This window comes from Archocentrus centrarchus, chromosome 5 (assembly GCF_007364275.1).
Source record: "Archocentrus centrarchus isolate MPI-CPG fArcCen1 chromosome 5, fArcCen1, whole genome shotgun sequence".
In the NCBI taxonomy this organism is placed as follows: Eukaryota; Metazoa; Chordata; class Actinopteri; order Cichliformes; family Cichlidae; genus Archocentrus; species Archocentrus centrarchus.
In genome coordinates this window covers 11,331,161-11,475,339 of record NC_044350.1, presented here as the reverse complement: position 1 = coordinate 11,475,339, position 144,179 = coordinate 11,331,161, and the positions used below count along the sequence as shown (strand labels likewise).

At 40.9% G+C, this 144,179-nt stretch overlaps 1 long non-coding RNA gene across 1 annotated transcript; it reads left to right on the top strand.

The window, feature by feature from the left end:
- The first annotated feature begins 120,961 nt into the window (after positions 1-120,961).
- LOC115779813 (uncharacterized) lies at positions 120,962-122,756 on the top strand. The gene is made up of 3 exons (XR_004019945.1): positions 120,962-121,018; positions 122,396-122,452; positions 122,644-122,756. It is a non-coding gene; the product is annotated as an uncharacterized LOC115779813 (long non-coding RNA).
- The last annotated feature ends 21,423 nt before the right edge of the window (positions 122,757-144,179 follow it).

Here is a 144,179-nt window from a genome sequence, read left to right as displayed (position 1 = left end):
TACTGACTGGATTAGTGCTCTTGTTGCCAGTGGCTGCATCTGACTTCTAATCTGAAGCTGTTGTGAAAAAGGGAGCGGAATCACACAAAAATATCAGGGTAAGGCTGTCGTGCCTTAGATCCCATCACGGTGTACAAAACATGACTCTGTGATTAAGCTGTCATGGAGAATACTGTTGTATCACCTCGGCACTCTGCTAGGGGCGGGGTGCACCCTGAACAGGTCGCCAGTCTATCACGGGGCTAACACAGACAACCGCAGACAACCAATCTTGCTAGATGAACAATAAATATATTTGCAATTTGATATGCAATCAATCTGACTGTATTTGGGTGGATCTTGTGTGTATGTGATAGATTGCTTACTGAAATGCAAACATCATTCAGCAGAAAGAAACCACTGAGAATGTCATCCAGTGATTTCCCTCCTTCTCTGTTTCACTTCATCTCCATCTCAACCTGTTTGCACGACTTCAGTCCTCCCGCCCTTTGCAGCCATGGAGATTGAGGTGTGTAATTAAAAATATCCTCCCTCCTCTGGCTCTCTCCTTACTGCTGTCAATTAGCAGCTGTTGGATCTGTCTGCATTGATGTTGAGTGTTGCAGACTGCAATGCCATATGTTGTATGTTTGCTCTTTTGTTTATTTTTTTTATATGGACGTGACAGAGAATGTGAGAAAAAAAAAAATCTGGAAAAAGCAGAAGGAGTACTGCTTTGTACTGAATGCAAGGTACATGCCTGTAATCAGGCATTCAGATTACTCCTTATTGTTTCAGTGTCTTTTAGCAGTCTTTACATGTTATATATTTAAGGAGTGGTCTAAATTCTCCTTTTTTCCATCCTATGGGAAGCTATCCATGCTTTTCCCTCCTTTATTAAAGCAAAGTAAAGCAACCACATGCTCAAATACCCCCCTGTGCATTCTGCCTCCCTTGAGAAGCAGAATGAATCAGTCTATTGCAGGAACTTTGCCTGCATTTATTATACATTATCACGTGGATCAGGGATATCATTTTTCACTGTGGCGCCGCTTTCGTTGTGATTAAAAATTCTCTTTCTCTTTAAATAACCTCTCCTCTCAGACTGACAGAACTACATTGCTTTCCAAATCAGCTTAAATTTCGTTCTGCATACGAGATGCACTATATTTTACCTCAAGTTGGTTGAGCGTCTCTAAATCTCTCAATATTCTTTCTATGGTGACCACTCCGATACACTCAGGGACACACACACACCCCTTGTCAGTCAGATGTTTTTGTGTGTGCTAATCGCCATGGGAGCTTCATACGTCAGTCGCAGCACCCCTGACGCTGCCGTCGGTGTGTCTAATTAACACTCCTGTGTGACGCTGATGCTACACACTACTTTTGCTGAGACACCTGCTCTATGACATATTTAGAGTACAGGAGCAGGTGATTATCAGCAGACATTTTACATGGCGATGCAACCTAAAAACCCACCAATGCTCAACATTTGTTTAGCTGATGCTAGGATCAGAGGCAGCAGGTGTTTGAGGGAGACTCAGCAGGTATGACACAGTCATGCCCAGAGGTTGTTGCTAGCATTGATGGGTCCACATGCATAATATTACACATAAACAGATGGATGAGAGTATGACAAAGTCTGGCAGATGACAGAAATGAAATAGTCTGTCTGCGATTTAATGTATTTTCTTTTAAGAATGTTCCTCTCCGTCTGCTGGAACAGTATAATGATGCTTTCTTGCCAAAAGGTTTGTCAGGAAAGATGCTTGTGAATCTGCATTTACATTTTACAGAAAGACTTATCATAATCATCATGCTGCTGAACACGTTTAACTGCAAGTGTGCAATGAAGGGATAAGGGCAGAGATGTTCTGTATGTGTAACCATGTAAATAGCTGAAAATGTTATCACTTGGAGTGTTTTTAATCATGTTTTATTAATTGTAATTTGTGCGTGTTTGTGGATGCTCGTGTGCCCTCTTATGTGCCTTCACCAGTCATGCCAGCTTGCTCTGACCCCACTGACACAGTGTCCCTGGCTCTCATCCAAGTAGCCTGCAGTAGCATCCTCTCTGCCTGCACAGTCTCACACAACTCCATGACTCATTGCTCAGCTGTGGTCATTTTTTTCTGTTATCACCACTTAAATGAAGGCATACCCAATGTGTTTTCATTCCTAACATGGCTTATTGATACTTTGTCAAACCTACTGGTGACTCAATAGAAAGGTGCAATCTTTTGGTTACAAGAATAATATTCCTCAACATTCAAAAAAATTTTTTTTTTTTTTTTTTTTTATGATTGCAGCAACATTAATACAGGTTTTATGTACTTAGTTTTAATAACTGTGGGAAATACAGCAGAAGATTCCTACATGACATCACCAGGATCATCGTGGCAATAAGAACGACTTTCATCTTTACTCCTGTGCCCATCATATTTGATATGACTGATCTATACTTGTTATATTTTGATACAATTTGTGCATCATCATGTTATTACAAACAATGTTTTCCAGTGTGAACCAATGACTCGAAGCCCTTTTAAATACTCCTTGAACTGTTTTTCTGCAGGAGGTGTGAAGATGCTGGACTTTCAAACTCAGTACTGAGACCCAGGAAAATGCTCGCTAATCAATACCAATTTTGATTCCACTGGGGAAAAATTTTCACAAGATTAAGAGGCATTATTTTTTAACATCAATGACGACACTTTTTTTAAGTTGTCTGACATATTACAGTAACATAACACTAAGGTGTATATATGGCAAATATTTTAAGATTCTCCTTGTGCAAATAAACAAACAAACCGTATTTTTACGTTGTCTGTGGCACAATATTTTTGTTTCTGATCAAATAGACTTGGTAAGGTAAGCTACTTTTTTTGTCTAGTTGAGGTCAGACTATAAGAGAAACTTTTAAATTAACACCATCAATTAATGTTACAGGACTGATAATGTTTGCTGTCTAGTTTCAAAATTAATGTTATAGCTTTATTATTAGTTACCATAATGATGACTTGGCAGGTGGCTAATGTGGCTATCAGGTAACTGCTAATAGTTATACAGCTAACACAGGCCAGGCTAACATTTATAATAAATGTTAAATACTTCAATATTGTTGAAACAGGAGCTACACCGGCCTCCTGAAATTCTACCTAAAGTGTCCTGTAGTGTTGTGAACGTCAATTTCTTCTGCTGTTAGTGAGGGGAGGTGCTGTGTGAAGTTGTGTGTCAACTGGGGGAGGTGAAGATAGTCCCTTTTGGTATCACTACCACTGCAAATAATTATCTATGTCGACTTTCTTTTTTTTTTTAACAACCCTAGAAGGAGGTGCCACTGCCACACTTCTTTGAGACTTTAGAGAAGTTTAAATTTTTATGTTTGCTTATCACAACATCTAAAGTAGGCTACACATGATTTTCTTGTTGCTGCTGTCATACATCTCTCTATATTGTCTGAGTTTGTTAGCCAAAGCCAAACAGCAAGCGTTACCAAGTAACTGTTGTCATGTGTCAGCTAATTATGTTCAGAGACATTATGAAAGAGACACAAGCAGCATTAGGCAGATGAGACACGAGAATTTTGAGTAGAAATCTATGTGAGAATTAAGAAATGCCAAAGATGGCGGTTGTCATGCACCTGTTGCCGAATAAACAATCGAGAGCTCAGCTGAATTATATGAGAGCAAATTCTGTTGCTGCACTGACACATGCACACAGTTGTGGTTTTATGGTAACAGGCATATCTAGTACTTGTATATCTTACTTCTTGGCTTACTGAATCCATAACATGGATTAGCATGTCATTTGCTAAGTGACCTTAACATACCATACCCATGAGTTATGGCTCCTGCCCCATTCATTTAGGTAGGGGGCATAAAAAAAACTGACCAGTAAAATGCTGGGAGGCATTACCAAGACCGAGAGACATTTTTCTAGAAGGACTTTGTTACAGAATGTTTCAGCTCATTTGTAGATAATTGCATATGTGCAGTTTGCCTAAGTAAATAATCTAATTGTATAAATAACACTTTGGAATCCAATATTACACACTTCTATTGAGAGACTGGTAAGTTTCATAAAGTGGTAGTGTTGGATGACCTGGTAATGAAAACAGCTGGCACACCAGCTGATCTTATCTGTCAATTTTTTGATTTCATTGTCAAGTAAGATTTTTGTTCAAGGGAGCTAACAATGTTTGCCATATGCTCCATGCTTATGTGTTATTTTGCTTCGAGTGGATGCTTGTATATTGTTTTTTGATATCTGATCTGTGTGCTGTCTTCAATTTATCTGCTGCTATATTTTGCCTGAACCAGAGTGTAGTTTGCAATATCTGATACAGCCAATGCATCAACAGTCAGCTTGTAGCCATGATTTAAAAGGCACTGACTGATGAGAGTTTTTAGAGTCGTTCCTAGTTTTTGGAGTTTTAAAGACATTGGCCTGGCTACAAATAAAACCCATTATAGAAATTTTGACTCATACAAGCCTGTGTCACCCATTCTCTTCAGAGCCATTACTGACAAAATTTCATTCACAAGCAAGGGGCCGTGGGTGTCTGTGATTTCTTTGCTTTTTGTATGATGGTGCTTTTGGCTTCATTGCAGGGGGATCTCCACCTTACAAATTGCTGTAGCTGGGATATGAATTGGCACCACCAAGTCTGCAGTCATGGTTTGCAGCTGGAAAAAAGTGAATTGCCCGCTCCTTGTTAGGGATGAATAGTGGACTCAAGTGGAGGAGTTCAAGTCCACTGGGGTGTTGTACATGAGTGGAACGGAATGGGAGATTGACAGGTGAATGGAAGCAGCGCCTGAAGCAATTCGGATGCTGTACTGGTCTATTGTGGTAAAGAAAGACCCGAGCCTGAAGGTGAAGGTGTCGATTTACTGGTTGATCTGCATCCGTGCTCTCACCTATGGACACCAGCTGTGGGTAGTGACTGGAAGAATAAGATTTCTTCCTCTGAGGGATGTTTGTCCTCAACCTTAGAGCAGTTCAGTCATTCAGTAGGAGAACATGCTGGCATGGGACCTTCGATACCCCCCCCCCCCCCCCCCCCCCCCCCCCCCCACACACACACACCTACGTGCAGTGGTGTGGTTTACTGATGTGATTTTATCTGTGCAAGCAATGTGGCCTAAACATTTCAAAACCTGGTTAATACCTGGTTTAATTAATCTGGTTTATTTAAACTGTGTCAGTGACCTTTAATTTTTGAGTGAAATATTGTGACAGAGGGTTTTATTATTCAGGACAGATTGTAATAACTGATGATTAGAGCAAATCAAAATTTCACTTTACTGATTGCCTTTTAAACATGTCATTGCAAGTATGTGGAGGTTACAAGCATGTACCACGTACAGTTCAATGCACACCCAATAACAGAGTGGTAAGTAGAGCTGTAGATTCTGTCTTGTCAGTTGTTTCTGGGCATCTGCAAGCTTCTGCAGCCAGTGCTTGTGAGAAGGATAAATTAAATATTCTGCTCATTGTTTTTTTTCATGCAGTCGGGTGACAGTTATGGCGTAATATCACCAGCATTTTTACATGAAAAATAGTGTAGGCAGCTGAGCAGAGAGTGCTGTGTATCTCTCAACAGACACTGGTATTCACAGACTTCTCTAACACCTTCAGATTGTTTGGAATCATGAGTGACAGAATGGCAGAGCGTGGCAAGTTGCTCTCATGTGACAGCCAAAGATGAATCATTTAAAGTGCTCGTTTGTGGCCTCACAGAGCAGTGTTTTCTGGACTATTAGCTACACAAGCAGCATTAGGCAGATGAGGCAGACTCTCCTCATATCTCACCATACGCCTGAGGCAACACACAGAGGGTGAGACTTCAAAGTATTCAGATAAGGAGATAAACACCTCATGCTGAACTTGAGGAACTTTGACAGATTTAACTGAAGAAAAAGTCCTCTGTCTAGCTCCTGATGGAGAGTTTGCCTCTAACTTAATTTGGTCATCAATTTGATCATGATTAGGTAAAATAGCTAAAAATGCATTGCTTTGCCGTATTGATGAAATGGCAATATAATCTATTTTTGTTCTGTTTTGCAGTCTCCCCTATAAACACACCGTCCTTTCTCCCAAAACCTAAAGTGTGTTTTTTAAGATAGGTGGTGAAGGAGAAGATGCTATCCTGCTAAACACAGGATGAGTGTGGGAATGGCAGGGGGGAGGGTGAGGAGGTTAGTCTGTTTATGTGAGTGCATGTGTACAAGGTTGTGTGTGTGTGTGTGTGTGTGTGTGTGTGTGTGTGTGTGTGTGTGTGTGTGTGTGTGTGTGTGCTTAGCTGGTTGTTGCTGGGGGGGTTGGTTGCCTGTGGGACCTGCCTCTCAGTGTAATTGAAAAATGTGACCTGGAAAATGTTTGCCCAGTGGAGCATGAAAGTTACCTCCACAGCAATGGTGGCATGCTCAGAGGCGGCTCACCTGGCCCCTGACAGGGAGAGCCTCGTATTGGGTGGGAGCTCACGTTAAGAGCCACTTTATCCCTCCACCACAAGCAGAAACATGCATTATTTAAGAGAACTAAAGAATCCCAGATTGACTGAGGAATAAAAAAAAAAGGTGAAAATTCAAATAGAATCTCCACCTCTAAGCTGTGAAAGGACTGACCTCAAAAAGGGTACTTGGTGTGCCTAATTGAATGTGTGTGTAATTGTCATGGAAAAGAAAATTCTCTAAGATATCTGCATGAAAATAATGTTTCTGCTGATTTGAAACTACGGGGGAAGAACACAGGAGAACACTGTTGCATCTCAGCATAATTGACAGTCACTAAGTTGGTGATAAAAGGCATTAGAAAGAAAAGCACCTCTGTTCTGCATACCCTGCATCATTGTCATTAACCCTCAACCATTATTTCAAATAACACCTGTGCCTTCATGTTTTGACAGACATGAAGACACATGAGTGCGGCCAGAGCACTTTAGCAATGTAGACAGACCAAATATAAAGAAGTGAAAAGTCAGCACAAGGCAGATACATGATATACATTTTAGGTCCAGCGCTGATACTGGGTCACCAACTAAGAATAGTTTAACGTACTCTAAGAAAGTGAACAGTGACCACTGCTGTGTTTAAATGGGAGATACTGATTGCACAGGAGCAAGAAAACAGCAGAGGTAAACAAGGATATTGTCAGTGAAAGGTCTGAAGTGTCCTAGAAGATGAGCATTCACCACAATCACACAGCAGCTTGTGGGGATACATACTAAGCAGAAGACTGCAAGGCAGATGTAAACAGTGACAGATCCAATGACTCTGAACAAAACAAATAAACATTGAAACAGCCTATAATAATGGCTTATAATAGTGTGTTGTTTAAAGTTCTAACGATAAGCAATCTGTATTTTTCTGTCTCAGTTGCATTTATTTATTTATTTTTAGACAGTCCAGTCCAAGATGAGAGATTAATACCTTGGGGAGAGTTTAGCCTCATTGTCAGTGGTCTGCAATGGCAATGTCATCAGCCAGGTAGGTAAGGCCTCAGTCACACACACTGGCAACTTGTGGTTTCTTGACTGGTTGGTCAGCGGTTGCTGGTTGTTGCTGGGTGAAATTGGTTGCAGAGAGGGTGCTGCACCAAAAACCTCCTTGCAATTGTTTTGATCTACAGCAGACTGCCACAGACTCGTGTAGTTTGCATGGAAGATACTGACTTGTCTACAGACACTTGCTAATTACTGGCTGAGGGGTAGCAGAACTTGGAAAAGTGCGATTAAGATTGCAAACAGAAAACAGTTGGCTTCAAAATAAAAGTTGCACCATTTCAAACATCTTGGTTGCAGTTGTGAGGCACAACTTTTACCTTGAAGTAAAATGTTCTCCGTTTCCAGTTTGAGTCACACTGCTAGTGACCAAAGCAATCAAAAGGAAAGCAGCACTGTCTGCATTTTTGTGTACACTGTCACCTACTGACTGCCAACAACCTCAAGCAACCACTTGGCAAATGGTGAGGAAATACACATTTTTCCCCAGTGACCTGTGGTTGCCAAGGGACTGAGTTGGTTTCTTTGTGATTGCCATCAACCTCAAGCAACCACTTGGTTCTACCAGTGGTTCCTAGATGGTCACTGACTGGTCTCTAGGCCTGTGCAACTACAGGTGATTATACATCTACATCTACATGAGGAGCTTGTCCCATGCTGTGCCTCCATGTTTCTGCAGTAGCTCAGGAAGGACAAACTAAAGCATCTAGAGAAGCCCTTTTTGTTTTATTGCACTGAAGTGATGGCCACTTTGAAATGAGGGGTGCAAGAAGGTGTTTAGATACCACTAAATACTATTAGTAATAATCAAAAAACAGAAAAGGAGAAAACTCTTTTCCTTTGCTTGGAACACTTAAGAAACAACTCTCCCTAATATGTCCTATGAAATTTATACTTTAAATTACCACATAGTAACCTACAAGTGCCTAACTTTGCAACATTTATATTATGATGCAGGGAACTGAGACGGAGGCTAACTGAGCTTGTTGGCCTCACACAGTACTAAAGTAAATGCTTCAGGGCCAGTGAGGGGAACAAGCTAATTATGGATTGACTCTGTGTAAGAGGGACTTGTGCTTCGGTCTTTAATGAGGAAATTTGCATCTTCCATTAAACTGATGTATGTGTGCATAGATCACATTATAGAATATTACATATGAGCTGGAGGAGTAAATTTGTGAAGTTCTACCTCCCACATAAACTGCTGCTCAGAAAGATCAATTCGTCTGCCTTGGGCCGTCTGTGGCATTTTCTCTTTTGGAGCATTTAGATTGTTAAAAATCACTTGAGCTCTGCAAAAGTTATTCACTTACTTAGTTGGTATGTAAACGAGAAAGAAAAGGATTCACTTATATTAGCGAAAACGTTGCACGAGCATTGCTTCTTCACCACGTATATCACTACCACCGCCATCACCATCAGCGCCTACAACCCCTACATGAGATAAAGAAAAGCCATATCAGGTAATGTATAAATGAGAGTACAAACAAGCTAGTAAACAGCGTGAATCTAATTAAAAGATAATGTCAGGCATTTTGTCACAAATGTTTCTGCTGCTATGGGCCTATCTTTTAGCCCTGTGGCTCCCTATCTGTTGAGTACTATTGCTCTCTTCTTGCAGGCTCTATCTTTAGCTGTGCTGCTATCTCCATTTCCTCAACCCAGACCATAGCTTCCTGACTTGGTGGTATTTCTGCTGGCCGTCATGCTTGACTGCGCTGACCCAGTATTTCTCTCTCTTCAACATCAAATATCCTGTTTAGCTTCTCATATAAGCTTCAGAATTTACTTCTTGTAGCAAATGGGAACTGAAATCACAACGCAGCCACATATAGGTTTACATACTATGAGTCTGATGAGCTTTGGTGTCCTGCATTCCGCAGTAAGGCCAAATATACCATAATTTTAGATTTTTCTTTTCCCAAAGTCCTCCTCAATATGGAAATCATAAACAGAACTACAGTACATTAAAATTCGGTGTCTGGAAACCCTGTATTTTGCACCCCACTGAATACGCCTCCAGACTTCCATTCTCTTTGAGGATGGCTAGACTTTACACAAACATGTCTTCTAGGAGGATGAAATCTCTGACAGGGGGATTGACCAGGCCTATCTCCAGAGCAGCAACTGCACGTTCAGAATGAACATCACCCCACTAACTGGCCGCTGGAGGGGAACTTGAAAGAACAGGAGCACTGACGCACCTCTGAAGATGGTTTAGCATCGACCACTGACAGCTGACTTCAAAGACCCAGTTATGAACATGACAGGCAGCCTGTGCAACAGCCTTTTGAGTCCAGTGCACATTTTTATCAAGAATTTATGGTGTATTTAGAAGTGATTTTTTTTTTTTTTTTTGCAGCACCGGGAATTTGATTTGACTGTACATTTCATCGCTGACACGGTAACTCTCACAGGTTTCTTCTTGATGTTGATATATATGGGACTTGCATTTTCATGAGTGCATGATGTTATTCCGCATGGCAGCTGTTGATATTAGCGCCTTTGATTCCTGAGGAGTTCTGAAGAAATGCTGCAGAGAAAGCCCCCCAAGGCACAAGTTGTTTATTTGCCCAGATATATATTAATCCAATCAATTTGACTCAACTCACACCTTGTGGAGAATTGTAATGGAGCAGATGGATACAGAGTCAACTTTAAAAAAAAAAAAAACATATCTTGGCACATTTAATGTACATCCATAATTTGGTATCTACACATTCACAGTGGCCCACCTACAGTTGTGTGATGTGAGACTCATATGCTTTTCAGTATTGCTTATTCAGATATGCAGTAGAAATGAGCACTGGAATAAAAGCCTGTTACAATCAAATTTAGGTCCAATTTGAAATATACTGATTTATCAAATAGTCTGTTTGAGTTACACGCAAATTATTTTGCAAATAATTTTGCAAACTGGAAATGGCCCAGGACAAAAATGATAAAGGTATAAAATGATTTTTTTTCTCTGCATATATCTAATTTACTCCATGCCCCGCCCCCTTTTGCTGCATGGCTCGCAGATGGCCAATTAAAAACAAAACAAAACATACTAATACAGTAAACACAAACACAGTGTTAGGTGACCTTTTCAATCAGCTTTCTTTTTCTTATGTATTGCCCTTCTCTCAGACTAAAGTCACTCTCAAGATCACTGGTGGTGTATCCAATTCTTTCACTCCATAAAATATCAACCCCCGAGACATGGTCCCACAGTCTTGTTTGTATGAGAGGGCGGTGATATGTCTGCGTGTGAGGCCATGTGTGAGTGCGTATGTGTGTGCTCAGGCATGTGTACTTGTGTGTGTTGCAGTGTCATCCCTCCCTGGAAAATGACTTATTAAAATGAAATTACGCAGTGCCCTGACCCATGGCAAACGGCATGAGCCGCAATTTGTCTAGCAGTTGAGCTGTGAATAAAATCTGATTGGCAATAATTTCGCTTTGCTGTTGATATCGCATCCCAGCCTCCACATCTTTTCTTCTTTCCCCCACCCTCCCACCAGCCCCTTGCCTTATCATGGATGTGTTGATCTAAGGGTGAAATATTACTAATACGGTGAACCAGGGTCGGTGAGCAGAGCGGTGTGATGATGGCAAGTGGGTGGTTGTGAGGTTAAGGATGGATTATATGACACAGGAAGAGCTTATGCTAATGTTTAATGCCAAAACTCACTGCTGATCTCTAGTAAAAGACTGAAAAGCCATATGTGTGTCTGTGTATGAGTGTGTGTGAATAGAAAGCTGCACAAGCTCAACAGAGTGCACTTGGTTATTTAAGCAGTTGCCTTATCCCCTTCGTGTGATATCAGTGTTATGAGTGCATTTGGCAGGGGTCTGGTTGTTATTAGGATTAATTTGTTTTAAAAAATTACTTTTGCTTTGGTCATCTCTTTTAGCAATACATTCTAAATAAATACAAACAGCACTTTTCAATTTATCTCATTTTTCCGGTTTAATACATGTTTTTTTTTCTTTGTATTAAACACAAACCAAAAAAATAAATAAATAAAAAAAGGCTATATGATACAGGAAATGATGGAGGTGGATAATGGAGGCAGGGAGTTAAAGACCCTAGTGCAATGGTGGCCTTGGACAGGTTGATGTAGCTCCAGCAATGAGCAGCTCATAAAAAGTGCTATCCATAGGCCTTAGGAAGATATTCTATCTCTCTGCTGCTAACGGCACAGCCTAAAATCACCTGCTCCATCAAAGTCAGGCCCCCCCTCTATAACATAAAATGCAGCAGGAAAACAGCAGGGAAAACAATAAGACTGTGTGCGTGCGCGCAGCGTACTGTCTGTGAGGAGACATTTGCTTTATTTAGCAGGAGAATTGGGATGCTCAGTGCAAAGCAAGTGGTTATGAAAGTGCTGTATTTTTTGAGTTTATTGAAATTCTTGAATTTCATAATAATCTGCCTTTTCACATTTGTGATAGTAATATGAATGTGTTTTATTCTGCTTGGTTTTATTGCCATTGGCTGGATGCTTTTGTTCTTTTGGGTCTCAGAAAGGCCACCTCTGTAACAGTAAAAATAATACAAATAACAGTAAAGTCAACAATTTAAATTTTTTTTAGTTTGGAAATATATCTTTTTATTTATATTTCTCCGTTCTTCTCCGCTACCTGCATAAATATTTGTCCATAAAAAACAAAACAAAAATAAACATTTTTATGGCTATGCCACTGCAACTGGGCCTGGAGGTTGCTAATAGAGATGCAGAAGGGGTTTTGAGAGTCAGATCTTGGATGGATAAGAGATATAACAAGATGTACATAAATAAAGCTCCACAACTCCCCAAAAGGCAGGTTTGGTTGTTATAGGCTGTAGAGATACAGCAGAGGAGCAGAGGTCAAGAGAATAAAAGGTCTGTTCTCAAAAGACCCATACTGTGTCTGCAATGGAGCGGCAGCGAAAGACTCACCCAGAGATGAGACTGGGCGAAAGTTGAAATATGGATAGAAGAGGAATCACAAAACAGCTGTCAACATCAGAAACCCATCATAGGAGCCTCAGTCATTAAAAGCTGGCCAGGGCCTGGGCCTGACTTGCATCATACCTGATAGTTAAACAAACTGAGCTCACCTGAGAGCACAAATCAGTGAACCGCTAACAGGAGGTACTTACCCAGACTCGCCAACACAGCACAGAACCACCAGCCAATAACCTGCCCCTCCACAACAGGGAAGCTCCTCACTGCAAGCTGAGTAGGCACATGAGTTGACCCATGAGCAAAGCTCAGAAGGCCATTGGGAACAATGTTACAGATCCAAAGGACCAGCTACTTAAGAGAGCAAGACTCTAAGACTAGACAGAGTATTACCTGAACAGACTGTAGAAAAGCCTCTGACTCAGAGCCCCACATATGAATACTGGAGTGCTAGCCACAAGGCCAACAGGGATTCATCAAGAATTCAATGCATATGTGACAAACATCATTCCAAGGCCATCGCTCAAGTCTCCATGAAGTGTATCATATACCAAGATGATTTACGGTCCCTCTGCTGAAGCAGATCACAGCAATGTGTGGGTATAGGTAGAGATTCAGAAGTGGACTGACCATCAGCCATCACTGAAGAAACAACTGGAAAAGAGTGATCCCAGTGAAAATGGGAACACTCGGGACCGTGATCCTAAAACTGAAAGAGTTGATTAAGTAGGTTCCAGGCAGCCTATAACATCTGAGGTCTCTGTTCAGAAGTGTGCAGCGGTCCAGTACACAAAAGTACAAACATTATACACAAATTCATATACATGCTTGCATATCTAAATTTCATGTGTACTGAGATCAAGGCATAAACAATATGTACACAGTTATTACCAAGCTCGAAGGAACATTCTCAGTCATGCAACATGTATAAGCTTCTTTTCCTGCTTCTTTTTTAAGTCAAGACGTTTTATCTTTTTCGGGAATGCCTTTGGGCAACACAGCGGGGAGAAGAGGAAGGAGATGCATGCAGACTACACCGTGAACAATAATGAATTCTCAAAGAACAGTTTTGCTAACAACTGTAATCTCTAAATGTAAGAAAAGTGATGCGCAGGTGGTGATTGTAAACTTTTAAAAAAATTTAAATGATAGTTAAAATGAAATATTCCTTAAAATCTTCGTGGAGAAATTCTTTCTACGTTCCTCCTTCAAAAAAGTCCTTTAATGGCTTAATTCAGTACATTTGAAAGACTGCAGCAATACATAGCTCAACCCACGTAATAATTCCTTTTGGTTGAGTCTCTTAAGCCAGAAATCATTTTGACCCATAGTTCACTTGTGGGTCTCTTTTTATTATGATGTTTGGAGAGGTTCATAACACTAATAGCTGTGGGGGGGGAAATCTGTCAGAAAAGACCACGAAAACTTATGTAATTGTGACTTGTGAAGTTAGGAGCCATAAGCACAACAGAACAATCACAGTCACTATTAGTAGCATCACAATCACCACTGAGCCCACTGTCAAGTATCCACTGCTTCTAAAACGAAAAAAAAAAAAAAAAATCGTCATCATTGTCGATGTCTGCTGACCTAGAAGCACAAATTGCTTGCTTTAAAGCTCTGAAAGCTCATAGCCTTAAATTAACACATCATGATTTTAAATGCCTTCCTCCTGGTTGAAACTATTTTCACCGACAGTAACCATTCGAAGGTGAATCTTGTGGCTCGTTTTAAGGTCATGCTGTTGTCATCTGTCACATGACAATGGGGGTACTTTGCGTCTCCGCTTGAGTCTTTCTCCAGAGACAGAGAACTTAAATTTCCTTTCAGAGCTAATAGAAATTTAACTCTGCCTATAACTCCGCTGAGACCTCCGGGCTCGACACTAGGCACGGCCCTGGAGGAAATAGCTTCAGATGTCATTTACTTTACTGTTCTCTTCTTATCTCTTTCATTTCTTTCCCCTTCCCTGCTCCCATATCTTTTCATGATGTTTGCCGTCATTGGAAGTGGCTGGAGTGGCCGCGTTGCAGAAATATTGATTTCTTCCTTGCCTTCTTTTTTTCTGTTTTTCCTCCAATCCTTCCAATTCCTTAAATCCCTCCACCTCCTTGTCATTTCCTCTATTGCATCTGAGTCTTTTGGTTGACACATGACCAGCCCGCTTTACTGACAGCCCATCCCGCTTCATTCTTTTGCACGGTCCCCTTTTTTTTGTTCTTCTGTCTCCCGATTATTTTTTTTCTCCACAAGCTTGTTTCTGACATTGTGTTGTGGCTTCAGTGTCTTTAAAAGCACTCTCCGTTATACGGTGGCTGGGAGCTGGAGGTGTAGCGGCGTGGGGGGAGATTTTCTCTGCCATCACTTCACTGTATTCTTTCTTACATCCGTCAAGGCAGCAGAGGCCCGTGTTCAGGCACTTGGCTCTTTGTCGACCTCAGGCGCTGACAACTCATTCCCCCTGACAACACACAAATAACTGTAAACTTTTGCTATTAGTGAGGTCACTGCAAAGTGAAATGTCTTTTCAGAGCATGTTGACACACATCATCTCTTTGTGAAGCAAAAACCAAATGAAAAACCAAACATAAAAACCCAGCAGCATTCCCAACCTTTGTTCCAAGTGAAAAAAAAAAACAAAAACAAAAGAAGGTTTTAGCAATCATTTTTTTGCAAATATTAGCTGTGGAGTGTATTTATGAATAGCATGCCAGTTTATCACATCCAGTTTATCATATAAAATTGCTCATATAAAATGTGAGTGCTTGAAATTGAATAAAGTTAGGTATAGTAGTACAGTAATATCTACAATGCAGCAATATTACAAAACTAAGCCCCCCCCCCCCCGACACACACACACACACACACACACCCACACACACACACACACACACACACACACACACCATTACACCATCAGCAGCCTGAACCATTGATACAAAGCAGGATGGAGGCATGATTTTATGTTCATGCCAAATTCTGACCCTACTGACAGGTAACCAGGTTTGAATGATGCAGCAAAAACTGTAGACTCATCAGACAAGGCAACATTTTGCCAATCTTTTGTCCACTTTTGGTGAGTTTTTTCCCTCCAACTAAAGTTCATTATCATTACCTGAATACATTTTTTGAATGTTTGCATTGTTAGCCACTGATTGTGTTACTGTACTCAGTGGCAAAGCTTTCTTTTCATTATTGGCGTGGCTGTGGCTCAGGAGGTAGAGCAGGTCACCTACTAATTGGAAGGTTGGTGGTTTGATTCCTGGCTGCTCCAGTCTGCCAAAGTATCCTTGGGGAGGATACCAAACCCCAAAGTTGCTCTCCGATGCAATGAGTATAAATGTGGGTGAATGTTAGATAGTAAGCACTTAGCTGTAGAAGGAAGTGCTTGTGTGAATGGGTAAATGCAAATGTGCTGTATAAAGGGCTTTGAGTGCTCAGCTAGAGTAGAAAAGTGCCGTATAAGAACTAGTCCATTTACCATTTTGGTTAATTGGAAAGTCAGCAACTTGACTCCCAGTGGTGACCGCTCTCTTCCCCACATTTTGTGTCTTTTTCTGCTGCACCTAAAAGAAAAAAAATTCCCCTCAAAACAAAAACAAAACAAACAAAACACCCCCCCCCCCCCCCCCCCCCCCCACACACACACACACACATATTTTCCTAATCATATAAAGAATCATAGTTTATCCCTTGGAAGCCCTTGATTCTGGTGCATCCACATTTTCCATGCTTAAAGATACATATTGGTTGCTGTAACTCCTTTGTTTGATTACTGATGCATATTGACAATAATGACTTCCCACCAAGCAGATGCCCAGAGTCTGCTACTGAAGAGGACATTAGCATTGTAGCTTTACTAGTTCCCATTAGCAGTAAACAAATGCACCTGTTTCTGTTTACCATCTCTGCTATATTGCCTCTGACAACACACCGACGCCAAGTCATAAACACAGAGGAGGAGCAATTCATCTTTATTGCATGCAATCATTCTAAACATCCACATGGGCTATCTGGCCCTCTAAGACAGGTACTGTGGTAGCCAAATAATACACCTCCCCCAACACCTTTGTTGTGACTCAAGTTCATCATTTCGCCTGAATGATCCCACTGGTCCCCAATAAGGAAGTATGTCAAACTTAAACTTGGGTTTATAGTGAGTTTTTTTCCCCCTCTCATTCTTTTCAAGTTACCTGTGTGTCTAACATGTTAACAGCAGGTCCTATGCTACATCATTTACAGTAGTTTTGTGATATATTGGCTTTTATTAGTGAGCATGATTAAAGTCAGCCAAGAGGGGGAGCGGGCAGGTGCTGGGCTGATGAGCAGAGTGACAGTGTTAATAGACTGAGGCTCCAGGGAGGTGGCCCTCGTTTGCAGCACCAATCCGTCTTGATTTCTGCACGTTGCCTTCTTCAATTACACTAAGTGTTTAGCTCTAGTCACCAGCAACCTGGGCATGCACAGGCTGTCGCTGGGGATAGTGGCGCACACCGTACATTATGCACAGTACATTATGCATGAAAATAAGAAATACAAGCCAGTTTTGCTACCATTTTGGGACACACTGAAACTTTTTTCTTTCTGAATTTTTTAGTAGCTGTGATTACAGCGGCCTGATTGGGTATGAAGCGCTAGCCTGTAACCTATAGGTGCTGCTTCACTATCTCTAAGATGTGCCCAGGCTCTTCGCTCAGCGAGAGGAGATAGATGATGCAGAGATAAGACATTGAGGGATACTTTCTCTTCAGCGGAGCACAGAGGGAATTAAAGGTGTCCTCTCCCATCTGAAAAAAGGCTTATTATCTTCATCACCTCGCCCCTGCACCTGACACCAAGCAGTACCTTTACTCAAGATAAGACCTAATCTGGACTCTTGCTTACGTCTTTATTTACTTGTGTCAAGGTTATGAGCTGCACAACATGCTGTCCCTATTCAATCAAAACTGACAACACTGAATTGGATGAAAGTGAAAATAAATTGGATGCATTTTCTGTATTATGTGAGTTTATTATAAGGTTACTGTTCAAAAAGAAAAAGTAGAAAGTAAACACCAACAGGCTGCGTGGTTTCAAAGAACCTTGCGAATTCAGGTTATCGACTTTTGCAAAGTGAAAGTGGGAGTAATTCAGCCGCGCATTAATAAGGACATGCAGTAAGAGCCAAATCCTCCTGGTGAAGCTAATGCAGATGAAGCTTATATTTTCTGGAAGATAGAATGAGAAAGACATCAGCAAAGACGCTTTTTATGATTCTTTGTTCAAACACCATATTATCGTCTGTGTATATCCTGTGTTTGCCTTGTCACAATAAACAACCATAAAGGGAACAACTGTCAGCAGGAATATACATTCTACCAGGTAACGATACACATTTACCAAATGGCCTAAGGAAAACATTATCTCATTGTCTTCTGAGAATGAATGTGGAGTTCTCCTCAGGAGAGAATGGCTTGTTATGGAGAATGCTGATGACAGGCAGTGAATCTAAATTCCTATAGATTGTTTCTGTAACCTTTCTCAACTGAGGAATAACAGAGACGTGATCCCACCACCACTGCTCTTTAGATTGCTCCCTTGCTGTCATTTGACACAAATAAGACAGTGACGCCAGGGATGTGGCACCGCTTACCTCTGCATTGAGCAGGGGAAGGACGTGCCATCTTTTGACCTCCTGATGCATTTCAGAAAAGGTCAGCCTGACAGTCGTCATCTGATCAATCCACTGTTGTGACTCTGTCAATCTTTCTTGGGACTCCTTCTGAGTTGGAGTGGTGGGTGGGGAGGATTTGAGAACAATTTTCCCCATCCTCATTCTCCACCACCCACTCTCGGCTTGCCGTAGAGACATTTTCTGTGGGGGTTGGGCGGGAGGTGACCTTTGTGACCACGTTATCATGTGGAAAGGTCACACCAAGGCCCCTTGAAAACCAGAGGGGTGGGGAGGATCGATCTGTAGGCTTTCTTTTATTTATCTCAGTAGACATGCTGCTCCTGGTGTTCTTCCAGGCCAATGGTGAGGGGGGAGAGATAACGATCTATTAGTGTTGCAGATATCCTCCTCCTTACCTCTCTCCCTCTCCCGCCCAACCACCCCTGTCCCTCGCTTTTCTTGTCAGACACCCTAACTCTATAGAAGCCCCTGGCCCTGAGCCAGAGGCATTTGGTAGAAGGAAACTTGGAGGTCATCAGAATGAGGTGGTTGACATCCTGGGGTCGACACGATCCTGCCATGTCATTGCTTAATACAGTGCATGAAAGGGAGAGAAATCGGGCTGCACTCGTAGAGGCTGCAGCGCTATTAGAACTGAAGGGGGGAGAACGTCACATTCACTTTTCTGTCCCGTCCCCTTTGACTTTTGTGGTGCAGTGTATTAATGGCCCGCTCTTATCACCATTTATCATTTGAACAGTACAATATATAGAAAGTGGTTGCCACAGTAGAGAGAAAACAGAGGAAAGATAGAGACGTTACACAGTGAGATGAGCGTGTTGCTGAAAGCCTGGATGATTTAATTAAAGAGTTTTCTTTCCTACTGTTTTCAGGTCTGTGTTTTGTTTGGAGATGCAAAACGAAACAAATGACTCATTGACATTGCTGCTGACTCACACATAGCTCAAGTTGTCTTAAGCTCCTAACACTGATAGCATTCATACGGTAATCCTGTTGTGCAGCGCGCACGCACAAACCTGAGCGCACAAACACATTGCCAGTCTCCTTTTATTTACTAAAACACCACTGCACATAATACTTCTTAATGTAGTAAAATCGCTCCACCCTAACATGCTTCAAATATTTCTCCATTACCCCACCATCATGGTCAATTAGGCCTCAACTTTCTCCACCTCTTATCTCCTTAACCAGGGTCCTCATGTGCTGCTTGTGTCACAGGGCCTATAGATAAATAATTCAGCGAAGGTGGTGGGGGTGGTGGTGGGGAATTTACAGCTCCTGTCTTACCCAGTCAAGCTGTAAATTCTGGATGAGGGGAAATGGGAGAATATAGCAAGGGGAGAAAAGAAAAGGGGAGAAGGGGGAGGAAGATGAGGGAGGAGAATATCTGTGGGGAAGTGGTCCCCTGGGGGCCATAGTCTCACACAGGAAACACCATAAAGTCACCATTAGAATGCTGTATTTATAACAGTGGGTTTGCCCAGGGCTGTGGGTGCAATACTGAGTCTCTCTCTCTCTCTCTCTCTCTCACACACACACACACACACACACACACACACACAGACTGTCTCACTCTCTGGCACACAATTTCTAGTGAACACACTAATCTCACAACTGTGCTCAGGCACACATCCACATACTAGGCAGTACCCATATCCACATGATAATATCATTTTCCTCCGTATTAGTAGAGTCTTGCCATAAAACACACACTGTGTCCTTCTCCTGGCACTGCCGTCCCTATATATGGTGTTCAGCAGGGCGCCAGCATCACAGAATATCAATGGCTTAATGAGGCGAGGGCTCTTTCTGATGTACTGCAACATTGACTCTTTGGGGGGAACACGGAGAGTGAAACGACTCTGTGAAGAGATAACAACGCCCCCCGATGGACTGCTGGACAGCTCAGAGCATGCTCAGTAGTGCCTGACATAATGGCTGCATGTAATGATATAAAACTTCTCAGTGTACAAGGATGCTTTTTCCCCTTCTCATGCGCTTCTCCATAGGATTTGAAAGGCTACTGAACATTTTTGCTTCAAGGTTATTCTCGGTGCCAATCTAATAAATCTTATTATGTTTTATTAAAAGAAAAATGCCAGTGTTTATACTTCTTGGATCATTTATTGCATCATTTTTTTTCTCCTCACATTATCCTTGGGCAATTTGCTGCTCTGTTACTGTAATTTGAATCAGATCCATTAAATAGACATTGTTAAGGACATGACCTATGGCCACAGCCACTCATGAATTCTTGCAAAATTATGGCTAATTTAGAAGTTCTCAATTGATACACATGGGTGGAGTAGTTTTACATCAATTGTGCCTGGTTATATTATGTATTATAATGTTGTCAGTAGACTTATTCTGTATTTTTAAGAAACTCTGCTTCCTGTTCTCAAAGTTGAAAGAAGTCATTTCTATAACCAAATGGAATCTGACAGTTTGACTGATCGATTATGTCCTCAAAACTGACGTGGATGTCTGGCTATAGCATATTTAACTTTAATGGGCTTCCATCACGAAGTGAGGTTAATGTGACTTTGAATTACAGATCTGTGTAAAGCCAGCCAATAAACAGCATATGGTAGAGTCAGATGTAGCAGAGGAAAGCCAAAGGTGAGCAAAAATATTTAGTAGAACCAGTAAACACAGCACAGTAAGCACACCAAATCCCCTGTGCCTTTTCATACACTCTGTTGAAAAGCAATAAGAGGAGGTACAGTACCTTTTGTTTATCTGTCCCCCTCATGCGTTTATTGTCAAACCTTGTTTAGGAATATAATTTCCCTTTAACAGGCCTTTTGCTTTCTTGGCACTCTTCAGGCGCTTTCATGTCAGCGGTCTACAGTGGGGCTGCTGCCTTGGAATAAACTCCTTTTATTTAAAGCTAGCCAGAGGGGTCAGAGAGCCTGATCTGTCATTGGCAGTGTAATAAACAGAGAAAGAGAGTTCCACATAAACACCTCCAACCAATATGAACAGCCCACTACAGGAAATGAAAATGTGGCCATAGGAAGTTAACTCCTTATGGTTCAAGGAGGTGGTGGGAAAAAGAGACACCAAGCTGCCATCCAGTGTTTAGCTGAATTCCTCCGTATCCTTTGTCTGGGTTACTGTAGGGATGCCTGAACATGCATTAATTGGTTGTCATGGAGAGATACGGCCAAATGCAAACAGGATGGCAGTGTCGAATCCCATTTAATGAGAGAATAAAACAGTCGCCCAATGAAGGCAGATAGGGAGAACCGTATTGACCTGCAGTGGTGCTCGTGAATAACCGGTTGTCTCCTTCAATCGATCACAACTTAATGAGAGACAACATAGAAGGAAGGCTGCCATGATTTGTGAGTGACACAAAAGGTCAAAACACATGTGCAATGCTGTGTACATGCTTTGTCATATCTCTCTAATTGCGTTTTTTTAAATCTCTCAAACAGACTCCAGTCTCCAATTTTTGTCTTCATGACAGCGTCCTCTTTGTGGCAATGCTCTGGCCTTAGTCATTCATCCATGCATGGTCATTAAACTCAGCGCTGCATGATTCTTAATGAGGCGGTGCCAACGCCCGAGCTGACCCTCCGAGGGCACCACTGTGACTTGGTCCTCTTTCTCCTTCATCTTCCTCTTTTCTAACTTGTCTTATTCCCCACAGTCTGCCTGTCAAAGGGCCAAAGCTTTGGCTGCTTGTTGCGCATGCTAACATCCCAGTCTGAAAGATGGGACAGAGAGCAAGAGAGCAAGCGAGACAGACTGAGGTGGAGACCATTTTAGCTATGGCCGCCAACCACCAACAGACTTGCGAGTTGAGTGAATAAATGCCCTGTCTACTTGGGACAGAGTGCACTCACTCTCACAAACCAGCACGCATGCATAAAACCCTAGAGGTTGGGGGCCAGGAAGTGAAGAGATCCTCTGCAGTGTGATTGATAACGCCCCCCTCTTGCTTCAAACAGCGGACAATCCAAGCAAGCCCGATGTGACTTTTAACAACCTCAATGAATAGTGCATGGAGACGGGTCAAGGGCAAGATGGGTGGAGGGAGGGCTAAGAAGTTTTTCTTATCAATCAGCGAGTCATGGGGGGAATAGGAGAAGACTAGCACCATGCTGGGCTTGTTGTGGGTCGGGGTGGTGATGATGGCATGATAAAGCTTCTTTGATGGCTGTGGAAAAAAAAAAAAAAAGGATGCAGAGAAGATGAAAAAGCATTATGGCTGGTGATATTAAATAATCCAAGGTACTGATCCTTTTTAGGTTTGTGTAAATGGTGTCATGATCAGCTTGTCTGACTCAAGTTAACTGACTGACTCTTTTTTTTTTTTGTATATAGATAATAAGCTGCTCCTGTTATTTCAGTTTAGGGTTGTATGGGCAGGTTCTGGTACAAAATGCATTGCTATTATTTCTTTTTGATAGATTGACATCATAGCCTGAAAAACCACAGTAAAAAGAAGAAAAGACATGAACCACCAAATTCAACAAGTTTGAAGAAGATGCCTTCTATTAAAAGAACCACACAGAAGAATAACAGGTGGGAAGAGCCTTTATAATGGCAAATCAATATAGAGAATCTACAGCACAGTTCAGCCTAAATGCCACCCCACCTTTTGGCCTCTTATCAGCACCCAATCACAGGCAATCAAGCTCTTGTAAAGGCTGATTTAACCCTGATGAGCCCTAAGCTAGATGAACCTCACACACAGACAGCACCAGTCACTCTGACACACGCACACCCACACACAAAACACTTTTTGCAATATTGCGGTAGAGATTAAAGCCACATGAAAGGGGTAGAGACAAAGGTGACGTCTCCTCTTTTGAAATGGCAAGAGCGTGGCTTGACATGAAGCGAGCTGGTGAGTGCCTGGGTGAACAAAAGGCTGGCGCCATGTGAGAAAAGGGCAGAGGCGGGAGCAGGGCGGCGGCGGTGGGGGGGCAGGCCTTTAATTAAAAGGATTATATTGAGGTGCAGAGTGCCGCCGAGGAGCTGTCCACTGGGCCCAGACTGACTACAGTAATGAAACCTATCCCTGTCGGAGGAGAAGGAGAGAAAGGAGAGAGTGGAAATGGAACTGCAGCACTAAAAGGGGGTCAAGAAATTATAGAAGAATGGGCTTAGAAAAAGTAAACATTAAGAATAAATGTGTGTAATGAGGGATCATCAAGTGGAATTGAAACACGGGAGCTTAAAGTAATAAATATACAAGGTCATAAAGAATAATAACAATGAATGAACTATGGCATTAAATTAGAAGTTCTCGTAGATTAAAGTCATTACAGATATGCTTCTGGCCAAGTGAGAGTTTCCCTCTTTAATGTAAATGAATGCTAAGTTTGGCATATCCATCCAGGGCCTCTGCTACTCATTAATTTTTATCTCTTCAGATATAATGAAGTCATAATAGCGGGGAGTCTGATGAGTTGTCAATTAGAAACTTGAATGATCCCTGTACTGAAATTAAAAAGAGAAAAGGTTATTGATTCTCCTGCTCCATTTAACTCACTGGTAACTAGCACTTGTCAGCTCTCACTCATTCTTACCTGAGTTTGCCCTTCATTCACATTTGGAACCTTTATTTATTATTATTATTATTTACATGGAAAACAACCGTGTATAAAAGCACATGGCATTAAAACGCCGGTATTGGGTTTGTCGTGTAGCTGTTTGTGATGTCAAGTTTCAGTGTTTAGCATCAGATTGTAACATGCAATAAAATCAACATAACAGAGCGACTCAAGAATTGTATTGTTACACATGGCCACTTGCAAACTTTTCAGCACCAAGATAAGTTCCCTGTGTCTGCCTCTGACTATATTTTGTTATCATTCCAATCCGTTGTGTTGTGTGGAACTGCATGACTTCCCACTGCTGCTGACCAAGATTAACATTATCTCTGACCACCCTGCCAGAAAACCAGACACTGTAGTAAATGAATTAGATAGAGGAAAGACAGAAAAAGTAAAACTTTTGGCACCTACTGTCTGTTGCATTCTTAGATTTGCCATTTTAATTATGTTTGTATCTTACACACACATTTCAGGCACACACATGAGCCATCATGCAGACCAAGCAAGTAAACAAAGTACTGTATATGGCTGAAACTGTCCCTGTAGGGGACAGTCCTTGCTTGCTATAAAAATGTTTTCTTTTATATATATATATATGTTTGCTTGCTACAATTCATGCACGCATTAATTATTTTTAGCTGGAGTGTTTAAAGTAATTATAATGGTATGCCATTACATTATCATTAGCTAACTGTGTCTGAGCCAAATATCTTTGATCAAGTTTAGGAATTTATGTACATATATATATATATATTTATTTTGTTTTTATTCCAATAATTACTGTAATTATTAGAGCAATCTTGTGTTACTCTGTAGCCAGAGACTGGTTGGTGCCTGGCAACCACGAAAGTTTTACTGACTGCTGAGACAAAGATGAACTTTAATCAAGGTGTTGGAAAGGCTGAAGTCTGGAGAAAGAAAGAATCTGCTCGTGATCCCAAACATACGAGCTCATCTGTGAAACACAGTGGAGGTGATGCCATGACTCAGGCTTGCATGGCTTCTTCTGGGACGGGCTCATTAATCTTCATTGATGATGTCATGCATGATGTCAGCAGTACAATGAACTCAGAAGTCTACAATTTAAATTGTCAATTGTCAATTTAAAGAAAATGCAACCAAACTGATTTGGAGATCCTTCATCATGCAGCAAGATAACCACCCAAAACTAACTGCCAAAACTGCAGAGGGGGCAGGAAGTGGAAGGTTTTAGACTGGCCTAGTCAATCTCCAGACTTAAACCATGTAGAGCATTTACCAAACCCAAATGTTTTCAGTCCACAGCAAAAATAAATGGATTGGTCTCACAGTCCCAATACTTTTGCAGGGGAGTGTACATGGACTAAAATAGAGTTTAGGTTTCTTAAATATGTACTTTTAGTCTAAATAACTTCAAAATTGCAGTATCTATATATTTTACATCTTTTTATGTACTGAAATAACCGATAAATAATCACGTTTATACAGTAGTATAGACCATAACGTGCAGTATTCTAGATAATGAGTGGAATCTGGCCTTGTGTAACCAGAGATTGAAGATAGTGAGTTCAAACTTCTAAAAGTAGCATTATATAACCTGAAAAGTGCTCAAAAGTTGCTTATGTATTGGCTTAGCATTGCAGAAAGGCACTCCTCAAGTGAGTGTGTCTGAAGAGGTATGAAATGAATTTCATACCTTTTCCCTCCCTCATTTGCCCAACGTTTTTTAGCTGGTCTCCTCTGCTCAAGCTATGTGTCTCACCATTACAGAGCTAATCCATCCATGACAATGTTCAATTTCCTCTGGGGAATATGGAGTGCAGTGGTGAAAATTTGCAACCCCGTGGCCCATCTAAGTAGCATTAACGCAGTGCCCACATCCCTCAGAGCCTGAGCTTTGTCTGTCTCATTTGAATTGAGTGCTTCAATTTAGGAATCAGGCAATGCTGTGATACAATCTTATAGTACAGACATTTTTTTTAATGATAGAGACTGGAAAAAAGACCACAGTTGACAAGACAGTTCAAATTTGTATAAATTGTACATTTTGAGTTCAGAGGTAATGGAGTGATTCCCTTTCACATTATAACAGCATCAGGCCACTTTGCTTTTCTTACACTTTTTAGTCTTTGAAATGCAATATAAGCAGCAACACCCTTGGTTTCTTATATGTGGGATTTGATGCATAACATTTTCAAACCATATTTTTTTTTCTGGTTTCCGATGCTGATCAGACTTATTTTTCTAGAACTGCTTTTCAGGTGATGAGACCGCCCAGTTACAATGAAGTCACAGACAAAATCATAACAGAGAAAATTCATATAAAAAAAATAAATGCCTAACTCTGTCAGACCCAATCTCACTCCTTACACCTAAGACCTTCAGAAAAATTCTTAAATTCTTAAATTTTATACTAAAAATATCCTAAGATTCTTGTCAGGTTTTGTTGAATTTCTGGCCTAGAGGTACTTTAATTTAAGTTGGCATGCCATTCTGACACAAAGCAATGTTATCATTTAATTTTCTTCTCCTAAATGATCATTCTTTCCTCCTTTCATAAGCTAAAACCTTATCACTTCTCACATAAATCACACAAATTTATCATTTACGTGATTGATTCAGTCATTCCCACAGCTAATAAGATGAGTTTCACTTCTTGGAGTCAACAAATAAGATTCTGATGTGAATCCATTCAGGTACACTTGTACGGAGTGAACCTGAATGTTCATCTCAGTCCACCCCCCACCCCCACCCCCACCCCCACCCCCCCCCACCCCCCCAAAATCAGACTTTATCATAATAAGATTAGAAAAGCCTGCTTAATGTGTGCAGTTCTTATAATTAATTGTAGCTGTCTGGGTCAAACTGAAATGTTGTGTCTGCTTTTGAGATTTGTGGCTGTCATTTTGAGGTTTATGCTTCATCTCAGCAGGAGTGACACTGAACAGTTTGACACCAGCTGGGCATGATTAGATTTCCCTTAACATCACTGCACACCACCTACACCACGACTGACGTAAACAAACCTGACAGAACTGTAACTCTTTTTATTGTCACCTGATAGGCGAGTAAGCATTTGGTGTCGGAGGGCAGTGGGATGTCTGCGTATTTGAATGAATCGCCATTGGAGGATGTTTAATGAGTGAAGTTTTGGTGCTTCGTGTTTGTGCCATACATCTGTGTATTCTCTTTATCTCAGATGAGCTACCAAAAAAACTGTACTGGTGATTTCATGAGCAAAGTGTTTGAGGCTCCTGTCTAGAGCCTCAATCATGCAGTATTTTAGTGTTTTTATTGCTCTAATATAACTCACATATTTCAAGCCATGTAGTGCTGCCTTTCAGCTGCTTCCAAAATGTGCATCTGTCTGGCCCTCGGTGTGTCTGTTCAATACACTATCGACAGACCAATCATTCCACAATCATGCTCAGCACACCATCTTTATTACTTATTATTGACCAGATCATCACCGCCTGCATGGCACCTCACACTGACATCAGGTGCCAGGGGGGAGAGAGAGGGAGAGAGAGAGAGTACTGGAAGGGAGAGAGAAGCTGGGAATCTGTCAGCAGTCTGATTAGCTGATCTACTGCTGGGTTTTGGATTGCTAAGCCAGTGACCTACAGGTGGCAATTAAATGTCAAGACATTTGGATTCCAATTCTCGTCTGTTGCTTAGTCACATAACTCATGCAGTAAATTCAGATGTGTCAAAGAAGGTGTAGTTTCTGTCAAATGTCAGTTGTTGCTTACTTCGGGTCCTCAACCTGTACTTATTTCTCTTGCAGTGGCCAAAAGACTGGCTTAAGCATTTAAAAGCATTGCAAATATTTTGTTACAGTGTAGCCAGTCACCATGTCTCTTTCATTATTTGATGTGTGTTTTAAAGTGCAAAACCTGAGAATTTTTATTTTCATGTGGAGTATACAGTAAATGTTTCCATTAAGCTACTTCAAGTACTTTTTGTAATACTATTATTGTTAAAAGAGCTATATTGAAGTATAAGTTGACTTGCTGCTAAGCAGCTAGTCCTGTCCCTGTCTTGAGCTCCCCGCCTGCAGGGTAGCCAGATTGCTGTTATGGCAGGCCTCAGAGTCATTCAGCTGCTTCTCCAGCGATTCTGTTGTCACGCTGACAGGCTCCAGCATCTGCATACAATGACTGTAGTCCTTTTCCTGCTCTGCAGCCTCCCTTAAGTTGTTGTAGTGGCACATAAAACTGTTCTGCTTCAGGCTCTGAATGGAGTGGCCCTCTAGCTCACCATCATCTCCCATAGAGCAGAACATGGACTACTGTTGCCAGTTGCAGTTGAAGTCCTTCCACAGAACAGGGCAGACTCACTGGAGGACCTGGCCAGCCAGCAGGATTTCCAGTGAGTCTCTCTAGACTGGAAAGGGGCAGTGTTCACTTGCTAGCAGTAAATGAGGTCAAAATTAAAATACTTATGTGCACATTTATTGAAGGGTTAATTCACCCAAATCTTAAAGTCTGTTTAATGGATAATTAAATATTTATTTTTATTCTTATTTTTTGTGCAGATGCATGATGCCATACACAGCTTCCTTAATATGACTGTTCCTCTAATACAATACTCATTAGGCTGAATTGTTCCCTTGCTGGATCTGGACTTACTGCACCTACTTTTTTTAAGCCTACAATTAGCTACCTCTGCTTTTGTTTTGCAGCATGGCTTGTCTGCACATGACATCGTCAACAGTGCAATTATTTTCAATACCAGATTTTCATTTGGAATATTTAATTTGCAATACACGCCTCAGTGAAGCTCAACATTGTTTCTGGAAGACCATGTCAGTGTAGGCTTCTTAAAATTAATATTTTAGTTAAATTGTCCCAATCCCATACTTTGTAATCTAGTTATATTTAATATGCTACATATACAATACTGTGCAAAACTCATGAGCTACCTCTCATTTCTTTATATTTTCCTTCTAGGGAGCCAGACTTTCTTGTAATGTTTTAAAAGTGACCATTTTTTTCATTTTAAACCACTTACTATGAATCATTTGAGGATTTAAAAAAAAAGATTCCTAATTCAAGGGATGAACCAGGGTTGTATCTACACAACAACTTAGCAAAGAACCAATTTTAAATTGCATCTTTAGGCACTTTGGTGCTAGCGGTCTGTCATCTCCCCCTCCCCCCAAAAAACCCCACATCATTTGTTTCCATTTCTACAAAAATGCCAAAGATAATACCGTTTAAATGGCAGAAAATAGTATTTTTTTTTTTACGCAAACAAGGTGATTCCCAAAGAAGTATTAGCTGAAAACTTGGTATATGTGTAGTGTGTCTTTGAAATAAAATTGAGGAAACTGGACAAGTGAAGGACAGAAGAAGAAGTGGCAGGACTAAAAAAACTGTCTACAGCAGATGAACAGTATGAAAATTATATCCTTAAGAAATACACCATATTTCTGTGCTTTGAGTTCCTTTCATCACTGCAGTTGTGCTGTGGGGAGGCTGTCCTTGCTACACTGGAGTGTAGCAATGTTCAGGTGCTGTGTGGCAAACTAACATCCTCATGGAACTCTTAATGCTTCATCATACCAAGACATTTTGGACAATTTCATGCTCTCAACTTTGTGGGAACAGTTTGGGGATGGCCCCTTCCTGTTAAAGACACGGACGAGCGAGTTTGGTGTGGAAGAACTTGACTGGCCTGCAGAGAGTCCTGACCTCAACCCAGTAGAACACCTTTGGGATGAATTAGAGTGGAGACTGTGAGCCAGGCCTTCTTGTCCAACATCAGCGTCTGACCTCACAAATGCGCTTCTGGAAGAATGGTCAAAAATTCCCATAAACACTCCTAAACCTTGTGGAAAGCTTTCCCAGAAGTGTTGAAGCTGTTATAGTTGCAAAGGGTGGGCCGACATCAGATGAAACCCTATGGATTAAGGATGGGATGTCACTCAAGTTAATATGCGTGTGAAGGCAGACAAGCAAATACTTTCAGCAATATAGTGTAGAAAAGAAATCCAGCAAAGACCTGACACAGGACATGAGAGATGCATCTGGCCTTTCAGGTGATTATTTACTGTTCACTGAAGCCTCATCAGAAATGGTCTCAGTGGAAGGGTGACTGTCAGGGAGCCGTTCTTAAGTAAGGGAAATGGAGAAAAGGCTGAGGTATGCCAACTTACACAAGAACTGGACTGATAATCAGTGATAACAGGTGAGTGATGAATCCAAATTTGAAATTTCTGGTTCAAATTGTCATTAATAGTTTGTATCCTGATCCTTCACTGGCAATTTTTGTTTTAGAGTTTGTAATGTGTGGAAATGTGTCAGCTCAATTGCTGATACAGAATCTGTTGTTTACTGACCCCTGCAGGGCTATTATCACCCATGAAACTTGGATCAATTTTAAAACTGCTGTGCAGGTGAAGCTTTGAATAATAACCAAGAGGGATGTCGTTCAGACTGAACATTTTACCTGCATTTTTACAGCAAACATATTTGCACCCATGGGTCACTTTGCATAGCAAGTTTGACATAGTCAGGCTTCTTGTATTTAGCTGGCTCCAACAGCACTGGTGCTGCAAATAAAATAAAGAGAGTAATCAAAAAGAAAATCTTTAATCATGTGAATTAATGAGTTAATATATTTATTTCTCCACTTGGCATGCTCTCAGTGCTGCTGTTTATTTCAAACAGCACAGCTGGATATTAGAGCTCTGAAACTTTAAAACTGATAGATTTTGAGTAATTACTGTGAATGCTGTAATTATTAAATGCGAATAAACAATGCTATGCATGTGATGACAGTTTTGTTTATTTAGAGCTAGCACCTAGGTGTCCTACAGCTCCAGGCACTGTGCAATTTTTTTTTTTTTTTATTCATTCCATTACTCTTTCTCTGCCCTGAACCAGAGCAGTACACTCTGTGTTGCACGACTTCCTGATGGCAAGTTGCAAAGTGTGACCAAAAAAAATAAATAAAAAAAATAGCCCCCTATGTGATACCATGTGATATGGTGAAATTGCATTGCCTGAATATTGTATGATAGTGCTATTATTCATCTCAAAATTAAATGAAAATAAAATGTATCTTTGCGTCATGTAACTTTAGCCCCGCAATCCTCGCCCAGAGTGGTCAGTAAAGAGCAGAATTCTCATTTTTTTTGACGTGGCCGCAATTTAGTCATCACGTTACCATGCCTTATTAACTCGTAGCCACAACTTAATTATCTCATTCCCACGCATTACTAACTCCTAGAAACGAGTTATTGATCTTGTGGCCATGCAGTAATATCTGGTGGCCACTCAATGATATTTGTCCCACTAATGACCCCAGTTTTCTGCAGTCAGTGCAACAGAAATCAATTTGCCTGAACATTTTAGAGTAACGGGACATTATCTGATGCATCAAGCTGTGTCTTCAAAATGTCATTCCCAAAAAAACCTTCACAGCAACAAAGCAAAACTTAATTGCAATGTCCACCAAGTACACTCAAAAACCAAGTGATTGTTAAATTGCTCAGTCCTTGGAAATGTACAACTGCAAAAAGCTCCGCTTTGAGAAAACGTTCTTTCTTATCGGATTTCTTTTTTAGTGTTTTCTTTACTTCTGTGTATACACATTTGTATTGTTTGGGGTTAGAATGTCAAATAGGTCTCAGAGACAAAGGTCTTTTGATTAGCAGCGCTATGAGGCATTCTGCCATGTAAATCACAGCCCAGTAAGAAAAAAAAAAAAGTTGCATTACAGGAGTGTTATACATGGAAAACCATTCAAAGTATTCCAGTGTTTACTCCAGTGCAGCATGCATTGGCATTAATTCAAATAAACAGCTGTGAACACATGCACAAAGTGATACACACAGGCATATTTCAGTTATCGATGTTGTGTGTTTTTCCATTCTCATCACATATCATGTGTGTGCTGTTGGTAGTATAAGCTGCATGTCAATGAGAATGTGTGAGACATCCTGACATCTACAGCATCTCCAAGGTCAGTCTGAATCAGCACTAGATTTCAGTTAGCGTCAAGCCTTTTTTTTTTTTTGATGAAAGATCAATGACATCCCCTAAATATTTGTTTCTGTCAGTCAAACAAGGCACCTCTGAATCAACGATCACTCCCACTTACTTGCCTTCGATTTACTGAGTTGACAAAGGTGTCGTAATGTTTTGCACTTCTTCTTTTGAAGAGGAATCACTGGTGTATTTTAAAGATGATTTACAACTGTTAGAATTGATTCTAAGAACAAGTGTTTTGCTATATAGCCAATTCATATAGGCACTTTGCAGTCACCTACTGTATAAAGCATACCATACATGCACACATCAGTTAAATAACATTTAAATTTGACCTCCATGAGTTCAGATTCACATGCATGTCACACAGAAAAAATAATGTTTGCTGGGATGAAATACCTCTTTTTGATCCTAAGGTTTACAAACCAACATACATATCCATTCATGACCTCAAAGGAACTGTTCATAAATCTCTTTGGTTGTATTCTGCCTAAAGTTGGTGATGTATTTTCTACAATGACATTCTATTACAACTGTAATCTGCTGTAACCAACATGATTTAAAGCTAGAAACTGCCTTTGAACTCTGTATCGGGACAAACTGTAAACTTTTTACAGCTGCCGTTTCATATCAGCATGAGGTCGATAATCACTCTAAGCTGTAGTCAGTGGGCACATCAATAATCGGAGAAAATAGCCAATTATCAGTGCATGTGAAGTTGATTCAGTAACTCTGAATGTAAATACTTTACAGACTCACAGGTAGAATCAGAAATGAATACTATAAAACTGCATGACCCGATCATTTAGAAGACAAAGGGAGGTGCTTTAATTATTGCATTTAACAGGAAGCAATGTGAAGTTATGAATGTAATGCACTGAAAGGAAACACAGTCAAAGTATTCAAAGAAAAAGTAGACTCCAGAGAAAGTATGCTCAGTATTTTTTTCCTTCTATGATACTGTGCAGCTCGTTAAGTCAGAACATTTCTTCTTGAACCAAACAGCAGAGAGACAAACTGCAGTGATGATGGGGTGACTTGTGATGATGTGTCTAAAAAAAAAAAAAAGAAAAGAAAAAAAAAATCTCACACTGTGTCCACAGATAGTGACTAATGGGAAAACTTCTAGGACAGTATGACAGCACCCACTGTGATTTTACTGGAAGATAGGGACATTTTCTGGTACGCAGCTGGACGGCATACACTCAACTGAAACTCCTTTGGAAGATCTCTGTCAAACGAAAAACTCTCCCAGCTCATTCACATTCTTGTTGCATTGACAGCACTCTTTATCACTGCTGTACTGATATTTACATTAGACTTTGCTTTTAAGGGGGATTTTTATGTGGACAAGAAGCCTGGAGACAATTTAAAGTCTGTTTAGTTACCAACAAACTGAATTATCTCTGAAAACAGGCAAATAATCAACATCTACATGGAAATGTATACAGTCTGGTTAAAAAAAATGATATCTGCCACTGCTGATGGCTATGTGGTAGCAGATTATTCCACTAGAAGAAACAAAAAACAAAAAACAAAATGACCCATCAAAAGTGAATTCTACCCAAGAGTGTTGAAAGTGGGTAGGAAGAGTTTAATGCCACCAAATAATGAGGAAAAATGCATGTGCTGGCAACTCCAGCTAATTAATGTGGAAAACCAGGATTATGAGTGATCTAAAATGCATTAAGTGCCAGCAGAGTAATTTGTGATGTAAGACAGTTTGCAACTTTAAGGCCTGCCTGTTGGGACTTGGTGGGGAATAAATGGAATTCATGTTTGCATACATTGCTGCTGTAAAGTTTTAATAGCTGAGTGCTGAGCTGATTACACATTGGCTGCTACAAGAGAGCAGCCATTAGCATTGTTCTGCAGCTGTCAGAAACTCTTATCCAAAAGCTAGTAGTCAGGCAGATACTTGTTCATCAGATCCTCAGAGAGCCATTGCCAACAACATTACTGTCTACACAGGTCATTGAATGTGCCACACAAGGCTTTAAGATCTTGGCCTTGAAAGATGGCTGCGATCAATAAGGTGTCACTTGGTCGTTTAGGGAGGCGTGAGATCTGAATGTGAGAGCCTGAACTTCTGGATGAGGAAAAAAAAACCTTCTCCTCTCTTGATATCCATGCCACTGCTGCTGGGTGTCAGCATTTGTTGCTGCATACATTATCTGTGAAATATTCAGTGACAAATGGATTCTCAATCTGTGCTATTTGTATAAAGCCACAGATGAAGTCAACAATGGCTTTGACCTTGTGTCATACTGAATCCACCCCCAGGCAGATTCTCACCCTTTTTTGTTTATTATGCTCAACCCAAGGATTTACTGCTGGGGCAAAGAGTAATTGTGCATATAATGTCAAGGACTGTTTCAGTATCCATAGATCATACCCACATATGGTATACATGGCTATGTTAGATATATATGCTCCCATGAAATATACATGACCGTGGTGCGCATGCAAAGCCTGTGGCTGTAACAGGATTAGAAGGCTTAAGCTGCAATTCACAGAACCACAAGGAAAACATCTGTGACTGTCTTGATTTATTTGATTCACTTTTTCCTGAAAAAAAGTCAGTGTTGGTATAAATTAGTGTAGTGATTTCAATAAAAAAAAACACATTACTATATATTTATATACTAATGACTAATTGTTACTATATTAGTCTAGCTGACACATCAACCTGCTCTCACATCCTCTTCATTTAACCCCTTTCACTGGGGTTACCCAGTTATCCCAGTGAAAGGGGTTACATATGTAGTAGCAATTCAACAGTTCACAATTTTCCTCCCTTGTCCACAGCTGGCATTTTTTAACCCATTTTTGGCCACAGCAGCTTTTTGTTGCCAGTTGAGGGAGACAGGAAATGGGGGAAAGATACAGGGGAAGACACGTGGGCAAACTGGCGACAGGTCGAGACTCGAACACACGCCGCCCATGCCGTCCGCACTGCCCGCACTGCCCGCACTGCAACGTGGCATATGCATGTGGTTGCCCACTCCACCACTGAGCCACCCGGGCGCTCTACAGCTGGCATTTTTATCAAAAAACTGTGAAAGGTGCTAAATGTAAGTACTTTTCTGATATTATTGCTTCTAACTCTCACAATTCTTGTGTTCTTTTTAAAATTGTAAATTCTGCTCTAAATGCACCACAACTGGATTGCCTGGAGAGCTCTACTGGAGAACTTCATGAGCTTTTTGTCAATAAGTTTGCTAGCATTAGGCCCTCATTAGTCCTGCCTCTTATGACCCCTCTATCTCTGTCATATGCCCGACTATTTTTGACCAGTTTCGAGTTGTCAGTTGTCCAGTCTTTGAGATATACCATTGGTCATATGAAGCCTGCTGGGCCTCCAAATGACCCCATTCCACCTCGTCTTTTTAAACAGGTCCTTTCCACCTTGGCACCATGCGTGCTTAATATTATTAATGGGAGCTTACCTAATGGTACGGTGGCTGCCAGCTTTAAGAATGCAGTGGTGACCTCACTTATTAAAAAACCTGGCTTAGACTCTTCTAAACTTTTCAATTTTAGGCTGAGCTCCAAACTCCCTTTTCTTTCTAAAATTCTAGAGAAAATAGTCTACTGCCAGCTGAGTTCATTTTTAAATAAGCATGACACCCTGGAAGTGTTCCAGTCTGGTTTTAAATCCTGTCACAGTACTGAGTTGGCACTGTTTCGCGTTTTTAATGACGTACTTTTAGCCACTGACTCTGGTCACTGTGTTGCTTTGGTCCTGTTGGACCTAACAGTGGCCTTCGATACAGTGGACCATCAGATCCTCCTGTCTTGTCTGGAAAAGTGGGTGAACATTAAGGGTGTTGTTTTAGATTGGTTCAGATCCTACCTATCAGAGAGAGGTTTTTGTGTCCGTATTGGAGCTGTTGAATCTTGTGCAGCTCCTTACATGGGCGTGCTTCGAAGGCATGGATATACTTGGCGCGCTTCTTTCTCTTCTCTTCTCTTCTCTTCTCTCTCTTCTCTTCTCTTCTCTTCTCTTAGTGCCTACTTCCAATGGGATCAATTTTTAGAAGACATGAAACATGAAAAAAGACATGTGAAATGCCACTGAGGCAGCAAAATGCATATTCTGCAAACCATCTCTTAGAGTGCATTGGAGATATCAAGGCATGGCTATCCACAAACTTTTTGCACCTGAACGATAAAAAGACTGAGGCCATGTTATCTGGGGCTAGTGACACCTCCAAAATTAATGATGATCTGGGTCCTTTGACTCAACATCTGACACAGACAACAACAAACCTGAGTGTAAAACTGGACAGTGATCTTAAACTTGATGCACAGATTAAGTCAGTAGTCAGGTCCAACGTTTATCAATTAAGACAACTGGTCAAGGTGAAGCCATTTCTTTCATGGCATCACTTTGAGATTTTAATCCATGCTTTTATCAGAACTCATTTAGACTACTGCAATGCATTTTATGTTGGGCTGAACCAGACACTACTTACCTGACTACAGATGGTACAAAATACTGCTGCTCGACTTTTAGTTGGTATCAAATAAACGTGAGCACATTACATTTACATTTAGCCTCACTTCATTGGCTCGTTTTAGGATTGATTTTAAAATTATTTTATTTGTTTTTAAATGTCTTCATGGCCTCACCCCACCATAGCTCTCTGACCTGCTCCACCTGTAAGCCGCCTCACGTTCACTCAGGTCCGCTGATCTGTCACTGCTGGCTATCTCAAAGACAAAGAGGAAGCTGAGAGGTGACTCTGCTTTTTCAGTCACTGCTCCAAAACTGTGGAATGATCTCCCTTTGCAGGCAGGCTGACTCACTCTCTGCTTTTAAATCCTCTCTTAAAACACATTTCTTCTCTTTGGCTTTTAACTCAGTCTGAGATGTTGGTTCTTAATGTTTATTGTTTTAACTGTGGTTTGACTTTATTTTATTTATTTATTTACTGGTTCTTATTGTTTTATTGCTCTAACCACTGTCTTCTATGTTTTTTTTTAAATGTTATATTTTGCTTGTTTTGTTTTATATGTATTTTAAACCTGTTTGCTCTTACTTGTGTACAGCACTTTGGCCAAGGGCATTGATTTTATAGTGTCGAGTTGAGTTGAGTTGTGTTGAATTGAGTAGCCCACTTATCGTCAGTATGCCCTGGTTCCTGAACACCCAGCACGAACCTTGTTAATCTGGGTTACGGCTGAACTGGTATGACTTCAGTTATATGTGTCTAGCTCATATTCTGAGGTAGATTTGGGTAGCATGAGGGGCCTAGCCTGGGGACCCTTACTGGAATCATGCCCTGGCTGGGACCCCCCGACCTATTGTGCCAAAGACCGTAGTGTTGCCACTACTCTATCCATATATATATATATATATATATATATATATATATATATATATATGTGTGTGTATGTGTGTGTGTGTGTGTGTGTGTGTGTGTGTGTGTGTCTTAGACCGTAATTGCTATTTTTCGATTCTGCTGGACTACAATAAAATGCTTAAAATTTGAATTTGAAGGTTTAAAACTGATGTTTTTGTGCCTTTGTCTCTCTGTGTCTGATGGGGACAGTCAACGGAAAGAGTTGATTTGTTTTGGAGGAGAGAATGTGCATGAGAGCAAAAGGGTTCCCTATTATCAGGGGATGAGAGTGCTAATAAAACACAGGAGCTGCAGGGGTCTTGAGGTCAGATGCACATATAATGAATGGAGAAATTTAACTCATCCAATTATAGAAAGCCAAGGCAAAAATCCATACTGTTACTCTGGGCAGAGAGCCCAAATGCAAAACTAATAATATCAGGCAAAGCCCCAGCTTGGTGTTATGTGAGCTTGTGTGTAGTGTATGAGCTTGTACTCACACTATAGTGTCACAAAACATTTTGTGAATTCAATTTTTGCAGCAGCTGCTTACAAGAGCTTCTCATTTGGAGGTGCTTTAATTTTCTGTTGGCATGGTGCAAACTAAACTAAGAGGTCAAAAAGCAGGAGTGTAATAACAGCTGATGGTTTATGCAGTGGATTTTGGCCATAACTACTATATACAATCTAACCAACAGGTTCCATGAATTGCATTGTTAATGTAACACCTGGGAAAACCTGCTATTCCATTTACAGTTATCAGTCATTCTGACTTTAGGCTCATGCATTTACTCGTACTGTCCGATCAAAAGATCTGATTCTAATTCAGTTCATGCAAAAATATGTTAGTAATTATGATTCTCGTTTTGGCTTGATGTCAGTGTTTATACCTTCAGAATACAAACACAAAGATGTGCACAGACCTTTGACTTAATGACCATCCATGTAAACAAAGGCTCAAAAGGGCAAGCTCGTTATTGAGGAAACAGTTTGATTAAATAGTAGCACACTGATTAAATGATTAAATATATTTGTCCTGAGAAGAAAAGGGAAAGACAGAGGAATTAAAATCACACTCTGATTAATTTTTCCACTTTTTTTCCTTTTTTTTTTTTTTTTTTTTATTGGGGAGCCATACCCCCTTGGAGGCAAAGTCATTAGGCCTTATACATAACCATCGCTGCCACATTAAAATCACATTACACAACAACGATAATCATTGCATTCAATTACACATGGTAATAAATACCCGACACCATCTCCAGTAAATCCATTAGCCTGGGAGACACACACACACACACACACACACACACACACACACACAACACATGCACACACTCACAAATGGGGCAGCAGCCATAAAGTGTTCTCTGTGTTTGGACCCCTGGTTTCACAGTTCTCTGTTGTGTTACCGGTGACATCAGCTGTTTGCATTGCCTGAAATGTTTACAATCACATTGCGCATTCATAGCACATACACTGTTATAAAACTTCTTTGGTATAAGGCAGGATGCAGAGAGAGAGGGTGAGAAATGGAATAAAAAAGAAATTCCTGATTCAATAAAGGTCAACAGCTTGAATTTAAAAGACATATACAAAATGCTTCGGTCCACTTGAGATAAGTATTAGCTACTGCAGCTCCATAACAGCCTAATTCTGCATTAGCTTCAAAATTATATCTTACAAACCTCTCTCGCTTCAAGATGCTAAATAAGGGATATATAAATAGAAACACTACTCAGTGGCATTCAGAAGTTGTTTGTGCTGTACTCCTGTCACTCAAATGATGAGAGATTAATAGAACTATATAACAAATATGATTTCAGCCTCAATTATTAATCCATGTGTGAATGCGTGGTCTGAGGCTAGCACACACAGCAAGCTGCTGTACCTGTTCTGGCGTTATTGGCAAGAAACTAACACTGTCAGAAAAATAGAGCCTAATCAGAAAGGCCCATTATGCAGCCTACATAGGGAAAATATTAGAGAATCTCTCTCACACACACACTTGGTGCATTTCATTTTCATATCTCCTGCCCTGAACCGCTCAATATTCTTTCTCCACCCCCTCACCTTAACAAAGCTCATCCTACATCTGTCCACCCCTCACTCTCTTTGGCTTCAGCCCACCTCTCTCCCCTTCTTTGCTTGATGGCAGCCTCACTTGTAATAACTGTTATGTGGGGGATTGATTGAGGACAGCTTAGCATTGACCAGCTTCATTATGGAGTCCCTTCAAAGTGGGATTCTGGGCTGCCAATACTCCTGAGTTTATTTCAGTGAAGGGATCAATAGCTAGAGCATTAAAAGCTTTATTTGGGCTTGTCTGCCCCTTCAGTACCTTGCCCTGGTTGCTCTGTGGATTCCCTCTGGTACCACCACAATGGCTTCTTTGAGGGGTGAGAAGGCAGCGTGACCATTGGCTACTTATGCTGTATTATGCAGTTGGTGTGGAATCTAAGAGTGTGAAACAGTTAAAGAAAAATCTAACAAGGTAGCAGTTTGCTTGTGTTCAGGTGCAATATATGTACTTTCTTTTGTAGATATTCTGTGGATTACTTTGATGCAGGGTGATAAACATTTTCTTCTGCATTCCAAGCAAATGCAAAACTGAGTTGGACACACAGTATACACCCCATGTGACTGCAGGTTTCAAAACAATTTTTAGCACTAATCCAGATGTTGTGATATGTGACAGTTAGTCACTGCAGTGCAGAAGCCCTGCAATGTTTCCACTCTGCCAGTGGAGTACAACGGGAGCAGCCCGGCACTGTTTTCAAAGCTTACTCTACAAACAGCATGCTACAACGATCCTCCATGAAAGCATATACACACAGAGTGTCTGCGGACTTTTTCTCTGAGATACACACACACACACACATACAGACAAACATACACACACGGGGTGGCCCTCTGATGAGATATCATTTTGTCATTTAGCATGCTGTGTTACAAGATGTATCTCCCCTGCCAAAGCGTCAGCAGCAATCCCAGCTCTGTCCTTGTCTGGTGTTTCCCTCAAGGCTACACCAACACCGCTGAGGAGCCACACACCCAGGGAGATGGAAGGAGCACGGCTGTCACGTTATAAATGACTCCAAGAATATTTCTCTCCTTTCTCTCTTGTACTTACTTGTACACTTGCTTTGTTTCTACCTCTTTCACACACATACACACCATTCAGCCTTGCTTACAAAGACACACACCAGTTGCCAACAGAGACTATTACACAGATCTTCTCTCTGGGTGCCACATGCACAAAAATGATGACCTTGCCCCGAGCTTTTGTTCTTACCTCTTTTCCCTCTCTGAAATGGAACTAACAAGTGAAATGCAGGTTGTCCTTTTCCTTTACCTACTCTGTGAAATAATCCTCACACAGCAGTATAGCTTCTGCCTCCATGACAGAATTTTCTCTCATTATTAGCTCCTTTTTTTTCAGTTCCAGTTAAGTAATATTCTTTAGAAAGTGAGATATTGTGCCACTGAAGTCCTACAGTACCTCACTGACTCCACGGTTGGTCCCTCTTTGCTTCTACAGAACTAATGGCCTGCGGACTCAGCACTGGGGTGGCAGAAGATGAATAAAAAAACCTCACAAACGTATCCCACCCAATACCCTGGACAGTGGCGGTGACACTTAATAATAAGCAGTGCTTAGTGCTTTAAAGATATTTCTTCCTGGCTGCGTGGGGCTGGGGTCAACTCATTAGCAGTGAGGAAAACAAAGAAAGCACACACACCAACACACACACACACACACCACACAACCACACAACCACACACACACACACACACACACACACACACACAGAAACATGAATATCATTAGACAGTGGGATATTATTGCTGTGTCGATAATCTCTGATTGCATGTGTAATAAAGGAAAAAGCGTCACATTACAGCAGCAATTGTCCCATCATGATTAGTAATAAGTAATTTATGTGTTTTTGTTATACAAGACTGTAATAGAGAATATATTCATTTGAAAAATTTGAGAATGGATTTTTGTGTAACAAAGACACAAATATTTAACTATAACACTCTCCTGCACTGCAGAATCCTGTTGCTGTCAATTGCTTTGAAAGGATTACAAAGGCCACAGAATTACCTGACGCACAGAGGGGGCTGTAGTGAGCTAAGAAGAGCATATCAAAAGGAAGTTATCGTTGGGAAGACAATATTAAAAATACAATAGAGAAAAGATCACATAGCTATAGCAGCAATGTGAAACGGTGTGCCGGAGGGCAGCCAGTGGGGCTTAGTTGTTAATGGTTTCTTCATGCTTGACACATTTCAAAACAAAACAACTAATGTTTTCAAGAACAGGCCAGCAGGACAACATTAGCAAGGAAAGATCTAACAGTCAGATAGTAGAAGAGATTAATTATAATATGCCCGCTTTACAAACTGTGATGAGGCTCAAAATCGGATCAAAAAGAGCGTTTGCGGGTCTACTGAAGGGTATTGGTGGGTCCCTGCTAACTCAGAGGTGCTTGAATAATAGCATATTTATAAAACTAATACCACTGTGGGTTTTAATTTGGAGCCAGATAAGCAGAAAAACCTGTAGATGGAATTTGATGAGGAGAACCATCTGTCCTACAATAATCAGCAAGCCGTCACCACACAGTTCATTGAAGTGGCACTAAAATAAAAAAGCAGGGCTCAGATCAGGAAAGAGATGTTTGCCAAAGGATATGCACTTTGAAGATAATCAATCTTTAAAGTTTACTTAATCAATTCAGAATTATACATACTTGATAGGCTAAAATAATTCAACACAAATTGCCCATTTTCCACACTGGATAAATGTCAATATTCATAAGCAGTCTGTTCTTGTTCTTATAAGATCTCCAGATGGGAGGAGAACTGTCAAAACACCCTCACGTCAAGATGAAACAGAGAAAAGTTATCTATTCAATTCTGACGTTTCATTAATGAATAATTTTCCCCATGCATAAATATTAATAGATAAAATTAATTAGTTAAATCATTGATGTGGATGAAAATCAACAGGAAGCTCAGCTATGTGAATTCTAATCTCATTTAATGATATTCGCTACTAATTAATGTTAACATGTTTGTACAGGTTTAGTGTGCAAACCTGTTATATAAACATACAGTGCATTTTATTATTATCACTTTTCTATCCTTTAGTACAAATAAAGTGCCATGGGATAGCATTATTAATATGTTAGGAATATAAAGATCTCTTCAGACCATAAAGCAGTAAAGTGAAATTAATCTGTGTCTGCGCAAATATATGGTGACATTCAGAGCTAGTTTTTAGATAAGCTAAAAAAAGAAATACTTTATTTTTCTATAAAGTTCAGAAATTGCTGTGTTACAGCCTCCAAAACATGAAAAAACATGATCTATATCTGTTCTTGTGGAACTGGAGCTCAGATACAGTGTGTTCAGCTGCATGTCCCGTAAGTGGTGTAGAGCAGAGGTCCCCAACCCCCGGGCCGTGGACCGGTACCGGGCCGTGGGACATTTGGTACCGGGCCGCACATAAAGAATAAATAACTTAAATTATTTCCGTTTTACTTATTATCTGCGCTTAAACTATATTTTATTTTGAAAAATGGGCGGATTCGCTCCGTTACTTCCCTCTATGACTTCCTCTTGACGTGTCAAGACGTTTCTGCTCACGATATGTCACCGCTAAAATTAAACCCAGAAGCTTCAGGCCTGTCTAACGAAATCGGTTGGTTGACCTACATAACGCCTCTTTAAATTTTTGAGTGCTCAACAAGAGTAGAAAAGCGCTATGTAAGAACTAGTCCATTTACCATTTTTATTTATCAACACCGGGGATAGCAGTGAGGTAGACCCAGCCATCAAACTGACTCTCCAGCGCTTGACACCGCGGCTCTGCAGCCACGCTCCATGTGAAATCGGCCGAACCCAGTCAAACCAGAAGCCAGCAAAAATGAGTATCAGAGAAACAAGCTCAGGGGGCTTACACTGATTCAGTGTTATGGTGAGTTGTATTTTTCATGCGCTTTATACAGTAAAAATCACCTAAGTCGAAGTCGCACAAATCGGGTTTTCGCTCTAGTTGGATGGCATCTGCAGGTCCTGATTTTTCCTAACATTAATTCCAATAAAATCATCACATAAATCCGTCGGATATTCACCTCCTCGGATGAAAAATCTGGTCCCATTGTAATAAATTTCCAGTTAAATGTGATCGCATAAACTGGATGAGTTTAGCGCTAAAACCCTCCTCAGCTCCTGTCCGCCCACTTCCATGCATCGGCTCGTTCGTGCACAACTACACACACACTAACAACGCCTGGAAATTGTTTTAGTGTTTATATCAGTTCATTTCACTGGGGACAATCGTGGCAAGTGTAAGCTACAAACTTGCACTTACGAGTAAAATTTCAGATTATAAAATTTGCAGAAGCAAATTCATAGATGAAGCAGAAGCCATTGCAGCGAAATTCGATAATAGACCCCAAACTGGGCCATTTGAATCCGACTGAGGGGATTTCTACTGTATTTGTTTTTGCGGTGTATCTTATTTTGAAGGCATGTTTTACCATGGCTCTAACAGCTGACCAGGGAGCGCTGTGGGCAGAGAGCCTGTTATTCATGTTGAGGCGGGATGTTACGAGAACGCTGCTGATAGAGTTGCATACGAATACAAAGTGGATTCCCGTTTTTTATTATTATAGAAAATATCACACTTGGTTATGGTCGTATCATTTATTTTGACGTATTTATTCGCCACACCTTAAAAGCCGGTCCGTGGAAATATTTTCTAACACTAAACCGGTCCGCGGCTCAAAAAAGGTTGGGGACCACTGGTGTAGAGGGTGGTTATTATCCACAGCCATTAACCACAGCCACAATCATTTGGATGACCTATGCGTCAGCTGATGGAGGAATCCAACAGCAGCAGCAATGATAAATTTCCTCGGTGAATAATATGTATGTATTTCACCGATAGCAGTTCACCATTCAGGCCACAGAAACGTTCATCTGCAGTAACATGTCCAGAATTACACAACTTATCATAGTCAGTCATAGTTCCTTTTTACCGCTCAGATTAACGTTCCCGTCTGCCCTGAAAAGTCCTGAAGCCAGGTACGGTCATACTGTAGTCCGGGAAGTGTGCGTGTTTCACCATCTTGCTGCGCTCCATGAAGCACATCAAACTCCAATTGCAGTGCTCCCTCTGGTCTTAATTAGCTTACTGAGCTTTTTCCATATTGTGGTCCAAACAACCTCTCATTCACCATGATGATTGCTGAAACAGCTCCACCTCTGAAACCCCACTGTTTCCATTGTAACTCCTCTGACATTACACGCCTAGCTCCAAGAAGTAGAACTGTCAATGCAATCGGATGATGAAGATTCTCTATTGCCAAGAGTGTAATGTGAAGAAGAACCACTAGTGGGCTTATAAAACTAAACTTTATAAGACTTGCGAAACAAAAATGAGCAATTTCACCTTGGTATATAAATCACAGTACACTAGAGAAATATAATTTATCAGGTAAAAAAGTCACTGAAATTAAATAAAATGAAGAAACAAAAATGGGAGCTGGCTACCACTCAGCACAGCATCAGGAAAAAAGCTTCTGCTGAGTGGTAGTTTTAGCTAGTGAGTGAATTGCTAACTCTCTAGATAGACAGGCTTTCCAGTCCCTCTATTTCCTCTCTGCTGTTCAGTTTACATCCCCCAACCCTACAACCCCTCATTAAATATAATAAAACTATAATATCATTAACTATCTGTTAGCTTAGCTAAGTTGCTAACTGAACAAAAGGTTCCGGCCATTTATTCTTTTTCTTAAATGTCTACAAAGATTATTGAGACAAAAGAGGTAAAATAAAAAAGTAAATGGGGCAAAGCAGATATATGCTCCCAAAGCTTCCTCCATTTTGGTCTCTTTGCTTCTCTGAACATCACAAGTTTTGCTGTTGATAAATGAAAGAAATTTATCTTTCAATTCAACAAAGTTGCCGGAATTAAAAAAATTGTTGCAGATTTACTTCCCCTGGTATAAAATGAAAGGTTTTCCATTTTGATGGCAAAAGCAGGGATGCTTCCCCTTCAAAAGATCTCACTGCAACCAGTGTTTAATTTATAGGTATTAGAAATATTGCAATGCTGGACTTTGGTGTCACATTATTTTACGTAATTCAGATGAAACATGCACCAAACAAGGTATCCACTCCCTTAAAATTGCTAATAGGGCTTTCATTAAAGACTACTCTGTTGACCTTTTAAAATACTGGCTCCCAATTCTTTATTCAACATGCCCTGTTTATTGGATTGGCAGCACCTTTATAGGCCACTTTTAGAGGTAAAGAGCTTATCTATTTTTTGGCCTCTCACATCTTTTTCTCTGCCCTTTGGCTACCACTCACCCCTGACCTCAGCAGAAACACCATGGGAAATGACTGGAGTGTTAATGATGTCCACAAACACAGCAACCATGTTTTACCATTGTGCTCCTTCCACGACCCAACAAAGTACATATATAAATACGTGCCTGTGCGTAATGTACAAACACAAATGTAACTTTCAAAGACCTCAATAAGCTTTTGACCTTAAAGCTTTCATATATTAAATAACACTCAGTTTCATTCTTTTCCCGCCTCAACCTTATCATCCTCTAAGCAAAACTCCTAAGATGCACTAGGAGCCTGAGGGCTGGGATGATGCTGAGAGACACTGCTCCACAAGTGACCTTTGAACACAGAAAAATGAGAGACATGCTATTGAATGTTATTGAAAGAGTAATGGAGATGGTCAGATACATATGTATATACAGGAGATGCATGACAGAGGAGAGTGTGTTAAAGTGAGATCCATTATAACCTTGTTATTTTGCAGACATTGAAGGTATAATACCACAAAGCTTTCAGAAAATCAGACAACCACAAATAACCTTGTGCACTCATACTGTATTCTTCACATATTTCATTTAGGTCAGTGATCTTTGCAGAAGGAAACTTGACAGCCTATAATGGGAGAAATATAGAAATTCTCAACTCATTTCAGAGTTTGAAATATGTGCAGCCTGTTCTTTGAATGGTAAACACATTACACTGTCGGCTTTGGTAAACATGGGCTACTGATACTTTGAATGTTCTGACACACATCCACCTGCCAGACAACAAGGGACAACAAGGGCTGACTCTTACTTGTATGCAGTCTTCAGCCTGCCCATTCATCATGTCTTCCTGCACTGTGGGTCGACCGCTTCCCTAATGATGCCAATTAATTGAAAACATTAGTGCATCTCAAAGAGTAACAGTTTCTGGTAAGGGAAAGTATTTAGGTGAGGGGATATCCAAGCCTAAGCAAGTGATGCACTGTTGGGCTCTCTGTGATTAACGGGGAACATAGGTTAAATAGAGAGGGAATCACAGTTGACAGTGATATGATCAAAGACGTCAGATGTTTGCAAAGGAGTGTATGTTATAAATGTAGCGCTCAGAAGTCGAAGATAGGTTGAAGAAAGGTCAGAGCAGCTGTGATGCCAAGACCTTTGAAATTACACTGCATTACACTGAGCTATAATGCTGCAAAAAAGAGTGTGTGTGGGTGTGTGTATGTGCAACTCTGTGTTTTTTCTTTTTCTTTTTCTTTTCTTAAGTACTTTGGCTTTGTCATGTTTCTCTAAAGTATGAATTGAAATGCCTTTCTGGAGCTGAGCTTTAAGTCTCCCTAACATTCTCAAGAACTATCATTTGTGAAGATTACCTTAAATTATAGGCAGACCATTACTTATTCTAAATGCACACACAGAGTTACAGAGACGGAGAAAGACTGCGAGAGGGCAGGCTCACCACCAGACTCGGTGGTGTGGCACATGCCTGGCAGACAGAGATGATGATAGTGGGGAAAGCTTCCAGCCTCCTAGCCTCCGTATCAGTCAGGTGTCCACGGAGGAGATATAGTGAGACTGAGGTGGTGGTGGGAGGGGGGACTGTCAAAGCTAAGAGAGGATACTGGAGTGTGGAGACAGCACTTACAGACACAGACATGAGGCATGTAGGCTGCTGCTGGATTCATATGAGCAGCTTTTGAACAGGCTGTGAAATCAGTCCCTAATAATGCTGCTTAAAACAGAATTTCAAAAACTTTGGATGGGTGAATGTCAAACCAGAATTGGACAAAATATAGGGCATATAAGCAAAGTGAATATGCAGTCACCTTGAAAGCAGCTGATAAATGCAGTGGTAAATTATCAGTTGCGTTTAAACAGAGAAGGTAGTTTAAATTTCTGAAAATTGAGTTAACAGGAAATAAGGCTGGTTACTACTTGCGCTTGTGTAAGCTGCATGCTGAGATGTTGTGAGGTAGAATCATGGGCGTGTCAGCATCTTGATGGCAGTTGCTTGGCAGGACAGCATTGGAGACCTTCTAGCTGTACCATGACCATGACTCCACGTCTTCTGGATTTCTTTTCTTGGTTTGATGCTCTGCTTCATAAAGGATCTTTTGTACTGGGGAGGGTGAGAACGTGTTGACCCTTTTTCTAAGATATGGAGAACATCTCACTTTCAGAAGACTTTGTGTTTATTAGAATTTCTTGTGGTTCCCTACAGTAGGTGGGGGAAAACAAGGCTGCCATCTCAAGGGTTTACAGCGAATGGTCCAAAAAAGAGAAAATATGCAGCGAGCGACAGTACAAATGCCTTGTTGATGTCAGAGGTCGGAGGAGAGTGGCCAGATACCTTTGAGCTTACAGGAAAGCAAAAGTAATTGTAGTAACCACTCGTTACCAAAGTAACGACCAAAGTATGCAAAAACACCCATCAAAAATTTAAGCAGATGGACAACAGCAGCAGCAGAAGACCACACCAGTTCTGTCAATTAAGACCAGGAAACTGAAGCTGCCTGGACTGATGAGTTTTGATTTCTGCTGTGACGTTTGGCATAAATAACAAGAAATAATGAATCCATCCTGTCTTGTATCAATGGTTTAGGCTGGTGGAGTTGTAATGGTGTGTGGGATGTTTTCTTGGTACACTTTGGGCTCATTAGTACTCATTAGTACTAACTGAACATTGTTTGTCCCACAGCCTACCTGAGCATTGTTGTTGACCTTTATTTTTTATTTTTTTTTTTGCATTTTTGGCCACAGCGGCTTTTCGTGACAGTGGAGAGAGACAGGAAATGGGGGAAAGATACAGGGGAAGACACGCGGGCAAATCGGCGATGGGCCGGGACATGAACCCGTGCCACCCGCACTGCAACACGGCGTGTGTATGTAGTCGCCAGCTTCACCACTAAGCCACCCAGGTGCCCGTTATGAACCTTTATGACCACTGTATACTCATCTTCTGATGGCTGCTTACAGCAGGATAACGTGTCATGTCACTCAGATCATTTCAGACTGGTTTCTTGAACATGACAGTCAGTTCATTGCACTCAAATGGCCTCCACAGTCACCACATCTCAATCCAATAGAGCATTTGGGACATCTCATCATGGATGTGCAGCTGACAAATCTCCAGCAGTTGTGTGATGCTGTCATATCAATATCAGTTTTGGGTGTAACGCGTTTCCAAGTAACGGATTACTGTAATCATATTACATTTTTTCAATACAACACTTAAAAAAATCTATCTTTATTAGGATAGGAAGTTGTGTCAGTGTGGGACTGTAGCCTCAGGTTTATATAGTTAACTGATGATTATATGACAGTCTGTTTCTGGTCATGTTATAGAGTGATGTGAGTAATGTAATGAGTAATTACATAACATACTTCATTACTTTTAATAAAAGTAAGGATTAATGTGTAAAACATTACTTGTTTGAGTAAAAACCTCAACAATGGTCAATAACGTGGACCAAATGGACCAAAATCTGTGAGGAATGTTTCCAGAACCTTGTTGAATCTATGCCACGAAGAATTAAGGCAGTTCTGAAGGGAAAGGGAGGTCCGAGCAAAGTTTACTTAATTTAGTCTTTATATTTTGCTCTGATATACAATGAAATTAATTAATTTGCTTTGATAAAGAACTTCACCAGCATGTATCATTGTTTACAAATCTTTTCTTGCCCAGCTTGCCTGCTGTGCCAACAACCCAATTACTGGGTAAAACCCTGGCTCAGCCTTCCCAGAGTTCTCCACTGCATCCTGCATCTATCTCAGACCCCAGAGAGCTTCCGCTCAGCTCTCCACCAATGTCATTTACACCTCCCACTCCACCCTGGCTTACATTGCTTTGCTGCTGCTATGTAACAGCCCCCTGCTGACCAGGAACACACAATACACAAGAAAAACTGGTTCTTGGAGACAGCAAATACGACACACGAAGACACGCCATTATAGATGGTTTTTGCCTGGTGTTTGGGTAGACTTGTATCATCAGACGAGGAGAGATTGCTTGAGCTTTTCTACATCTTTTTTTATTTTTTTTATTTTTTACTGAACAAAAGAAAAGAATGAAATGGAGAGAAAAAGGAGGGACAACTTGTTTGAATGAGAGCAGACAGAGAGATCTGCAGAAGAGGTACTGTAGTGTGGCTCTGCGGGAATGAAGTTGCACCTGGAGCAAGAAAAGGAAGAAGTAACGTGAAGATAGGTTAGGTGTGGGGCAGGTGGGAGGTGAGAAAGCCATTGAAGCTGAGCAGAGGTTGAGTGGGGTTGAAGCCACACTGTAAGCCGTTCTTTCCCCTGAGACAGGCAGAGTTAGAGGGCCAGGATGGGACTGGGTTACAGGGAAGGACCCGAGCCATTTCATTACAGAAAGTGTCTGTCCAGAAGATGGGAAAGGATTATCCTCCAACAGGATTTATTGGAGGGGATAATTCATTGCTGAACCCACAGTGGGAAAGCGCCATATGGGTTGAGGTTACAATATCGCTTCATTCACAGCTTCCTGATTTCCAGCAATGTATGTGTTTGTGTGTGCGTTTGTGAGTTTGTCCAGATAAGTAAAAGCATTTGAGAAGTGAATGCGTGTGCATGCGTGAGAGGGGGTGTGCCAGCATGAGTCTGTGTGTGGTCTGTGCAGCTCTCTGCCAGGGTAACACAGAAAAGTTTAGTTGCCGTGGGCGCTGTGACATGATTAGTTCTTCCTCTTACTGGTTGCATTATTTTGCTGATTTAACAGATAGCAGAAAATAATGAAAGCAAAATACCTGTCACAATCACTTAGGTGACAAGGGGCACAAATCAAACAGAAAGAAACAACGTACACTATTCCACATTCATAGGGAATATGTAAATTGTGCATATTCTGTTTCCCCATTTGCAGTCTGTAAGAAAACAGCTGAGGTGTGAAAAACTAGAAAACAAACAAACAAACAAAAAAAAAATAATAACAGAATTGGGACTCATTTGCTGTCTTTGGGGCCTGCAGGGTACTTGGCAAATCAGTGATGGAGACATGGAAGAACGCTGGGAGATTTGCTTTAACAAACTGATGTCTCCTGGCCTGTCATGTTATATTAATGTTGGAGGAAGATTGCCACATTCTGGCCTTTGCTAATGGGGTAATAAGACAACTGGCTCCACAAAGCAGTGCTTGTGTCTGCTGGCTAACCGAGGAGGAGGATTAGATGACAGTTCTGAGCATTCTGCCAGCCAGGGAAGACATCTTTATGATGTCAGATTTACAAGCATGAACACTTCCGCTGTCTTTGGCAATAGCAATCACTTTGTTCACTGGCAAACTGGATTGAATGGCGGTGTTTTGGCTGAGGTTTCCACTCCATTCATGCTAGTGAGCGCATCACAAAACTGAGATATTTGCATTTTCCTATTGCCCTTTCAAATTTTTCAGAAGACTGAAAAAAATGAGTCTGAAATCATTCCCTTAAAAGGCCGTTGATTGGGGTGCCAAGGTCTGTAATTTGCAATTACAAACGGGCTCTGGAATTTGATTGGGTCAAGGTCCTCATTTGCATACTCCTTCCTGACTAGTACAGAGACTTCAGGGGTGCTCTGTCTCAATGACAGTGTCTCGTTGTCTGATTTATGTTCAGCAGTCATGGTGGGGGAAAAAAGCCAAGCAGTGTTACCCTGCTCCGCATCAATGTGCTTCTTGTGACTCGTCACGCTTTTGCTGTTAATGAATTCTGAGCGCGAGCTGTGATTTCTATTGGTTCATCTCAATTGCCTGTTAATGGCAGGGTCATAAGGCCAGGGAAATAGCGAAGTCCACCTTCAGACTCAGGGGTGGTTACTACAGGAAGGTAGTGCCTTGAGCTGTGACCTGTTGAAATGGCTACCAGTGGTGTCTTGTGATTATTTTTACCTGGCTGGCGGTACAGCTACTAAAGCCTTCTCCTACACATGCACATGTAGTCGCAGACTTGGTGCACTGGCTTTGACTGCAAGTGGATTTTCATGGTTACTCTAACATTTATTCTATCTTTTTTATTTTATTTTTTATTTAATTGGAAATTATTTGCCAACCATGCATTTTTCAAACTTACTCTTACCCTTTCATCAGTCCAAATGTTCCAACACCATTTAAATTGGCCGTAAAAATCACAATGTATTTTGAGCTCTTGCATTGATGCCATCGCTTTTGACGGGCTCCTGCTCACACATACACATTCTCTCATGCCCGTAAGCAAACTTGTCAGGTGTAATTCCTCCTTGTGACAGAACTATGAAGTCTTGTGTCAAGATGCTTGAAGTAGAGCAGGTTAAAAGAGAGATCTGCTCCACACGGTAATCTTTGGGCCTGTATTTGAAGTGTGCTCAGGCCCTGCTGATGGAGTAAGTTCCTCACAGTGGGGGGGTGAGGGGTGGGGGTGGACGTAAGTTGCTGCCCTTGGGAGCCGCTGGCTTTCATACTGTTGACTGCCTGCTGCATTTATCTTCTGTATTCCTTGCTCTCAGAAGAAAGTGTGGCATTAGGGGGAAAAAAAAAATCAGAATCATCAGAATTAGCATCTACACAGAATTGGGTGGACACCTGTGTGCAGTCATTTAAACGGACAGTGTATTTTAGAAAAATGCCTCATCTTCATTTTGCTTCTCAGAGATATGAAGACTATTCTTTATTTGTAAATGTTTAAGACTTCTCTAAAAATGAAAAGAAGACCCTTTTTCTGGTAATTCTGTACAGCACTAACTGCTCTGAACTGGATAACAGCTGCAGCTGAGCTATTGTTAATGCTTATACTGTACCGTGTTACCCTAGTTCAGCTCTTTGGTATTTACAGCTCTATTTCCCCATAGTTCATTACCACTCACTGTATCTGCGGAGTGTGTTTAGTCGGGGAGCCTGTGGCTTGACAGTCCCCAGGGTGGAGTGTGTTTGTTTAGGGCCACTGCTCTGCTCGGACACTGAGATGCAGATGGTGCAGGGAGCCGGCCCCGGAGTGCCTTTGGACACGCTCTGGCAGAGTGCAGGGTCATGTTCTTTCGCCGACTACAAGACAGGAAATCCATTTAATTACCTGTGAAGCAGAAGACGGGGGTGTGGGGGGCTGACAGAGGAGGACTGTGTTCCCCGAGCACTCTGCCAGGAGAGGGGGAAAGGAGAAGGAGGGTGGGGAACAATGGCAGTGGGGAAGAAAAAGAGGAACGAGTGAGCGGAGGTAGTGTAAAGAAAGCTGGGGAAGACAACAACGTAAAATGGTAGCTGCTTTCAAATTCTTCCAGCGTCTTCAGTAGTTAACCTAATTGATCCCAATCATCCTTTTCTTACTGTATCAACCTACCCTCACTCCCTCGATCGAGCTATAATGGACACGCTTCATCCACATTCCTCATGAAACTCCCATACATCTGTTCACAACTCTTTGTCTCTCCTGGCCTATTAAGTCTTCCTTACTTCCATAAATACTTTCCATAAAAATATTCAGTGTTTTATGTTCACCCACTGTTTGTCCCTGTAAGCTTTTAGTATTATTTAACATGGCCCGTTATTCCCCTTTTCTATCCTCAAGTCAATTTTTTCCCCTCTTTGCTGACAAAAGAACAAATCTGTCCCCTGCAGCGGACATGTCTACAGTATTTTTTTTCTGCCTTGTGGACCAGAGAAGCTCAGTCCTCAGTGGGATAATGCTGGATAATAGCTAGATGAAGTGTGGTGAGAGGAAACTATATCCAGCCGTTTCAGCATTACACCATGAGATGTCTCAGGTGATAATCTTTGATTCAAATAGTTTAAAACACTTTAATTAAATTGCAAACTACTGCACATATTGAATCAGGTTTTAGTTCAAACAGGGTCACCAAACAGCCCGCATGTTGTCAGTAGACTGTCTCTGCAGTATATGCTCACATGCATGAAAGGTGAGACGAAGAACAAGACACAGGCTTCAAAAGACCAAAATGGAAGCATTTGGATATATATATATATATATATATATATATATATATATATATAGATATATATATATATATATATATATATTATATATATGTATATATATGTATATATATTATTATTATTATTATGTTATTATTTTCATTGATACCACCTCTGCTGTCTGTTTTCTTCTCCAAAAACTTACTTAGTACACATTCCCCTCACTTGCCTATTTTTTTTTTTTTTTACATGTTAATGCTGTGTTGATACTGTGACTCTTTAGGCAGTATGTTTAAAAATGGCAAGATAAGGGCTTTTTCAGACTGAAGCCCAGAACTGTCATATCTGAGGAAGAGTTTGTCCCTGTGCCAAGACCTGGAAAAATTCACAATGACACCCTCTTGGCTGTTCATATCCCCAAATATGTCCCTCCAAATGGCTGAGGAGAGTGGTGTGGTATCAAGAAACAATAAAGTTAGTTTAACAGTGAGTAAATGACTCAATATATCTCCCATACCAGCAAAAAAATGAAAAGGAAAAGAAAACCCTCCTGGCTCGCATTTGGGAATTACATGACAAAACCATGAACAGATGAACAGAAGGTGTTTTTTTTTTTTTTTTTTATACACAAGGCAAATAACTGCAGGTCCCCCGCAAGGCAACTGTGTTTTGTTTTTTTTTTTTTTTTTTTTTTTTTAGTGAAGCATGATAAGCACAAGAGTGCACATAAAGAAAAGTACAAAGTAGAAAAATCTCTAAACAGATGCTGAATTTTATATACGAAAATGATGAAAAGTCCCTGCAATACTTGGACAAAATAATTTTTGAATCCATGATCAAAGAGATGATGATCTGTATGTGTAAAATAACAGGAACATGTCTGATTAATGGATTGTTACATATCACACACGTATCAGAAGAATATGCATGGAAATGTTACAAATGCATGCCCAACTTTACATATCTCTGAATGAGATTGCTGCAGGAAAAAAAACCCATTTTTTTCCTTAAATATTTTACTGGGTTATAATGTCTTTGGTAAGGAGGAGATACTGTAGCAAATCTGTATTTTGCTAATCTTTTCCATGCGCTGCAATTAATCTTACTTAGGACAACATGGATTTTAATTTTGAAGCTCATTCCACCGGTTTTGTCAGCTGTAATAACACTAGAGAAAATAACTGGCTGGCATGGAGAAATCACAAAAAAAGGTCCATGAAAGAGGAAACGAGTGATTGCACAATCACACAGGTTGTAAATTCTCAAGGAGAAATGACCCGTAATGTCATGAATAATCACAAACACACCAAACAGAAAAATCATAAGTGCAACAGGGCAAACTTGAAGAAGAAAGTTGTTAAATAAACATTGATTCAATACAAGAACCGGGCAATGACTGAAAATGGCACAGTGTTTCTGTTTTTGTGCCACTGCAACACTGTTGGAGAGACCATGCTGTTACACAGCTTTCCAGTGCCATTTTCTGTTGAAGCAGAATTGCTGTGATATGATTAAACAAATTATAACCTTTCATGCTTTTCACATCAAATTTGATCTATTTTGAAAACTAACATCTAACACTTTAGCCTTAAATTTGAGAACTTGACTGAAAATCTACAAAGATGACAATTCCAATGATTTTGTATTTTTTACAGGTTCTACTTTTTTTTGTGCAAATTGAGACTATTCCTGATCAGTTCACATTTGATCAGCCTGAAGTCAATGGAAATGTTGGTTGTGGGAAACTGTGTAACTATAAATCTGTCTGCTTTATGTCTGTATATATATTTTTTGTGGCACATTAATGGTTCAAGTAGGATCTTAAGCCGCAGACGTCCCTATCACATATTTCACTGTTGATATGAGAGGTATGACAGAAAATAATAAAAAAAGGCTTAAGTTTTTTCATAATGTCAAAAGTGATAAAGATTTATGTTCATATACTTAATACCATGAAGAACATGAGTGAAGAGATGCAATGCAACATCAATGGTTATATTAAAACGTCTCTAAAAAAAATTATCATGAAACATTAGCTTCTTTGAGGCCTTTATTCAACAGCTTTCAACAAATCATCCAATCGTTGTTATGGAAACACCAATTAAAGACGCGTTTGATTGATGACATGTTACCATTGTAGAAGATGTATCAATTGTACATGATTCACTGACAGGCTGGACAGGCCTATGATTCATTGTAAATGTGCTGCTTGTATAACCCGAGCATGATCACAAACATCAATATTAATGAAGGCTGTTTAGGTACGGACAATCAGCTTTTTATTTATGAGAAGAAAGAAGTACAGACCAGAGAGGAATGAGGTAAAGCTCTAAGTGGGTACTTTTTATTAAGGTGTAGTCTGTATGCGCCAGAGGTGTCACGGGTTTCTGTATCTGTAAGTTATTTGGCATGCAATACCACAGCCAGGTTGTAATACTGAGTGCATAGTTTATTGTGCTCTGAAGTAACCTTGTTGTTGTTAGCTCTCACCATAGATCCACTGCACCTCTGCCTACCTCCCATCATCCTCCCTCCCACTTCGCCCATCGCTAACTTTATACCTCTTTTCTGCTCTCCTCTAACCCTTCACTCCTTTCCTCTTTCCAGGTGGGTCAGCCAGCTAACGATCTGGCCAACTAAAGTTCCCAAGAGGCTCAGTTCAGCTACAGTTCAGGCCATGACTGGGTGAGAGAATGAAAGAGTGGAGGAGACAGAGTGAAGGTGTGTACAGTATTTATCAACCTTTCTTATAATTTTGTTTGGCTTCTGCTGTGCAATGGTTTCAAATACTTTCAGGAAAGATAGTCTTGATCTTAATATTTACATTTTCAAAACTGCTAAAAATGAGAAGCTCCTTGGACTCAGTCTTAAAATTATATTGTGTGACATGACATGTAACAGTTGTAATTGTTGTCATCTTATCCCGGTGCCTTTTGGCATGGTTGTAAGTCACATGGTGTTTCCTATCCAATTGTCTAAACAAAAACAAAAGAATTGTGGTCTATAAAACACCCACAGGCAGCAGGAATATAGTATGCAAGGTGTTTAGAGATGATAGTTGGCTAGTGGAAGCAGCAGAGCGTGAACTAGGGTTTGTCAGTCGTGACATTCCTGTCCTCGGCCACCTCTTTGAATGTGGATAAAAGCTTCAGTTTGTGTGTCTGTTTGTTGAGGTTAGGGAGTGGTATGGCAGGTGGCTCGTTGCCCGTGGCAGCTGAGGAAACTGTCACCTCGAACCTACATTTCAGGCATTAGAGAAGGCATTTCAATGTGTATAAACGTTTGCGTGTCATTTAAAGTGCATAAGCTCGGCCTAGTGACACAGGGACACAGAGTACTAACAGCTGGACAATTCAACCTAAAATGTATCAATACAGCTTTTTGAGTACAGGTACTGTAAAGAAGCATTTTCTGTTACCTAGATAATGCATTCAAATAGTAGAAACCACAGAATGGTGCACATGAATTTGTGTATGTCTTGCTAACCTGATGGCAGGTTTGGTGATGTGTGAAAGACCTACCTAATGACACTGGGGGTTAGAGAACTCTTTCTCAGAGTCATTCCAGAAGGAAGCCAGCCGAGCTCATCATGTTGAAAATAATTAATAATGCATTTAATAAATAGCTCCTGAGCCAGTGATGTACTCACACCATCTGCTCCAGTTTAATTCCCTCCCTTTATTAATGCTAGATAGCCATTAGATCACTATGGAAAAGACATGATAATGCATGCCATCATTCACATGCTATCTGTCTCTTTGAATTCCAATCTGGAGATTGCTGAAACAACTAGGTGAGAGCTTCGGTCACATATTTATTAATCGAGACATTTTAATAGAGGTCTTGCAATTATACAGGTGGTTGCTGTAGATATACAGAGGATATGTTCCTGATTTATACTGCTATTTGATCAAATATGATTGAGTTTTGCATAGACTATTGCTTAGTATGTATTACTCTCTGACAGAAGGTTATCACGATGAAGCTGTCTGCCAAATAAGTGTAATGTCCTCAGATGTGCATCAGAATAAAGGTCCCCACTGGTGCAGTAATCCAATATGTTTTTGCTCAGCTAAAAGCATATTTTTGCAGTTCTCTGACAGAGCTACTTGATCTAACATGAATCATTTAATGTATGCACTTTGCTTTGAAGGCTAACATTGATTTTAAGTTCCCAGCAAAAGGCCAAAATGTGACTGAAAATGAAACTTAGTGAGTAGTGCTGAGCTACATCAGGATTCTCAATTCACGTATTTAACGTGCCGCTCTTGTGGTTGTGTTTAATGTTGAACGCCGTCTCTGTGCACCTGCTGTCAAACCATATTCACCTTGTTAGCCTTGCTGGTCATCTTTGCCCTTTAAAAAGACACCCTCCCCACCCCCCCATGACATTCTGCTTTCTTAATAAAAATCTTCACCTAAGGGTTCACCTAGGGAGCTTTATTAAGAGGATTTCTACAAAAGAAATTCTTAAAGATGTTAAATATGCAGCTTTACTTTTTGATTTTTGCTGTACATCCATTTTAATCCTCCATATCTTGCAGATACGTGCAGCCACACATGAATAAAACCTCGCAGGTCCTGCCGCACATGGAATGCCTCCAAAACCAAGGTGTTGCGCAATGCCAGTTCAGTGAAGTAAACTTTTCTTTTTCAAAGTCATGTGCCGACATAGTTTTGACTCACATATCACAGGTGATGCCAATCAGTTTATCAGTGGGTTTTGCTTTCTCCCTTTGAGCCTTTTGTTTCTCTTGTCATGTTCATGGTAAAAGCAGAAATCTGAAAGGTCTAGCTTGGTGCTCTCTGCATCAGGGGGCAGTCAGTCACTTTAGATTAGACTATGGATGGCAGGTCAAGGAGAACAAAAACTGTCTCTACAGGAGACAAAGAGGAATACAGTTCTCTTTCATCGCACAGGTCTTAGCTGAGAGAGAGAAAAAGGTGAGATGGGCCAAAGAACCACATACGTAAGGGCCACAGGCAAATGTCTTTTCAATGAAAGTGGATAGACTTTTGCGTACATGCTGAGAAAGGTTGTAAGAAAAAGGAAAAAAAAAAAATACTACAAGCTTGAGCAAGAACATAAGAGTTTTCTTTCTTTCTTTTTTTTTTCTTACCCTTTTTTGAACATTGTAACATTCCTTTAGACAGAAATTACTCAAGATGCTTTCACTGTGTTTTTTACATTTTGTAAATAGGAGTCGTCTGAACATCTGAAGCCACAACATGATTGGCAGTCAGTGGTTGTTGAAATAGAAAGTTATAGAAATGTAATAAGATGACTGTAGGGGCAGGAGGGAGGAATCACCTCTGACTCACTACACCTCTTTGAAGTTCTGAAAATCAATGCACTGGTGAAGCTGCAAATGCCGTGTTGTAGTGAATGATTTATGCCATTTCTCAAACAAAGAAAGTGCTAGAATCCTCTTGCCAGCACTTCCTCTCCACCTCTTTGAAAGCTTATGCCTTTGTAGCTTGTGCAACAATATGTGCGTCCAGAATATGTGTGCCATAAATTAAGGTTGACTGGACAAAGCTGGGATTCTGCCCTTGTGCTACAAAAGGGTATTATTGTGCGGCAGAGAGGCGGAGGAAAAGCGAAGTCATCTGCATCTGGATGGAGGAAGAGGGGGCTCTAGCATTCAGTCTGAGCCCCTCTGTGGCTGCTGAGGCCAGGCCTGCTGCTGCAGATAGACTTGTTCCAGCTCGTAGCCCTCCCTGGCTCCTTACCCTGCCTCAGCCCAGGAACAGATGGAGACTGGAGAGCAAAGGAGGAGAGGGAGGGAAATAGCTCCCTTTTCAGAGCCTGGCACAAGCATTATGGGTATGTACTGTCAGTTTACTGTACCCCCGACAGTTTAGTTTGGTGGCCTCCATGCAGATGTGTTACAGCTGATGCAAAATGAGAAAGGAAAAAGACAACATCCAGTAAGATTGTTTGAATTTGTTCTTCTACTAAACGAAATAGCTTTAAGATTTGGGACACACACACTCACACTATTTACACATGCTCACTTTTTGATAAGAAAAGCTACTTTTTCTTTTTTTTTGCTGGAAGCATTAAGGTGTTATTCCTCATACTATTTCAGTGGCTCTATAAAATCTGGGATCAATTTGGGAGGCTATGTAACTACTGAATTTTCTCCACCTGATTTATTCCATCCAAATTAAACACTTTAAATCTGTATCACAACTGAGTTTTTCTAATCAGAATATGATGTTAGATATTTTTGTGTAACATTTCAACACTGGTCAGCCAGAATATTAAAACTACCGGCCTAATGTTTTGTAGATCTGCCCTCGGGTGGCCACGGACATGGGACCGCTGGCACCAGGACTTAACAGTAGATCCTTTGTGTCCTGTGCGCATTGCAAGGTAGCACATTCGTGGCTCGGATGCAGCCCTTGGATGCTTAATCTGATTGTAATCTGGGAAGTCTGTAGGTGAGGCTTCCGTTTGGCTCTCCTTTGTATATCTCGAACAGTTTCTTATCAGTTTTTGAAGTAAAGCAAGAGTATTCCCCCTGCTGTGGGATGCTGCTGACATCCAGGAACATCATACCTCCTACCAGATCTGGACCTGGTGGCTTCAGATGGACCAAAACATAATATCCCAGAGGTGTTCTCTTAAATTCAGTTCAGGTTAGTTTGGGGGCGAGTCAGTGGTGTCACTTCCTTCATCCTCCAGGAACTGCCTGCATATTCTTGCCATATGAGGTTGATCATTGTCGTGCACCAGGAGGAACCCATGACCCACTGCACCAGCATAGGGTCTGACAATGGTATTCTATGGCAAATGGCAATCAGGCTCCATGGTGCCATGCAGTGAACACAGGGCCCACTAGAATACGTCAGGCCTTCAGCCCCCCCCCCCCCCCCCCCCCCAAAAAAAAGTCTGTTCCTGATTATTTGATAAGAGTCATTCACACTAGTGACCTGGAATCTCCTCTATGATCTTGACACTGTGCTGGGAGACAAAGCAAACCTTCTGCCAATGGCACGTATTGATATGCCATCCTGGAGGAGCTGGAATACCTGTGCAAACTCTGTAGGGTCCAGGCATCACTTCACGCTACCAGTAGTGACACTGACCCTTGCCAAATGCAAATCCAGTGAAACAGTCTAGTCAACACCTCTAGTGCACCTGTTGTTAATTTCATTAACGTCAAAGCAGCTGAAATTGATTAACAACCCCCTCTGCTACTTAACTGACCCGATCAATGTCCCAGAAGTTTAACTGTCTTGATGCTATACTCAGTTTTTTGGAGTAGTACTGCATATATCTACTTCATATTTACAATGCACTTTAAGCACCAGTGTTTTTTTTGTGTTTATTTAGGGGTTGCACAGCATACACAGATACACAGGCACATGCATGCATGGGTGCAAAAACACACAAATAAATAAGTAGATAAATAAATTAAATTGTTTTTAAACATTAAAATATCGTTTTAAGGACACAACAGAAGCTCTAACACAGACAGTCAAAATTCACCACAAAACACAAGTCTCCTATGTTAGACTCATGTAAAATATTTGATAATTATGACTTAGTTTGCTGATTCTGACTAATTAAGATTTTTTGATAGTAAGACTCTTCAATGTGGTGCATGTGCCTCCATACACCACCAAATCAAATCAAGTTAACATGTAATTAAAGTGCAGACTTTCAGTTTTCCTTCGAGGGGTTTAACTAAAGTATTGCCACAATTGTTCATAAATTACAGCAATTTTTATACATATATTTCCCCATTTTAAGAGTCTCAAAATTAAATGGACAATTGACTTACACACAGTTTCATGTCCTAGCGAGGCCTATTCCCTCATTATTTCACGACAGATTAAGCACAATTGAGCTGAAAAAAGAAAAGAATATAGACCACTTCACAACATCTTGCCTTTTCAAGAGCACATTCAAGGAATTGGGTGTATCACTGTCATAGTCTACAGTCAAGAATGAGAATACATGGCAATGCAAAGGGTTTACAACAAGGTGGTTACACTCAAGAACAAGAAGCCTTTGCCTGATTAGATTTTGCTGGAAAACATCTAAAAGAGCCCGCACAGTTCTGAAAAAATTAAATATTTGGACAGATGAAACCATGATTAAGTTACACATATATTAAGTGGCCAAGACTGCATGTAACACAGGTTCATCAGTTATATTTAGAGCTCCTGAGCTGAAAGACGCCAGCTGTTTTCGGTTTTTGTGTTAAGTTAAGCTAACTGTCTTCTGGCTGTAGCTTTTATTTATTTTTCAGACATGATCTGATGTTTTCATCTCACTCTTAACAAGAAATCCAGTAAACATATGTCCCCAAATCCTTAAGATCCCTCAAGATCCTGCTAACAGTCAGTTATCTTAATAATTGCCTTTTTTCCTTACCCTCCTCAACCAGTCCCTTCTCTCTTGTTGTGACCATCAGTAATAGGCCAAATGACCTCTAGTTCTCCTAACTCTCCTTCATTAAACTCAAGCTGCTTTTATTGGACTGGGGAGAGGATGAGATGGTAATGTGCCATGGCACAAGGGGCACAACTGATGACTTTAAACTCTCAGATCAAACCCTTGTGAGCCTGTTCGAGCCAGAAATCATAAACAGAAAACCATTTGCATATTTGAAACCCATTTACATATTTGAAACTGAAAAGCAATCACCAACAGACGCCATTTTTCAGTCACCAATAAAACCTTTGGTAAATGAACTGTTTAACATCTCAGCTTTTCACTGTAATGGATGAACTTCTGTGTTTGCTGCACATTTCAAGGCATGAAACTGTGGATATAATGAAGCCATAATGCAAAACTGAGGAGTCCAGGCGCTCTGTCTGTGTCTGAGTTGATGTGCCATGGTGTGCTGAGGAATAATAATCATGTAAAGGGATAATCATTCATAATGTAGTTCAGAGACTACAAAGACACAGTCCCTTTGGTAGATACAGGGGAGCAGGGGATGCTGGAAGAAAAAAAAAAAAGACAAAGAGACACAACACTTCCCGCAGTTTTGCACGCTTACAAACGTGTTGCAACCAGCCGCTCTGTGCCAGAGGAGAAAGCAAAAGAGTGATGCATGTTGAAGCAAATTGATCCTATCTAAAAGGGCTCAGGAAACTTTAGCCCAGATCAAAGCTCATGCTAAGGCACTCAGATCACCCAGTGAAAAGGCTGAGTGACAAGGGAAAGAAGAAAAGAGGGGGAGTTTCTTGTCCCGTCTAATTATGCATTTCAGACAGTTCGCCACCAATTATCTCCCCTTCAGTAGCATCTGCCCTTCGCATGACCGCAAAGCTAATGTGTGGACAGCCCACTGTTGGGGTTGGAAACTCAAGCTTAATGTATGGTAAGCTGACAGAATTTACCCAATATCTGATGATGAGAAATTCAAGGTGAGACAAAGGTTTGGGCTTACTCCGGCAATTTAATGGGTACAGTTTTATCATATCTACTAATACTAACAACTGTAGCCTTTGCTATTCTGACATCCTATAGCGCCGTTAGCACTGCGGGGTTGTCTGGAGTATTCTTCTCTGTAGGCCAGTTTGATGTGATTCTTTACAAAAAACAACAATTCATTTGTAGCAATATTTTTTGGCCCGGCCCGGACAATCAGGCACATTACAGCAGAGGTGGCGTTCAGTGTATAGTGTGACCACTATTGTTACTCTGAACTTGTCCCCAAAAGCTGCTCATGATAAACTATCAAGAGAAGTTCTGTATGCCCCCCCCACACCCAAAACAAAACAAAACAAAAAACAAAAAAAACCCCCAAAAACAACAGCAAAAAACCTGACAACCCAACAGTTAAAAAGTGACTTGAACTCGTACAAGTGTTATGGTCAATGTCATTGTCAGCTAATATCCCATAGAATTGATTGCGTAATTTAAAAAAAAAAAAAAAATTGCCACACAGAATCCATAAACTACAAAAGAGGCAATTCTTCATTTTGTTCCACACTTCTTGAACTTACTCTACCTCTGGAAAACAGGACAGGTGGAATCTGTGCAGTGCTAAAAACAGGCTGTAGGTAAAAGGTGACCACTGCCACCTCCAGGGGACCACCTGCCACCTCCAGGGGGACATTGCTAGTGTTGGCTCTACAGCATGCTCCTGGTCCTCATTTACTTCTGTCACTTTGGAGGATGTTAGGGTTTTGCTAAAAAGGATTAAGCCGTCTTCCTGTGTGCTTGATGTTATACCCACGTCACTGTTTTTAAAGGTATTCGATACTGTTGGCCCATATGTTGTCAAGTTGATTAACATTTCTCTTTTAACTGGGTCAGTTCCATGCTTTTTAAAACAAGCAGCATTAAATCCTGTTTTGAAAAAGCCAAATTTGGACCCTACTGAGATGAGCAACTACAGGCCTATATCAAAACTGCCTTTTCTTGCAAAAGTTGTGGAGAAGGTAGTGGCTGGGCAGCTGACTACTTTCTTGGAAAGTAATAATATCCTTGATAAGTTTCAGTCTGGTTTTCGTAAGATGCACTCTACTGAGACTGCCTTGTTAAAAGTCTCAAATAACATATTGATGGCTGCAGACTCTGGTCAGTACAGTGTATTGGTTCTATTAGATTTGTCATCCACTTTTCACACAGTCGACCACAAAATCCTGTTACACCGACTGCAGAATGAGATAGGAATTTCTGGAACTGTTCTTAAGTGGTTTTCCTCCTATCTGAGCAATAGAACATTTTCCATGTTTGCAAATAACATAATGTCCAAAGTCATTCCCTTTCTGCATGGCGTTCCTCAAGGTTCAGTCCTAGGTCCCATTTTGTTCCTGTTATACATCAGCCCCCTTGGTAAGATTATCAGTAGCTTTAATAAGGTGTCTTACATTTGTATGCTGATGATATCCAACTGTACTGTTCCTTCAATGATTCAGAACTACACATGCTTGATGACTTACGTAATTGTGTCTCTTGTATTAAGGACTGGCTAGCTATCAACTGCCTTCAGCTAAATACTTGTAACCCTGATCATTGCGCAGGAACAAAAAGTCTCTTTGATCAAATAACACCTTGGTTCTCTGGGCTCCTCCGCCCAGACCAGCCTCAGAACCCTTGGCGTTCTGAGGCTGGTCTGGGTCTTTTTTCACTTCCGGCGCCGCGCGAGCAGGCAGCCAGTTTCAGCAGCTCCGCACTAATTCCGTGTTTTTTCTCATTTTGTTTAGTATTAGATGTGTTTTTGTGTTTTTGTATCTTCTGCTCTTTTTCCTCATGATGGAGCAGACTTTTTTCTGGAAAACTTTGTTTTTATTTACCCTTTTTATGGTGTTTATGTTTGGAGACTGCGAGAGTGGCCACGCTCCTATTGTTTACTCTCGGGACCAGCTGATCTCCATCGGGCGCTCCGCTGTGCCTACTCCTGCTGAACGACTCGATATTCCCCGCGAACTGAGAAGGAAGAGACGCGGGAGACGTGCGGGCATAGGTCGTCGTTGCCAGGGGAGAAGGTACAGGCCCGTCATCCCGTCCATCATCATGGGAAACGTGAGATCTCTTCCCAACAAAGTGGACGAGCTGGCGGCGCTAACGCGACATCAAAGGAGCTACCGGGAGAGCAGCCTCATGTGCCTGACGGAGACGTGGCTAACCGAGCTAACCCCGGACTCACACATAAACATGGACGGCTTTCATTTGATCCGTGCCGACAGAACCAAGGAGAGTGGTAAGAAGAGGGGCGGGGGTCTGGCTGTGTTTGTGAACGATAGATGGTGCAACTCCAGACATCTAACCATCAAAGAGACGCTCTGCAGTAAGGACATTGAACTGCTCGCTGTTGGTATGAGACCGCACTATCTTCCTCGGGAGTTTTCACATGTTATTGTGATAACTGTGTATGTGCCGCCCTCTGCTAACGCTGCTGCAGCCTGCGATGTCCTCCATGCTACTACCAGCAGACTCCAAACACAGCACCCACAGGCCCTCTTTCTGATCTCAGGGGACTTTAACCACGTCTCCCTGTCCTCCACTCTCCCCACCTTCACCCAGTATGTCACCTGCCACACCAGGAATACCAACACACTGGATCTACTGTATGCCAACATCAAGGAGGCATACAGCTCATCACCTCTGCCTCCCCTGGGGGGCTCAGATCACAACCTGGTTCATCTCCAGCCTGTGTACAAACCCTTGGTACACAGAGAACCAGTTGTGACACACACAGTGAAGAAATGGTCTGAGGAGACTGAAGAAGCTCTGAGAGACTGCTTTAGCTCCACTGTGTGGGAAGAGCTTTGTGCCCCTCATGGGGAGGACATCGACAGCATCACGGACTGCATCACTGATTACATCAATTTCTGCGTGGAAAACACTGTGCCCACCAGGAGGGTACGGTGTTTTTCAAACAACAAACCCTGGATCAACTCTGAAATAAAGGCTCTCCTGAAGGAGAAGAAGAGAGCCTTTAGATCAGGAAATAAGGAGGAGCTGAGAGCCGTGCAGAAGGATCTGAGAAGGAAAATCAGGGATGGAAAAAACATCTACAGGAAGAAGATGGAGGACCAGCTACAGCAGAGCAACATCAGTGGGGTTTGGAGGAGTTTGAACTCAATTTCAGGCCACAAACCAAGCCCTAGGGTTGTGGGAGACTTAGAGTGGGTTAACAACCTGAACCAGTTCTTTAACAGGTTTGACCAGCCACCCACCCCTCCCCCAGCCCAGTCCCCCCTGCTGTCAGCCCCACCATCTTTAATGACTGCCAACCTTTCTTCTTCTTGGGACCTCACACCTCTCAGCTCTCAGCCATCACCCACCCCCTTCACTTCTGAGGACTCCATCTCACAACCCCCATCCCCCACCTCCATCTTGTCCCTCTCAACTCATCATGTGAGGAAGGAGCTACGTAAAATCAAGGTGCGAAAGGCTGCTGGTCCAGACGGCATCAGCTCCAGGCTCCTGAGGTGCTGCGCAGATCAGCTGTGTGGCATCATGGGATACATGTTCAACTTGAGCTTGAAGCTGGGGAAAGTACCACAACTGTGGAAGACCTCCTGTGTGGTACCGGTACCAAAGACCAAACATCCAAAGGATCTTAGCAGCTACAGGCCGGTAGCCCTGACATCGCATCTAATGAAGACCCTCGAGAGGCTGGTCCTCAACCATCTACGCCTCATGGTGTCGTCTTCGTTGGACCCGCTGCAGTTCGCCTACCGGCCTGGCATCGGGGTGGATGACGCCATCATCTACCTCCTGCACCGAGCTCTGACCCACCTGGAGAAGCCTGGAAGCACTGTGAGGATCATGTTCTTTGATTTCTCCAGTGCTTTTAACACCATCCAGCCAGGACTTCTGAGAGACAAGCTGGAACTGTCAGGAGTGGACCACCACATCTCCGAGTGGATACTGGACTACCTCACTGACCGCCCACAGTACGTGAGGACACAGGGCTGTGTCTCTGACAGGCTGGTCTGCAGTACGGGGGCCCCACAGGGAACTGTGCTGGCACCGTTCCTCTTCACCCTCTACACTGCAGACTTCTCCATCAACTCCCCACGCTGCCATCTGCAGAAGTTCTCTGACGACTCTGCCATAGTTGGCCTCATCACACGTGAGGATGACTCAGAGTACAGACAGTGGACTCAGGACTTTGTGGACTGGTGCCAGCGGAACCACCTCCTGATCAACGCCGCTAAAACCAAGGAGCTGGTGGTGGATTTCCGCAGGCGCAGACCCACCACACGGACACCGGTGAACATCCAGGGAGTGGACATTGAGATAGTGGACTCTTATAAGTACCTGGGTGTTCACCTAAACAATAAACTGGACTGGACTCATAACACTGATGCGCTCTACAGGAAGGGTCAGAGCAGACTCTACCTGCTGAGAAGGCTGAGGTCTTTTGGAGTGCAGGGGACACTCCTGAAGACCTTCTATGACTCTGTGGTGGCATCAGCCATCGTCTATGCAGCAGTATGTTGGAGCAGCAGCTTGTCTACAGCTGAGAGGAAGAGGATAGACAAGCTCATCAGGAAAGCCAGCTCTGTCCTAGGATGTCCTCTCGACTCAGTGCAGGTGGTGGGAGACAGAAGGACTCTGACCAAAATAACATCACTGATGGACAAGGTCTCCCATCCCATGCATGAAACTGTTGCTGAGCTGGAGAGCTCCTTCAGTGACAGACTGCTGCATCCTAAATGCACAAAGGAGCGTTACCGCAGATCCTTCCTCCCAGCAGCTGTAAGACTTTATAACCATCACTGCTCCCAACAAAAACCACAATAGCCTACACAATGTAGGATAATATATAATATACTGTAAATAGTCCGGCCTGTTAAGGTTCAACACACAGGCACATCATGTACATTGTATATAGTGTTATTATTATTAGTAGTATTAGGTTAATATTGTTTGTTGATTTTATATATATTCTTTTCTTAATAGTGTGAATTATTATATCTTTATTTATATTTATAATAACTGCGGCTGCTGTTACACCCAAATTTCCCCTCTGTGGGACAATAAAGGCTGTTTCTTCTTCTTCTTCTTCTTCTGTTTGACCAGTCAATGTCTCTGGACAGGCATTCAAGACATCTGGTAAAAAGTTGCTTCTATCATTTGAGGAATATTTCTACGCTGAGGACAAATTTATCCAAATCTGACCTAGAGATGATTATTCACGCTTTTATTTCCTCTCGTTTAGATTATTGTAACTCTCTTTTTACCTGTTTTAATAAATCTGCTGTAACTCGTTTGCAGCTGTTCCAGAATGCTGCAGCGAGGCTTTTGACAGGAACCAACAGAAGGGCACACATCACACCTGTTTTATCCTCTCTACATTGGCTACCTGTAAAATTTAGAATTGATTTTAAAATTTTAGTCTTGACTTTCAGAGCTTTTAATGGACAGGCCCCCCAATACATCACCGAAATGTTGACTGCTTTTTCTTCAGGCCGCAATCTTCGGTCCTCAAGCCAGAACCTCCTGAGGGTCCCTAAGACCCGGTTTAAAACCCGGGGTGACCGGTCCTTTCAGGTAGTAGCCCCCAGGCTGTGGAATGCCCTGCCGCTGTCTCTCCATGGCTGAATCTGTTGATTCTTTTAAAAAGCAGCTTAAGACACTTTTATTCAGACAAGCTTTTAGTTAAATGTTTTACTTTTTCTTATCAGCTATTGTTATTTATTTTACTTGCACATTGTAAAGCACTTTGTGATTTTATCTGTGAAAGGTGCTATATAAATAGTTTTACTTACTTTACTTTTACACTGCTGGCAATAAGATGGAAGACATTAATATGTCTAAAATACCTACTAATATGATCGAATTATATCTGTTTAGTACAGTACTAAAATAGCTTGTTGCAACATACTGCAAGCAAAATAGTTAATTTTTTTACATATTGGTGATAATATCATCTTTAATTCAATTACCAAAATCACTCCAGAGCTAAATCAGCCATGCCTCAAATCTCTCTTTGTGCATTTTGTTTTGTTCTCATCTGCCTGTTAAAGCTGCCTAAGTCTTCTTTTAACAACATAGTGCATGTCTTATTGAAAGTTTACTGGTGTTAGACAGCATTCATATCATTTGTTAAATTTTTCTATACCAGCTTTAATGGTTAAATAAGTCACATCTTGAAACTTTCCCACCAGTCTTGCATTTCCACCGGATGAATCAGACTGAGATGTTGATCAGGTTTCTCCATTGACTGACTGTAGAATGATATTTTAGGTACACCTAAAATGTAAATAGTCTGCCAACTTTTTAATCATTGGATTTTCAAATCTTATGGCTATAAGGAAAACAGATTGTTTGTCAATTCAAGCAATTCATCATGCAGTGACCCACGATAATTGATTTTGTCTAGGTAATAGCGCTGCCAAAATACCTAAAATGTTGATGTGTTGACAAATGTAACTGGGAGTTTAGAAAGAAGAAAAACCCAAACCAAAAAAAAAAAAAACCCACACTGCTAATCTCTTAGCACTGAGAATAAACGTTTATAGACTGGAGTGCTGGAGGAGCTGGAATGATTTTGCAACAACCTGAATGGTGCGATTCGCTGGCTTAGATAAATCATGCGGTCGGGGGTCTGTGGGCTTCAGCAAAGTGAATCAGCCAGATGCAAAAGTGTATGTGTGGGTAAGTGCATGTGTATGTGTGTCCATGAAAGAGCAGACCTTTCCCACACGGCAATAGGCTTCACTGGAGCAGACAATTGCAATGTAGCCATGTGAGAACAGGGCAAGATGGAGTCACTTTTGCTGACGGCTCATAGAAAACCCAACAATTTTGATACAGGAAGACAGTATGCCAAAGGCTGGACAAACATTAACAAAGTCTCAAAGGTTTCCTGCTGCTGGCTGTGGAGATGCTTTGCACTGCCCAAATTTCCTTAATCCTCTGGGTTTTGTGCATGTGTGTGCGCTGTATGCACGAGCATTAGTGGGTGCATGCAAACGTTAACAAGTGTGAATGATAAATGAGCTCACCGCTAGATGGATATGCATCCTACCAACATCACGTTAGCTTGGAAAATTTCCAGTTGTAACAAATAGACTATGTTCTTTCAGTGTTGCATGGAATTATATGTAAACACTCAACATAGACTTACTCATTACAAGACATCATGCCAAAATGCCAAGCCTGATGTTTTTGTTCCTCACATCCAAACTACTGCACACTGTTTACAACATGACATTCTTCTGTGTATTTTTGGTGAAGAGAAAATAGTGTTGTAGTGTTGCCTTGCTTAATTGCTTGACCAGCAGCCAATTGCCTTACATGGTTACATTATAAATAGTGGGTAGCTGCTTTGAGCCTCTCTCGCTTGCTCTCCTGCAGCTGAGTGCACATCCTGTTTCCAGCTCACCTGATTTCCATAGCTGTCACAGGTACGAGTCTCGTTTACATCTCCGCTGCCTCGTATGAATTCGATACATTGTTGCTGATTGTTACCACCCACCTCATGAGGTTTACTCCCTCCGAAGCTTGCACTTTATGGATCGTTGGTACGTCATTCATAGAACGCTGCTGTTTTGCCTTTTTTGTGTTGCTTATTGTGTTGGTTTTGATGTGCCATTCGCTTTGTTCTTTTTGTTTTGGTTTATTGGATTGTTTCTGTCCTTGCATTTGGGTTGGGTTCTCTATAACAATCTGTTCCCCTTTTACTTATTGGCTGCGCATTGGCTAACGTTATAGTCACCTTTTTGCTTCATGCACAGCTGGCTTGATTTTAAGTGGTGACCCTGAAAAGTTCTATAAGATTTGGTACATGACAGGTTGTATTACAGTATTAAACTAATAACTTCTTTGTCTTTGTCCCATTCAGACACTGAAGTGGCTCACCTCCTGGCTTGAACTGCACTGTAGTGAGTGTGTGTAGACAGGAGACACACGTGCTTTGAAGTTATTCTCTTGGACCTCTCTTCACTCCGTAGCCCATCTACACACTTGTAAGCCACAGCTCTGAGCTGATGTTTGAAATCATGTGTGAATGGATTAATGATGCGTTTATTTGTTATTTTATTAATTAGTTAACAAACCTTCTTAATGCCCCAAACTGTCTGTTAACTATAACTGACCCGAAAGTCTTTTTTGCCGATTGGTACTGGTTTTGAGTTAATATTCGCTGGATGTAATATATTTTTTTTTATTTTAGACAAAAACTGTTCAGTCATACATCATACTGATCCAATGTCTTACAGAGTTTTAATGTGCTGAAGTTCTACTGTAAAAAAAAAAAATGGCAATGTTATTTTGTGCCCGAGGGTTTCTGCCATTTTCAAACATATAGATCTGATGTGGAGGCACTGAGCCATGCTGTCAGTGCTGAAGGGCTGCTTCCTCTAGCACGGCAGAGCTTATTGGTGGCATTAGGTCTAATAGCCATCAGTGCAACCTTTGTGCCTTCACTTACAGCAACTGCAATGTGGCCTAATGACAACATAAAAAGTCAATGTACAGCGAGAGCACAGGCAGGTATGCTGAAAAGGGCTGGATGCCGAGCGGAAATTGTTATGATTGTGGTCAAGGTTGTGCCCAGAAAAAATGTGAGGGTCGTGTGTGAGTGCGACAAAGACAACCAAGAGGTAAAATAATTCATTAAAAGGACTAAAAGGCCAACTTTTATTGGGAGCTTTTTTGAAAATTACTTTTACACATTCAATGTACTTCTAAACTCATCCCCACATATGTATATAAGAGTTGCTGCAAGAGTATTGTATTATCATCTTCAGCAATACTTCAAGCATACAGTACACTACTCCATGAAAACCACCTATACATTTTTACTCCAACATGATTTTAATGAATGTAAATCAGCACGCAGCACATATTTTTTCTATAGTCTTCAATTCACTCAACCATGTAATGTTTCAACTGTCATGCGGGTGATGTATATATTTTCTAATATGTACTGCAGGATCAAGTTGCTATGTCAAGCATGCCGTAGTGGATTCAAAGGTCTAATAACCAAACTCACCCTGCCGTTTCAGGCAAAATTTGTGGCACAAATCATCTAGTGATTCATACTTACAGTAGTGTGACAGAAAATGTGAGGTTGCACTTGCTGCCATCAGATTTTGTCATGTAAAAACAACAACAAAAAATTACATCAAGAAAGGTTGAAGACTCAGAACAAAGAAATGAATGTGTCAGTGAACTGCCTTTAATCCAAAATTGTGTAACACATTTCTATTAAACTGATTTAGAACCAAGGTTGAATCAATACCTGGATGTTTTAGTATTATTAAAATGGACCAAAAACATAGTTTAAATACACATACACAATAATGTTCTGCTAAATAGATTATGCCCTCCTGCCCCTTTCTCTGTTTCTCAGTTTCTCTTTTCCTCTTTTTCTCTCTTTCCATCCAGCAGATAACGCCAATCTTGGGGCTGACTCCTGCCACAAAACGTTCTGTAATAGTCTAATTGTGGCTAATGGTTTGTGCAGCTAATTAAAGTGTATGAATTACAATAATCAGTCAGCTGCACGGAGGCCATGCCGCCTCGTGCTGTTCCTCCAAGCGTGGAAGGCCAAGACCAAAGAGGGGATTGTGTAGGTGGGGGTTGGGCATTAAAGAAAAAGGTGAGATGAAAGTGATGAAACAAAATCCCAAGGCCACTGGACTGCATCAACACGAGTTATACATTAAGTTGCAAAGAAGACTGGGAGGTACGACATGGACCGAAAAGAAAGCAGGTCATTAAAATTCCTATTTAATATTTCTCTCTCTGTCACCACATATAGAACAAAGTTTGAAAATCTTTATTTGTAGTTTTCCAGGGGTATTGTGCTACATATTTGTGCCTAGCAGCAATGCAGTCTGATACAGATCTGACCCCTATCTAAAGTGGTGGGATGCTGTGAGAGCAGTTTGGTGCCATGGTTTGGGTTAGCTAGTCCCTATAAAGAGAAGAGTCAAAGCAAATCAATATGAAAATGTTCTGAGTGATCACCCTTACTCTATGAAGAAACGTTTCTATCCTAATAGGAGTGGTCTCTATTAAGAATACAATGTATCTATTCATAGGGTGCTAGGGGTCAGTGAATGCTTTGATGACTATGAAAATGATGTGACTCATATGCTCTGTCTTCTCATTGGCTGTAAGTGTGAATAGCACTTTAAGAACATGCTGCACTGCACTTCTCTGACAGAAAAAACAAAAAGCATCTTGTGTAAAGCTACAAACTGCAGCCGCTTCCTTGGTTTAAGTGCACATAATGGCAGTAGTAAAGTTTTACAGGTCGGCTTGGACATCATTACAATGTGCACAAAGTGTCTCCCTGTCAGTTACATGTTAAACAAATGAGGACAGCAATCATAAAGACTGCCCTTGTAAAACATACAAATGCAGGCACAAATGCGTTTTTGCACACAGCTACTCTGCAATATAGAAACAGCAAATACAGAATAACCTGAAGATTTATTTCTTTCCATTTGCATCTGAGAAATGAACTTGACAGTCTCTGGCATCCTATAGATGCAGAACAAAGACAGAGAAACTGAAGCAAATGAAAGCGACTGATGGCTAAACACACAAATGGAAAAAGAAGAAGGAGGAAATAAAACACAAAGCATGAGGGGTGGTGACAGAGAGCGGGATGGGGGAGAATTGTAAATCCTGATGGACACAGAACACAGAAGTGGGAAGAGAGCAAAATTGCGATGACAGTTTTTATACAGAGAATTTCAGAGAATGAATGATAGAGGCTCACACCCCATTGTTTTGTCTTGTCAAATCAAATGGGCATTTTAGCAAGTTGTCCAAACAATGACTGTTGAAGAAGGAAAGGAATCAATTATTCATGATACTGAGAGCCACTTAATACACGATAGTCAGATAAACACGCACACCCACACCCCTACACACACACAGACACACACACGCACACATCATTTCCTAGATGGTGAAATGACTTAGTAACCAGGCGATTTATTCCCTTTTAATAGGGTCTCAATTGCGGCAGCCACACTCAGACAAATGAGCAAACAAGTCAGAGAGTGACAGTGATATCCATTATGTGTTTAATTATCTTCAAAGTTTCAGTGAAGGGCATTTCTTTGGCTAATGGGAAGACAGTGCTAAGTGTCACAGCAAAGTGCTCCTCAAATGCTCCAACAAAGCTGACTGGCTGCTCCTTTTTTGCAGGCTCTTATCTGAGTTTTGACAGGCATCGTTACATTTGGTAAATTGGCACAATCAGTGTCCTTGTCAAAAATAACCAGCATTTGTTGTTATTTGTTTCTCTTTCCCGTTCTAATTCCAAGTCAAATTCCCCTGGCAATAATTTGACTGAATCCCTTTAGTTGGCACTGAAACAAGGCATGTTGATTGGTATAATAAGGGTGAGATGATTGAGGCAAAGATTGGGGCCTGGATCAAAATGTCATTTCTGAGTGGGTCTGATTGCATTGTGGTAAAGCAGGAATCTGTGATTTTTTTCCCCGTAATGCAATAATCACACTGAGATTAGCTGGAAATCTCTGACAAAGATTCCCTGAATGCCAACATGTCGTTGCATGTGCGCATGTGGGCGTGTGGGAGTGTGTGTAGGGAAGTGACTGTTTACCAAACTCAATGTGAAGCACTACATTTTCTTGCAAGATTTATAGAAACTCTCCAAAGAAACACTTTTAACTATGACTGATAAAAATTTTCTCTGATTTAAAAATCGTGCAACTTTATGGGACAAAAACCTGGCGACTTGATGCCAACGACGCCCCCAAACACTTAAACTGATACTTTGGAATTATGAACACACCAGCTGACGTGTTACTAACATACTAACATTTATTAGCTGAACAGAGTGATAAATTACACCTATTCCCCTCCCCCATCTCATCTTTCAACTCTACAGCTCCACAGCCCATCTGGAGGTTGGCAATAACTTACTGTGGAGGCCCAGAGTGACTGAGACACGGCTAAATGTTCGTATTTATTTGCAGTCAGACATTAAACTTGGAGTGAATGGAATGAATGGAAGCATCTGCTGATGTGTGCTGATGGCTCTGTTGGTCATGGTGGTGACTGTCCAGCCTGTTAACACACACACACACACACACACACACACACACACACACACACACACACGCACACACACACACGCACGCGCACACACACACACACACACACACACACACACACACACACACACACACACACACACAAAACCTCCTGCATGTGTGATGTGCTAACAACATATACTCACCAAGGTTGGCTAACGGAAGGCTGAACAATCCTGATCTTGAAGGATCCACCAGCTACTGGCGGATAGAGAACTACTTTAAAGCTGCATACACAACTGAAGTGATTTGCTCATTGCACATCGCTCTGAAGCTGCCAGCTGGTCGCTTGCAGGTATTCCATCCTCTAATGTATTTACTAGCGGGTCATATGTCAGTCAACATTGTTCTTCACTCTCATTCGTAGTCTCTTCAGTCGCTCAACTGAAAGTTTATTGTGGGTCCAGTTTGTACGCAGCTTTAGACTCTAAATCCTGGCAGACCAACCTGAGCACCAGCTGGACTGACTGAAAGAAAGACTATGGCTTAATGCCCCACACACGGATACTGCAGTGCTCAACACTACACTACAATACCAATGAAAAAACATATTGAGAACTCAGTGCAGCTACGAAAAGATCAGCACTGGAAGTGATCTTTGCATAGGCATAAACTAACCCAGCCAAGTCATCTGAAAGAATGGATTCTTCAGCTACCTCCTATACATGGATGATATCAAGCTGATCCACCTCACCATAAGGGGTTATGTTACTTGAAGCCAAGAAAGCACACATCCCCAGGTATCCCGCAGGCCAACAGGATCCATGCTGAGGATACAAAGAGGTCAGTCACAGCTAAATAACTTCACAGCCATCAACATGTACACACTACCATTCATCATGAACCCAGATGGAATTATGAGCTGGCCACTTGAGGAGACAGATGGCCCTGATCTAAGATGAAACAAGAAGCATCCATGATTACATCAGGAAGCTGGCCCTCCAATATGAGCTGCTACAAGAGAATCAAATCTTGATGGGACCCATCCAAAAAGTGGTTGAGAACAACAGCACTAAGATCCTGTGGGACTTAGTCCTGTTGAAGTAGCTGCAGGCTAACCAACAAAACAGAGCAGTGCCTGAACAGAAAAAAAAAAAATGCACCTGTAATAAACGTGGAAATCCCAGCTGATGGTAAGACATACCAAGGGCTTACAGAACAACTAGAACAGCATCTTACTCTTATTGTAAACACATGGCCAAATATATATGCAAATTGTATCAATTTTTGCAGCTGTTTTGTCATCATCCTTGGGTTCTTTTTCATCTCTTTCAGAGCTGACTTTGTTAGTACAAACCCACATTTCACATCCCATGTCCTTAATTGGAGCATCTGACTTCAAGTAGCTTTTGAAGAAGTCATTAGCAAAGAGGATGACTTATTTTTTCCAGCCAGCACTGAGAGTGGTTACTTAACCAGATCAATAAAGACATGAAAAGTACAACTGTTCGTATGTGCCATTAGCTTAAAAGCTACAAATTACAAATAATAAAATCATGCTAATAGGTCAAATTTGTAGCTCACAATTTTAAGTTGCAAAAACAAAAAATGGTACCAACTGATCTGGCCTCATATTTTTTTTTAATGAATACAAACATTGTGACATGTTGTTGGATCACCATTAACATCTCCACACGCTCCTGACTTTTTACTGCCAAAGGAAGATGACCAGTGTCACAGTGACATCATGTCACGGTTCCAAAACAGTGATCCTATGTCGCACAGTGGGACAGTATAAAAACTGTCTATTGTAATGTAGTGTTTAATATAGTGTTTTCTAACATATCTGACAGTGTCAGAATGCGACTGCTGTTATGACTTGCATACCAAGCAATGGGAATACAGCATGAAATGATTCACCTATTGATGCAGAACTAGTCCCCTAGTGAAATTCCAGTAGGAACAGATGGAGGTAAAATGTGCAAAACAAAATGTTTGTGATCGCACAAAAAGGAATAAAATCTAGTTGAACAGTGTCAGCAACATCCTCGTTTCGGAGACATTTCTTGCAGCTATTATCATGACTGCATAAAAAAATCAAGGAATTGTAGCCATGGACTGGAGCCTGATTGAACAAGTATTATCGTGTGTCTTTTATCCTGTCTCTCTCCCCTCAGCCTAAACTGGTCGCGGCAGATGACTGCCCCTCCCTGAGCCTGGTTCTGCTGGAGGTTTCTTCCTGTTAAAAGGGAGTTTTTCCTTTCCACTGTTGCCAAGTGCTGCTCATAGGGGGTCGTTTTGACTGTTGGGTTTTCTCTTTTATTATTGTGGGGTCTTTACCTTACAATATAAAGTGCATTGAGGCGACTGTTTGTTGTGATTTGGCGCTATCTACAGCCTACTTACATCAAACTTGATGCAGTAAAGAGTGCACGCCACTCTTTACTTCTCTAAAATACCACATAGCACATCTACTTGTGCAAAAAAGAGCCTGATTTCATTACAAAACATAGCCTAAAAATATCACCAGATTGCTGTCAGATCAGATCTTGAAATTGTTTTAACCACCAAAATAGTCTTTCAGTCACCAGATAGTATTGTCTGATGCCATTAAATATTTATTGTCAAAAACATGGATATTTTTTCATGGATTCATGGATATCTTTTTTAAATGTGGGAATATAATCCACATTTAAATGATACAAAAATCAATGCAGAGTGACAAATCTAGCATGCATCTGTATTCTGTATTTCTGGAACACAGTCTTTGGTTTTATGCATACGTTCCAAAGCATATATACAACATTTCTTTTCAGTTTTGTTTGTCATTGGTTAAATCAGGATGTTTTGAGCAGAACAGGAACAAGAGGGACATTTGAGAGGTGGGAAGGGACTATTCAAGTGGCTGCAGTTGATGCGAAGCGTCAATCTTTCATATGCTTTGAGGCCACTTCAAATCAATTTCACCCCAGCCGCTTCCAGGCTAATCATGTGGCAGAGGGCAGGCAATGTGCCAAGTCTGTCTGGATAGAGGAAAAGACAGACAGACACAGAGGCAAACAGACACCCAGTCACACAGACAGATAAGCAGATAGACAGACAAACATCCCAAACCTGCACCGGGCCAGATATGGAGGAGGTTGATCTGAAATGACAGGCAGTCAACCATTTCTGCCTCAACAATATTTGCACTCTGTTTTGGTATACAAATTTATTCCACTATCTAGTCTGGTGTATTCTGAATATTGGAAAACTTCTGTTTCAAGGCCAAGGAAGAAGTACCCATAAACATATCAGGTGAATAGTTTTAAATATCTGCCAAAACACAACGATCTATTGTTGTATCAGCATTAAAAAAAATTGCAGTTACCTTTGTGAATACATAAAACAATCGAAAAGCTTGTTATAAATGCAAAGCATTTTCACACACAGGTGGAATGGTTCATTATGTGTAATCCCAACAGCTCTTAGCTCATAAGTGGTGCATGCATATGCAGGGCTGACTCACAAGGCTGGACACTACCCTTGCTGTGCTGCTGAGTTAGTGGTGCATATGTACACTGAGCACGCTGGCTTTGTTTATTCTATTGACTTATTTGTTCTGTCCATTGACTGTGTTCCCCATAGCCAAGCCTCGCTTTTCTCCCTTTAAATCACCACCTCCTAATTATCTGTCACATTTTCTCCTATCCCATGCCAAAGACACACAATGGCCAATAATGACCCCGTAGACAGCATCTATCAGGCGCTCCGCCATTGATTCCTTTCTCTCCTTTCTCTCTCATTTTCACACTGTTTCCTCTCTGGCTTGCATAGTCTTCGTCCTCCCGTCTTGTTCGGCCACTTCCCTCCCCTCCTCTCACTTTGTTTCTCTGTCACTTTGTGTCGGTCTCTAACGACTCCACGGACCTAATGCTGGATGCCTGAACTAGAAGGGCATCATCCTAATGTATTGTTTTATGGAAATGTCGCTCATCTTTCTTTTCCTTTTGTCCACAATCAATAAAAATATTGTCAACACCATTTTATCAAAAGTGGTCAAAAATTGTGAGCGCACCCACGCTCAAATACATATTAGGGCTGTGTGTGGCAGTATAAGTTTAAGTCAAAAGTTGCCACATTAAAGTCTGGAAAAGTGCCTCAAGTAGAAGCTGTTTAACTGCTGTCACTGGCTGACTGAACAGACAGCAGGGAGTCAAAGTGGGTGACGGGCCAATGTTTGGCCAGAATGGACTCCTATATGACAGTAATGTGGTTGGAGTGTTAGCTGCCTCAGGGCTGGAGAGAAACTCGTTCCCCTCCCACAGTTTCAGCTGGCATCTGTCCCCCTTGTATGCCTCACCCACAGCCACCACCCCTCACCCCTCGTTCACTCTCTCCCGCCTCCAAAAGCTTCACCCTGCCGAGAGCACAGGAGCTCAGGTCATTACAGCAAACTGTCACAGCTAACTGTCACATGGCCCAGGATGCTAGCGTCACTGTCCTCATGTCCTGACGAGCTAGGCTTGTTCCCAGTACAAACATAGCATCCATCTTCTCACCCACCTCACTGACACACTGAGCGCCAGTCTGAGAGAAGTCAACTTATTTAACTAGTGCATGGTGAAAGACCGAGAAAAGCAGGTTACTTCTACTGCTACCTATGAAGTCACACGTACATTTTGTATTTCATTTAGATTCCTTTTTTAGTAATCTTCCTCTTGGATTTCCGCTTTCTCTTGAACTGAGATTAGTCACTATTAAGACATCTACAAAAACCGTGCTGGACTCCCGTAATTCTGTCCTTACAGATCTCGCTTAAAAGTTATAGTTTGATCCCACATTTTGGCAAACCTCAGACATAAACCAACATTTCTTCACATACAAGTCACATAAAATATAAAATATGATTTAACAAATGAAAATGACTCGAAATTTTTAGTACTTAGGTGAGTTCTTGGGAAGGCCAAGTTGCTGGTCCTCTTTTAAAATCTTCTCTGGCTACAACTTTCTGGTTTCATCCAAAGTTATTCTTGATGCAGAAACCTCCCTCCCACGCTTTCTGTTTGGGTGAATTTGAGTCATTGTCGGCAGTTGTTTGAGGGGGAAAAAAAAAAAAACACTGCAGGAAAGTAATGCCTGACAGCCTGAACCAGGAAGAGAGAAGTGTTGTTTTATTACCAGAGGGGTAATAACAGCACAGATAGCATCTATCAGCAGGGTGCTGAGAAGAGGCAGAAGATAAACTGTGGAGCACCTCAGCACAGATGATGCTCGACACTTCAGAGGAAACGAGGCTAGGACCGTTGACAGAGTTAGTGACGTGCCCCCCCACCCATCACATCGGCAGCAGATGCTCGAGAAAGGGGAGACTAGAAAGTATCAAAGACACGCTAAACCGAGCAATAACGGTTGGTGTCTGTACAGTATGCCTGTGTTTATGAGGCCTAGCATGAAACCACTGCTTGAAATGTGAAATTCTTTTGACAATAATAGTGCGCTCTGAATTTTACAGAGACCGTATGTGACCAGGGTTTGTGTATAAGTTGTGTGTGTGTGTGTGTGTGTGTGTGTGTGTGTGTGTGTGTGTGTGTGTGTGTGTGTGTGTGTGTGTGTGTGTGTGTGTGTGTGTGTGTGTGTGTGTGTGTTCGTGTCCCTGGGGCCCTCTCCCTGTGTGAGTCAGTCTAGTTGCTGTAATCACTCTGCTCACTACCTTCCACTCCAAACCTGATTTGGCCAGATTGTTTCATTTTCTTTTTCCTGGCTCCTGCCCCCAATCCTCCCCGTCTCAGCTTCCAACCTATCTTTTTTACCCTCCCTCTTCTTTTTCTGTCTTGTCTCTTCATCCTTTTCTCAAACATCCCCTTCCCCCATCCTACCACCCTGAATACCTCCTGCGTTTCTTTTTCTCCTTCCACCAATTTTTTTCCCACTTTCCTTTTTCTCCTCCCCCCTTTGTGGTAATGGCAGCTGATTGATGGAGTTTGTTTTACTTTAATTACACTGCAGGTGAGTGGCCAGGGCTGTTCATGCTAGTGAAGCAGAAAACTCACCTTGGTTAGGCTAGAAATTGGATTCCCTAAAGTGGAAACCCTGTACACTGCTTGGGTCTTAAAACTACTGCATTTTATTACTGTTGGGTTTTTGTCTTGTTTCTCCCTGATTGTTTGTCTGTGTGTCTTACAGGCTTATTAGACATATAAACTCTACTTAGTCTTCTAAAAAACCTAAGATTTCTAAGATTAAAGTTATGATTTCACTTTTTCTTTTGCTTATTATTTCCTTTATTGCTGCATTTTTCAGGTCAGTGTGAGCGTCCACCACCAAGTGGTAAAGTCTGACTTTATTACTAGTTTGCTAACTTTTGGACTTCTGACTTGATTGGTTTTGTTTACCATTTTATTTTGAAAGTATCTTTTTTTTCCTCCTCTGTTTTCCCACCCCTTGTAATATCCCCCACCCCGTTGTTTCAAGCGTGTGTACATCTAGGGTGCCTACTTGGTTCCTTCACTTCAATCTCTTCCTCACATCTCAGTTCCTCCCCGCTCTGATGTGAGAGAGCATTGCAAGGATGGAGGAACTGAAGCTCTTAAATGAGAAATCTTTGCTTCCAGAGTAACTTAAGCATTATTATTATGCATTATGCTTTACGAAGCTTGTGTTACACTCTGTTGTTACATGGTCAGTGTAAATGATTATTATTTTGGAAACTATTTATTTGCATGATTGTTCGCTGCACAATAAAACACAGTGGCTGCATAAGCTGTGGATGTGTGCATGCATATAAAAAACAAAACAAAAACAAACTTCAGGTTTGTGGTGCTTTGCAAGCAAATGACTTTTTGCACTCTACTGTGTTTGATTTACATATGCCTGATCATGCATTATATTGGACCTCAGATTGTAACTGTGATATATTATTCTATAACAACAAACTAAATTAAGCGCTGTGAGAATGATCTGTATCTGGTGTGCACAGTCTATGATCACATGTGGAGATGCAGATTATATCCATCAAACCGCTTGATACAAAAACATTTACAGAGGATCAATCTGTGTTCCTTTGCTCTTAAGGCACATCAACACCAAAGGGTAGCAGCAATGTGACAACCAGCCAGAGACTGAATGTGAGTGAAATTCAGCAACTTGTAGTGATGACAGTTGAAATAACGTTAGTGACGCTTGGTGGGCGGGTTCTGAGTTAAGCTGTGAGATGAGCGATTGAAGTGACTACCAACTTCGATGTCCAAGAGCAACAAACCGTCAGCTAAACAATGTGAAGTGAGCAAATCACTTTGTACTGACGGGGCATTATCACCCCTAGAAGGCTCCTCTCTCCTTATGCCTTACACATGGAGGAGCCATGTTTAATTAAGAAATTGGAAAATCTCTGGGTTATTGGCATGGAGAGAATGCGAGGAAGCATAAGTTAGCATAATGAAAAGCATCTGTAGGCTTTCTCTCCTCCTGTATTTGTCTACTTTTTAAACAACCTGTTAACATTCCCCTGAGACTTCCCATTACTTTTGTTGGACCTTAACTAATTAACTAACTTGGCTCAAGGGATGCTCAAGAGAAATTTCTAAATATGACGCAATGTGATAAAAATGATTTATTTTTAAAAGCAAAACCAGTATTCTGGTTACATTAAAATATTCTCTGTACTTAAATGAGAACAATAAAATAAATAGTGCAAAATATGAATAAATCAGCACTGTGTGCAGGTGAGTTGACCGTGGTGTAGCTCTCTCACTGCTGAAAATTTCCGAGAAGCAATGTTATTAGACTGTAGCTGCAGCCATTGTAAGGTGCATTCCAACAGAGGTGTGGAAGTCCCTGAAAATAGCTGTAACGAGTCTGACATTCATAATAAAAAGGACCTAAATGTTGTCCAGCAAATGTTCTGTTCACTGCCTGCAGTGTTGTGAGGATGTCTCACTGCCTTTCCTGTCAGTAAAAGCGAGTTAGTTTGCAATCACAAGCCAGCAACAGCAAAGAACTGCAAGTGCAACATTTGCAGAGACAATGAGCTATACCAGTTTTTACCACCAACGTGCATTTAATTTAAAACATATGCACAGTAGATGGCAACTTGCACTTCTGTGTTTGTGTTTTATATCTTTTATTCACTAGTGTTGAATATGTTGATACTGACAGTTTGAACAGAGGTGTTCTTTTTTTCCTGCCTGTCTGCATTTGTGTTCTTTTCTTGAACTGTAATGTACCTACATTTCTGCCATCTCTTACATGCAGGCCAATAGTCGTGGCTTTAGCTGCTGGAGGTGTGGCACGCTCGCTTTCAAATCACGTAGGCTCTTTTCACCTATTCTGAATTTACTTCCCTGCATTCTGTGTTGAATTTTTCATCTGCTACTATTTAACTACTCATTAAATTAAAAATTAAAAAAGAGACTTTTTTGCTCATTTAAATGCATGGACAACACCTACAAATAATGCTATACACAAATAAAACACCACTTTAGCTCAGACACTAAAGTCATAGATGCATTATTAATCAGGAGCTTATTTTTTTTCCTGCTGATTGGTTAATAAAATTTCAGCTGATATGCCTTTTAAATGACTAGAGACATACAGCCACACTGAGCATGTAAAAAGGTCTTCTGTGCCAATGTTTTGTTTAAAAGTTTCAGGCTTATGCTCTCATTTGATTTGTCTGTGTGCCACGACTGTATATATTCAGTATGCCCTGAGGGATTTAGTGTTCCCAGTAGAATCTTTTGTGGGCAGCTTAGATCCTTTAAGGAGCTCCCTTGAGAGCAGAAACTTTCCCATCATTTGTAATAAACGCTGTAACTCTTTGACAGTAACTGTCCACTGGAAGTGCTTGTCAAATGTTGGAGCTTTTCCCTTCTGGTAATTAAATGCAGATATTCATCATTTAGCAGAAGGAATGCAGTGTGTGTGTGTGCAGTCTTAATTTTAAGGATCCTTAAAGATCTGAGGTGCATGTGCAAAAAGTAACACAGCAACATTTTTTTTAAGCTTAATTAATGAAAAGTAAGCGACAAACTGTACTTTTGCTGCCCTAGCTCCAATTGCAGTTGGATTGTAGCCGGTGTTTTAAATGCATGAACAACTGCAGCCCTACCACTAACCATTAAAAACAAAACAAAACAAAATGCAAACAAAACACAAACAAAAACAAAACAAAACAAAACAAAACAAAACAAAACAAAATAAAACACAAACAAAATCTAATGACCCCTGATGACACTGTGAACATCCTCTCTGTAATTCTTAGAGATAAAGTAAGTAATGTTTATTTATAAAGCCCTTTTCACAGACAAGTGATCACAAATCACTACACACACAATAGAATAAATAAAAAAACAAGAAAATGACAAATCATAAAAACAATACAAAACCAAGTTACTGATAACTAAGATAAAGTTAGTGTTGTATCCCTAATTTCTGAAGTTAAATGCATATTGTAAAAAATTAGCTGAGACACCTGTTGCCGAGCGCCCTTAAACTAAAGTGATATTGCCAATAGACACCATTTTAAAAGTAGATTAAATTTTTTTTTTTGGTGTCAGAAAGTTCACTTCAAATCACCTCAAACTCAAATTAGAGTTTGAGGTGATTTATCACACTTGAATTTGAGTTTGAAATGTGTTTAAACCCAAAACGCCAATGACAGGTTAGAAAGCCTTATTTGCACGACTGCAGGAATTTGGCTGCTTAACTAGTAGATACACTATGGTGCCTACTAACCATATCTACATAAATTATTGTAACTGATAACCGAAATTAAGTAGACTGATAGCATTTGAAACAGGATAAAAAGACTACATTGACAAGAATGCTTCAATGTACATCAGCAGCAAATGCAGCACTTTATTCACCTGGAAAAAAAAAGAAAGAAAACAACTACCAGACATTTACTTTAGCAGCTCTTAACTAGCTTCTCTAACAGAAAAAGTCATCCCAAGTCTAGACAGTTCTAGCTTTCCTTAAAACCCCCCCTCTTTAAGGAAACATCTGGCCCACTGATTGTAACTTGCTCTTCTAGCTATCCTTCTACCTTACAGGACACAGAGCACTTACCGAGCAATTTCCTGCCCTCTGTCTCAGTCCTGCAGCATGTCAGGACCATGGACAGATCCACTGGCTGGCAGATCGAGCAAAATGATTGCTCTGGCAATGTTAATACTTTATTGTCACCACTTGTTAACATTATTCATGTTCCTCATTTAAAATGACTGCATCTCACCCTCAGCTACAACTGATTTTGCCTTGGGGAATGTAAAGATGCATGCACCAACCTTTTCCAATAACAACAGAAAATTGTATAGTTAGATATTCAACACATCATAGCTCTTCTGCAGTAACCACTGCCCCACTAATTATTGCTTGCCCTAATGATCCAGTATGTAGTTGATGTTCATATTGCATGAGTAGTGAATGGCTTGGTTTACTTAAAGCTGATGGTTACCAAAGTAATTATCATTCTGTTCGCCTTGCAGTGTTGCATTTGTACTATTCAAATTACTGAACAAATCCTAAAGTAATCAGCCATTAGCAGGCATGCACTGAGCATTTAAGCACAAAGGCTAAATTTACAGCTAAAATTGAAAAAAAAAAAAAAAAAAGGAGTGAGAGGAATAGAAAATTGTTTTGGTAAAAGACAGGAGTTTGGAGCACAGTAGGAGGAATGCTACCATATTATCAAATTCTTCTATACTCTTTCAACCTTTCCTTGTATGCAAGCTAATTGTGCAGCGAATGCTAACTTTGTTAGGGTTAAAATCACTATGTCAAATAATTTCTGTCCACCTCTCGCGCCTTTTTGTTTTTCCTCACAATCCACTGCGTGTGTGAGGTCGTCATCTCATCCACTTCTTTTTTATTCTCTATTGCATCTGCTCTCTCCCCTTTTTTGGGCTGTTTGTCAAAAAAACAAAAACAAAACAAAAACAAAAAAAGGTTCATTGGGAAATTCAAACAACCTGGAAGTTTTACATACTGTCTTCCATACTGCTATCTGCATTGTACATGCATGACTGCATACCTATACAAGGCCCTATAGCATCCAATACATTCTGTAGGATTAATGTAGTCCACACTCTTCACATAAGTTTATCTTTAAAATATACAAAATTTGTAATCGCAGAATTTTGTCCAACACGGATGTAAAATAGCACATTTCACTTCACATCAGTTTCACATAAGGTCTTGAACATTTGCCAGTATGAAAAAATATTCTTAGGATTATTATTATTTTTTTTTTTAGAATTAATTTACTAAAACTGATTTATTATAACTGAAGCCTATTTGGTATGAAAATTTGGTAAAAATTTCTTACCAAATACCAAAACAAGAAACACAATTTCACAACAAAATTCTGCACTTAGTCAAATTATTTTTCAAGAGAAAACACTTAAGTTATTATCCAGTCAGTTCCTCACAATTCACAACTTCCAGTGGTGATCTACTGTGCTTGCTGTGGTGCACACACAATGAGTGCATCTCTCAAGCAAAAAAAAAAAAAAAAGGTTAAGCAATCTACCAAAAATGTCACCTGGCAGTATTTGCACATTATCAGAGTTGTCATGCTGCTTGCCCTTTTGGATAGCAATATTGCATGTTTCTATCCCAGAAATGATTTTGGTGAGTACAATGTTATCATAACCCATACCCACTGGGGCCAAAGGAACAAAAACAGCACCCAGGTAATCAGCTGGAATTATTAGTTATTATCAAGCTGTTGGAGGCAGCATACTCTGGATGACCAGCAATGTAAACATACCAGTGGGCAAAGTGAGCATGTAAGAATACACAATAAATATTTCAAATATTTCAGTCACCTTTCGTTTCCTTTCATAGATGCTTACACAACCTTCTTGTGCAGTCAGCCCCAGCAGCAGGTTAATACACCCTGGAGCAGTTCACCCATTAACCACAAACTGATATCAACCCTCTATAAAACTACTTATAAAACATCAAGCAAGCTAACTCCAAGAAACATGCCGGCAGAAAACAGACCTTGTAAATCGAAATAAGCCTTTATTAAGATGAGATAAGAAATACTTCATTTATCCAGATTTGCAAATTTCATTTGTTACACCAGATAAAAAAAAAATTAATTTAATTTACATGCAACAAATATTTTACAAATTAAATTCAATACTGTGCAAAAGTCATAAGCCGCCCCTCATTTCTTTATATTTAGCTTCCAAGGTGCCAGACTTTCTTGCAATTTTTTTTAAAGTGGTCATGAGTTCTCCAGGCTTTCTGAAGGTCTTTCAGCGTTTCAGAGTGTGTGCTTAAAAATCTGAGAAACTGGACAAGTGGAGGACAAAAGAAGAAATAACAGGCGTACAAAGAAAGAAAGAAAGACAGACAGACAGACAGACAGACATGTATGTTCCCACATGTTTAAATAAAGAGCTGCTCCTATTACCCATTTTCCTAGCAAAATATAAAGAAATGAGGGGTCAATCAAGATTTTTGGACAGTATTTTAAATATAATGAGATATATTGCCAACAAACATGACAGTAAGTGGCTCCGAGCAGCAGTGGAAAGTGCAGTGCAATAAAGTGTCTCAGTGTGTATAAAGAGCTGTGACAGTGCAGGATTGAAATGAAATGTAAAAATGAGAGAATGAGTAGTTCTCTGCTAGACTGATGTATTGCATTGTAGAAAATTATTGCATGAGGCACAAGAGATTTCCAATATCAGTCCTTGTGGCAGTGGAGCTGAATCACTCTGTTAGGGAAGGTGCTCTGCTGCCTGTCCAGCAAGTGGTGCAGTGGGTGGTCAGAATTTTTCATTATGGATAACATTTTGTTTAGTGACTAACTCTCCACCACAGCATCAAGCGTCCAGTTTGCCTTCCTGATCAGTTTATTCAGTTTGTTGGTGTCACCAGATCTGATGGTGCAATAGACGGATCTCCACCATCTTGCTGCACATGCTGAAGGATATCAGTTTCCTAAGTAGAGCTGTCTCAGTCCCTTCTTGCGTACAGCTTCTGTGTGAATTGATAAATGCTGCTTCATGAATTTAATCCTCTGGCACATCCAGTCATTGTTTTGGGCTTTGGGGAACCTAAGCCAAAAAGCAGGTATTTCTCCAGTTTCAAAACATCTTTGAAACTAAAAATATAAAATATAGGTAAGCTAAGGGGATTATAAGACTTCATTTGGCACATTTTTTAAACCAGTAAGATTTCCCACTTTCTTTTTCCTAATTTCTATCTGAACCTCCTCTACACTCAACTCAGAGTTAAAGTCTTCGCTGGACTTCTAATCCTCTGCAAGCATAATTTATTTGAATGCATTTTTTTTAGGCGCATTTCCAATAAAACATATAAAATGGTGATAACTTATGAAAAAAGAAATTTGAAAATCTTTGTCCCCCCTCATGAATAGCTTCTAGTTTCTTTATTCAGTCTGCACTGTACGTGGCTCAATGGCAAGTCAGGATGTCATGGCAGTCCACTTTGACTGGGTTTTTAAACTGCATTTCTTCTGCACATGAGGCTTGAGGTCAGAACTTTGTTTCTATAGAGGCTAATGGTGAATTGTGAGTTGTTAAATCTTGTCGAGTCTCCTGTTCCCAGTGGTAGTTAGCTATGTACTCCACTACCATTACCCAAACCCCACAGCAACTGGGGAGAGCTTTCCTTCTGATTGCTGTCATCAGCACTGAATGATCATAAACTTCTTTCTTTTAGGACTTTTAGGCGCACAGCAACAGCAACATCTCGATACACATAACTTTCTTTAAGTTAGTGAAAGCTAGCCATGCTCTGTTCCACTTACTTTATCTGCAGTCATTATTCTCTGCTCAGATCTGATGATAGTGGACATGTTTGGGCATAGCATGTAAAAAAGCACCACCCTTATTGTTTACACCTTCCCGTTTTGATTAAAAAGGATGTGAAATAGAAGAGCGTGTGTGAATGATTTCACACCATCAAGAAAAATAGAGCCACTGAGATGTGGTGAATATCACATGCATGCTGTGTACTTTATCATTATTTTCACTGGCAACCATGGGGTTATGTAAAAAGGCAAAACCAATACCCTCTTCACATCATATCGCTTATACTTTTACAGTTTAGTGGAAAATATGTAGAGGACATGTACAATGTAGTTAAGGAACCCATAGTTAGAATTAATGAGAACTGTCCAGATCAGGCAATTTGTCAGTTGTGCCTCATTTCAATGTCTACTTGTAATTGCGCCAAACACTTCTCTTTCTGGGACGATTCAAAGCATCTCATTGTGAGCCATCGCCAGTTGGCTGATAAAGCCTTCTATAAATGTCTTAGGGATTTTCTGATAATGCATCACATAGGGCAGGTTTTCACAGAAATTGGTCCTGATTATTCAGTCTAAATATACATTATGGTGTGATCTGAAATAGAGGCCGTGGTGTTAGATGTAGTGTCCAAATAAGGAAGATTAAAGGCCCACGTTCTGATTGTGCTCAAAAACTGTTATTTGGAATGATTCAGAAATCATCAGTTTACATTTTGTCATGTCCTCTTTGTGACTGAAGCTATTTCTACTTTTTTTTTTGTTAACGATAAACACATACCTTTCACATCTACTACCTGATTAACCTTGATAAGTGAATTAAACAGATAATTCATTACATTAACATGTAAATCAAAACTCATTTGGAAGTAAGATCTGCAAGTTACATCTCAGTATTAAACAGCTGCGGCAGTCCCACCACTGCCACTGAGCTAGAGATTACTCATCAAGAGAGAGGCATTATTGGTGGATGTATCATCATTATACCAACTCAGTCAACATCTCTGGTAATTTTATAAACTGGCAGGTATACCAAAAAGCTAAGCCAAAATAAATTCATGACAATGATATTCCCTATAAATCATCTGGAGCAGGAAAAAAGAGAGCAAAAGGATGACAGGAGTAGGACACTTGAGGAAAACTGAAACAGACTCTTCTGGTGTGGAGTTTGGGGACTTTATCAAACACTGATATTAAAAAAAAGAAAAAAAAAAAAAAAAAGAACATACAAATCTTGGCTGTTTGTAGGTGCCATTAAAGGCCTGACAGGCATTCTGTTTGGACTGCACTAACAGTGTGATTCCTTGAAGTATGCCGGGGAGGTGAAATTAGTCTGTTTTCTTATTTGAAGTGGACAAAAGCAACCGGGAATATATTATACCTCAACAAAAAAATATACAAAAATTCACCAACAAACACACGAGTATCAGCTTGCTATACACAAAATAAATCACCCTTCTTCTCAGAGAGAAAGACAGGATGAAAGTTAGGGTGTGGTAATAAAGAGGAGAGCAGAAATTCATGCGGACAAATGAAGAGGGGCAGACTCTGCATGGAGCAGTAATCACAAGGGGGGGGCTCCTCAACTGGAGAACCGAGCAAACAAAAATACACATAAACAAAGCCCTTTTTGATCTTCAGAGAAGCAAAAATATTGATTAGAGCTCTATGTGGTCAGTTAGGCTCAGCATTCAGAAATAAAGTTGAGCTTGGTGGTGGGTAGGAGAGGGAAGCAGCTGAGGCAAAGAGAACCTCAGGCTAATGTGTCTGTGTCGAAGGCATCATGGGCTGAAGAGCCAACAGGTGGCCGCTATGCTTCGGGGTACAGACTCACCTGGTGGATGCTACGCCACAACCCCTACCAAGAAAAATGAAGTGTTTGATCTCCAGCAAGAGGCTATGAGGGGAGAATTCATTGGCTCAAAGCAAACACACACACATACAGTGCTACAAGTTTAAAGTTGATATTTTTAGTATTCAAGTACACTCTGTTCTTCGGCTAACTTAATGATGATTTAAAAAAAAATTTTTTTTTACTACCGAATAGTTTTATGTCTAAAAGAAAACGCAGTAGAAATCGTCAGACCATATCAGGCTTAGTGCGCTTTAAACAAAAAGGGTGAATTATGTTTACAATGCAACTAAAGCGCTTTGCTAAATGTGCTTTGGGGAGAACTTATGGTTTGTGTTTTTGGCACGGTATTCTTGAGTCAGGGAAGCGCATGACACTGGAGACTGTTATTTAAAGAGTCCCACTGTTGCAGGTCTGTCTGTCAAGTATTATTAATAGAAAGTAGCTAAAGCCTGCTCTGAGAGTTGCTAGATGATCTCATATACTAAGCTGCATATTTTGGATGTCATTACATGGGTATTTGTATATAGGATCTTGACACAAAAAAAAAACAAACAAAAAGTTTTATCGTGGAAAAAAAAAATGTGGTTTAAGTTTAATTTTATCTGCACCCAAGTGTAGAAGTCTAGCTCCTAATCAATGACAGCTGCCTCTATAAAATAATTTTAAGTAAAGTAATTTAAGTAATTTCTCTATAAGGCATGTGAGAGGACAGTGTGTCACTTCTTCCATGATTAACCCACAAATTGCATAAACTCGGAGAGAGAGAGCACTAGAGTGAGAGAAAGAGAGAGAGAGAGAGAGAGAGAGAGAGAGAGAGAGAGAGAGAGAGAGAGAGAAAGGAGTTGTGATGCTGAAGTTGACGTGGTCCTGGATCATTATGTGTGCAGGCCAGCAGGGCAGAGGGGACAATCGTGCTCAGGCACAGTGCAGGGAAACCATGACTAGTGTGAACAGTGGCTAGAATGAAAGAATCCAATCTATTTTACCAATCTATTGCAGGGCTATATCGTTAATAATGATTAATAAAATGTATTTATGATAGCTTACTTTAAATGTTAAAAAAGAGACCTATTTAGTAAACCTTAATTAACTATCAATTTTCAAGATAAATTACAAAGTTGTACTTGTATAGTATTTGGAATGTTTTGCAGTCTCAGTTATCTGCAGTATAAAACATGGACGTAGTTTCTGGGTCAAAAAAAAAATGAAGCCAGTGCAGAAGTCTGAAGGCCACCAGATGGTGATCGCTATGATTGAAAAAAGACTTTTGGTCCTGACTTTTTGGAAGTCTGTGAGAAAACAGCTTTCTGATTTGGCCTCTGTAAATAATTTCCTGATGAATTTATGGTCTCAGTCACTCGTTTTGGGTTATATAGTATAAAAAAAATAAGTCTGTTTTGTAAATATTGGTGATACCATGTTTGAAAAAGGAGGATTATCCATGATATGGTCACTGGCAAATGGTCTGTGATTTTGAAACCAAGATGGCAACAGCACAAATACTAATCTCGAGACTTCAGAAACTGATGGACAGTGTTTACAGTAGCTACTTTTAGACTGTCTGTGGTCTCTCAAGCAATTAATCATGTAAACAGAAACGAACCTTCACATATTTGAATGGATCTTTGGATTGCACTTTCACAAGGCTGCACTTGATGTGGTGACAGAAGCTGCACCCTCCAGATTTGACTGTGCACAGTGGGGTGTAACTGTTAAATTTGTGACTTTCTTTCTGAAACAGGGCAGCTTAGACACTCTTAGATGATCTGATAGGTACTTTAGTTGAAGCATTCTGAGGTCTTAATCTGTTGGTTTCTTGTTATCACCCCCGTAAAACGCTCTCAGTTGAGACACAAAATGATGGAAGATGTTCATAAACAGTTGAGTGAAGGCTATGAAAATATAATTGGGGCTGTTAATGCTGTTTGCAAAATCCTGCCATAATTCAATCCCATCACTTTTGATATCTCTTTTAGCATGTTTATGATCAATTGGGGATAACAACATTTGTATTTATTATTATTCTGATGTTCATAAAGGGGCAAGAAACCACTTTAATTCCAATTGCAGTAAGTAATTTTCATTAAATGTCAATTTGTTATTAATTCAGAGCAACGCTGAAATCAAATAGTGTTCATTAATCACTGTGCCGTCCAGCGGGCTGCTAATTAAAATCTTGGGGGCGAGCTCGTTATTCACTGGCAGACCTGATTGTTAATGTCGACTCATTGTCCTCCTCCACCACGCTATCATTTATTTTCTTTGGTTTTCTTGTAAACTCTTGTTAATTATTAAATCACTTTTTTTCGGACCCCTTGTGACAATTTTCAGATAGTCATCTGAATGCTGCCACCGAGAGGAAACTGCCCTTTGCTTTAGGACAGTGTACTGCAAGCAATCATATCAGAAGAGTGCTATTAAAACTACACATTTAAGAACGTGAAAACCACAGTTATGAAACAAAATGCATTTTATTATAAATTGTAAGATTTGAAAAGTATAATAATCTGAAGACTTTGCATTTTCTCTGTGCGTGAAGAGCCAGAACACATGTTGAATTCCTCCAAGTTAAAACGTGGTCAGTGCACAGCATTTTTTTCAGTGTGCTGTTCAACAGTATTGAATAATTAGCAGTAGGCATTCAAACAGAGGTCTACTCCCATAGCCGTGGGCACAGAGGACCAAGGTCGGTGTCTTTGACTCACACACATCGCAGCCAGGGATATAACCTGTTTTCCCATCTCTCAATTATGCATGTTATCCAAGAGCACCCATATGTCTCTGTCAATACTTTTTTCTAGCATTCAGTGGCGGTCTGTTTGGGATTTGTGTGCGTTAAATAATGCAGTACTGAAAGGTCAGGAACGAGATGGGGAGAGGGTCAGTGCTTTGACGAGTTGCACATGGGGGAGGGGGGGGGCTCCGGGAAGCTGCCGTTAATTTCCAGGTCAGTTCCAATAATGAAATGCATACGGTAAATGTCAAACAGCACCCGTTGACGAGTAATCCACCTCCTCTGGGAAATAATGAATGGCTTTCTTTAAGACCCCAACTAACTCCACCGAACAGAGAAATCAGCATGCAGCTGAATTATGTTTAGGCACAGCCAGCCTTCTCTGTGTCTTACATTCAAGTTTGTGGCTCCAGGTTCAACATGTGTGATATAACAGTAACAGTAAAACCATAACTGTGGGCTGATTTTAAATAAGGAAATGACATGTTTAAAGAAACAGGACTGAATTCTTAACCTTCGCAGCCTTTGTGTAAATAAAGTTTTATTTTATAGTTCGTTCTAAAATACCTACTGTAAAAACTTGAAGCAATTGGAAATCGTTCACCTGGCTCTGTCCAAAGCACAAAAAAGTCTGCTGCTACCAGCACTTCTAATGCTAAATATCACCAGTTAACATGTGGATTGTTGTTAATTCACACTGTACACAAACCGAAATGCAAAAAGAACCATTTAGGTGTTTGTAGCATGTTAAAAGCTGTAAATATATCTTGGCAACCAGCAGCCAAAGGTGCAGTGACTTCCCTGAGCCTCTGATGTTTACTTGGCTCATAGCAACAACACAATTCCTACAAGGCAAGAAACAGTAAATCCTTGTGAAAGCACAACTTGACATTCTGTTTGTGTGCGGATTAAAAACAAACTGCAACGTGTTGACTAGTGAGTTGTAGAGACACCTGTAGGCCTATTCTGAAACTCTGAATAAATGAAAAAGTGGCTTTCACTCCACTGTTTATGGAAAGCTAACTACATGCTGGCCTGAGCGTCACTCTTAGCACAAAGCCTAGACGGCGGTATCAGTCATCTTATTCTTGTGAAAAAAAACAAAACAAGTGTATTTCACAGAATGTCAAACTTGAACATACTTTATGCGCCATGCTGATCGCTATGCAGCCAACACATGACAGCATCTGCAACAACAAGCCATAGACAAACTTATGAGAATAAATACTTCTGGTTTTCACTTTATTAAGCATCAAACTGCTACTGTGAAATTCAAACGAAGCATTCTGATCAACACACCAAGTTGCTGTGTGTTTTTATTTTTCACAAAAGGCAAACGTGCATCCCCTTTAAAACACTGTCATGGCTCTTCATCATGGTGAATGAAGACACTTTGTGCCTTATCAACAGTCATATGCAGAGCACACCTCTCTTAGTTTCATTGTCATAAATTATTGAGGCGATTGTTGGGAAGAGAACAACAACACGGCTACCTTTAGTGAAAGACGCAAGCTGTAATGAAAGGGGGAGAGGACTCAAGGTGACTCACAGACTACATTATCTTTTGGTTGCGTTGTTTCAATGTCAGCGGCAAAGACAGATTCTCCTTTCATCTATGCCCTTGTTCTGTTATCGCGTCTGTGCGGGAGAATAAAATATGCGGAAATTTGTGGGTATGCTGTATGTGTGTGCAAAATGAGAGAAGTCACTGGAGAAGCATCAGTTAGTTTGAGAGGCGTTGGGAGGGCGGGCTACTGGGGGAGGGTGGAAATGACTAACGGCCTTTTGTGTAATTAATGAGGACAGCGTTGATTTCCGCTGATAATTTAGCATGGTTGCCAGCGCTTGACTTCTGATCCCCATTTACCCTGCTCTGTCTCTATTTAGATCAGCCTAGTGTGGGAGGAGTGTGTTAACCTTGGAGAATAGACACAAATCACAGGCAGAAACACACAAAGCCTTATCCACGTCCACACACAGGACCCCCCCTGAAGTCGCCCACACGGTACACACACAAACATTTATACCCCCTTCATCTATTTTGCTCCTTCTCTATTTTCACACACATACATCAACCATGTGCACACATGCAAACAAGGAAAAGGCATCTGAAAGCACACAATCACGCACATGCACACACACACACACACACATGCACACACATACCCACAAGCACCTGAGGCAATGGAATAAATGCATCTGTAATGATAGCAGATAAGGACTCCCAACCAGGCCTGTAGTCATAGCTCAGTGATTTGGCTAGCAGGGAAAGGGATTGTGGGAATGAAAAACAAGCCAGTGGAAACTTCTGGGCCTCCAGGAGTCAGCAACCAAAAACCCACAGTCAGTCAGTCGGACAGAGAGGAAAAGCTCCAAGGTAGTCTTTCAATATGCCGTCAGAAGCTAAGCAGAAAGTCTATTAAAACAACACAAAAACCTGTGCTCTTAAACATGCTAGTGAGATTCAGCACACATTTCAAAGCAGATTGATATTCAAATTACTTGTCCTTTTTGTACGTGGACATCTTGGTAATGGTATGTTAGTGTGGTTTCTTCTGCCTAATTGCTCCTGTTAATGAAACTGCTAATCACTTTCTCCTGTGACATGTTGATTTGACAGATGTATGAAAAAGCATGCGAGGAAGCTGAGATGATGGCAGGAGCATTGATCAAAATTCAGAATATCCATTTGCATTATTTATTTATTTATTTATTCATTTATTGGTGGCTTATTGTGTATTGTGCAACATATGTTGGCTTAAGGCTCGCTATGTTCAGGGTCCTGTAAAGACCTGATTGACATGCAAGTGCCGGCATTCTTTATTCATTCACTTCTATCCAAACATCAATGGCACAAGGCTGTATCACCAGCTAGAGCTTAAACAAATGGCACGTTTCTCCCTCAGGCCTCACAGCTGACATTTCCTGAATTTATTATGCATGTGGATATGCTGCAGGGAATTCAGGTGCAACTAGATAATACTTGAGGTATAATAGTAGGTTTGTATGTCTTACAAAAACACAAATGCCCATATGGCACAGGGGAACTTAGATGTGTTGGTCTTCAATCTTCGGGGCCTTCCTGTGACACAACCACGCACAGGCCCTTAAATATTTTCACATCATAATTTCACTCTTGTGTATTATGAGGTCTGTACTGTTTTCATGCGTTTCCTTACTTTGAACATACTGTTGAATGGTTGAAGTGATGCTTCTCAGTGAAGGGATGTGTTTCTTTTTTCAGCATGAATCGCCAAGCCAGTCTGTCAGTGCATGCATCACTGATGCCGGGCAGTTCCCTGTTATTAAACTTTACGCACTCTAGTGCTACGTGAGAGACCCCCAGCTGCCATACATTATGCATGCTGTAGGTATTTTTCAGGGGCTTTTAGTAATGAGCTCAAAGCTTGCGATGGAGGACCCTGGTGCTTTAAAGCCGGGCTCCCGCCCTGGCATCAACAACGGAGGCTGTGAAATTAAAAAAGAAATCATACTACTGAGCAGTGCCATGCTGCCCCTGCTCATACACCTGCCTTTGACCGTCCCCAGCCTGCAATGCCACACATGATAAGCTTCTTATTCATATGTAAAGCAGGGGCAGGGGGGGTCACCCAAATGATCTTACTGCTGGACTTCTGACGGGAGCAGCTTAAAATGCCACATGAAACTCATTAATCAGGGACAAGCTGATGTTGCAGTTGTAGGTGAATGCAGCAGAAGTCCTGGCTGCAGCTTAGATATGCTCTTAAAAGTGTGACATGTTGTTTCTCTCAGATGACAGTTATGTTTGCCATCACAGGAGGTTGGGATGAACTGCACTTTAAGCAGAGCATACGTTACAGCCACAAACACGGGACCGTGCCCATAAATCTTTAACAGAGCTGAGATCTTTATTGTTTTTAGCAAAAAGTTTTATTAGGTGCAAAGTGGGATCTCATTGCCATGTTGTCTACACCCTAAAGATAAAAAAACAAAAACCAAAAGCATCTTACCACAGTATTGTTTAGATTTCTACTCAGTCATATAGCCAACATTTATCACATAAAAATATGTCAAACATCACATCAAATCCACAATTATAAATCACTTTTACCAATAATATGGCACTTTGAGAGGAAGAGGTGGTAAAAAGAGATGGATCATCACCAAAAACAGGAGCAGGGCAAAAAAGAAATCCTGTCAAGGGTATTATGGAAGTGTCTGAGAAGGAAGGCCATAGATCAAAGCGTGGGACGGCCATTTGTTCCTGAGGAATAATAGCTGTGATGTGTGTCGGACCCGCTGACCTGCTGGAACAATAAAGCCGAGTTGCGGCTGCCTAAGAGCAATGACCTTGTGCGGTTGAAACCTGCCTGAAACAGGGAAAAAAGAGAGATGGATGGGTAGAGAGACGCATGACCAGGGAGAAACAATTACAATCTATATAAAGGCTGATTCCTGTCCGACACCGCCACTCACACTGCTGAGAGAAGATTGTCGGCTTTCTCTTAACAGTAGAGTAAGAAAAAGAGACTTTTTTTTAATGGCATGAGGGTTGCAGGGTGTTTTTTTTTGTTTGTTTTTTAAGGTACACCATTTCTGTTCTACCTGGAAAACAACTGATTCAATTTTGTCATCATTCTTTTCCTTAGAGGACTTGAATCTTATAAACACCAAGCTGTATCAACCTTATGCTTCTATACAAATAAATTACTGTAATAAGTTTCCTCTCAGAAATGTCTTTGCAACAAATATGATGCCACTCATTATACACGTCTGTTCTCTCCATGGCTGAATTCTATAAAGATGCCCCCAGACAAAATTTTAGAAGCTGGGACCACATCATAAAACAAGAAAGGTATCCAACAGCCAAGACATACGACTACTTTGTCACATCTGAAAAGTGTGAGAGAGAAATATCCAGTGTTGGGGGGAAAATGGCAAAGTACAAATCAAAGGAAAAAGCCATTCAGCCACCTCGGGGATAGGTAACAAAAGGGCTTCCACGAGCTGTGGGCTTCTTCACAGATAAAAGTCTGTCTGGGAGAGAGCGACAGACTGGTGTTCATTGTGCTACCATGGGAGGGTGCAGACAGTGGTGTGAAAGGAGCCATCAAGGTTGAATGGGTGAGAAAAGGGGATCTGTGGGAGTAAATGAAAAGGGCCTGGATCAAGCATGCCATTGGTCTCAATAGAATGAAATGACAGCACCTTGTATGGAGGTAATCTCAACATGTGACCACCAGCAACCGTGTAATCACAATGCCAAAAAGGTGGAGACCAGAAACATCTGTATTGGCTCTATTTGGTAGCCCACGAAACTAATGTTTTGCTGAAAACATTAGGACAAAAAAAATGTCTTCATTTTGACCAGTTTTCGGTATTAATTAGGAAGGTATCGTGCAATAATCTGTGTAGTTAATCGCACTATTTATACGCCCAAAGTAGGTCTTTTTCTGCACCCTGTACTTGGACAATGGCATTTTTACTACTGCTCCAAGATGTTGCAGAACAATTCAACAATACCAGGCTTTGCAGCCAGAAATTCTAAGCCTGTACCACAAATGCACAGATACAAGTCTCATTTAAAAGGGAACTAGGATGGGCATACCAAAGGAATTGATCAGCAGTACACTCCCATGAGCTGAACAGCTGGCCAATATATAAAGGTCCCCTATAAAGCACATGAACAGGTCCCAGTCAAGAAAGGATTCTATTGCTGGTCTAGCTAACACCATCTGCTCAACAGACTGCATGCACATGCGCATTACGCCATAGTGTCCGGTTCATAGGACAGGTTCAAGTGCTCAGCTGATGGCACACCCAAGAGTGCTGTGCAAACAGCACAGATGTACTGGTCTAGCCCAGATAACTCTAGGCAAGCCTTTTCCGCTCCAGTGGACAGTGTCTCGTTTGCGTTTGGCAATATTTTTTTGGCCTTAGATTTGAGATCAAACCATTTTCATGCCTCAGCACAGGCACTGTTTTCAGGTTGTCAGACAAATATTAATTCTATTCCTATGGATGTGATATCCCTTGAACATCTTGAGGAAATTTCTTCAATTTTGACACAAACTTTCCCTTGGACTTAAAGGTGAAGTAATTAGAACTGAAAGTGTAAACTGCCAGTTTGTGGAGGCATACAACTAAGAGACAGGTCCTTTATTTTCTTGGTTTGTAAGAGATAGTCTGTCTGGACCAGGTCACGAAACAATGTCCCCTCTGGCAGTCCGCCACATGACTGCGCTGCAGATTGAGGTATCAGTGACCTTTACTACATAATATCGTTGTCTCAACAATGTTTGTTTGATTGCTCTTTATTTCCTGTGGTGAACCTCTGCTTCAGAGCATCAGTTTTAACTTATGGCATTGCTGAATTCTCTGTCAGCTCATGCTAATAAGAAACAAACAGCAGACGCTTTCATTTTACAAGGACAATCACATTGACTCAGAACCTTTTTTGAGAACTTATAATGGTGAATTATGAAGACAGCTTGCAGTCTCTCTGCACCAGAGCCCGCTATTATATTTTATTTATTTGTTTCACTTCCCATTTGTAAAATGTCACATAAATCATATGACTTTAAACCAGTTTAAGTCTTGTGAAAAGATGCTTATGCTTTTTTCTTTTTTTGGTTCATCCTCAGTTTTGAAACAAATTTAAATGTTGGATTTGACCACTGCCTCCAACTGAAGATAAATTGATATCCTTCAGAATTTGACAAAGGCTATTTCTCTGCCACAAATAGTCCACTTTCAGGAAACAACTGACTACATATCTTAAGACTTAACAGCTCCTCAAGATTCAGCGACTCCATCATTCATAAGTCTTGAGACAAATTGTTCTGAGCCTCTGTAAAGATCAGCTACAAAAGAACAGATCTTTAACAATTCACACTGTCATTGAGGATCAAGAAAAATTAAGCTAATTCAAAGAGGGCGGGTCAGGATTTGTCATAGTGCATGAAAGAAAAAGGTTGTGACAAAATCACAATGATGAAAGTGACAACCAGGTCTGATTATGTCTGAATGCCTTCTAATCATATCAGTCCACACTTAAGCTCTCAGGGTAACTGATTCATAAATCAAGGGTGCATTTGTCATGAGTGCGATGGGAAGCCTCGCATGTGAAACCACAAACCTCCGACTGGCGAGTTTCGATTGGGAGGGCAGCGGTGATTCACGCTTCTGGGGACATGCTCTCTCCCCTGGCACCTTCCTCCGTCTCCAGACACCAGGTGGTGTCATGACAGTCTGCTGGAATGCAAATGTGTTCTCAACAACGCCTGAACTGTTACGATTCGCCCATTTGTCACAGGATATGTTCATTACCCACAGCTTTGGGCCCAAAATTAGTGTCGGTACAAGACATCCCGGCTGTGTGATGAATCCCCTCGTTGCCTGCCTTGTCATCCCCTGTTTCAGATCGAAGGGTCTCCTTCCTCCCCTTTCCTCCCTCCTTTGCTCCTCCATGTCCTTCATATCTCCATGCTTCTGTTCTTTATTTTTTCACAAAGAAATATTAGTCAACAAAGCTGTGCACAGCAAGGGCCCAAACCATGGCTCCAGAGGACGTCACATTACCCTTCCAGATGGTGCGCTAATGTTGCAGTGGATATCAAGGTGTTCCAACTCATCATAATAAGAGGGATCCATTGGCGTCAACTGTCATTGAGTTATAACCTTGCAACAATACATGGCATCGTGGAGGAGCGTCAGTGTGATGCCATGGTAACCTTGTCGTGAGGACAACAAAGTGACACATGTTGATAGATAGAACGCACTAAATGGTTTCATGCATGTTGTGACTAGTCAGTAACTACTAAGGGAGGTCAGGCATAGTAATTACGCCACCTCATCCGAGGAGCTATTATTATTCCATGCTAGGGTTATTTGCATGACAGGATTAGGATCAACTTATGTCTCAGTTGAGTCAGTTCAGAAAATTAATGCAAATGTAAAACGTTTTTAAGCAGATCTTTAGAGTGAAGGAAGGACTGACTGCAGTGCGTGCTTGTGTGGGTGTGTGTGTGTGTGTGTGTGTGTGTGTGTGCGTGCATGTGTGTGTGTATAATCATATTCTTGTGTTTTTGTGCTGGTGCTCAACCACTGTTGCAGACATATCTCGTGCTTTTTTGGCAGACTTGTCACCTCTGGTAGCACAGACCAAATACCAAAGGAGAAAAAGGACACAGAGACAAACAAAACTGAATCGCTTCATAACTATCCTTTCCCTTTGCTTCAAGAGCAGACACGGCAACATTTTATGCCATGCCACCCCTGTCATGTATTTACGACGAGCGCTGGAACATGTCTCCCACCATAATGAATGCAAAGCCAGCAAGCAGACGTTCAGACATAACAGCAGGACAACAGCCCTGCCTTACACTTGCTGAAGACAACAGCGTGCGCCCCACTTTCACTTCCCCTACCCCTCCTCCCTCAGTGTGGTAATGGTTTCTCTGACCTCTGTCTCCCCATTACTGTACGCTTCACCCAACATCAACCGTCAGACAGCATCACTCATCAACACACATCAGACATCATGAACACACCAGCGCCGCTGCCCATTGCCTGGTTCCCGCTGCATCAACTGGTGACAGCCGGTGTTTGCAGGATGATAGAGATGAGGGGAACTCTGTTTGAGATAGCAATGATGACCCTGATGATGACCTAATTAGTAAAACATTTGACAGTACTGCACTGGAAGAGAGTAGCAGAAGAGTAGAATATATGAATTTGTATGAATTTGGCATCTTATCATAGATCAGTTGTAACGTGCACTGTTTGATCAGTCAGATGGTGTCTTCATAAACTCTGGGCAAAAATCAAGGATTTGCTTTTCTTTTCTTCCCAACAGTGATTTATTGTCTATAAGGCATCTCCTATGGCTGTGTTAGGAATTAGTACATATACTGGCAAACCTATTGTTTCAGCATAGAGGTAGTTTGTAAGGCTGCCAGAATCACAGCACATGTTTACTCCATGGGACATTTGATTCATAGCCCAGCAGCCTTTCACACTGTGTCTATAAAGTATGCCTACATAGATATGACAAATCTCTGCTAAACAAGAACACAGCCTGTACAACCCTGTTATATAACAGAAGAGATGTGACTGGAAAGAAAGAAGGAACATTTGAAGAAGGATGGTAGCGATGTAAAAAAAAAATTGCACTGTAACTCTCAAGGTCCTTCTCACTTCTTATATTTGCATTATGTTTTTGACCCAAACTGTGATCATTTAATGTGAAATCAGTCAAATTTGCTTGAGGTACAGCATTAAAAAAACTAAATTTGGAGAACTTTAAACATGCCGAAAACAAACTGCTCTGCGGAATCGTAGGTTACACTTGACATTCATGTAATTTTAAGCCGCATCTTGTTCTCTTTTCGAGTCCCGTAAACCAGAACAAACGGGTGTGTAGCATGTAATGGATTATGGCTTCTAATTTCTGAAGACATACCACGCAGCGTCACCTCTTGCACACATGGCTACTGCCATCCTTTCGGGAAGATTCATTAACTTAAGGAATTACTGTACAAGCATTTGTTTTAACTGATGTCAGTCTGCTCACTTTGAATGCGTGTGGCAGCTCACAGACAGAAACCAAATGAAGAAAAAACTTTCCTTCTGTTCCTTTCTTCTTAATCAATATTACTTTCCCTCAGGGGAGGATTAAGAAAAAGGTTTCCGTGATAGTCGTACAAATTCAATTTCAAATTGAATTGTTCTTCTCGCGGGCAGGTGCGTTTTGTCACATGTGAACATTTTATCACTGATGCCATCTTGACAGTCTCCCTTGGCAATGCTCAGATGGTAGGTTATTAACACATGCTGAGAGGGAAGAAAATCCATATTCTACAACTTGTTGTTTGTCATTTTGACAGTCGTCAGCATTAACAACATAGTCAGCCTGCAGCAAACGTAGCAATTACCTCTAGACTCTCAATTAATGAGCTTTATGAAAATGTTATTATAATTGTTACAGGACCTTATCAGACCTTGCCAGGCTCTTCTCTTCCCTCCTTCTTTAAGACACAGGGTGTCGAGTGCATGATATAATTGTTTATGCTTTAAGATTTTTTTTTCATCTGTTTGCTCCACAACATTTCTCCCCATGCTGCGTGCCTGCTTTTCTCCTCAAAATGGCGACTTTTTAAATTGGAAGCTTTCCATGTTAAAGTCCTGATTAAAAGTAGGTGTTAAAAGTATACAAAATGAAGTCAGTTTCCTCTGGGGGGAGGATAAAAACACAAGCATGTGCTGGGAAAACAAAGATTATGCTTTAAGGAAATGTTAGGAGGTTATTTAAAGGAGAGTGTAGAAAAAAAAACTACATCTTCCTAAAACAGTGATGCATGATGTAAAGGAAATGGCCACACACAGATGACCCTGGTGACATTTTACAGATTTCTTATTAACAAAAAGAAAAAAAACCTCTGAAACACCGGGGGAATTTTTTTCACCCCTGCACATTCACACTATCTATTATCTACATCCATAAACAGTTACTGTTAGTGTTCCACAGAATATGTTTAAAAGATAAATTATGATTTGCCATCATAGAGGGGAGGGAGAAGTGATCTCGTTTAAAACTGGGAATGAATGTGAACATTTTTAGGCAGGCTCTTCAGGGAGGCAAGGATAGTTTTTGAGTTGTACATATGAAAAAAAAAAATGCCTCAAATATTTAAGTAACAAATGAAAGAAGTGAGCTAGAAAGAGGGACAAAAACCCTCCCCCCAAACGGTCATGTGCATTGCCTACTGTAGCTGACGTCACAAGGATGTGGGGAGAGGGAGTTTCTGAGGTTATCCAACCTATCACCATGCAGTACACACAGGCTATAAATTCTGCTTAACATGGATAAAATTGCTAGTGGTTCAGTAATATTTCTTTATAGCCTTAACCCCCAATGCATCTATGACTTAATCTGTACCACCCCCGCCCCTCTGCCCTCATCCCAGTACCTTGTGCACAAGCCTTTTTTCCCCCCATCTTTTACAAGCCAAGCCATCTTCCTGTCTGGAAAATTTCAGAATAGGCAAGCTACCAGGCTTATTTGGTTTTCCCACATCTGCTGCTTCATATTCTTGGCTCATATTTGCAGGTCTGGAGCCAGTGTCAGACTCAGCATCTGAAGACCGCAGGTCTCCCATCAACCTCCTCCAGCCATAAGCTATCCTCCTCACTGAAACAGGCCCCAGATGGAAATGGTGTAAGACTGTGAAAGAATCTTGTTGACAGAATTCAGGACCCAGTTAAAGGTCTCACTTTGACAAGACGAATCCTAGCCTCGGGCTTCCTTCTGCCTCTACATCCAATTCTCTCTCTCCCGTTCCTTCACCCTTTCTCTCTCTTTCTCCTCCCTTTGTCTCCGTCTTTCTACCCTCTGTCTCTTTGAGTGCGGGTACTGGCAAAATTTCAAGTCTTCTTATTTATTTATCAACTCATTAAGATTCTCCCTCGCACCTCAGTCCCACAGAGGATATTCTGGAGGAAGAGATTCCTAAAACAGCCCTTATCTGAAGTCTCCTTTGTCCCCAAGTTCTTAGGAATTGTTTAACAGGATTATTACTGAGGTTACACTATCCATTATACATTCAGCTGGAAGTGGGAGAGTGATTTACATTAGGAATAAATTTCTTTCCTCTGTCTATTTCATTTCTGACGTAACTGTGTGCAGAAATGACCTCCACTCAAAGCACAGAGGGATAAGCCTTAGTAGGTACATTATGAGAATTAATTTGACAGTTTTTCAGATGAAGAATAAAAAAAAGACAAAAGTTTAAGGATTGTGGACGTAGCTGTTTGTCTCCCAGGATCTGTCTGTACATGTTGAGCTATTAAAAGAGTGAAACACCATGAAGCCAATAAATAGCACTAGCACACTGTTTTATCTGCATTAACACCGGAAAATGAAAGCTTACGTGTAATATAATATGCAAATATATTCCGTGCTCGAGTGCCAAAGTGTAGATCCAGACATGATCTCCCAGTAAAAGAACAAATCTAAAGATCTGTTTGTTTGATGGTGCAGAGGAGTGATGAACTCTTCAGGAAACTGTTCAGGATTTAACTAGTCAGGGGATAAAGTACAAGAAAGAAAATAAACTGCTGACATACTGAGAGAATGCGGGCATTTTTCCAGGTTTGCAGGGTTTGTTGCCTAGTGATACATGTAATTGCAGCTATAACTGACATAGCTTAATATGTTCTGGTATAAAATTAAATTTTCAAGTGTTGCAAATATAAGCTTTCCGACTGAAGCCCAATTAACCAAATTGATTGATGCTGGAATAGCTTTCAGCACAAACGATAATGAGGAAAACGTAAAAGAATGAAATCAACAAAAATTACGCTTGAAGACGTATACGTGCCTTTCCAGCAGTTTGTGTCGAGGCACGCAGTGATACTCAAGACAGCGTGAGGGACTCTCTGCGATGGAAGCAGCTTCCCCCACCATGTGGTAAATGGTTTGTGACTGGTATTGAGTGATGCACCCGCTCTAGGATACCCAACGATAATGTGTTCTGCACAGTGTTTCATGCTGCATAGCGACAGAGTATCATTCAGAAAATGTCTTTGTGCGTGCACAAAAACCACACACACAAAAAAATGTTTGAAATAATTTCTTTCTGGCTTTATACCATCTGTGCTGTGCAAAATAGCCACAGATCAAAATAAGGATGAGGCACATTATCTGTCTTCAAACATTGATGAAGAGTAGTGAATGAATAAAAATGTATTTTAACCACAAATTAGAACTGCCTGAATGGTTATTGAAAGTGCTGCCTAATGGCTTTTCAAAAGCATCGACAACACTAAGTAAAAGCGCTGCTCTAATCTCAGCTTGCTGCATGACATATTAATAGCGTGTTTTGAAGATGACACACAATTTTTAGTGCAGTGCGCCTATCAAAGCCTCACAGGACTCTGTGTTCTCACTTCCTTGTGTTTTTAGTTGCTGTTTGACTCCCATGACCTCACTTACATACAATAGAGCAGTATTATGTGATCAGTTATTTCTGGCAGGCCTTTGACAACTGTTTTCATCTCATGCCCTCATATTGATGAGTTAATGTGTTCTTTTAGCTTTTCATTTGAGCCAGCTGCCTGGCAAGGTGAATCTCCCCCAGGCATTAATGGCCTGCTGTACATCAGAGAGTCAATCCTACCATAGACTGATAGATAAATCACATACAGAGAGGGGCAGATAGAGGGCTAAAGGTGCATGTAGAGTAACTGACTGTAGGGGGGGGGGGGTACGGGTACTTTTTCCCACAGTTTTCCATTCAATGATTGTGTACTAACTGAATAAAAAAAGAGAAGCTCACTCCTCAACTTCTTTTTTTTTCCTCCTCTCATTTCATTAGGCAAAAAAAAAAAAAAAAAAAGAAAAAAAGATGACTGATGTATGTGGAGAGAAACAAGATTGAAAGTTGCGATGATGGCCACTCCATTTGGCGGAAAAATTGACTCCGACATCCTCATTTCCTCTCCCAATGGCTTCGAGACCCCCATCATATTTTTGACAAAATTAATCTACATCTTTGAAACTGTCACTCAGCCCAGAAATGTTAGGGATGCTGTGTAATACAACTGTCTTCTTCTGCTGATTAATTGGATTGAAGTGCTGTAAGAGAATGAAAATGGGAACTGTTGACTGAGTATTCCATCCATCTAGTTTTGTTTTCAAAAGATGTCCTCCCTGCTGCCCCTTTTCTCCACTTACGTTTTACCAAAATAAAGCACATTCCTGCACAGAGCCATTTGACAATTTTATCCTTGAAAAAAAAAATGTAGTCCTCTGTTTCGAATGACCCTCCTTGATAGTGACACTCTGCTGTGTCTCATCAAATTAATTAACTGTCTGATGGATCATAAATCAGCCAACACATTAATAGGGCCTGGTGTTTTATGCTGATTCAAGCCTTTCTAACGTTGTAGAAAGTATGTGCTACAAACCCTCCTGTGAACAGTACTACAGGCCACTTATTCTACTGTCATCATGTCAGATCTAGAGTACCTTAGAGTTTTCATTTAAATCTGGACAAGTGCACAGTTTAACAGCTTGAACATTAGATGGCTATAAATAGAGAAACGCATAACCAAACTTATAATAAGTGGAAAATGTATATTTTCTACACTGGGTATTTCATAGTGAAGCTGACAAAATCCTAAGGGCTCAACCTTTTTTTTTACTGCTAACTCCAGATGGTGTTCCATTCATACAGTACGTGTGAGACTACATGATGTGGTAGAGACACTGAACTCTTGACAATGTCTGTCCACACACAGCTGTGAATCAAATGCTCCATTGATTTTCAAAATGGTTCCATAACCAGATCTTTAGATTCCCCGGCAGTTCAGTGAAGGCTGTGTATGAAGGGAGCTGTTTTGTTTTCAGAGAGAGCTTAAATGCATGTGTATGAAACCTGAACGCATCATCATAAGTCAGCATATCATCTCAAGACCCTGACATTTATAGTAAAACATAAAGCACGGGAGTTTATGCTCCATTCCTGCCCACATGAAGACACAGACCCAAGTGCACCAGCACAGCCATGTAATCCACCAAATGGGCAAGGACAAATTTCCAACCACGCACACGCAAACTCCTAAGTTTAACCCTAACCCTAATGCAACCACCTTATTAAAAATCAGTCGGGGAATAGTCAGTATTAATTTTCATTGATACTAAAGGAGTTTTGATAGAATAATAAAAATATATCTGTTCATCAGTATTTTTAATGCGCATCACATTTTATCTCCACTCGTTGCATCGCTTTATTCAAGCTACCGCATAAAATTCAGTAGCTTGAATAGTGAAATCCTGCTGAACAAATACATTCAAGGTGACTTTGCATCATTTCAGCCATTATTTCTCCATAACCGAGCCTGACATTTTTTTTGTATCTTTGTAAAATTTGAGATCTTGAGTAGAATTCAAATTAAAGATGTGGGTTAGTATCTCAGTTGATGAATTACTATCTTAATTAAACCTGAACGAGCCCTGCAGCTGCAGAGTAACTTTACTGTTTAACAAAAGAAGCAGTGCAGATGTGCGCGACTGGTGTCTTCATCTGTAAAACTGCTCTCATTAACTTTAAAGCAAAGTTTCTCGTCTTTTTCCAGCGTCTGAATGAGCATGCTATGAGGCTGGTAGAAAACAAAGCATTTTGAAGGAAATGTTACTGCTTCGTGTGCTTTTATGGATTTGCTGTGTATAAAAGCCCTAATAGAAAAGCCAGTGGCAGGGCACATGCAGTCTCTATGAGGCATTCATGCATCAGTTTCTGTGCTGACCTGCTTGAGAAGGCTGCTGATCTCAAATACATCAGACTTTTTAAAAGATGAGGATGGTTGAATTCATCTGATGAGCTACCGAGCGTCTGACAATCCTCTTTTCAGATGCAACGCCAGGTGAGCCATTTATCACAAATCCTGCATTCACTCACACTGTCTGACACTGAACCACATTGAGTTTTGCAACTATTTTGGGATGTGACTGCAGTTGTATCTGTGTTATTGTATTTATTTTCTTTCCACTAAAAGAAAGCTATGCCAAGTATGAGACAAGGTATTAGTGACTTCAAAGAAGTGAGAAACATGTCAGAGAAATCATGAGGGACTAATGGGCTCATGCCAACTCCACCTCCAGTGGGATGTTGTCCTAATCCTGGAGTGTTTTGGGGGATAAGCCCCAATGTTGGCTCACAGAGACAATTCTTTCCAGCTCGATCTCATCAATTTCTCAGTGAAGGGTCCCCATCCAATGTTCTCCCCTTTTGTTGTGCTGTGACTTGTGTCATCTCCCAATTTATCGCACTGTGAGCGGGCAGTTTTTATCATGAAAGGTTTCTCTCCGCCTCTTTCACTCTCTGCTCCTTTGCTCCCACTGTCGTTCTCTCTCCTCTCTGTTCTGCTCTGTTTGCTGCTGCCGAAGTCTTATGGCAAGATCACAGCAGTGACACAATGTGGTCACAATTCACAAGACTGATTATCCCCCCCCCATTTATAATGTACTGAAACCTATTTCTGTCAGCTCCTTCAAAAAAACTTTGAGTCTGAGATTTCTCTTGATTTCTGTGAATATCTGTAGGTCCTGTTTGATAAATGTTAATAATGCATAGTCTTCTAAAGCAACAGCAAATATGCATGAATTTAATTTGCATAAATGAAATTTAATTTAATGAATTTAATAATTAACTGCCAGTCCTGAAACACTTAAGATCTCAAACAGAAGCAACAAATCACAGGGATAGGGTCCAAGTTTAGCTCAGTGGGTGAGCAGGCGACCATATGCCACACGGAGTGCAGCGCTCCAGGTATAAGTCAGACATGTGGCCCTTTGTTGCCTTCTCTTGGTCTTCCACCATCCAATGAAAGCAAAAAAAATGCCCCAAAAAATAATCTTAAACAAACAACAACAACAAATAACAGGATAAAGAAATGCACTACATAACAACTAATAAACAACAAACTACTTATTAACAGTAAAATGGCTATGAAGTTGCAGTCACAGATTAAATTCTCTCTGTGTGGTAATCACAGCCAAATACCCCCCCCCACCCCCCCCATCCCCTCCCTTCCCCACCCCCCAATCTGTACCCCATTTCCATCCACCCCCAAAAAGGTAAAATGACTACCATGTGAAGACCGCTCACGAGTGATGAATATTCATAGCTCCCTGGTAATGGCCATTTATATAATCAGCAGGAATGAGGTTGGAGATGGATCTGGGTTAATTATCAAGAGCAGTTTTAATTGCATTCTTCTTCACTACAATGATGTTTCCAAATTAGCAAGAAGCCGTCTTTCTTTGTTTATGAGCATGCATTTGGAGTCAGTTGAACCAGCTGATGTGGAGACTGGAGCGCTGAATGCTTTTGCCGCTTCCCTAACTTTAGTGGTTGAGAAAATGAAGCCCCGGTAGAGGGGCTACAGGGCCTGAGAGTGGTCTGTGGAGATGCCTGTGGAAGTGAGGATAGTGGAAAACATGCTCCTAATTCTTCCCAGGGTCTCACCCTCTTAACCCCTCCACTGTTCTGAAGGATTCAGCATTTTCTTGCACGCACTGAAGTCCCTGTGCTGGGATACGAGGTCCACTTGTAACTGTTAGGAGCGATTATATGTTAAGAGACATTTCTGGAATGTTAGGCTCTAGAGTTTGACTAGCCAGTTGCAGGCATAAACTAAAATACTGAACTGGTTAAATTCAGGCTTTAAATATTAACATAAATGTATTTAAATAGAACATATGTAATATTTAGGTATAAAAGACATGAGGAAAAGCCATTTGATATATACACTATATTGCCAAAAGTATTCACTCATTTGCCTTTGCGTGCATATGAACTTGAGTGACATGCCATTCTTAATCCATATTGTTTAATATAATGTTGACCCACCCTTTGCAGCTATAAAAGCTTCAACTCATCTGGGAAAGCTTTCCACAAGATTTGGGAGTGTGTTTACGGGAATTTATGACCATTCTTCCAAAAGTGAGGTCAGACACTGATGTTGAATGAGAAGGCCTGTCTTGGAGTCTCCGCTCTAATTCACCCCAAAGGTGTTCTATTAGGTTAAGGTCAGGACTCTGTGCAGGCTGGTCAAGTTCTTCCACATCAAACTCTCTCCAGTCATGTTGGAAGAGGCAGGTGCCATCCCCAAACTGTTCCCACAAAGTTGGGAGCATGAAATTGTCCAAAATGTCTTGGTATGCTGAAGCATTAAGAGTTCCTTTCACTGGAACTAAGGGGCTGAGCCCAACTCCTGAAAAACAACCCCACACCATAATCCCCCCCTCCACCAAACTTTACATTTGGCACAGTGCAGTCAGACAAGTACCGTTCTCCTGGCAACCGCCAAACCCAGACTCATCCATCAGATTGCCAGAGAACTCCAGAGAACAAGTCTCCACTGCTCTAGAGTCCAGTGATGGTGTGCTTTACACTACTGCATCCAACGCTTTGCATTGTGCTTGGTGATGTAAAGCTTGGATCCAGAAACGTATTCCATGAAGCCCTCTACACACTGTTCTTGAGCTAATCTGAAGGCCACATGACGTTTGGAGGTCTGTAGTGACTGACTCTGCAGAAAGTTGGCGACCTCTGTGCACTCAGCATCCACTGACCCCACTCTGTGATTTTACGTAGCGTACCACTTCCCAATCACTTCCACTTGGTTATAATACAACTAAAAGTTGACTGTGGACTATTTAGTAGTGAGGAAATTTCATGACCGGAGTTGTTACACAGGTGGCATCCTACCACAATACCACACTGGAGTTCACTGAGCTCCTGAGAGCGACCCATTCTTTCGCAAATGTATATTTTTTATTTTTTCACCAAATAACCATTTGCTGAAAGACAAGCAAGCTTTGTGTTTCTCGAGCTGCAAAGTGGAAAGTGCTGGGTACATGCTGATCAGCCGCAACATGGTGAGAAAAAATAACATTCATCATGGTGTTAAACTCTAATAATCTCTTGGGAAAATCTTGGGTCTTAGCTTCCACGAGGATGTTATTTTGACACTCACCACCTGAACATTGCTACACTCTAATGTAGCAAACACAGCCTCCCCACAGCATAACTGCAGTGATGTAAGGAACTCAACACACACAAAAGAATAGTCTGAGAATAATCTTTCATCAGAAATAGCTTCATTCATAATTGATTAATTCACTTGCAATATTTTGTCTGTTACTTCAGCGCACTGCATGTCAAACAATGACTTTTTATTTTCCCTCTGAGCTGCAAATGAAACATACAGCTGGCTGTTTTTATAGGGGCCAAAAAAGGTTTACACTTTAAAAAAGCAATACAATGTACCATTTTAAAATAAAATACTTTTCCATATTAGTTTTTGTAAAATGTTTTTCTATATTCTTTAACCACGCATAAAACTTTACCAAACTTCTGTAAACGAAACAAACTAAAACAACACAAGAGCACAAGTCAGCTCATGTTTTGTTTTCTTTGTTCTTTTTAAAAGAAGTTTTGTAGTAAAGGTAGTATGACAGATGTTTACTTTGATTACACAAACATTATGTAGGAGTAGGTCATGGATAATACCTATTGATTTTTAAATAACTGGACATGGATAACTCGAGCTTATTATATGATATACTGCAGTATATTTTTAAATAACTACAGTAGGCAGCTCATTCTCTTTCTCTTGAGCATATTTTCTTTAACGATATAAAGCATATTGGGGTCAACTTGAAAGAAAGGCAGAAATATTTAGATGTAAATCTAAAAGTGAGATCACAGGTCAAATGTGAAATGATTTTTGGATGCAAACTATAATGTTTTATTTATCATCCTCATATACCAGTATCATTTCCTAAATGTTGAAATACAAACAAAGTCATTATAATTTTAAACAGACTTTTAAAGATAAGAGACATTTTATGAAAGTTCGACCTTATTTTACTTTGAAGAAGAGGTCAGAGGTCCAAAGTAATGTGATATTTAGATTCCCCATATATCATTCCATATATGTCTGTATGTTGTCAATACAAACAATGGCAATAAGAAATCATTTTAATAAAACAATTTCTTAATGCTCTATATTGTTCTATATAGTGAATAGTTCTATATAGCATTATTATCACTTTGACCTTCAGATCAATCTATTAACCTTGAATGAAATATAACTTCCTTGGCTGAGGTCCATCCATCCATCCATCCATCCATCCATCCATCCATCCATCCATCCATCCATCCATCCATCCATTTTCTTCCACTTATCCAGGGCAGGGTTGCAGGGGCAGCAGACTAAGCAGAAGAACCCAGACCTCCCTCTCCCCAATCACCTCCTCCATCTTGTCCAGGGAAACACCAAAGCATTCCCAGGTCAGCTGAGAATTTCTCCAACCTCCTCCCAGCAGGACATGCCCGGAACACTTCACCCACATGATGCCCAGGAGGCATCCTAGACAGATGCCTGAACCACCTCAACTGGCTCCTTTCGATGTGGAAGAGCAGCACTCTTGACTGCACTCCTCAATCTATCTCTAAGAGAGAGGCCAGCCACCCTTCAGAGAAAGCTCATTTCCACTGCTTGTATCCACAATCTTCTTCTTTTGGTCAATACCCAAAGCTTGTGACCATAGGTGAGGGTAGGGATGTAGATCGACCGGTAAATCGACAGCTTCACTTTTATGCTCAGCTTACAGGAAGCAAGCCAAGGGGATATAAGGATGGCTGAGCCCTTGGTTGAGGTAACAAAAGACAAAAACTTACCAATACATTTTCTGTATTTTCCATTTTTAAAATATTTGTGATTCTTTTTGTATTTTTTTATGTATTTATTTTTTACAGTGTATGAGACAAACGCAACTGATTTACCAAGGTTATCGTTTTTATTTTTTTAGGCAGGTTACCAACATTTATTTGCATTTTACAGTCTCCATCCTTTACTCTCTTACTCGTTAGTTTTTGCTTAATTACATAATGTGTGGTGTCAGGAGCAAGATTTACTGTAAATTCAGAGCAAGTATTACAGTACAACACTTTGCAAAGACTTATAGTTATGCAGAGATCCTCCCAGATGACCCTCCAAAGCTTCCACAGGCTGCCACTACTCAGTTTCTAATGTACTCACTTTTTATTTTAGTCCAGTTAGTTTTGTAAGTAAACCATACTGCATTAGTACCACAGGGGTCAAGGCCAGCAGTGACCCCTGTGGTAGTAGATTACCTTTCACTACCACAGGGATCACCGGTGACCCCTGTGGTAGTAGAAGGGTTAATATTTGTTCCAAAGCCTAGTTTTTATTTCTGTGCCAGTTAATCAAAAACTTTAAAAGAGAAGTTTTCATATTATTTTATTTTTATTCACTATAATAATGGTGCTATATATGCAGTCATAAAGTGTATATTTGTGACAAATTAGAAAGGTACAGACTTACATGTACCAGAGAGCAACTGCAATTAATTTTAGAAACCACTGTTTCAAAAATGAGTAACTAAACCATGTATTGGCAAGCTAATGAACACGCTCTAAATGGGTGGGGCCTAGCCAGCAGATAAAGGAAACTATGAACAAAATTATAATTTAAATTAAATACTGCATTTCCCTACATTACGCTGACAAAACAGGCCACATCTTCCTCAGCAGCTCTCTAGAGCTTAGCTCAAGTGTTTCATCCAACAACATTGTCGGCCACTGATGACAGAAATGTCAGGGTGTGATAAATAGGACCATTTTGGTTGGATGAGGAGAGGTATAAGCTCCTTCAAACAGGGATCAGGTGGTAAAGAGGATAAGAAGTGGCTTGGTTCAGGAAAAGTGCCACAACCCATGGAATCTCCAGACGCTCACATTTATGACAAGGGTGGTTTTCCCTCGTCTTTCCTTGGCTCTTCCTCATGGGGCATCAATCACCGAGCCCCTCATCGCCACAAACCATTCATGTAGCCTGCCCCGTGCCCCAAAAAAGAATGGCCTGTCATTTCTATGGTTAAATTCAATCCCATCCACTTGAACATGCATCGACAGGGATCCGTCGGGACGAGAGCGTCATTCATCACGCCTCAGCTGCTGTTGTTGCTGTGCATAGTGGTTTACGTGTGTGTGCATGGCAGCAGCCCAGATTTGTCTTGGAGACGCCAGGGAAAGATGATAGGAGTGCAACGTGATCGGCAAAGCAATAGAGCATTTAAGCTTGCATCAGACAGCGTGAGATTATGATTTTTTCCCCTCTACTTCTGTCTCTGTGAGGCAAGAACAGAGCACAGCTGTAGCTGTCTCGTCTTTTAGCCCCCCGCCCTTGATTCTTACTCACCCCACTGAGCTTCAATATTGGCAATTTTAGGGTCACAATAGGCCCCAGTGGTAGGTAAAATGGATGAGAGGTCAGGCCGTATGCCTGTAAATCCCCATGTGTGTTTTCATTTCTCTGTAATTGACACAGACAGAAAACAATGACTCAGATTTAAAGATGAGGTGACCAATGTGTTCATTTTCTGCTATTCTGTGCTTCTTCAATTCCAAACAGTTTGATGGGATGTAGATAACAGCTGTTGTGGATCGTATCAGGATTCACAGTACTGTGCATCATGCTTAGACACATACTGGGACGAGTAGTACACTGCTGATTTTTTCACTACGAATCCCAGTTCCTTAAAGTAACATCTATAGGTTTACAGTCCAAATTGAATTCTTTTGTGGGATTGCGCCAGAATTTTAAAATATTCGCCCCAGTTTATGCGTATTTACAAAAAACTAAATGTGTCAGCAATGCAAATTTAGCTTCCTGTCACATTTTTTTTCACACTTGCATTCAAGTGCAGTTTGATGTATGCCTAACATTTCTCAGAACAGTTCTGAACATTCATAATTCATTGTCCTCGTCATGTTTTCAAAGCAAAACAAAGTGAATGACACTGGTAATGATGCTAATCTTCCCTCTCAATTCGAGCCCATTGTTTTGTCTCTTTCCACCATGGGTCCATCTGAATACCCCTCAATCCCCCCTCCACCTCCCAGCCCCATCTTCCTAATGAGTGACTTGTCTGCCGCTGGTATTTATAGTAATGCCAAGAGATGGCATCCACTCTGATTGCTGCTGTTTGTTTTTTGATGTCCGGGGCAATTGCATTGCAGTAAGCAACAATCTACTCATCTGTTCTGTGCCTTATTGGTTATGAGCTGGAGCGAGCGCCACAAAGCATGATTTGAACAAACTGATTTCCTTTTCTCTTTGTTTACAAGCATGAGCCTGCATATATTCCAGCTATACCTACTTGATAGCCCACCGAGAAAAGGATTTTCATTCATGTGTATTCTCTGTTCTAATCCAAGAATTATTTAACACAGAGTATAAGCAGCGCCTTATTAGGTTGCTCACAAAAACACCCAAACATAGTCGTATATTATTATTGCGTGAGTTGTTCGTTTATTAAAGACTTTGAGCTTCTGGTATGCTTCAAGCTACTTATCAAAAAGACAGCCATGGAACTGCAGGATCTGTTTGTCTGAGGCCCAGCAGGTGTGTACCATTCATCAGGGAAGTCTCAGTGTCCCCTCTGTTAGCTGAGTGGGGAATATCCCCTCCTGCTAAAGTGTCTGGACCCTCCGGGGAAGTCAGGTGCAAACAGTTATGCAGCTTTATTGGACTTATATATCTGTTTTATGTATTAGCAGGCATATAGCTGTGAAATATTTACATTATTCTAGACACAGGCGAGCAGAGTTCGCAAAGTGCCCGCAATCTAAAAACAATAAAGAGCAGTCTATCTCTTTATCGCTGCCATTTTATGAAATGACTTGAGGCAGGAGATGATTTTAATGCTGGAATGTTGGGGGTCCGGCGCATTCTTCTTCTCTCTCTGAGTATTTTAGGGTGGCTGCTTTTATGAAGTGCATTTTAATAGTGCACCACAATAGGGGCTCTGACTTTTTAGGTGAGCAAGGCTGTCACATATTTCTCTAGTAATAAATCATTCGCGCTATAGGACTTTTTTTTCCTGTGGTGTGGATTAGCCCAATTCCTTTGAGAACATAAAAGTGGCACCTCCACAAATAAGCTGTGACTCTTCTATACTGAAGGTTTAATTTTTTTCAAATGTTAACTTGTGATATGTGGTACATATATATTTCTTTATGTCCAGTGGGCTTTACTTACTGTTGTGTTTTGGCATTTCCAGTGCCAACAAACAATGATGCATTTTTAATGAACAAATTTTAAGTTCAGTTTCTTTTTACTGCTGCACTGTTGGGATAACAGTCGGAGATGACTGTGATTCTTTTAACTAATGAGATTCGTATGTATTTTGAACAAATTTGTAGCTATTGAGGATTTTCGCAGTCTTTAAAACAGAACTTTGAGGTGCCTTTGCAGTAGATTGAACTGGGTGGTTAAACTGTAGACATCAATGACAAAAGAAAAAAAAGCTAAAAAACAATGCTTTAATTTTTTTTTCTATTAGTGTAGCTCAAAATAAGTTGTCTAAAAATTCAAAAGCATTTCTAATGATCTTTTTGCTCTTCATACATGGTATACATCTTGTGCCTTTAGTGAGTGTAATTCCTGTTTGTGTCTAACCTTATCAAAGGTTCGTTCTGGTATGACTCTTGAACAGCTTGGCCAGTCAGACCCACATATGCCTTCCTCTCAAGAAGCCGACCAGACCGCCAAACAGCTGCTGCTCTCTTGACCAGACTAACTCAACACACCAATCATGCAACATGCTGCAGGAGCAGCTGGACCACATTGACTGAGGTCATCTTGCACACAGTGTACTTTATGCAGAAACCCATGCATGCATGCACAAAGCCAGACACTGTAGAAAAGACACATGCAGAAGAGAGCATTACAAGTGGCCTTTCTAATTCACTGTACTGCATATAACCGGATGGCCAGCAGATGAAGTTTACACATGGAAGTACAAATTGTTGGAAGAAGAGGCAGCCACTCATTTCTGTAGACAAGACAAGTGCAAACCATTTACACAATCCACATTTTTCTCTTTGTTGTGTGCAATCATGTCAGCTGAACCATGAGGAAACAGTTCAGTGTGTGAGCAAATCAAGAATCAATGTAATGATATGGCCCATTAAGTTATGAAATGAGGTTCTTCGCAAATTGTTTTGCTTCTAGTAGATTTCTCCAAACAGGTTCTTCTGTAATGGGCTGGAAAGACAAACACCTCTATCAGCAAGTCAACTTCAGGCTCAGTCCTGGTTTCTATTTTTGTGTTTATTTTCCGTAAGTAGAGAAGGGATCAATTTTGTATGCAGCTTAAACAAATTTGATATGTAGATCTGATTTGTAATCACACACTGTACAAGGCATTGTGTTTTGTTCTAGTGTTTACTTCATCTGTAATCTCAGATTATATAGTAAGTACAGATGATTAAAGTGCTATGCTTTATATATATGTGCAAACCCCACATGCTATTTTTAAACTGGCCACACTCATATTCTGATATTAATTTGATCAACAATGACTTAGTTAATGTGCCGTGACGGTTGTAATTATAAACATAATATCAAATGCAACCACCCCATTATCACTGGGGACACATGGGAATCAGTAAGCAATCATGTATGCCGCTTGATATTTTAAACCTTGTTTGAGCAGCCGATTTCAGCAAGGTGTTAGCACCTTGTCGCCACTCATCAAATTAAAAATTTGAACCTGAACAGCATGAACAAGGCTGCTGAATACCGAATTAGGAAGAAAGAAAGAAATATCTCTGGTATCTCTATAAGGTCAGAAACTTCATAATATACAGTGTTCGTTGTGGGAGCATTGTGGGTGAATTTAAAATGCATTATATTTTGGCTGAAAAAACATTTAAATTCATACTGCTGAATGTAAATGAAATGTCATAACCCACTGTGTGCTTTCTACCACTTAACATATTCATTTCAAACAACAGCTAAACAGAGCAGCCCGCACTGCTTTGATAAATACATTCATTTATATGCTTGGGTATTTAAGAAGAGAGAGTGCCTTCAGCATCAGATATGCATAATAGTATACAGTACTGTGAAAATCACCACATCTGCTCCATAATGAAAAGGTCTTTGCAAAAGCTGAAAAATCCAGCGACTCTATTTGAATTTATAAAATCCCACACGCCATGTGTGGAGGGCAAAATGCAAATACAGGTTTTAATATTTCACAAAAAGGGAAGCATTAGTCACATAATTCAAATTAACGTGTTTTGTATTTGACAATATTTGTAAGAGAAACTGAGGGACAGGAATAGGTCTGTCTCAACACTGTAAAAACATTTATAATGAGTTCAAACTTAGCTTAATCAAACTGCTGGGGGATTTATCTTTAAGAATATTGCACGCTTAAGTCATACCTCAGGTGAAGTTGAAATTATACATATGCATACATATTCATTTATACCAGTTAGGTAGCTATAAGTACTAGTCATCAAGACTGCCTCTCTTGTGCTTCACCACAATACATAGCACTTGGCAGCACTTCTGTCACCTCATGTTACTGAGATTTAAAGGAACATTGTCTCTGAATTGGGTTTTCCATCATGTCAGTCTAATTGTGACACATTAAGCTTGATTTTAGGCCTTGAGGATGTATCTGAAAGCATTTTATGGCTCAAATAGAATAAAAGCAATAATGTTTTTACTCTTGGAGGTTAGTGGCTCCATTAAGGTCCAGTGGTGGCACACTGAACTCAGTTCAGGATAAAAAAAAAAAAAATCCCTCCCAGTGTTAACCCCCACCCCCCCCCCCCCCCACCCCCCCCCCACCCCCCCAACCCACCCGATCAGCAATTAAGACCCACTGTCCAGAACATAAGTCTATATTACTAGAAGAATGAAAAAAATAAAAGCGCGTCCATTAAGGGTTCAGTTGAAGCTGCAGTTCTCTCCCAGGGCCGTAGCATGAGGTTTAATAATAAAGTTAGCAGCCATCATAATGTACCCCCTGTGGATCGCAGTTCATTAATGCAGTTACAGCCTTACAAGAGTATAGGGGCTGAGAGGTGACACTGTATTGATTACAAAACCACCACCCCATATAGAAAAATAGACATGCACAGGCGCACACGAACACACCCTACACCTGACCCATGTCAGCCTTGTATATAGTGAGGCCAGCAGTGATGATTCAGCACTTTCCACCACAGAATCGGAGTTCAGTTAAATGCAGGACATGAGGAACGGAGGAGGAGGGGGAGGAGGAAGGTGCGCGGTGGAATCCAGCCAACCCTTTAGAGTGGAGAGCGTGTGGTGGGTGGAAGGGTAAGAGTTGCAGGATGGGGGTCGGTGGTGATGTCATCTGATGCTTGGAGTGATGGATAACCTTACCAAGACGATAGGGGCACACGAACGCACACAAACTCCTGGGCATTTCTACACAAATATTTACAGTAGAAGCAAACTTGTGCACTCTTACAGAAAAAGAGTAAAGTGTGTGCACACATCAGAATATTCAGCTCCCACTGTAACTCATGTAGGCTCATGCACACACACTGCACAATGCAGACCCACATTTTTAACTGCACACGCAGATGGAGGCATCCACCCACGTACGGGCACAGAGTTTTCTCTTGGTATTAAAGCACTTCTTTGGCTCTGATGCCTTGTCACTTATCTTAAGCACTAGGAAGATGTGTGCTGCGGGGGGAAGGGGGAGGAGAGAGAGAAAGATGACACACAAGCCAGCTTCATTCCTGCTGACTGCTCAACTTTAGGTGTTGTTGAGTACAGATTAACAATGACGGAAGGTACTAACATCCATCTACTGTAAACTGTGATTCATTGGAACTTTTTTCATCATCTAGCTCCAAAGCCATCTTAAGTTAAGTATCTTCTGGCACAGATGTCAGGCCTTTGATGCCACACACTGTGTAGTGTATTATTATTAATAAATCTTGTGCAGTATTGCAATACGTATCTTATATCTTATACAAAAGACTTAAATAGCCTTTGCTGGGTAGATGTTAGTGATGATTATTAAAATGTTTTATCCTGACTTTGACTCGTGACATACTGGTGGAGCTACAGTGAAAAGCAGAATTAATACATATTGCACATATTTTTTTCCCATTATTACAAAATATACAAATGAAGGTCTGTAGCTATGTGTCTGTTAAATGTGTCACATCTCTGCTGCGTGCATCTGTCCCCATTTACGTTCTTGAAACTCTGTCTCATTCCCCTCACCTGAAATATTCATTCCCTTTTCCATCTCCATTTCAAACTCGCATGTGTTTGTTTCCTTTGACTTCTAGTTTGGCGCAGTGGAAGGATTTTCTTTCTTCCTCCCTGACTTTCCTTCTTTCTCCCCCCTTTGTCTTCCTCTGTCTCTGTCACACTCTCTCGCTCCCTTATGAGCTTTCATTCCCTCTCACTTCTTTGTCAACCTCCTCTTGCAAAGAGAGCGAATGTCTATTTTAAGCAATGTGTCATGCACCAGCCACCCCCACACAGACAGAGCGCAGAGGAGAAGACTGGCACAACTCAAGCATGTTGTGTGTAAGTATCTGGGTGCTCGTGTGCCCTGTGATGGGAAGCGCATGCTGTCTTTCTTTCATAACTTTAACAAAACACAGCCTAAAACAGGTACACAAGAAGCTTCAGTAATGTCACAGTTTAACTATACATGCTTTAAAATAAACCTACTGCTGAGTACTCAGGCTGGGGCATATCAGTGCTTTCACATGCTTCTATTGCAAGTACAGCTAAGGCTCAATTAGGAGCAGTGATTTTGATTAGAAGTAGCAAAAAATGAATTACACAAATTTGCCAACTCTGAACTGAGACATCAGGGGAAAATATCCATTAATAACAAATGTTAGAATCTTGTAAAATCCTGCTTGAACATCATTCAGTGGCTGGCATCTAAAAAAAAAAACAAAAAACATCATCATATACATGCTTCTGTTATTTGATTTTGAAAAACGTTGCTATCAGTACCTAGAGCAGCATCTGGAACATCAAAAACACATTTTCTTTAAAAGAGAGCTCTGATTTAGTGTTGCACACCTTTGCCATTAGATGCATAAAGGAGTCGTTTTTAATTGCTTTGAATGATCTTGCTTTTACAACTTTTGGGTTGTCCTTTAATTCAAGGTTGTTGTCCCCCCCCCCCTAATTCCAGTTAACAACAGGTTCCAGTGCTGACTGCCAACTGTTGTACTATCATTATATATCATACTATCATCATATTATACTATCATCATACCCTATAACCCATCTTAAGAGTTGTGTGCTGTAATAACCTGCTTTAATTAAAAAGTTAACAATGCTTTATTTACACAGCTGATACTTTGAATAACCCTAACCCATAAGGCTTTTATTCTAATAGAAACAGAATCAGTTTTATAAACCACTCTTTTTACATGACCTCTGCTAAACACTAACTGAACTGTCTGGAACAGTTATCACTCAAATTGATATAACAGTAATTGACCCCATATAAAATACGCAGGATCTATCAGCCATTGATGTTAAACGATCGCATTGAACACATAATGTGTTGACACAGGTACATGAGCAAAATGTTTTTTCTTCTTCTTTTTGTCTGCAATGAACACAAAGTAAGCATAAATGTAACGCATTTAAAATACCTTGTCCATTCTGTGGTGACACACGTTACGCACGTATACATAATATCGATCCTTTTGTCTGCAGCAGCTTGAAGTGTACATGAGGTCGGCTACAGTATGTAAAATACCTGTGAACAGACTCAGTGTTCCACTGTGATTTAAATGTGTGAACATCCTGCTTCTTATATTTCTAGCATATACAAATGTGTGCTTTCAGCTTTTTTGTCTCTCATCTCACAAACATCTCACCTCATTCTGTTCCTCCTCCCCCTCCTCTCTCACTCTCTCTCTCTTTCTCTGATAGCTGGGTGTGAGATGACTCACGGGACGAGGCAAAGCGCCGGGCACACACAGCTCTCAGGTAATGAGAAATGATGTTGGTGTCAATGGTGGAATCGTCCAAATCATCCCTGAGCTGAGTTACATAATTCAAATATCATTCTTATACTCCCCCTCCTCTTTTATCCGTTATCACTGCCTTGTCCTCTGGCACACTCTCCCTCGCTTACTCTCAGTTCAAACAGATTTGATTTCTATTCCTCTATGTTCCAGTGACATCGCCGCTCCTCCGAGAGGTGTGTGCTCAGATTGGAACAAGGATCAAGTCACCCATCACAGTAAAGCATGCACGGAAAGGCCAAGAGGTAGAAAATCTGTCTGCCTATGACTGTAAGTTGGAGTATGTAGCTTTTATCTTTTTTTTTATTATTATTTTTCTTTGGCATGTTTGATGTTTGTTTGTTGTGTGCTGTTGTATTATTGTCTGTTGCAGTATTTCTGGGTGAGTCTGTTTTAATATTGTTTTCCTTGTTCCATTCTTTAAAACTCTGACCTTAAAGGGATTACCCAGTGAAATAAATTATTCAGCATTTGGGGAAATAAGCTTATTAGGGTTTTGCATCCAACATTTACAAGAGAAAATTTAAACCACCATCATCATTTCTGTAGGCTATGGCAAAATGAATCTACAGCCAGCTGCTGGTTAGCACATTTTTAGCTTCTACAAAACCTCACTAATAAACATGTAATATCTCTGTATGGATATTTGATTAAATAAGCAAACATTTCACCAAGGAATAACCATTGGGTAATGGTCTTTTCTTGATGTCTAGTCTAGTCGTTTTCAACATAAGGCTGTTGGCTGGACACCTTGGTTAGACATCCCAGCAATATAAAGTCTGTTTGATTGATTGATTGATAGATAGATAGATAGATAGATAGATAGATAGATAGATAGATAGATAGATAGATAGATAGATAGATAGATAGATAGATAGATAGATAGATAGATAGATAGATAGATAGATAGATAGATAGATAGATAGATAGATAGATGTGCAGCTGTCTGTTCACAACCACTTAACAACCAAATAAGTTGCCAGTCAAATTTCACTGTTAAAAAACACAAAGGCACATCTATGTAATTCCTGCATTGCAATAATCTGATAGTATTTCTCTAAGAGACGGTCTGATTAGACCTCTATTCTGTATGGAAACAACATCAACATCTGTTCATCTAGGGTTTGGATTTTGCCATAACGTGACCAGTTTTGACCAGTAGATAATGTTGCTGTTTCTGCCATGGTGGAAAGACTTAAGCACATATAACAAAGAAAACTCCACCACATAAATCCCTGGAAAACCACAATCTGTCATTTTTACACATTGTTTGTTGTGAAGATTTGTTGTGAAGATACAACATACAGTACATATTTATAAGTGGGACTTAGAGGCGTTTGCAGTCATATGACATTCATAATAATCAATCAAGCCTCATCCCTTGGCACTAAAAAACCCCAAATAAATAAATAAATTATCACATTTCCCTGAAAATGAAAAGTGAAGAAAATATGTGACTATAATAATAGTATATTGTCTCTGAGGATGTGGTTTAACAGCTACATGTTATCATCACAATGCCGGTATGATATGTAATATCCCTACTAATAATAGATTATACTGATGGGAATAAGGGCAAAAAGAAAAGAAAACCATTCTGGGGATTCTGTATATTGATGCAACACACTGAACTCAACCGCCCGCAAGAGCTGTTTGTGCTCAGCTTCGGGGAAAGGAAATGAAGTTCACCAGATTGTTTTTTTGGAATCTGAATTGAAAACTTTCCGGGCCAGGGCTGAGTCTGCACCGGCCAGATTGAGGTGAGATAGAGTGGAGAATATGAGCAGAGAGATGAAGCTGACCCCAACCTTTTTTCACCCTCCTGCCATTTAGAGCTGAGACTAGCAGGCTCCCTGGCAAGGTGGAAGAAAGTATGCTGTTAACTGTGAGCATGTAGTCAACTGAGGTTCTGTCTCTTTATTTTGGTCCACTTGTATTCGCTGTGATTCATTGTCCCCTTGCACTTCGTGTCTTGAGTACAGTGCTTGCACTTCCATCTTCTTTGTGCGCTTACAAGCACTTGCATGTGCATGCACACATGAAGCCTCACACGCTTTTCACTTCCATCTACTCTGTTTTTCTACTTTTTCCCTTCTATCTGTCTTCTCTCCAGCAGTGGTTGAAATCTTGGATGTATTGGCACGTCTCCTCTCATCGCCCCACCACTTGTGAGGAGGATCGAGGAGAGTTTAGGTGGGAGAGCGTGTGCTGAGGCGTAAAGGACCCTCTCAGCCTTAAGCCAAGTCCTGTCCATCCAACGGAGAGCCCAGACGGTGTGATTCAGCCCTCCTGAAGCCTGGCCAACTCATGCTCACACAAACACATGCAGCTACACACACTCAAGGCACTCGAAGAGCAAGTCACAGACATCCTTTCTCCTCTCTTAAGTCACCACAGTGAGGCTGCACTGGAGGAGAGGCACAAAGAAGAGGTGTGGAGGGGTAGCTCTGCAGTTCTCAATCCTCAAGGCAAGGTCACTTTTGCCTGGCCAGAAGCACGCATAAGTGATAGAAGGACTTAGGAGGGTACAGGTAAAAGAAAAAAATTCTGGTCTTTTTAAACTTGGGCCCTATTTTCCTATCTTTTGGGGTTTAAATTTTTAATAAGGACAAAGCTGTTTGGAGTCAGTTCAGTACTGAGCAATAACCAGAAATGATAAAGCAACTGCAAAATAATCCTACGGGGCTATTGCCCGACATTGCAATGCTTACAGTATATTTGTCAGACACGCAGGCTCAGAATAGTACTTCACTGTAAGTGTCGGTCATTTTTAGGTTATCCTGCCACTCTTTCGCATGTACTGATGCCATGTCAACAAAATAACTTGAGATAATATCATTAACTCCAGTACGTCTGCAGAACATTTTTTCTTCAAAAAAATGTGCTTTGGTGTTCTCGTAGTGATTGACACCAGTAATCTTAGTCAAAATGGTCACAGAAAACAGATGGTTTGCAAGGTGCAGTGCATGAACAGGCCTGTATTCATTAATTTGTAGCACAGCTGGTCACATCTTAAGCATGTCCCCATTGCCCAAAGTTACTCTGCAAAAGCTTTGTGAAGGGTAGTGTGTCATTGTGTTGCCACAACTCAGAAATGTGCACCCATAAACCATTTGTTTGTGTTTACTGTTTTGTTATAACTACATTTTCTGTAACTATGTAACTAGAGGCTTTTCCTTGTTTGAGACTTTTGTTAGGCACTGGTGTATCTCTGTAGGGATCTTTTGCTAATGTTTTGCTCAACAATCTGAGCATGGGAAAACAAGCACTTTTCTTGAATGCAGAAGATTGTCCTGTGGGATTACATTGGAGCTGTTTCACGGTTGCTGGTTATAGCTATCTTGCTCAACATTGGACCATTTCCAAATATTTTTGTTCCTATTAATCATCTAGACCCCATAAAGTTTGGAAAATAGCACAAAGTTTAAAAATACTGTAATTTTTGTTTAAATATGACTCCTAACACACCGATTCAACTCCCTCTAGGGCAAACACAAAAATTGATCTACGAGTATGGGGAACTGTCATCTTTTTAGATTTGAATGCATGATTTGGGGGAAAAAGGGCTGACTGATGGACAGGGTGATAAGCATGAATCTATAAGCCATGGGGACTTCAGCATGGATATTTTTGGCAATTTCTTATCAATTTTTTTGGAATTATAATGAAGGCTGTTTTGCATCTAATGATTTTCTTATGCCTTTTAAATGAGCTCCTCTGAGCAGTTTTTTATCACTAGAAAAGCCTCTTAACTCACCCATGAAGCACCTATTTACCACCCTATAAAAATATATGAATAATTATTTAATTGTATACTACTATATTATCATGGACATATTACAATTAATTATTACTATTTTATCACGTAAGGCAGAGCAAATCAAGTTTTCATTTGACCTGTTGGGAAGAACAGATTTTTTTTCTTTTTAAATTATTGATGAATTCGCTCAAAAAATAAATACATAAATACACAAATCTTCAAATTAATCTTCCTATGGACTGGATTCAGCAGTTCTGATGGTAGCTGAATTGTCTGACCTGCCACTCGCACTATCCCAGTTCACAAGCACCTTTGTTTACAGTGCAAAACATAAAATGCTTACACTTCACAGGACCTAATGACTCGTGTCACACTCTTTAGCTTCAAACTCTATTCATTCACTTTGTTTTTCACTGAAATCACTAAATATGTGTACATGTGTGTAGCTTTAAAACGTAATGTTTTCATACATAATCCTGTTGAATTTATTGTAGTTACTTGCCCAGTGTTTATACTACCATTGTTGGGGTCATTAGCTAAACCAGTACAGTATTACACACATTATTGAACATTAATTGTTACGTTTTCTTTTAAGTAATGCATTTCATTACTCCCTGGAAAAAGTAAGTCATTACACTCATTACAATACTTGTTACATTACTTTTCTATTACTCTGTGACATGTCCTGAAATGCACTGTCATATAATCACCACTTATAAACCTGAGGCTATAGTCCCACACACTGACACAAATCCCTATTCAAAGGAGGACATGCAGTTGATCTTTCGTTTAGTGTTTGAATTTGAATACAAAGCCGAAAACACAAAGCAAAGTGGAAACCAGCCAAAGCAACTTCAAAGCGATCGACAGAGCGATTGTACAGTAGAAATATGTACAGGTAGAAATGAAGGCTACGATGCTACAAGACAGACTGCTCATCACTGCCTTTGTTACCTGCTGAAAATCAGACTCTGGCTGCTGGGCTGGGGCCAGCAAACACTCAGCTTTATCATCACTCTGGGTTCTTTGCTAGCTTTGTGTTAGCGCGGTGTCTGTGAAGATTTCTGCAAAGAACTGATGTTGTGTTAGCGGTATCATGCAGCTGTTTCTGTCCTGGGCACAGTTTGCACTTTACCATCGCACTCTTGTCCTTTCATGCAATAAAAATAAAAGTAATGTTCATAGCTCCACTCTTCAAAAGTTGTAGACTTCTCCACTTTTTTGCACCTCGCAATACATGAACTGAAATGAGCAGCACAAGTGAGCAGGAAATATAAGCCATGTTTGATTTTTCTTTTCTTTCCATCCACCCAATGTGCAGATAATTGAAGAACCTTTGTAATACAAATAACAACATAATTGTAACTGTAATGTGATTACTTAATTTAGTACAATAGCACAGTACATTACTGTGTTACAGAAAAATGAAATGTTATTACAGCAATGCATTAAAAGTAAAGCATTACCCAACACTAGGCTTATTTTTCTTTTTAAATCCCAGACTAGCTTCTATTTATGTCTTGAAGCCAATAGGATGTCTGCTTTAGCAGTAGCCTCATTGTGTCCACGTAGATTAGCATTGGGAGAACACAGTGGCAGGGGACTCCTTGAATGACCAAGAGACCTTCTCAGCCTAGTATTGTATTCACCCTCCCCCTGCTTCTTTAAAACTCAGCCTCCAAGAAAGAAACAATGAAAGGCTACCCTGCCACACAGTTCACTATAGTTCATCCACATCTAGGCCTTGAGGGGCTAGGACTGCCTCAGTGCACACGCAATGCTAACCTTGACTTACGAGTTATATGGATATATCACAGGAAGATCATATTATAAGACATAGGTATGCTTTGGGGTTAGGAAAATAAGTGCAGGGCACATTGAATAATATATCAGTATTAGTACCAAGAGTGGACTAAGAATACTGTATTTGAACCCATGAATGGGTCAAGGAAGAGCAGGAAAAGTAAGAGTAAAGAAGAGAAGGGAGGAAATAGAGAGAAAGAGTGAGAGAAGGTGGGTGAGTGTGACAAGCGCCATAATGTCCTCTGAGATGCATTTGGACACAGTGAGCATCTGTCAAAACAAGGCAGCCTCAACGGCCGCCTCACTAATGGCTATGGACGTGAGCGACAGAGGGGTAGGAGAGGTGGGGAGAGACACACAAGACTGCTGCTGCACGTGCACTCACACAAATCACACATGCATAGACGGACACAAAAACTCTGCTTTTTTTGTTTGCAGCAAAGCATTGATACCAAATTTACATGAAGCTACAATGTAATAGCTATTGAACTATTTTCATGTTTGTGCACGCGCGTGCGCGTGTAGTCATGCACCTGATTATGTTGGTTTCTGTGTGCAAACGCAGTGTGTGCATGTTTACCTTCCAACTGTGGTTTTTGGTTGTCAGATACTTTCCACCATCTCTCATTGTGATGAATTGAGTGCTGTGTCAATCAGTCATCTGAATTGTTTTTTTTTTTTCTTCATTTTTTTCAAGGCAGTTTGGGCTGAGTTGTGTTCACTCTCCCTCTCCCTTTCTTTCTGCCTTGCTGTCTGTGTACAAGAAACATCTATAATAAATCATCATAGGGTTTAAATCAAAGTGCTGTTAGAAAATGTGACTATACATGGCAGTTACACACATACACAAAAAAAAATCATAATGTTGACAGCTTACTGTAATTGAAACAGACATCCTTTTTTTGTTTTTTGTTTTTTTTACAGTTAACATTGCCCTATCTGTTTGATAGGAAACATAAAAGATTGAATTTAAAGTTATATTAGACTTGTACATCCTATTTCCCCCCAGGTCTGTAGAAAGAGTGTACAGGAACAAAACAGTACAGTGCTACCAAAATCTTAACCGCCTAAGGCTACTGCTGCTGTGCGTACAATGGGAACTCAGGCACAAAGAGTGGTATAAGACCCACAAACTAAATTATTGCTTCAGTGAAATTAATTAATTAAATTCAATTAATTTTCAAACCTTTATAATTTATGTTCAATAAGGTGCTCCTGTTTTTTCAAAGACCCTTTCAACAAAAATGGCATACAAAGCAAGTAAAACAGTCAAATATGAATATAAAGACTTGGTGGGTCACACAGTGGCAAATACAAATACACTCAGACTGCTGACTACCAATTACTCTAATTATTCTTACCTTACGATGCTAGCAATTAGGCAGACATGAGTAGAAATGCTTCTTCAGAATTCAACTAAATGCTCTTATTTAATGATGATAATTTGAATTTATTGTAGAAAACAAAAGGGAAAATACTTTTAAAGTCAGCATTCAACATATTTTGAAGAAAATATTAATTGCATGGTTTTTAAAAGGTTTGCACAAACTGGCTGCAGATTTAAACTTGTATTTTTTGGTTAAGAGTTCCTGTAGTAGTGCTCAAAGGAAACATTTTCACAACCCAGAAAGGTACCCTGTTAAGTATCCATTCCTGGTCATTAAGAGCTTCTTAATGATGCCTTTCCATCTTGCAGGAGAATTCATATTAAAGTACTATAACTTAAGCTGGATTCACATATGCACTGATTGTGCTTTATTCACATTCTGTTTATTACGTGAGAAACAAAACATGTACTGTAGAACCTCAGATTCTTTAAACAACTGTTATTTAACAATTTCCATTTCCATCAAAAACAATAACATAACATATACGACCATATTATGAATGTATCATTGACCAATAATCAAATTAGTTTGCAGGATGTTTAGGAAGCCAAACCTAACCTTTATAACATATTTAGATAGCTTTGGCTTTTGTTCAAAACTAAACCATACTGGACAACTGTATAGAAACAATTAGAGCCAAACTGCAGGAGAAAAGACATTGTAATCCCTGATACAGTTTATGTCCCCACTCGCCCTGAGGGCAGCCTGTTGTCTTTCAGGTTTGGGTCCTCTATCAGAGGCCTGGGAGCTTGCGGTTCCAGTGCAGGATCTTAGCTGTTCCTACGATTGTACTCTTCTGGACAGAGATTTCAGATGTTGTTCTTGGAATCCGCTGGACCCACTCCCACATTTGGGGGGTCATTGTCCCAAGTGTTCTAATTACCACAGGAACCACCATAACCTTCACCTTCCACATCCTCTCTAGCTCTTCTCTCAGCCCTTGGTATTTCTCAAGCTTCTCATGCTCCTTCTTCCTGATGTTGCTATTGCTCGGTATTGCTATATCTATCACTATAGCATTCTTCCTCTGCTTCTCCACCACTACTATGTCCGGTTGGTTAGCCATCACCAGTTTGTCTATGTGTATCTGGAAGTCTCACAGGATCTTAGCTCGGTCATTCTCAAACACCCTTGGAGGCGTATCCCATTTTGACCTCAGGCCTCCCAGGCCATATTGGGCACAGATGTTCCTGCATACCACACCAGCCACTTGGTTATGGCATTCCATGTATTCCCTGCCTGCTAGCATCTTGCACCCTGCTATTATGTTTTGGATCATCTCAGGGGCATCTCTGCACAGCCTGCACCTGGGGTCTTGCCTGGTGTGGTAGACCCCAGCCTCTACCAATTGTGGTTAGAGATTGCTCCTGTGTTGCCATGATTAGTGCCTCTGTGCTATCTTTCAGTCTGGCTTTGTCCAGCTATTGGTAGGATTTCTTCTGCCAGAGGTATTCACTAAGCACATGATAAGTTGTGGTCATCTTTCTGATGTACTCACGGATCTTTGTTGTTTCATCCTGGATAGTGGTTCTGACACTCACTAGTCCTCACTTAGTGTACAGTCTCAGGGTGCTGGGCCTGTGGTGAAATCCTTCGTGCATGATAAGGAGCTTTCTTGTCTTGATGTCAGTGGCTTCCGTGTCCTCCTTTAGCCATCTTATTATCCCAGCAGGGTATCTGAAGACCTGCAGGGCATAGTTGTTAATTGCCTGGATCTTGTTCTTCCCATTCAACTGACTCATCAGGACTTGCCTTACTCTCTGCAGGTATTTGACAGTTGCAGCTTTCCTAGTGGCCTCTTCATGGTTCCCATTTGCATGTGGGATTCTTCATTCTAACTACCTTCCCTCTCTTTGTTACCATCAGACTAGACAACTCTAGTTCGAATGACATTTCAATGTCATTGCTGTAAATCCATATAGATAGTGGTGTGGATCGGTGAATGAATGTCTTTTTCACTCCTGACATACACCTTGATGGTATCCATGTAGAGGAGGTGGCTTATTTTTGCTCCATTCCATGGTCACTATCTGTAGCCAGTCTTATCCATTAGCAGTGGGTTGATTTGTGATGGTAGGTGCTCATAGAGTGCAGTTAGCTTCTTTAGCCAGTAGGTATGAATCATGTCAGGGCCTGGTGCTGTCCAACTCTTCATATTTGAGACTCTTTCTTGGATGTGTGCCATGGTGATGGTTACTGGATCCTGTTCAGGGAGGTTGCTGTGGTCTGTTCTTAGATCCACTAGCCACTGAGCATTATTGTTATGCCCCTCCAGTTTTGCTTTGCCTCCAGCCTTGGTGGAGGGGGTTTTCTCATATTGTTTCCCTGCCACTGAGAGAACACTCCTGATCAAAATCTTAAGACCAGTTAAAAAATTGCAAGAATTTGCATTTTGCAATATTGGATCTTAAGAAGGTTCTAAGTAGAGCTCCACAATTCTAAACGAAGAAACTGGCACAAGAGACAAAAACTTTTGAGCAGGGAATTTATTGAAAACTGCATTTACACTCAAACATGAATTTTTTTCAGCTGATCAAAAGTTTAAGACCATAGCTCAAAAAACCCCGAAACTCCCTTAAAAACAGAAATCAAAGTGTCAAAAAAAGGACTCAGTAATGAGTAGCTCCACCATTCTTGTTGATCACTTCAACCAATCTTTTAGACATGCTTGATGCCAGTGTTACCAGGAGGCTAGTGGGAACGTTGCTCCAAGTGTTGAAGATGGCTTCACGATGGGCATCTACTGTCTGCAACTGATGTCCATTTTTGTAAACCTCCCTTGCCATCCATCCCCAAATGTTCTCAATCAGATTTAGATCAGGGGAACATGCAGGATGGTCCAAAAGAGTGATGTTATTCTCCTGGAAGAAGTCTTTTGTCAGGCAGACATTGTGAACTGCAGCATTGTCCTGTTGAAAAACCCAGTCATTATCACACAGACGAGGGCCCTCAGTCATGAGGGATGCCAGCTGCAACAATCTTCACATAGCCAGCTGCTGTTTGACGCCCCTGCACAACCTGAAGCTCCATTGTTCCATTGAAGGAACCCCCCCCCCCCCCCCCTACTGTGCTGTATAGAACACATCTCAGGTGGGATCTCCTTGTCATGCCAGTAACACTAGAAGCCATCAGGACCATCAAGGTTACATTTTTTCTCATCAGAGAAGACAACTTTCTTCCACCTTTCAATGTCCCATGTTTGGTGCACCCTTGCAAAGTCCAAAGGGGTAATTTTGTGGCGTTGAAGAAGACGTGGCCTTTGAAGATGTTTTTTGTTTCTGAAGCCCTTCCCTCGCAGATGCCGTCTGATAGTTATTGGGCTGCAGTCAGCACCAGTAATGGCCTTAATTTGGGTAGAAGATCGTCCCGTGTCTTGACGGACAGCCAATCGGATCCAGCAGCTCAGCGCTGCTGAAAGTTTTTTGGGTCTACCACTTGACTTTTTTGTTCCATAACCCTCATCATTTAAAAAATGCAAAGTGACTGTCTTACTGCATCCAACCTCAACGGTGATGGTACGTTGTGAGAGGCCTTGCTTATGCAGCTCAACAATCCTACCACGTTCAATATGCAGCTCAACAATCCTACCACGTTCAAAGTCAGTGAGCTTTTTTGCTTTTGCCATTAGGAGGTCCTGACAGTGTAAAGACTTGACAGAAAATGAAATGGAATCCAAATTTTTGCACAGCTTTTGGATTTTAAAGGCTATGGTCTTAAACTTTTGATCAGCTGAAAAAATCATGTTTGAGTGTAAATGCAGTTTTCAATAAATTCCCTGCTCAAAAGTTTTTGTCTCTTGCACCAATTTCTTCTTTTAGCATTGTGAAGCTCTACTTAGAACCCTCTTAAGATCCAATAGTGCAAAATGCAAATTCTTGCAATTTTTAACTGGTCTTAAGATTTTGATCAGGAGTGTATGCATTGGATGGTTCAGTGGAGAACATGTGGTTTATTCTCCTGGCCTCTACATTTCAGGTATACCTCCTCAAGTGGTTAGCCAAGGCTGAGTCTTTGCTTGGCAGTCTCTAAGGTCTCAGGTATGGACCCTTTCTTCATTACACCATTCTGCAACTCTGATAGCTGGCTAACTTGTCCATAGTGCTGCATTCTGATCTTCTAGACTTTTAGAGGGTACTTCACGTAGTCTTGGTACAGTATTTGGCCACAGAGGGTCCAGGTTTCCAGCTTAGCCATGGTCTTCTCTTTCAGGTCAGCTGCTCTGGCATTCAACATACCAGTTATTTTGCAATAGCAGTTGCTTCTTGTGACTGTTATAACAATAAGCTACTAGTTGTGTTGATGTGCAGTCTAGATGTTGGGTGTTGAAGAATCCATCGGGCCCCTATATACACACATTACCATCTTTGAAGCAATAGGTTGGGGTGCAAAATCCTCCAGATGAAGTTCGGATTATCAAGGTTGTTGTTGAAAAACCAGGACATTACATGGATTGTACTACTAGAGCAACATTGCAGACATTGAGGATAGCTGCAAGTACCTTGGAATCCCACAGGCAAATGGATACCATGAAGACCCTTGTAGAAGACCCAAGCTTCGAGGACACAGACTGCCCACAGGGCAAGTGGAGATTTTTTCTTTTCTTTTTTGTATAAACTTGCAGAAAGTTTCACAGAAATGTGATGTAATTTTCTCTTACTTTTACTGAACAGGACTCAAAACATATTATTCAGGGACAGCTACAGTTGCCTTGGGGGAAGATGAGTAAGGAAGACAATCAGGAACAATCTTGGTCTGGATGCCTCTCCCTTTCTTCCATCAGTGTCTTGGAGGAAGAGCATTGGCAGATGTGCTGCTGATTCCCTGTGGCTGATTGTGGAAACATCAAGAGTGTGAAGCTGGGCTTGCAACATCTCTCAGACAGTTCCCTCAAATGAAAATCATCTTCCCCCCTCCCATCAACTATGATAATGCTGCTGGTATGCATAGCTCTGATTTAATGCAGCATTACAAACTATAAGTAGAATAAATATATGTGAGTATGAGTATGTGGCAGGATTGCAAAGAAATGCCTTTGGCTCAGTGTTAATAAAAATATTTACCTTACATTAATGTTGAGTTAATGATCTTAAAGAAAACATGCATTACATAAAACACACATTTCTTACTGTATATATCAGATAGGCAGCTTTTCATTTAGCATTTTATGCAACAATCTTTGGTTGTCTGAACCAATGTTTATTAGGCTGTCATTGCTACTGACTGCTTGTTGTGCTCATTATATAGCTTCTCATTATATAGCACATTAAGAAAAATAAAATATCAACATGCTAACAACAACAAAGCAAAACAAAACAATGTTGATTTTTAATAGAAGGGGTTGTCTTTTTCTTATCATGTCCCCAAAAGTCTGTTAGTACCTTGTTTGCTCGGAGCTGTGACTGAATAACTACCTGCCTAATATAAAACAACCTCCTGGGTTGCCATTTAGTGCTTTTGTACAGCAATCCACCGGGTCATGTAAGTTATGGAATGTGGTCTTCTTTGCACTGGCTTATTCCAAAGCATCCTGCAGAGTCTGACATGATCTTCAAGCTGTTTGTAAGCTTTATTTTTTTTTTTTTTTTTTTTTTTGCAGCGCCATTGTTGTGAGTAGATGTGCTTGGTCGGCAACAATGTTTAGGTAGATCATGTGTTTCAAAGTTACATCATCATTAATACCAGTTGAACAAAATATTGCACTGGATTAAATCAAGGTTTTCACCAATGAAATCACTGTTGTGATTGATGTGTGTATATTTTAGCATTTTTTTTTAGTCCATGGTATTCTTTGTTGATTATCAGTAGATTGCATGTTAAGAAAAACAAGTTAAATTCTGTTAGAACTGCATAATTCAGAAAATACATTGCTCAAAAAAATAAATGGAACACTTAAAGAACACAATATAACTCCAAGTAAATCAAACTTCTGTGAAATCAAACTGTCCACTTAGGAAGCAACACTGATTGACAATCAATTTCACATGCTGTTGTGCAAATGGAATAGACAACAGGTGGAAATTATTGGCAATTAGCAAGACACACTCAATAAAGGAGTGGTTCTGCAGGTGGGGACCACAGACCACTTCTCAGTACCTATGCTTTCTGGCTGATGTTTTGGTCACTTTTGAATGTTGGTGGTGCTTTCACACTCATGGTAGCATGAGATGGACTCTACAACCCACACAAGTGGCTCAGGTAGTGCAGCTCATCCAGGATGGCACATCAATGCGAGCTGTGGCAAGAAGGTTTGCTGTGTCCGTCAGTGTAGTATCCAGAGGCTGGAGGTGCTACCAGGAGACAGGCCAGTACACCAGGAGACGTGGAGGAGGCCATAGGAGGGCAACAACCCAGCAGCAGGACTGCTACCTCCACCTTTGTGCAAGGAGGAACAGGAGGAGCACTGCCAGAGCCCTGCAAAATGACCTCCAGCAGGCCACAAATGTGCATGTGTCTGCACAAACGGTTAGAAACCAACTCCATGAGGCTGGTATGAGGGCCCGACGTCTACAGATGGGGGTTGTGCTCACAGCTCAACTCCGTGCAGGACGCTTGGCATTTGCCAGAGAACACCAGGATTGGCAAATTCGCCACTGGCGCCCTGTGCTCTTCACAGATGAACGCAGGTTCACACTGAGCACATTTGACAGACGTGACAGAGTCTGGAGATGCCGTGGAGAGCGATCTGCTGCCTGCAACATCCTTCAGCATGACCGGTTTGGCAGTGGGTCAGTAATGGTGTGGGGTGGCATTTCTTTGGAGGGCCGCACAGCCCTCCATGTGCTCGCCAGAGGTAGCATGACTGCCATTAGGTACCGAGATGAGATCCTCAGACCCCTTGTGAGACCATAGGCTGGTGTGGTTGGCCCTGGGTTCCTCCTAATGCAAGACAATGCTAGACTCATGGCTGGAGTGTGTCAGCAGTTCCTGCAAGATGAAGGCATTGAAGCTATGGACTGGCCCGCCTGTTCCCCAGACCTCCATCGCTCCATCCACCAACGTGACGTTGCACCACAGACTGTCCAGGAGTTGGCGGATGCTTTAGTCTGGGAGGAGATCCCTCAGGAGACCATCCGCCACCTCATCAGGAGCATGCCCAGGTGTTGTAAGGAGGTCATACAGGCACGTGGAGGCCACACACAATACTGAGCCTCATTTTGACTTGTTTTAAGGACATTACATCAAAGTTGGATCAGCCTGTAGTGTGTTTTTCCACTTTAATTTTGTGTGTGACTCCAAATCCAGGCCCCCATTGGTTAATAAATTTGATTTCCATTGATGATTTTTGTGTGATTTTGTTGTTAGCACATTCAACTTTGTACAGAACAAAGTATTCAATGAGAATATTTAATTCATTCAGATCTAGGATGTGTTATTTGAGTGTTCCCTTTATTTTTTTTGAGCAGTGTATAAGATTCCCAACTGACACTTTTGTGCTAAATTTGTGCTAGACTAGCACTCCTGGTAGCATTGTGACAGATTTAAAAAACCTGCAACAACAACCTGCAATAACCAGTGACCAACCAGACAAGCAAGAAATCACACCTACTGCTGGTGCGCGCCCGCGAACACACACACACACACACACACACCGCACCATGGTTAGGTCTGGATAAAATTGATATGATTTGACTGACAGCTCTTGTTTTACGATCCTTCAGGTTAAACACACAAACTTTCCCTCTTTTTCAGTTTGTGTGTTTGTCTCTCTCTCACACACATGCGCGTGCAAACACAGACACACACACACACACACACACACACACGTACACACACACACACACACACGCAAAGAGCATCGCATGGTGTGTTTTTGTTGGGATTTTGACAAACAACAACAGTGACCTTTAAGGGAGGCGAGGCAGCATGGCTGTGATCACAGGGAATGGAAACGGAGCCAGAGTGAAATGTCAACCGTCCCTGTGGTCTTAGCACTGACGCAAAACTGCCAGAAAAGGGAGAGGAAGAGAGTTTGCATGTGTGAGTGAATGTGTTATAGTATGTGTGTTAATCTTGCAGGAGGGTGTTCTTTGTGCCAGTGAGGGAAAAATGCATCATTTGTACACGTGTGTGGCAGAAGAGTGCACAAGAGCATAGGAGAAACGAAGCTTGCACTCTTTGAGATTCATATCAGTCATTCATCTGGTAGGATTACAAAAAGAGATCATTGCGCATAGCTGATGCATCATCACTTCCACTATGTCAGGGAAGTTGCATAGCAGTCAGAGATAGAGTCATTATAGTCATATGATTGATGTGTGAAATGGCATGAAAGCTATGTGGTGCGGCGATGTTATGCTCTTACATTGTCCCGATAATGATGCTCTTCCACAAGGTTGTGAATGGGAATAATCTTGCATGTGGGGCAGCCGCTGAACTGCAGATGTTCACAGCAGTATTATATGTGGCAGGCAACCTCCACCACTCATACCAATCATATCTCAAATCCAACCCTGCATAAGAAACACCAGCGTATGGCACTATCTGAATGTCAAAATCTTTCCAACATTTGGAATTTACACCTTCTACCAACTTCAATGACTTCTGTGTGTGCAAGACACACAGAGGTTGATCCTCATGACTTGTAAAACATCTACTTCAGCTCTTCACTTGTTTGAGTGCATGTGGCAGCTCTGCCAGTTACATTTATTAATAAGTTAAAAAAATTGACAAATCTAAAAACTGCATTCATGGCATGACATGAAAAATGTGATGCCAAATTTAATAAATAATGACTATTTTTTATTCAGGTTGTCAGTTCTACATTACAGTGTAATTATTTCTATTCTGGAACTATTTTTGTGATGTACTATTATTGCACTTACATGTGGTTGTAAGGAAATAAAATGGTAGGTTATGGAAGAAAGGCAGGGGTCCCTGAACAACAATTAAATTAGTAATTATTAAGTAATTACATTTGATAAGTAAATAAAAATATTGTCAAATGGTCCATTTGTCATGTGTTGCCACCTGGCAGTCCTTCTACTGATGCGAGGGAAAAAGTTAAGGTACCACCTGGTCCCACTTGTACACTCTACTCATAATTTTTTCCTTCTCTTCCCTATCTTGCATTGATGCATTTGCAGTACTTCAGCAGCCTGCTAGCTCTGCTGGAGAGGAGCAAGCTTCAAGAGAGTAACTTTTGAAAAGTTGCAGGGAATTTCATGTGATGTTTCAAACAGCTCAGCAAATATCACTAAACACAAACTGCTTCTGCACAGTTGTCTGCAGTTGTAATATATTCTTTAAAAAGTTAACGCATAATAACTTTAATTTCAGAGTTGGAGACCAATGTAAGAAAGAGAGTACAGGACAGGGAGATGAGGGATTATTTCAAAAGCTTCTAACTGAGTTTAATTACATTCAGTGAACTTGTACATGATGTTTTGTTGAGGTCTTTTGGTCATTTTATATATAATATTTAATATGGATAAATATAAGTCATATATATCAATATGTATGACTTTATCAGTTTCTCACATCACTATGTAGGAACTGCACCACTCTTCTTTGCAAGGTTGCTGCAGTTAATTGAGGTCTGCAGGCATTCACTTGTGCACAGCTCTCTGTTCTGGTGGTCTGGATGTTGAGTGGGCCACACACACCTTGATTCTTTTCTTTGTCAACCATTCTGTTGATTTGTTGCTGTGCTTGGGATCATTGTTCTGTTTCATGACCCAGTTTTGGCCAAGCTTTAGCTGTCGGACAGCTGGCCTCACATTTGACTCTAGAATACTTTGGTATACCAAATATTTTGGCCTATAGGTCCTGTGGCTGCAAAACAAGGATAATCATCAACTCTCTACCACATCATGCGTGACACTTGGCAGAGGTGTTTGCGCCGATTTGCTGTGTTCGGTTTATGCCAAATGTGGTGCTGTGCATTATGGCCAAATATCTCCACTTCAGTCTCATCTGTCCAATGGATATTGTTTCAGAAGTCCTATGGAGGGTTCAGATACAACTTCCAAACCTAAGCTATGCTGCCATGTGAGAAGAGGCTTTCTACTGGCAACCCTTCTAAATAAGTCTTACTTGTCTAACCTAGGAGTAATTTGCTGGGACGTGCACTCCTGGGAAGATGGATAACTTTTTTCCTCACTTGTGAATAATCTTTCTCACTGTGGAATGATGGACTTGGAAATTACCGTATAACCCTCCTGAGATTGATGGGCACCAACAATTGCTTCTCTAAGATCACTGCTGATGCCTTTCCCCTTGGCATTGTGTTAACACACATCTGAATGCTCCAGACCAGCAATTTGCCAAAATGCCAGCATTTATAGAGGTGGTCACGCTTGCCGATAATCACTTAATCAAGTTCATTTGATTGTCTGCACCTGCCTGATACTTTCCCTCTTATTTCCTGTGGAAGCAGTAAGGGTGCACTTAGCTTTTCACACACTGCTAATAACAAATACACCATGTGCCATTTGTTGTTGCTCATCTGAGGTTGTATTTACATCATTTTAAGACCTGCTAAGATGGTCATTATTACATCATGACAGGTAAAGCCAACAAACTGAGAATGAGGGTATATTACATGACTTATTTTTTAAGTTAATCCTGCTTTTGCCCCATTACACCCAAACTTCCACCATTTGCCAAACTCTACTTTAATGCTTGAATAAGGGATACCAATCTGGGAGCAACAAAGAGCTTACTGCAGGTATTTTCTGACAAACTGGTACCTAAAGGGTAAAGTATGACCTACTGAGCAACAATGTGATCTTTTCACAGATGAGTAGAACTTAATGTATAGAGGCATATGCCTGCAGAATTATTGCATTCAAGGCCAGGAAAGCCACAGATAGGCAGAAATGCACAACTTTATTCAACCATTTTACAGTTTTTTGTAGTCACAAAGCCTTTGGTTTCAGTACATTACCTTTTAAGTGGTGTCGCTTACAGGGCGACACAAGTATCCTGATAAAAACTTCAAGACATCCATGGAGAAGTGTTGTCTTTGGGACAAACTTGGGGAAGAAATGTTGCCCCCATTGTGGCTCCATTACGCACAAGCTTTACAGCTCACACAAAAACAAAGATGAAGTGAACACATAAATGTACTTTTAAACATTGTCGACAATAAAGAAAATGTCTGTCAGTGCTTAGACCAATGATTACTGTAGGCTAAAGGGAGACTGTTCTCAGACCAATATTACCCTGTGATAATAGAATCGAAAAGATACCCATTACAGGTTAGAAAGTGCCAAAAAAAAAATTATTTCCCCGTTTCGAAAAACAGAACAGGGCCTTGGGGAAAAAAAACTGGATAAGATGGGAGATGTCATCTACAGCTATGGGGCTGAAAGAGATGGGATCAAGTGCTGTATGAGTGGTCAAAATATACTTTCAAGATCTGCAGTTCAACTGAAGACTATACCACCAGATGGCAGTGTCTGAGAAAGGCATAATGGCAGGCTGCACAGTCTTGTGATGGAACTCGTCATCTGAGCGTAAAGGTGGGTGTTCAACACTTGGACAGTAGACTGTGGCTTCCTCCAATGCGAGCATACATGGATGATATGACAACATTAACAAGAAAGGCATGTACTGAATGCCTCCTAGACAGGCCCCAAGGAAACATCTTGTAGGCTTGATTGGAGATCAAACCCAGCAAGCCCTGCAGCATCTCCATTGTTAAAGGCCAGCTCTCCCCAGGAAAACTTCTACATCAACAGTGAGACGATACCAACTGTCCTGGAAAAGCCCATCAAAAGCCTTGACAGATGGTATACTGCAGATCTTAAAGACACCCAGCAAATTGAGCAGCTTAGGCAGGACACCATCAGTAGGCTCAAGCAAATAACTCACCGCCCTCCCAGGGAAGTTCAAGCTTTAAGGCCAGATGGCTGGAAAAGCTGGTAGAGGAAGTGGCTTGGCTTACCAAGATGCCTCAGAGGCATAGGGTCCTATGGGATCCTACGGGATCCTATGGGAGAAAGTGGACCCCCCCCAACTGCAGTGGTGCACGCAAAATTGGCTTTCCAGCACTGGGACATAGTGGGCCACATCCAAGAGTGCAGAGGGTGGATTGGGCCTTGCAGAAATGAGATCTGTCTGGCACAAGGTGACTACAACCAAATGCCAACTCTTGATGGTGGAGGAGGTGCACCATCAGGACGAAGCTGCAAGGTATGCCAAGGCCTTATCCCAAGTCAAGCAGGGATGCTGGATGACATGGGACACAGTTGAGAGAAGGAAGATCACATGGACCAATATGTGGAGCATGGAGTCCAACTTGTTGGGCTTCACCATCAGAACCTCATATGACATCCTGCTCTCTGCTGCTAACTTTAATCTCTGGCTGGGGAAAGATCCAACCTGCGTTATGTTCAGCACCAGGAACCCTTAAGCATATCCTGGTAGGATATAAAGGTGTTAAGACCATTACCTCCTCAACCAAACCCACTGCATGGTGTGAGGGACTGGGAAATGTGTGTAGACTTGGATCAGAGAATCTCATTCCCATCTGAGATTGCAGCAACCAACTTGTGGCCAGATTTGGTCCTCTGGGCAAAGTTCTGCCAGTGCACTTTTCTCATCGGACTAACTGTCCCAAGGGAGGATGCTGTGGAGGAGGCTTTAGAGGGTGCTCTGCACCGACCTTGTAGCTGACACTGGCTCAAGAGTCTGGAAAGCTCATGTTCGTCCAGTTGGGGTGGGGTGCAGAGGGTTCATGGCAAGTTCTATCACAAGTTGGAATTAGAGGGCAGGCCCAAAGGAAAGTGGTGAAAGAGTAGCAGGTGAGAGGGGTTCGATCTGGAGATAAGGTACGGTTCTGCTCAGTGAGGACGGTAACTAATGAATTTGGATTATTGGATTTATTGAATGGTTTCCCAGTGAGACTGAAGGCTGTTGAAAAAACAAGCAGCCTGTTCCAAAACAACATCTGCATTATCAGAATTCGGCTCCCTAGCCGGCCTTGGCTGGCAATCATATCTCTCCAGAGCTATGTGTGAAGGCCGCTATCCCCCTCAGCCCTCTCTGTGATTTGTGAAGCTGGATCTGGTGTACCAAGGCCGCTGATGAACTTCCATCACTATCAGCGAACTGTTTGGCTGGGAGCTGGCATCTGGGCTCCACAATGCCCCCACCCTCTCGTCTCCGTCTGCATCCCCTCCTGACCCTGACCCTACCCACCATACTGCTATCCCGGCTTTATATGTGCAATATGCTTTTTGCTGAGGTGTTTTTTGTAACCTCGTAAGGTGTTCTTTATGAACACAGTATGAGATGATTTTTTTGAACCTAACTATCCCAGTGTATCTCTTTCTGTCTTTCTGCTAAAGGTAGCGCCGTTGAGAAACGGTTGCATGACCTCAGACATCTGTCCCCCCCCCGTCTGTGTTATGTTTTTGTTTTGGATGGATGTTCTGTTAACTGCAATTTCCCCATTTGTGGGACTAATAAAGGCATTCTTGATTCTTGATTCTTGAACTGGCAAGGATGACAGAAAGGATCAGTCACTGACTGTGGTTGAAGAGGAAGGACCCCCCTCTGGGCCTCCAGATGACCACAGGGGAGGAAACCATCTGGCACATACCCAGGTCTGATCAATCTGTGGTGGGCCTGCCCCAGCAGACGGTGTCTTGTGTTAAAAAGCCAAATCATCTGACAACACTGAGGACAACTAATTATGCGCCCAGTAGTTTGCTCCATCAGGTGTTGACAAGAACATCTATACTGTCAAAGAGAGTGCTGAATCTTCAGGGATTACATAAGAAAACCCCAGACTGGTGCCTCTAATTCTTCTTTTTCACATTCACACTCTGATGGTATCGAAAAATGACAGTGAACTTTTAAGTTCATGACAGTGAACTTAAAAGAATTACACTGTACATCAAGGTGATATTTGAGCAGAGGTGGCAAAAGTACAGACATTCTGTAGCTCTTTGAATGTTTCTACCAGCTATTTTTGCGCAGAGCTAACTGAACCTCATGCTATATTAATGTAATAAAAAAAGAATATTATTACATGAGAATCCAAACTTTACTTCAATCTTAATTCTAATTATAATGAATGCACTCAGCTTGAACACTGTTATGTAGAACACGAGCAGAGGAAAAAGAGAGAATTTTAAAATAGCTCTATTTGTTTTTACCTACATTGTAGATGGGTGACTCTGTCTCATCACAAAATTAGTATAATCAGGGGTTAAAGTGGTAGTCAGCAGGTGGGGGGGCCCTAAGATTGGTTGTACTGGAGAAAAGAATTCCAGCTCTATTTCTATTGTGATCAGCTGCTGCTGTTAGAGGTTTACTGCTCTTTGTGGACTTATACAGCTAAATTAAACAAGATGTAACCCAGTATTTCACGAGCTATATTGGCTGATTTCCTGCCCTATTCTGACAGCATACTGCTTATACTGTTTTTATACTGACAGCATGCAGTTGGTATACAGGTTGAATTCAGTGAATGAATCTAAGTATCATCAGTTTAAATTCAAACTCATATCTGCCACACTTGATGCAACGTAACAATGAGCATGAACACCACAACTGCTGTGCATCAGTCCACCACAGAGCTTTACTGTGAATTCACCACAGTACGGCAAACTAACCTGTTTTTCCTGCACTAAATGGTAGTATTTTCATGCAACTTCTGAACAACGCAAAGTTGGTATACCTCAGTTTGTTTTGCAGAATGTTTGACAATATCATATACAGATCCAAGATCCGATTTAAAAATGTAAGCTTTAAATTTCCGGGTTATCAGATGTCACTGAGCAGTCCTT